The sequence below is a fragment of the Erigeron canadensis genome, chromosome 5 (assembly GCF_010389155.1).
Source record: "Erigeron canadensis isolate Cc75 chromosome 5, C_canadensis_v1, whole genome shotgun sequence".
NCBI classification, from domain to species: domain Eukaryota; kingdom Viridiplantae; phylum Streptophyta; class Magnoliopsida; order Asterales; family Asteraceae; genus Erigeron; species Erigeron canadensis.
Window position 1 is genome coordinate 31,530,838 of NC_057765.1, and position 139,950 is coordinate 31,670,787.

The following is a 139,950-nucleotide window of genomic DNA, read 5'->3' on the forward strand; positions in this document are numbered from 1 at the left end:
ATTTGATCATTGTTTCCCCCCTTTACAGCTCATAGATTTTTTTTTATATATTTTTTTCTTTAAATTTCAAGATTTTTTTAATCCACCCACAAAATCAGGTGTTTTGTCGTTGTACTAAACTTCAGACCCATTCGAAATTTCAAATCTTTTTTCAATTTTGGAAAATGGGTTTTGAAAAAGATTGAATTTTGATGTAAATTTGATTAGGGTTTTGAACCGCATTGTGGAAATCTTGATATTATAATGATGGTTTATTAGTGAGGTGATTGATTTTTGGGGAATTTTTGATTTTGAGAAAATGTCGGTAGTTAGGAGTTCTTTAGAGGAAATGTTAGATTCTTTGCAAAGAAATGAAGAGTGCAAGAATCCGGCAGATACGCCGCCTGCATTACCTGCACGGCCGGCGTCTAAGGCTCGTCTGCCTAAACGCCCTTTGTCGTCCATGTTTGGTGTGTCACCGGATATTGGGCAAAATGTTAAAAATAATAATGTCAGTTTTGGCCGGAAAAAAGTAGCATGTAGTGGCGAATCACCTTACACTATGCTAGATACACATGAGCATAGATTGGCGGAGAATGGTCTTGCCGGTCTTGCCACCAGGTCTTCGTGCTCATCGGATTCCGGGTGGGATAACAGCATCGAGTACTATATTAAAAAGGTGATTATTTCTGATATTTAGTTTATAGTTCATAGTTTAGGCTTATTTATTTTGTTTATTTGGTTATGTACATCTGAATTGTGAGTGTGATTTTGGATCATGGTCTTATCTTTAGAAATGATGAAAAGTTTCTGAAAAAGTTGATAGTCATGTTACCACTATAAAAGCAAAACTATATAAAGTTGTAGCTATTATAAAAGTAAACTGGTTAGAACTTAGGATTGATAATTACACACAGACAATAATGATTGCAGAAGACAATTAAATAACACCAATTTATTTTTTATATATATTTTCTTTAGAAAGGTAAATATCGACACCAAGGGCGTAGCTACATAGGGGCCGGGAGGGGCGCCCGACCCCCCGAAATTTTTTTTGCGATGTAGGGGGTATATTGTTTTCGTGTAGAAAAATTTCGATATACTCGGTTTCGACCCCCATCTTAATTGTGAATTTTTTTTTATATACTAAGCAATAAAATTGATCCATTACATTTTACATAAGCCAACAAAGTTACTTAGCCCACACTAAAACTCATTACTTAAATAAAAACTTAGCCCACTGAATTCAAGGTTCTTAAAGGTCGAAAGACTGAACTCTAATTTTTTCAGTGAATCGAACCAGGTACCAACCGTTTGTCTCCTTTTTAATGTTTACTTGTCTTGGACAAATGTTTAGTTTTGCCGTGATTGAAACTTTTTTTTATAATAATAGTATCTAATTTTTTACCCGACCCGAATCGAATCACTGACCCGAACATATTACTTGAAAAATAACGTTAGGAAAAAAAAAATTTAGATCCCGACCCCTCACTCAAAAATTTCTAGCTTCGCCACTGATCGACACCACACATAAAAATTTGCACATTTGTTCATTACTCGACTTGAAACCGCAACCTTTTGGTTAATGGGTCAACATGCATACCGTTGGGCTTTGGTTATACCAATATCTATCTATTTTTTCCAACTTAATAGGTTTATTACTCTATATCATAATTTACTGCATACACTATTGACCAATATGGTTTTATTAGTAGTAGGATTCTATGGAAAATAGGATCGGGTATAGATTATTATTTAGGCCTCAGGAGTGTTTGAATGTGCTTCGACATCCTAAGTTATTACAGTGATATTAAGTCGCAATACTTTGTTTATGGTTAATGAAAGGTTTTAATTATTATGATTTTTTGAGAAGTGACAGGGAGTAAATACAAGAATACTGACTATGTATTTATGTAAGATATATGTAAAACTGCAAGCTTCTAAAATTTGTTTTGTTTCAGCAACTCCGAGTCTGGTGTCGGCTCCAGAATGGGCAGTGGGAATCAGGAAAGATACAATCGTCTGTAGGAGGAAAAGCATCTGTTACACTTTTGGATGGAACAGTGAGTTTGTTGAACTGTGAAAAATACTGTTGTCGAACCTTTTTAAGCTAATGTATGTTGAATAAGGCCATAAATATAAGTAACTTTACTTACTAATTTTTGTAGGCCGTGACAGTGTCTACAGGAGAGCTCTTACCTGCAAATGCAGAAATTCTGGATGGCGTTGACAATCTTGTAGGACTTGGTTATCTGAATGAGCCGTCTGTTCTATGTAATCTCCAGTATAGATATCAGCGTGATGTGATTTATGTATGCATATATTCCATGATTTTTTGTGTGCCTAAATAATTGAAATCTTTTTACCATTACGTTACTTTTAATCTAGCTTTGCATTTCCAGACTATGGCAGGGCCTGTTTTGTTAGCAATTAACCCCTTCAAAGATGTCTCGAATTCTGGAAGTGATGCTATTATGGCTTATAGGGAAAAGATTTTGGACAGCCCTCATGTATATGCTGTGGCCAATGCTGTCTACAATGATATGATGAGAGGTGAATTTCATAAGTTACTGCTTAGATCTGATTATTCAAGGAATACAAGTTATTTTTACTTTACTATCGAGGCTATGTTTTTTGCAGCTAATTAGAAGAGTGTTTAGATGCCCGCTTTGAAAGTAGTTATGTGATTTGAATAATCAAAAACGCGTGTTGCTTTTGAATTTGCAATAGTAAGATTCGTTTCTTTGAGGGTTTAGCAAATGTTGATTATTAAAGAAATTAAAACATAATTTGTCCGAAAACGATTTCTAGTGAATAAGTAGGGAGATCTTGTAAGATAAGAGTAAAGCCTCTCAGTTTAGGTTAATAGGGATGTAAATGTTTTACCCTTAAATTCAGGTTGACTACAAGTCTTGGTTGAGTTTCAAACTGTAAATACAAACATTCCTAATCTGATTATTTGACCCGGTAAATAATCAGGAAATCATGAATAAAAATATAGAATGAGGTTTTCTTTTAAAACTCATACCCAACCAACCCCAATATATCGGTATGTTTCATCAATCAGGCAAATTTTGATGTCACTGTCATGATGATACTTGCAGATGGTGTAAATCAGACTATCATTATCAGGTTAGTTGATTTGAATTGACTTCGTTATAATGTTTGACACCTAAAATGTAATTGCTGTAAGTATATTGCTTTGGAACTGTTCTATTTGATTTAGTGGAGAAAGTGGAGCTGGAAAGAGTGTATCAGCAAATTTAGCAATAGAGTATTTGATAGAAGTTGGAGGCGAGGGTAGAGAGATAGCATGCAAAATTCGTGAAACTGGTTGCATACTTGAGGCTTTTGGGAATGCAAAAACATCGAGAAACAAAAATTCTAGCCGATTTGTGGGTACTGAATCCTGTTTGGTTAATGAGTATGATATTACTTATAGGTCTCTGACATGGATCGTAATGTGGTGCAGGGGAAATTAATTGACATTCAATATGATGCTAGGGGCACAATTCAGGGGGCATATATTCATACACGTAAACATATTTCCTTCTAAAAGTTCATTTATTATCCAGAAATTAGCTCAGTATTTCTACTAACTGATTTATAATATCTGTGGAATACATCAACGCATGTCTTCTTGAGAACAGTTCTTCTCGAAAAGGTACTTCATTTATGATTTGTCTTTTTGTTTTTGCTTTCAAGTCTCATTCAAGAATCAAGAATGACACTATTGAATTGATTTTGATGTTTTGAGCAGTCAAGAATATCCCAACTTTGCCGAAGTGAACGATCATACCATGTATTTTACCAAATGTGTGCTGGGGCCCCTTCTGATATGAGAGGTTTGCTTTTATAGATATTTTAATTTTAAAGTTACAATTGCATGCTTGATGGGAACTGTTTCTTTAAGATCATGGTTTTTTCCTTCACAGATAAATTGAATCTAAGAATGGCAAATGAGTACAAGCTCCTCAACAAAAGTGGGTGCTTGAAAATACATGACGTCGATGATGCTCAAAATTTTCAAAAGCTGATGGTAATTTTGAAAAAGTAGTATTTGAAACCTCAGTTTATGGATATTATTGTCTGTTGAATTAGAAAGTTCTTATTTGAGGATTAATGTTGGACCAGGATGCCATGAATGCCCTTAGAATTTCTCATGAAGATCAAGAGTGTATCTTCAAGTTACTTGCTGCTGTTTTATGGTTAGGGAATATATCATTTGAAGTAATTGACCATGAAAATCATGTTACAGTTGTGGCTGATGAAGGTGTGTTTGTTCTCTATGTTAATTATTTATATAACTTATCAATTTGTTTAGTCTTTCAGCACGACTCCAATTTTTGAAGTATGCAACCTTTGATTTGCATGGTAAAAGGATCTATGTGGATTTATTTATTTGGTTGTAATGGAATTAATTTTAATCTAAATAGTGATTCTTTCAAGTTTGTTTATTTTTAACATTCTTTAAACTGTGGTTCGTCTGTGTGTGTATGTTTTACACATAATATTGAACGTGATCAGATGTATTAGGTATTAAATTACAGAAATGCATAATGACATGCTAATTTGGTGCCTGTAAGTTAATTAACATGTTAATATTAAGCATTGCTTTTTTTGGGAATGAGGAAGATAAATGGGACTTCTGAAAGTGTGCTCTTCATATAATCTTTATGACCTTGTAAGCTACTTTATCTAAACATTTGGATCATTTATCAATTATAGTTTTTGTAACCTTATTTAATACATTATTCATTGAATTAAAATATAAACAAAAGGAATATTAGCATGTCAACCCAACCTGTCTCAATCCTTTTAGATCACCTAAATTTACTCTATTCAGCCTGTTACCAAACCCTGTGTCTGGTTTATGGATTTCTTGCGTCTTTAACAGCTAGTAGAACTGCTGCTAAGTTGATGGGTTGCAAGGTGGACGACCTCATGGTGGCTCTATCTACCAACAATAGTCAAAGCTTGATGTTGCAGCAGGTACATGAAGGCACAAACCACATAAGTTTACTCAAAAACATATTGTGAATAAGAAATCCATCTGTTTTGTTTAGGCAATCGATACAAGAGACTCAATGGCACAGTTTGTTTACACAAGCTTGTTCAACTGGCTTGTAGAAGCAATTAATACATCACTTGAGGGAAGCAAAGAACATAGCGGAAGGTCTATAAGCATTCTCGACACCTATGGCTTTGAGTCTTTACAGGTATACAGGTAGTTTAACCTTAAATACCCTCTCATTGTTATAAAACCTGCAGTCTGTCATCTAATTCATGGATTTCAGAAAAATAGCTTTGAACAACTGCTAATAAACTACGCCGATGAGAGGCTGCACCAGCACTTTGTTCGCCATCTCTTTAAACTTGAACAAGAGGCGAGAATTGCAGTCTATCTTATTTTTTTTCATTTCCCTTTCGAAAACCGTATTGAGTTCATACAGTTAACACAAATCTACTTATTACACTATTGTTAGGAGTACGATTCAGAGGGCATTGAGTGGAAAAAGGTAGACTTTATAGACAACCAAGGTTGTTTAGATATCTTTGAGGAGGTATTATAATTCCTTTTTGTTTTTTAGTTATATTGCTGTCTTACAACTGAAGCAATTTTCTTATTATTTTCTTTTATTGTTGATTTTTGCAGAAAACTGAGGGGATACTATCTATACTTGAAGAGGCTTCAAATGCTTCTGAAGCCACATTATTGACCTTTGCCAGCAAGATCAAACAGCACTTGAGTTCTGTTTTGTGTTTTAATGACGAAAAGGGAACTTTTACGGTTCCTCATTATGCCGGGGAGGTTAAATATGAGATGAATGGGATTTTGGAAAAGAACAGAGACACATTGCAATCTAATATCATCGCATTCCTCTTGTCATGCTGCAAGACTTTTCTAACCAATAAAGATGTGTCTGATCCAGATAAACAAAGCATTGGAAGTAGATTTAAGGTAAATGGTAGTTATTGCAACTTTCAAGGATGTAAGGATTGCAGTATATCTTTGCTGCAAGCTCTTTAAGCATTGGAAATTATATGGTTGCACTTGCAGGGTCAATTGTTTAAGCTCATTAGACTGTTGGAAAAGTCAAATCCACACTTCATTCGGTGCATAAGACCAAATGCTAAGCAACTTCATGGAATGTATGAAAAAGATATTGTCTTACAACAACTCAGGTGCAGTGGAGTTTTGGAGACCATAAAAATCTCAAAATCTCGATATCCTACACGTATGAAACATCAAGAATTTGCTAGCAGGTGCGTAAAAACTATTGACTTTTCTACCGCTTCATCCTGGTTCTAGAGAATTTTTTATTTGAACTTTATTGGAAAATTATTAGGTTTGGTTGCCTTCTTGTGGACAAGAGTCTTTTTCATGATCCATTAAGTACATCGATTGCTATTCTGCAACAATATCATGTCCTCCCAGAAATGTACCAACTTGGATATACAAAAATATATTTTCGTGCGGAACAAGTTAGCGAATTGGAGAAATTGAAAAAACAAGTTATGCAAGGAGCATGCAAGGTGGACAAAGGCAGATCTGGGAGCAGGGTTATTTGTGACTTTCATGAACTAATGTTGGGCATAGTCACATTGCAGTCATGTAAGAAAGTTGCTAGATTTCATGAGTGTTGAAATTGATTATCTATGTATCACATCGTCACAATAAAAATGATGCTATTGGTTTCTAGTCCACAAGATTTATGAATAAAAATGAATTTTCATGCAGTTGTTCGGGGTGAAAATTCAAGAAGGAAATGCAATGTTTCAACAAAAACAAGTTATCAGCCTACATCAAAATCACCTGATAATTTGATAGCGGTTGTACATATACAGTCGGGTACCTATTACTTGCAACCTTTTTAACCTCTTTTGTTTCAGGTTCAACAATTATATTATACTTATCCACGCACCTCTTTTTGCAGTTACCCGTGGGTGGTTAGCTCGAAGGTATTTCAGTCATCTGCTCAGGTGGAAGAAGTTAGATCTTGACAGTCCAAAAACCAGGCAAACTTCTTGCAGTGAAGTTCCAGAAGACAAGGTACAATTTCGTTTCCCCGTTATTAATATCACAAAAAGTACAATGAGATTTGTTTGATGAATCATCTTCTTTTCTGTTTAGGGTTTGGCACCAGAAAATCTCCAACATTTGCCGTCAAAGATTGAAGACCTGCATAAGCTAGTTTTAAGTACAAAATTGTCCATGAGCCAGAAAGAGCAAGAAAATACAGCATTGAGGGAGCAAGTCCGACAATTTGAAGCACAGTGGTCAGAACATGAAATCAAAATGAAGTCAGTGGAGGAAACATGGCAAAGACAGATGGCTTCTTTACAAGTGAGTTTATCCTTTTTGGTACTTCATCGTTCTCTACATTTTTACATGAAATGCAAGTTCTTGATTGTGGTTATTTCTTAGCAGAAGAGTCTGGCTGCAGCGAAGAAGAGTCTTGGTACAGAAGAATCAGGGGAGGACATATCAGCAACCCAAAATCCTGCTGGCAACAATGGTGGTGTTTATGACACGGTAGACCATTTATCCAAGGACTTTGAGCAAACGAGACAGAATTTTGACAATGATGCAAAAGCCCTTGCTGAGCCAAAGTCAGTAATGCCTTATTCCAAGCAAATAGAGGAATTTAGAAAAGTAAAAGAGAGATTTGAGATGTGGAAGAAAGAATACAAAAATCGATTACGGGAGACAAGGGCAAAACTGGTTAAGGGCTTAAATAGGGAAGGAGGAAAGCAATCATGGTGGGGGAGGTTAAGCAAGAGATACACTCCCACATGATTTTGCCAATGACCGAAATTGTAAAATCTGTTAAGCCGATCTTGTATGCTCAAGTGTAATTACAAGGATACAGAATGTGATGCGTTGACTTGTCTAAGCCAAGTAGCCAACGGATGAGTAAACATGCTGAATGCAAGGAAGCTGACTGGCCGGATTTCCTAGCAGCTTGAAATGCCAAATATGTTAATAGGTTTATGTTGTTTGTCTAGCAAAGCCTTTCTTTGAAATCATCACATATCAAAATGTGAAGTGTTTTAAACTGTTTGGCAATATGGATCCCAACTATTATTATAGATTATATATATATATATATATATATGTCAAACTATAGTGAATTGTGAAAAACAGATATGAAAAAAAATCTCTTCATGTTAGGCACACTGGTGATGTTAATATCACTTTTTTTTTCAATGGTTGGATATTAGTCAAATATCTAGTCTTGAGATGATGACTTCTTTTTCCAAAATAAGATGCTTCATTTTTATTTTTGATGAACATAAATTAAAATTTTAAATACCCAAAAAGAAAATCAAAAAATTCTAAGGAAATTTGTAAATTTAGGAAAGGAAATATGGAAGCAATGTTATTTGGTAAATATAGTTAGAAGAAGCACAAATGGAACATACTTTACGAGTGTCACGAGTTTTTCCGCAATCCACACTATTACATTTTTATTGTGGGCTGAATTCCCTTTTTTTTTTTATTTAAAGGAGTTCAAGTAAGAAAGTGAAAATTCAGTCTTCATAGTTTCCTATCCCACTGCCAAAAAGAAGACAACAAGTTCGTAATTAGCATTTAGCATTCGAGACACCATAATAATATCCAATTGGGAAGTATACGGAGCTTGAACCACACATTTCTGGGATGAAACCTAGGACTCTCGAAACCCCCAATAATCCACTCTTATAAATGTAGGTTGTGAGATTCAAACCGTGGTAGATTTATAGATCGAAAACCACTGATGAGCCACCAACTCATTAGTTTTTTTTTTTATCATTTTAATTTTATCAAATAATTGATAACTTGAAACATTTATATACACATATAAATGAATATATACGCGTCCATTAGATATATAAATGAATTTACATGTGAAAGAGATATAATGGAGAAAAAAAAAAGAAATAATCATTATTTTGATAGATAATTAAAAAATCATGAACAATAAATTTTAATTAACAAAAAAAAAAAAAAAAAATCATGTTTCATTTGCCAAAATGATATATTATGTTACATCCTGCCGCAAATCACGTGTTAAAAAATCACAACATTTACACAAGGTAGAGAAAGAAAAAAACAAAAAAAAAGAAGAAGAAAACAAAATGAAGACATACAGGGGGTTAATTAAAAATAAACAATAGTATAAGGGTTTCTACTAAACTTTGCTTTCACCTGAATTCAAAATGCTTAACGGCACATTCTTATCTGATCAGAAGTTGTAACCTAAAATGAGTCTAGGGTTTCATATGGCAATTAAAATTATTTCAAAATTATTATAACGAATAAAATAATAATTGTGTATACAAATTCAAACAAAAACAGATGGACTCATCATCATCCAAATCGAAGCAAATCCATGATAATTCTCGAATCATCGTCCCTGAACCGTTGGATCATTGGCATTTTCTGGTATTAACACAATCCTTCATTTTTCTAATTTCACATTATTATATGTGTGTGTGTATATATATATATATATATTTTATTTTTTATTTTTGCTGACGGTTACAAAAAATGCTACCGGATATATCTAAAAGCTGTATGCACATGAAAGCAGAAATTATATTTAAAATAATTATAATTATAGTTACTTTTAATTGAAAATTTTATTTTATTATATGTTTTAGGTCTTTGAGGATTATTGGATAGTTGTGAAATAATGTGGCTAGAATTTAAGTTTTCGGAATGCTGTTTACGAGTATTTGTTTAATTGGAAATGTGCAGGATGAAATCGAAGCACCTATGTGGTTTGATCTCAGCTTGTGTGATTCGAAAAATAACGATGAAATGTGAGTTTCTCTATATTTTTGTAGCTATATTTAGGTTTGCAATAGTCGAAATAAGTTTGTATAGCGCATTAGCGTTTCTCAAAGTTGGATAATTTACACGTTATTATGGTTATTTAGATGTTTGAGTGTATGGATTTCTATGGTATAGATTGTATGCTGAATTCCGATGTTATTATTTGTTTTGTTGTAGTGATGATGACGACTCGTGGTTTGAGATAAGTCATGAGTAAGCACTTAAAAACTTTTTTTTTTTTTGCTTCGCGGTTTGGTTTACTTTTTAAAATTAGGTAGTGAATGTTTGGATACTTGGATGATGTATCTATAGGTTTCATCAATGTTCCTCAAGCCATTTGATTTCTAAAATCTTTCATCCTAAAAGCTCGATAAGCATACAAGAACCTCCTTCACCAAAGATTCCTTCCTCGGTGTCAAAGTCTCGAGGTAAAAGCTACAAGTTAAAAGAGTGGGAGCAGAGGAAGTGCAAGGCTGCCTCTAACAAGCAACAGCCAGTCAAAACCTTAACTAGGAAGGCTTATGAAAGTAGAGGATCTAGTAACATGACGAAAACTGTTACCACGGTTAAAAAGTTGAAAGGAAATGAAGGCCCAAAAGCAAGTTCTAGCTGTGAAAGTGGTCTCACTAACAACTCTAAGTCGAAAGTTTCGATAACCAGTTTGTCGTCTGTAACAAGACAAGAGCAACACAATGAGAGCAGTTCAAGGAGCACAATTACATCGGATAACAGTGGCCAGAATGAAAAGAAGAGCTTGGAGTCATCTTGTCAAACATCAAGTCAAACTGGTGGGCTATTGGCATCATTGAGGGTCAATCTCAGAAAAAGTTGTGCCACGAGACCGGCAGCAAGGGTTGTAGCTAATGGTGGGAGGAGCTCAGTAGGCTGCAAATCTTCTTCAAGTAAATCAAGTGTGGGGTCCACTTTGGACCAAGGTTCGAATAGTAAGAGTTCCATTCCTGGAAATGTGCAGAAGAGTATTATGGGAGTCTCTCGGCCATTGAAGGACAAAGCAAAAGTTCAAAACCCTACAAAGCCCTCTGCGTTAAATGTTCAGAGTTCGTCTAATAGACAAGTAAACAAATCGCTTACTTCCAAAGTAACAGCCAATGGAAAGGTAAGCAAACTCTTTTTATCATGCTAAAGTGCTATTTGCTAGACCTAGAAGGCTAGAACAGGATGCAGTTGTGTGCGTAAATGCATAAGATGTACTTTAAAATTTTGCAGGTTCAACAGCATACATTGCATAGAAAAGCTTTGATTCCACTTAAGGTTAATGAACAGAATCAGACGATCAATAGAGTAACTAAGAAAGTAGGTATTGGCAGGCGTACTACTTCTCTACCTGGTATTAAAGAAACTGCATTGGCATCAACGATTACATGTGAGAAACCCAAATCTATTGATAAGACTGTTAAATCTGTTGCGAATATACATAGAGCATCTAAGCCAATTGCTGCACAGAAGAGGGACAGTAAAAAGCTAATTGACCAAAAGGTAAGCTATATTTTAAATTACTATATTTTAAGCTATATTCATGTTCATAGAATCATACTTACTCTGGCTAAGATTCAGTTATATCTTTTTGGTACCATGTATTGAGGTCGAAAAAATAGGTATGGTTTCTCTCGTCTTTTTAAATGCTGTATTTCCCACCTTTTTACACTATGTCTTGCTGCAGGAAAAAACCAACAACCGGAGCAGGGACAAGGATACTGTGAAGCCAGCTCAAAAGGTCTACTTTCGGTAGGAAAATTTGGCATAAGTGTATAGTGTAAACTTCTTTTCTGGTTACTGGAAGTGTTGCAAGATCCATCTCGATAATGGGTTCTTCACATTTTGTTGGTACCACTCTTCTGATAGATGAAAGTCTCTGGCTGCATAGATTTACTTTATGCTGAAATGAGTTTAAGACATGCATATTCTGAGTATAGTATCTGAGAAGGCTACAGTTTTCTAGTCACTTGCTAGCATCCCTAATGCAGTAATGCCATTTGTGGTTCACTAATCAAATATGTATGTCACCATTACATTGTTATAGGATAAATCTAGTCAACCTAAAATTTTGGGACAACCTTAAAGTGTTGATTCTAACCTCGTTTTGGTTAACCTTAATCCTCGACCAGTGGTAATTTCTAAACCCAAATAGAAGGGTTTTACAATTGCATTGATCTCAATAAATTCATGAATCACTTCATGCATTCAAATATGATAATTTATGTATAGCAAAACTGTCCGATAGCTGGAGTTGTGAAAGCTGAAAGCAAGAACCGAGACCAAAGATTTTTGTTTGTTGTTGTAAATTGTAACTTCTAAATTTTAATTATTCACAATGTTATGCATATGCCATATGTACAGTAAAATGCCTAAAATGGACAAATAAAAAATGTAGCAATGAACATAAAGTCATAAATGATATTTATATTTTTATTGTCAAAATGATGAAAAGCAATAGAAAGAAATGCGTTTCTAGCCATTAAGTTCAAATGTTAGATAATAATTTCAATAAATGAATCATAATTGAACTATTGTGCTCATGATTTATGGTTTATTTCAATAGTACTCTATTTGGTTCACGAATTTGAAAATTTTAAAAATTTGATTCAAGTTTCTGCTCCATTTCATGAGATGATGGATTGTCAATTAAATTTATCTTGATAAACAGGGCTGCACGATCAGATAGATTTTGCAAGCGAGGTTGATAGAACCGAATCACCAATTACATTAAATAAACTTTGATCCTAATGATGAAGAAATTTCAATAGGGGGTAGATTGTGGAAGGTATGAAAAAGAGCCAAATCCTGAAATCCTCAAATCCTTTAAGACGAGGGCCTTCAACAACTAGAAGCTTGAAAAGCCCCATAACAATTTTAGAGATGAGTACTTATTATAGAAACATATTGTCCAAATGCACAAACCATGACAACTTTAGAGACATGCTCACTGTACACAGTTCTCATCCTTTTCCGTTACAACTTACAAACTCACCAAAACAGGCTTGAAATGTTTTCTACAGATCATTAACTAATGGATCAAAATGGGACTACCTGAAAAGAATTGTACATTAAAATTCCCAACAAAATCACAACGAACATTGCGATGCTACCTCCTTAAAGCACCGTAGTTCCTTGTCACCTGCACAAAAAGCAGATGGGTTGGAGGCAAAACAAACAGACAGAACAGAAAATAATTTCTTTTAGAGGTAGCAGAACAGGTAGTTATGGCAGATTGGGTAAATGGTCAAGAGGAATTCATGTCAAGTTAGGCCAATCCATCAACACCTTTTTTTTCCATAAAGTTCTATAGATTATCAGTATATTAAATGAGATTAATAATACTGAAGTTTCATAATGCTAATTTATTTCTTAATAAAGTGATTTACAAATCTTTAAGCGGGGTGAAAAAGCTTTGGATAGCTTCCGACCCATTTGACCAGGTCGACCTATTTGACAAGTTACCATTTATGCTTATATTGTAAATTTTACCCCTTGAAGAATAAATAACCCAAATTAACCCATCTTTAGGAAAATAGCCAGCTCTAACTTCAGCTATATCATTATCATACAAGAAATATGAGATATATTTTAAGGGATACAAGGAAGGAAACCAAATTGGTTAAGAGTGCCAAAAATGTAGTAAGATTATAAAGTTCAGTGCGTTCTGCAAACCAAAATTAAATAAAAATGTTAAGACATCACTTATGACTTACCCGTGGTTGAGACTTGTTCATTCTTTTTGGCACATCATCATCATCATCGTCATCATTTCTCATCATCATCTGTTGGATTGAGGATGAACTATTGTCCGATTTCCTTCCCCTCTTAGCAGCAGTGGAGCCCCTACCTCTTCCCCTAGGAGCACTTCGTTTGCGACCCTTGCCTTGCATACTCTCATTATCATCCTTTTAAACAATCAAAAGAAGATAAGAGATTAAGATCTAACATTTACTCTAGAAAACACAATATATACATCACTAGAACTAAATGTGACAACACTGGTGGGTTGGGTAATCGAACAAAATGGTTTCAGACTGAAATAGGTCATTTTTATTACATAAACGATATTATTGGAATGCTAAATTATTAATCTAAAGCTTTGATCAAAACAATGTAAGACGTAGTCTGGGCTAAAAATATATTTTTAGTTAATTACTGCTGATTTCTTCTTTTTTTAATTTGATCCATTTCACCTGGTTAAGATGATAAAATACTACCCAAATCGACGCATCCGAAGTTATATGGTTAAGAGTGCCATCCCTAACTATAACAGGGTGTCAAACTGTTCACATGGCCATTTAGTACATTAGTATTTACACTAATTAATGCCGGATGCTAGATAGACTTAAATCCAATGTGTGTTATATCCACTGGATTAGAACCACATGTACATAATTACTAATACTAATGTGCACAATGTTAATCAGTGAATGGTTCAAAACCATATAGTCTGCAAAAGCATTTTAACACCACTATGAAATAGAACTTTTGAGAGTAAATAGAAATTGGGCGTTATATCATCCGTACCGAACTGTCATGAAGCTCATTTATTCCATATTGCACTGGTTCATCATCAGAATCAGAATTTAAGTTCTCTTCATCAGCAGCTATACTTTGAACTGAAGCTGATGCAGCAACCGATGCTGATCTACAGGAAACAAGTTAACCATAAAACTTCCATGTCAAATTTGGCTCCACAAAAAGCTATCAGGTAATGACAGTTCTTCCTATGCAACCATAAAATATACCAAGTAACAACAGATAACAAACCTATCTATATTAAAGAAATAAAGGAATTAAGTTGCATCAAACATAACACCCTAATAACATAGCAACCGTACCTATCTGAACGACGAAACATTGATGCATCAAGAGTTGACTGCTTCAAGGTTGAACCCCTACCTCGCCCCCTTCCCCTTCCTCTTGTAGAAGTCTTCGCAACTTGAGAGACATCACGAGCAGACTTAAACTGTTCCAATGAACCTTTTTTGCCTCGGCCAGTAGCCCTTGACCCAAGAAACTGTGTTGTATCCTCATCATCACTAAAGGATGCTGCACTTCCAATTCCTCCGGGAGCTTTATTCATCAGATTCTACATATATTGATAGCCCGGTAAAAGATTGTAAACGTCAACAAAACCAAAAGTAGAAGAAAACGAACTAAGCATATAATCAGTTTTTGCCGCCTCCACAAAGACTAGTGTACCATTCGATTTGTGATGGGATTACAGAAGAAAAGGAACGACACCACAACTCCCAAATTAATAAGAAAAATCTGTTATATTTTCAAACATATATGTATCTTTTTCATTACAAATATATTTGAGGTTTAGCGAGTTCTAATTTATTAAAATGGTAACATCTTTAAATAGAAACTGCAATAAATTCAAGTAAGATAATTCTAGTGCTGTGTGTCTAAATACTATACAATTTTTTTGGAATGAACACTCATTTTAGTCCTAGAGGCTAACCAAACATGTTAACAGAATGTATTGATACATTCCATTACCCCATACATTCCATTCCTTTGTCATTTCATTCTAGCCAACCAAAAAAGTTATTAGATGCTTACCTCCATGGACTGAGCACTAGAAGTAAATACTTGGTCCTCCTTAGACTTGGATCTCTCCTTCACACGAGTCTGCATATGTATGAGTTTTAGGAGATACAACAAAAACTAAAAAAAGTATATTAACTGTTTAGCTGCTTGCCTCTAAGCAGCTTTCAACTTTGACTATTATATCTTCTACTTCAACATTCATATTATCTGTATCCCGAGCAATGTTTTTCTGTTTCAGCAAAAATAAAAATTAGGTAAGTAGCAAAAATATATCATATATGCTTATCTTGATTAATTTGATCTATGAGAGATAACTTACCACAGTTTCTTCAAGGTTGTATTTCAAACAGGAATAGAACGCATTTCGGTCATCCTTGTTAACAAAATTGTGTAACGCTTCATCTAAATCATTCACAGGAAGGATTTCCATTTTCTGTAATAATTGTCATAGTTAGAGAAGACCATTAAAAAAGACTTATTATACATGTTAATGATCTCAGAGAAATTTCAGGCAAAATTTCCGTAGGCCTTAATTTTCACATGTTATATTGTTTAAGATCTAGAACTGCGATAAGCATAAAACTAACTAGCTAAGTATGCAAAACATGCAAAAAGGCAAAGGATTGACCACTTGCCAATTGACTCTCAGCAACTAATGCTTCAATGTTTTGTTGATTCAATTCTTCTGGTCGAAGTCGTTCCGCATCCGTAAATTTTGCTAATGCAATAAAAAGATTAACAATCACCATTAGGCATGAAATGTCATAAAACAAATTCTTAACCACATAAATCCGAACAAATTTTATAAGAAAACTAAGGTATATAAATCAGAATGTAGAAACCACAGATTGTAACCTTACTAACCTTCACCCTGAGCTTTCTTTGAAGCTTTTGCAAAGATAAGAATATCTTGAGGATTAGCAACCTTGAATATTTTATAAGAGGTATAATGTCATTTCCCTTGAACCATTATTAGGAGTCCATCCAAATACACTGCAATAAATGATAAAAGAAGGTACCTTTCCAACATACTTTTGGCCAAATCTTTGAGGATTTATTGTCATGAACCCAGAATAATCAACCTGGCAATATTTTCATAAACACCGAAAATTTATGCACAATTGCCTTATCATTGTTCTCATTATTTTACATGTAAAACGTTGTACCTTTACACGTATAAGAGGAAGCACAGTCTCTGAATTTCTAGAATCCCTTTGGTTACATTTTTCTATGAGACTGTTTACGACATTGTCCAGATGTTCAAGAATTGAATTTTGATCATTTGGATCAATGTCAGGTTCATCCTTTAATACTATCTACATCAACAGCATTCATCAACTGTCTATATGTGTATGCTGACTTTCGATAATTAATAACAAATAAAGCATGTTAACATACCTCTTTATATTCAAATGGTCTAACAGAGTGTAGTGGTATCTTGGTTGGCCGGTATTGATTACCCTGTATATAAGATTTTCAAACTATTGGAATCTCAAATTAAATCAAAAAACCTGATCTCTTTCATCAAGTTAGTTTTGAGGGAAGAACCTTAATTTCTACCAAAAGTACATGCTTCGGTTTTGATTCTCCATCGATAAGTGATGTTGCAACAGAAGAGCCTGGTTGAGTAATGTGGAAACCCATACCTGGAACTTCCTATCAATTATTAACATATAAGTCACACACTACGGAATACAGAAATGTACAAGCAATCAAATATTTAATTCCACCTGAGGATCAACAAGACATTCATGTTCATGCCCCCAAACTATAAAGTCCAGGAACCGAGGTAAAAAATGCTCATTTATGGCATTCTTAGGATTTGTCTTCACTCTGCATAGAGAAATACAAACTTATATTGTCAATTATTTCAACCATGTTTGATATACGTATCTATCAGAAGAGGTGGCACAACAGTCAGGGCGAGCAAGTCGGGTAATAAGCCGAAACATGCAACTATATGTGTTTTATATGGGATGGGCTCACCACCAACACTTTCGTCCATTTTCTAATTTTTGTAAATAGTGTAGGTATTAGATAGGATTCGAATCTTTAATGCTTAAATAGTGATACTTCTTTTAGATGATTTACAACGTAATACGTACTGTTATTCAGTTTTTGACCTGTTATGAAACAAGCACAAACCAAATTGACTATGTAACTTAGAATGCCACTTCTAACTACAGGGTTAGTGTTCCACTTCAGATATTATTTATAACCTGTTTTGATGAAGCACTAGGATGTTGAACCAGTCTGAAACTTCACAATTTTCTTGAGGTTCAGGACGCATCCATTGTACGGCATGTGGAGTCTATTGTACCCAAAGAAATATTAATTTAAATAATAAAATGTTTCAAAATGATACCATTTCAAAATCACTTACAGAAATAAATGTAAATTCAAGACAAGAACCTGAAACATTCTATTCAGGCGTTCATCTCTAATATTTCCAAGGCCGTATAGAGCAACAGAAGTTTCACCCTGTAAGTCATACCTCTAGTTATGGCATGGGGATACATTACACTTAATTTAAAGAAAAGAAACAATTGACCATGAACCTTTTTTATAAGAATTGGGTAGAGAGTGATCTGCCCGACCCCAGAACCTCCAAGAATCATTTTGCCAAAATAGTTTACAAGATTGCACGCTGAAAGAATATCGACTGCAGATAGGTTATCCTGTAATAAAACAGAAATCAATTTCAAAAGGCTGACTCCACTAACTGATACAATGCAGAAATCACAGCATAAATCATCGCTTGTAGATTTAAAATTCATGCTATCAAAGAAGTTGATACTTTTTCTTATATAAAAAAAGAGCTGCTCATACATGTAAGGAACAAAGAAAGGCTGGTTAAACATGAGATTCTCTTTTGTAGGTATAAATACTTTGAAGGTCCACATCAACTTGGATATTAACAAAACAATATAATTTTGGGACCCAACACCCATTAACCCATTAACTATGTAATAAACGGTCAGTATGCAAGACACTGCAGCGAGAGCAGAAATGATTAAACTAATGAGCACATTGGTTGTATGAGATATATAAAGAGAATAATATGTAAGATACTATAAAGATTACCACTCCAGCAGGGTCATCATGATTTCCATGAATACTGAACACTGGCAACCCGACATTGAAATGAGGATCTTCATAATTTACATGACCAAACCTGTTCAGATCGACAGCATTTCTCATTAATGTGAAACATCTACATTGGCATATGGATGTGTAACACCGTTTCTATACAATGTAAAATATGCAATAAATAACCTGTTTATAATACTAGTAGAAATAGATACTTACACATTTGCAAAGTTTATAGTCTGATCACTGACAACTTGAAACTGCACTGGTTTATCATTAAGACAATATCGACGCAAGATTTCAATCGCTTTCACTAATGTCGTCCTTGATGGCTTGTTTTCATGAAATAGATCACCACCAAGTAGTAAAAAGTCTACCTGATATCAATCATAAAACTCAGTTCTAAGTTCTAACCAAAATCAATCACAAATCTTTATACGTAATTTTTAAACCTCAAGGTGCTTGTACAAGAAAAAGCAGTAGGTAACCAACACAGATAAATACTCTGAACTTCTATAAGACATAATATTTAAGCAAAACTAGTCATTTCTTGTTTATTATGAGTATTTATTACCTTCTTCTGCTCAGCTATGGAACATATTTCTTCAAACGCTTGAAATGAATCATGCCTACGGACCTCGTCTTTTTCCATATACCCCAAATGACAATCCGTGGCAACAAGCACACGGACTGTATTACTATTATCATCCCTATATATTATATAAACAACGAAAACGTTACACATACATTACACACTTATAACCACACTTAAGCGTTGTTTGCGTTATGTGCTGAATGAACAGTCATAAAATTATTATACACCGACCGCCTGATAAACAGAATGACTTATTCGATACCACAACACGTCTTTTGACTTATTTCGTTATCCGTTAAGTCGATTAAGTCCAAAACAAACACCGCCTTTATAAACAGAATATAGCTAATATAAACTTAGCTTAATCCCTTTTAAAAGCTTATGTAAAAATAATTAGTAATAAATAGTGATTATAATTACAAGTATAGTTCAGATAAATACAATTTCATTCAACTAATTATTTGCAATTATAATAAATAAAAACTATTTAATAAATATATGTGGTGCGAGAATATATATATATAATTATATATATGAATGTATGTGTTACCTTGACATACCAGCCATGAGAGGAACAAGTGTTTTAGGACTTTAAACCCTAAAATAACACAATAAAAAAAAACTAAACTTATATTATGTATAGAATATATATGTATATGTAAAGTATAAATTAAAATAAATAAAGTTCGATTTAAAGGAAGTAATGAACCTAAAAAGAAGGGATCAGTAGCAATGAAGTGGCGGGAATTTGCGAAGAAAAACTCAGTGATAATGAAGAACTGAAGAAGAAAATAGGAGAAGAAGGAGACGACAAATGGGCTTTGGTCTTATACATAGAGGCCCGTTATTATTTTACTACTTAATGAAATTAGGCCCAGCTCAAATTGGGCCGGTTCATATCCAGTAACATAGCGAGTGCTGAGTAAGTGAGTAGTCGTTTCATTTTTTAATAACGAGCCTACTACCCGCATGTTGCGGCGAAATTTTGTTTTAGGAGTGACAATTTGTTATAAGGGTAGATACAGTAATTCAGTGTTGTAGTGTACGGAGGACCATTTTGAGAATCATATATATAGTGAAGGAGTTTTTTGGAAAAAAAAAATATGCTTAATTTTTTAAGACATATCATAAATAAAACTTCAAAATGCTTTATAAAAGAGTATAGATAGATAGGTGCCCGCGCAGCCGCATGTTGTAGCTGTAAAAATAGACAATGTTTGAGGTGTTGTGAAAATATTAATTTCAAATCAAATACTTGAATGGTAATTTTATTTGTATGATAGTTTTTGACGATAACAAAAATATATAGAGAGAGATATATTTGACGAATGAATAGAATTTTAATAAAGTCTGAAACTTTTGTAAGGGTATTTAGTCACATTGTATAAAATGAAAATAAGGATGTATTAAAATGAAGGGTAAATTGGACATATCAGGTTTTTAAAAGTTTAAGGAGAAAGGTCAATTTGTTTTATAAAGGATATAGATGAGCAGAAAAATTTTCTTACTGCTCATATATATAAGGGATTAAAAATGCAAAGCTTATCCGTGATCGTATATATCAAAAATTAATAAAATTAGTGTATACATAAATTACTAGATTTAGTTTAATGTGAAATACAAGAAGTTTATGACATTTTTAGAAAAAAATTAATTATTAAATAGAAAAAAACATATAAGTTCAAATGTAAAAATATAAGAAAAAACAATTTAGTATTTTAATTTATTTTTACACGGGAGGACCGGAGGATAGATATTAATATTATAGTTAAAATGTAAATTGGTAATTAAAAAATAAAAATTGTATTAGTATAAATACTAGATTTTAGACCCGTGTCCAACACTGGACACGAGGTTTACGATATTATCAATATTAGATCTTCATACTTTTAAGTCATAAAAGCTTACAATTTTGAAGAAAAATACGGTTTCAAGTATTATATTTGTAGTACAATAATCATATGTTTGTCACTGTAATGATTAGCCTAGACATATTGATGGAATTGTTTGTCGTAGTCATTCCACAAACCACATGTTATATATAATAATTTCTCCATTATAGAACATTTTGAAACCAGTTATACTCATAATGTGATATTATTATGAAAGATAATTAAGAATTAAAATATAAACATATTTGTGATCTTGTACTTGACATTCAAGTATATGTATTTAATCATGATGCGCGTCCATAACACGCATAGGTTTATTTTCAATTACTTGTTCTATGATAATATGATAACAATTAGGATTGTTTTTATATTATTTGATATTAATTAGAATTCTTGATTTGAGTGACAACTATAACATTAAACATTAATATGTAAAACTAATATATAAAAAGGAGAAAATTATGTACTTTTTTTTTATTAAGAGATAAAATGAATCTTGAATGTAGTTTATATTGATTTGGATTTAGGATTCAAGTAACCCTTTGTTGTAAATCGTGTTTGGCATATGTATCTAGAGTTCACATTGTATTTATCTCAAATATTAAACTAAATATTAATATTTATAATTATAAATATCTAATATAATATTTGTTAATAAGTCGTTAGGTTTTGAAATAATTTTTTGTATAAAATATTTCATATGTTAAAAGTTTTTTTAATTTAATTAAATGATTATAAATTTTAAAAAATTCTCTCAAGTTGATGGCTAAAAATAAATATAAATTAAGTATTCAGGATAAAAAATGTAAATTATTGATGAAAAATAAAAAAGTGTAAATTAATGAGATTTTTTCTACAAATTAATATAAATATTAATATAATAATATATTTGGATAACGATTATTAGGATTTTTAATTTGTAGTTCATCTAAATAATGACATAATCAAAAGTCAATTTGATGAAATTGAGCGATGTGATTGGTTAATAAGTCATTAGATCAACTGTCTTATAGTATATATTAAGATATGTAGACATGTTATAATTTAATTTATTTAAATAAATGGCTATAATTGGTCAATAGTATATGTCAATTGTCTTTTTATATTATTATTATTATTAGTATTATTAGATTAAAATATTGATCATTATAAGATAATTAAAATTTATGAGTTTTAAAATTATTTAGATAGACAAAAAAAGATACGTGACTTTTGTTTGAAAAAAAAAACAATGATAGAAAACTTTTTCTGAATGTGGTTCAACATGGAGCAATAGAAAACTTTTATTAAATTTCTGTCTTCGACTATATGAACATTGGAAACCATTTTTTCTTTACAAAATCACTCAAGATGTTGATTTGTTTGATTGGCATGAAGACCAATAATAGAATCGTAACTCTTGAAAACTAAATCTTATTAGAAAACTAAAGTTCGAGGATTAATATAAACGGATTTTACCAAAAAGTATTCTAGACGATTTTGTTAATTAGTTGTCCGTAAAAAAAAAATCAAAAAAGTTTTCATTTTAATAAAAGGGTATAGTTAAAAGTTTTAAATATGAGCTTTTAATTTAAAAATGTAATTAAAAACTGTAAAATGAGTTTTGAGGTAATATATTACCGATAAAAAGAAATCATATTCCTACACTTTTTTTTTTTTTTTTTTTTAAATCACATACACCTTTTTATAACTAAATAGACTCTAAAACTTATAATATTTTGAAAACATGTTAAAATACGTTAGTAATTATTAAACTTATGTCCGCACAAAATGATGGCGATGGCGGTGGAAGAGGCAACGGTGATGAATGTAAAAGTAATTTATATCAAAAGTGGTAACTGTAGTTATTTTAATAGTTGTAGAATCATTATTGTAAATTATTTCATTAGTTGTATTATAAGTATATCAAGTGGAGATGTTTAAATTAGTGAATAAAAGAGAGAAGTAGTTTTGGTTTTTCAAAACCTAAAAATTTAAGGAAAAAAAAAATCATTTGCATTATTAGATAGTAACTATAAGTATAGTTTTATACTATTACGAGACAAACAATTTATAAAGATATATTTTTTTTCAGACTAATTAAATATGATTAACCAAGTTGGCAGCAAAACTTACACTTTTATATACTTGTTCAACAATCTTACTAATGAAACTAATAAAAATTTGTATACAATTCCAATCCAAAATCGTTTAGATAGTAGAAAATCAAATTCGGTATTATTATTCGGTTTCTTCGTACCGAACCGAACGGTACCGATACCGTTTAAGCTAAATTTCCAATACTGATACTGATACCAAATACCGTCGGTACCGATATTTGGTACCGGTTTTCGGTTTCGGTGTTTTGGGATTTTTGCTCATCCCTAGATATTGTGAAACTGCAATATTAATCATTTTAAGGAAATATATTCAACATGTGTTATTATTATATATTTTATTTATTTCATTAGAAAGTTTGCTAAGGGACGGTTGAGCAATTCAAGCGAACCGTCCTACCTTACTACAACATAAGGACAGAAGGGAGAGAACAAGACATTTTAAGATAGAAATACTTTAAAATTAATCAATTAGAAGATTTTTTGTAACAAATGTGGTTCTTGACTCTTTGACTATGTGTATTTTTGACTAAGTGTTAGTTAATCAATATATGTTCTAGTGCAATTTAAGGTTCAATTGAGTGCAATGTGTTCATATGGGCCAATTTATTGTTCAAGTTGAGAATTATGTGCTAGTCGAGATTATTAATAGGTGCTAATCGATTTTTCACTTAGATGACATTCAAGCTAACTAGCAAAATGTAAATGGATCCTACCCATGGGTTACGCCCAACCCATGACCCACCCAAGTTAACCCAACCCTATCCCTTTTTCCCCACCCATTTCTCCATCTCTTTCTCTTTCTAATTTACTTACAATCACACACACTCAAGCTCTCAATCTCTCTTTAATTTAATTCACAAATTTAATGGTGTTCAAGTAGAAATCATAACAAAATCATCATCCTTATCATCATTTTAGCATCATGTAAAAAATTCAAGGTTTCAAGTGCAAGAAAAAGCTCCATTTAGGTCAAATTCGGGTTTGGTTGCTTGTGGAAGTTTTGGTAAGTGTTTTCTATCTCAAATTCATCATTTCTTACTTATAAACTTGTTTCTAGTTATAACAAAGTGTTTTCGGGTCACAAATCGAGTCAAAATGGATTAGGGTTTCATTAGGGTTTTGGGTTGATTTGTAAGGATTTAATGATGGATTTGATGTTTTGGGACAAGATTATGATATGGGTTATGTTCAATGATGTTAAAATATGGTGATTTATGCATAAAAATGTGTTTTGGAGCTTCCTTAGTCGATCTTGGAGTCAAAAATCTGCCAGTAGGAGCACGGCCGCTCAGACAGACACTCAGTGCTTGTGGCTGCAGTTTTCCCATAATACAGATGCTCACACGGCCGACCGTGCGAGCGGTCGCAATCTTTCTGTTCCTTCCCCAACTTTTCGTTCGGTTATCGGTCGACTTTTAATGATCCAAAACTTGTTTAATGGTCTTATATTGACATCCTAAGGTCAACAAAATTGATTAAACACATTTCTAAACACTTTGATTTTCATGTCAAATTTTGGTGCTAAGTCATTGAACCGTGTTTATCCAAAACCCTTTATTTGTCGTTTGAATGCCTCGAATCACTTCTAAAACACCTTGGGGGAAGTTGTGGTATTGTATAACTAGTGTTGACCATGACTTGTATTGTGACACGTATTGTTAGGTTGTGGGCATTTGACGATTGTTGGACAACTTTAATTAGAGATTCACTCCTTTTGCCAATCAATGTGAGTTTTCGTAGCTTCCCTTACTCTTTTAAGAGTCGGGCTGAAAAGTGTACTTCGTGCATGATGACATTTGTGATTTACATGTTGTGCGATGGTTTTGTTGATGTGCCGATATGTGATTCGTTGTATGGTTACTTGTGTATGTATTATGAGTTTGTTTAGGATAGTTGGGTATATATGGAGGATGATAATGCCTTTGAAATGTTGGAGATGTGGTGGGAAGGCTGCGGGTGACCCTATATATAAGCATCAAAGGCCTTTCAAAAGTAGTATCATACGATGTATATACACACAGAGTGGTTATGTGTGTAGACAATGATGGTCATGGATGATCAATATATGTGCAATGAATGCAAATGAGGGGCATGGTGACAATACAAACGGGCACTTTTAGTGCTTGATGACATTATACGGGTACGATACGTACTTGATGACAATTATGGATGACATGAGAACAATTGCGGGACATTGTGTGCAAGTGTGAGATCATTGGTCATGTTCGATACTTAATTGATGTCTAAATTCTTGCTCTTTATGTTTGTGTATGTGATGGATGGCTTTGGTACGTGTTCTTGTTCCTTCTTTCTTACGAACTCACCAACCTAGTGTTGACATTGTTTAGTATACTTTTCAGGTAACCAAGATAACCCAAGAGCTTGATTGCATTGCTAGAAGTTGGACTATGACCATGGATCCGTGATTCATTTCCCATTGATGGGACTCGCTTAGGATCATGAACCCTCTTTTGATATTATTTTTGTAAAACTCTTGATGGTTGTATGCTCCTTATGCTTTTGTGACTTTATAACTAAATTGTTGGGTTCACGGAATCCCTTTTAATTTCATATAGTTTCGTTCTAAGGTAATTCCATCTTGTGTCATGCTTTCGGTGCATTTCGAGCCTAGCTCGGGGTGTTACATTTTTATCCTAACATTTTATGGCAAGACTCTTTAGAATTATATTTTGCCATTTTGTGCATGCACTTTGCTACAACTTCAAAACTATATGTGTGACAAACATGTTTCATATAATTTTTGTAATAAAATACTGTAGTAATTAAGATATGATTTTTGGTATTTATGTTGGAGCAACAAAAAGAGGCACGGAAGTGAGCTAACTTATACCGGTTTGGACATTTTACTTTGAACCTACCTTTTGTCTTATTTTTTGGTTATATTGCAACTTTCGTAATCGTCATGATTGAGCCTACGATGCAAACTTAATATTACTAACCATGGTTTAGAAAAACAATATGTATAAACATGTAAATAAATGAGGATTTTTGACCACATTTGGTGTTAAAATGACAATCTTATTGATATATATTCTTATTTGAAATAATTCTTATAAATATGTTGATTTAAGTGCCGGAAGACAAGGTACTTCCTAGTTAGCTCAAGTAGTTGAGCACTTGCCTTATAAGTATGAGGTCTTGGGTTCAAGACTTGGGAAGTACATAGAAAAGTCCTTCTATGAAGTCTTGACTTGGGTATACCCAGGTTCAAGTCTGAGGGAGCAGGGTTTACCCATATTAATCGTCGTGCCTTCGGGCGGATTAGTAGGAGGTTTTCTCCGCATCGGGTATTTGAAATAGGCATTTATATTTTGAGGGAGCTCTCTAGCGGGGACCCATTTAAGACAACCTATGCTAAACCTCCCGCTGTCGAATCGCGACAAGAAGTTCTCAAACGAAATTCACCTTTAAAAAAAAAAGTGTTGGAAGACAAGATGTTGAATCTACAAGGACTGAAAGTGTCATATGATGATTCTTGAAGACTGAAGGGTAAGTTTGACAATAAGAGAAGTTGGAAGGCTAAAGGGCTCAAAATGCCAAACCTAGTCTCTATACATAATCGTTTTCTTCGATTTAGGGTTAATTACACATTTACACACATATATTTTGTATTCTCTGTATATCGTTTGGGGGTTTTCCCTTGTCTTGTTCATCCGATTATTGTTTTGTATTTGAATCCGTTTGTGTACTCTATCTTACAATCAGTAGATTATATCATCTTGATATAATCATTTGTATATTCATACTTTCTATTTTTACATAATAATAAGATCTAAATCAAATATTAATAATAACATTAATGAAAACTATAAAAGTGTTCATTTGGATTTTTTTAAAAAACAACGCAGATCTAACTTTTAAATGTATTACATAGATGCTAAAATCGCGCGCAGATAACCGTACAAGACCAACTTATTGGAAAGCCACAACGAAGTTAACTTTTGAATCGAAAACCACCGGCAAATGAGTGTAGTACTCATGTTTTATCTTCCACTGGGGGATGGAGAAGACATTTCTCAAAGGGGGCGTGGTTAACTACTTAACTTGCTTAACCTCTAAGGCTCTAATTCAATTTAGCATTAACCCCCACTACAAAGATTTTTGTTATTAGTTAGATAAATAAATTGATTTTTGGACTCCAAATGTCTTAAAAGCATTTAAGAATATGAGCCAAATTAATGAGACACATTAGTCATTCACTTGACAAAAAAGAGAGCAGTCGTTTGCGAATTGGATTGAGATGACCGGGAATCACTCATGTTTTTATTTCTATTTGTATCTTTTAAGATAACAAATAGTATAGCTAAAAACTATCTCTAATAATTTAATTAACTTTACGAAAGAAGTCGGTCTAATTTAAGTTCATAACACAAAAGAATTTGTAAGGATTTCCATATAGCGTGACTTTGTGAGTGATAATTTCAATGTTTTGACACATTTTTATGTTTTCAAACTTTACCCAAGTAACTCACCATATATTATTGGTTTCATTTTTGTCCATATACTCCAAGGGCTCCAAGTTATATTCTACATTACAATGTGTTACAAAGCACAATTCAGTATCTATAGAAAAAAAATGTCTCATGTATATCAGTATGTCGTCAGTTTTATTATATTTTTTCTTCCCCTTCTTTCTACTATTCTTGTTCAAAAAAAAAAAACAAACAATTAATATAGTACACCATGGGTTGGGCATAAAAAGAGAATCCAAGATAGGGACTTGCCTGTGATGTTTAGTAGCTAGGGACCCTTGTTGTTTTAAGGTTTGGACAAGAAAAGATAATATGGCCAAAGACGGTAAAGAGTTGGAAGAAGCTTTTCACCTTGAAAACCTCCAAGGAGATGAGGCCAATTTAAAACTACCCCCACCGTGGTCCATTTTTGTAAAACCCCAAATGTACATGTTATCTCTATTCTTGTGAATAGAATATAGTCCAACCTATGTTATGGATTGGCTTGTCTTTTTCATGTTTTTTTTTTAAATAACTTTTACATATATAAATACATTTTACTGTATTTGCATTATTGTCACTATTATCAATTAGTTTATTTAGAGTTTAGATGATAACTAATTGGTTTTGATCATCTTTAGTTGTTTTTGTTTCTTGGAAAGAAAACCATGATTTAATTCTTGAAATTGTTGGATGTATTAATATGCATAATTTAGCAGTTTAAGAGTAGAAGTAAAAATAGTATATACCTGAATTATTTGAAGCTTGCATGATGTTTGTTTTCAACTTACTTAGCTTACTCTAAAATGTCTTAATGTATCTACTAGTTTGCCCCATTCTTTTTTTACTTAATAAACTTAATAATTAAGAACTAGTCAAATTTCATGTTTTTTTGACTTAATAAACAAAAATAACCGTCAATTACCTATTTTTTTACTTAATACATTCAGACATTATTTATGCATTCAGTTACTTAATACATTCAGCACTTAATGACTAAAAAAAGAACGACCCAAATATATAGTTAATACTATATAGATTATATATTACTCCGTATTATTATCATATCATTAAAGGTAAGGTCAATGAATAGTGCCACCGCCATGTGACACTGTTCTATTGGTCCACCTATACCCACGTTTTTATTTGCATTTTGCTATATCAGATTTCGTTCGAGTTTTTTTTTTTTTGGTTTTCCTTGTTTCCTGCACAATTTTTTTTTCCTTTGGTGCTCTTTTCTATTGGTTCATCTTATACCCCGCATCACTATTTAGATTTTACCATATCGTATCCCGTTTGTAGTTTTTTCTTTATGTATTTTTATAGTTTTTTTGCTTTTGTGTTATTAAACGTGAGGCTAATGAACAGTGTCACCGCCACGTGACACTTTTCTATTGGTCCACCTACACCCCACATTTCTACTCAAAATTTGTCATATCGGCAACCATTCGAGTTTTTTTTCCTTTCTTGCACAATTTTTTTGCTTTTATTTGTGTTCTCTTTTATTGGTTCATCTTATACCCCACAACACTATTCAGATTTTGCCATATCGTATTCCGTTTAGAGTTTTTTCTTTCGAAATTTTTCATAATTTTTTTGCTTTTGTGTTCTCAACTAATATATTGAAAACTTTTACTCAACATTTTTTTTTCTTTCACAAACTTAAAGTGTTTATTAGATATTGCAAACTTTTTTTTGCCATATCGTATCCCGTTTGGGGTTTTTCTTTATGTATTTTTATGGTTTTTTTACTTTTGTGTTATTAATTGTGAGGCTAATGAACAGTGCCACCGCCACGTGACACTGTTCTATTGATCCACCTACACCCCACGTTTCTACTCAAATTTTGTCATATCGGCAACCGTTCGAGTTTTTTTTCCTTTCAGTTTTCTTGGTTTTTTGCACAATTTTTTTGCTTTTATTTGTGTTCTCTTTTATTGGTTCATCTTATACCCCACAACACTATTCAGATTTTGCCATATCGTATTCCGCTTGGAATTTTTTTCTTTCGATATTTTTCATAGTTTTTTTGCATTTGTGTTCTCAACTTATATATTGAAAACTTTTACTCAACATTTTGTTTTTTTTTTTTTTATTATTTCACAAACTTAAAGTGTTTATTAGATATTGCAAACTTTTTGATTCGGTTTTTTTAGTTTTTACGCACAAACATTATTTGTTTTCTTCAAGTTATTTCTTGGTTTTTCTTCAAGGTTAGTTTTCTTCAAGTTATTTCTTGGTTTTACACACTTTTATCTTTTGAATTATTAGGTTAGTTCAACGCAAGTAAACTAGCATAATAAAACTGTATCAACATGATAATTAGAACCCCGAAAAGCGGGGCCAAAACCTTACTAGTTAGAACTATTGCCCGCAAGGAATACCTCTAAGAAATATAAAACCATTTTCCCTTACTTACTATATTACCAGAATATATACCATTACATTACCAACTTAATTAACACTTCCACCAACACCCCCTATTTAAACCTCCACCCTAGTTTGAATGTAAAATAGGAGTACTGTAAATTGACTTTGCCAAAAATGGTTCGGTAGTTTACTCTAAAATGTCTTAAAAAAAGGGTAATAAAAGGAACCTAGCCCCGGTACCACAATTGGATATCTATCGAATCACCCCGTATGAAATCTATGATGTCGGTACAATACCTCCATCTTAATCCCCACATGATCTGGGCATCCCGAATGATCGAACATGTGTACTTAAACTTCACATATGGATCTAGGCTTCATTGGTAACAGGTACCTTAAAGGAATTATTTTTTTGTGCCAAGCGGAGATTGAACCTGAGACCTTAAGGTCATCAAGTGATTACCTTCCCACTAGGCTAACTCCTTGTTGGTACTCTAAAACGTCTTAATGCATCTACTAGTTAGCAATTGCTGAAGGCTTTCAATTTTGAGATCTCGTAGTTCGGTATATCAGTTAGTCAGTATCATTAAAATATTAATTAAAATTCGTCTATATATCCCTATATACGGGATTAAATTATAAAATACAAGAGACGTGTATCTAGAATTTCATGGGAGCAAACTGAATAGAAAATTGGTCAGCAAATTGAACTTACTAGGGATGAGCAAAAGACTCGGAAACTCGCGCTCGACCCGGAACCGGTCAGAACCGACCCGTGCGAAGCCCTAACGGGCCGGGTCACGGGTCACTTTTTAGTGTATTCCCGGGTCACGGGTTGGACGGGTCGGATCGGGCCAGATCGGGTGAAGCCAAAAACCAAAAAATTGTGAAAGAAACTCGTGACCCGCCCGAACTCGACCCGAACTTACACGGGCCAGGTCACGGTTCCATTTTCATGCTCTCGGGGGTTACGCGTCATCCCGGGTCGGGCCGGTTTCGACCCGTGCACATCCCTAGAACATACAAATGGAAGCAAAGTGAACATAAGTATATCTAGTCAAGCAAAACTCGTAGGTAGCTCGACAATTGGAGTTAGCCTTGTATATATACGTATAAATATACGGAGTAACGTACGGTCAATTTGATCTGTAGACATCAACACGGTAGAGACAAGACATACAAGAGTGTTTTGGACTTCTTGTTAGTGACAATCATTCTTAACTTTTTTTGCCACTTTGCGCGCAAGATTTTATGCATCTTGTTAAATTGTTAGGGTGCGTTTAAAGAAAGGCCCCAAATTAGTTTTGCTTAGAGCTATTAAAATGATTGAACCAACACTATTCCTATTTTGATATTTGTTAAAAGTTACTCAAATTACTCAAATGAATGTGAACTTATAACTAATATCATGACAATTTCAAACTTTTCATGATTACTTTCAAAAAATAAATAAAATTCGGATAAGAATCCTCTAAAGTTATTTCCAACTTTAATAGTTAAGTTGGAAGCATCTTGATTTTTGAATTAAAATTAAAGATCAAGATTCAAAAATCAATTTTAAATCTTGACCTTTAAATTTAATTCAATGATTGAGATCATCAACTTTACTAGTAAAATGGTTGACTTTTAACTTTAAAGGATCTCAATCCACAAAATCTAATAAGATTCTAACATGAAACTTTTGATGAAATGGTCAAAAACATCGCCACCGAGTCCAAATAAAATGGTATGTCTATAAATCCATGTTATTATATAAAAATTATTCATCCAATTACAAGACAATTAAAGTGCTGAAAATGTTTTTATACGAAATGACTATGATACTCTTAATAAATTAATTAATTTTCTCTCTTTTATTCACTAATTTAAACATTTTTATTTAAAATACTTAACCTTAATGAAATAAATAGATCCCCTAACTTTTAAAATAACGATACTACCCTTTTACATCAAATATTTTTACAATAATAATTACACCATCACCCGTCACGCGAACACCGTTACCAACCATTAGCGTGGGTAAAATGCTATTATAATAATAGGAAAACAGTTTTGTGACATAATAGGAATTTTTCTGGGTGAGAACAAATAGAAGTACATTTGTGTTGGTTATTTATGATGTGGTCACAGTGCTCTTTGGTTACCCACATGCCTGCTTACAAAACCACGGGGTCCCCACCTACTCTCGAGTCTTGTCCGAAGTCCGAACCATATGAAAGCTCTAGAATATCAAAAAAGAATTCATGTACACATGTAAATACATAAAGTAATCTGATAAATTCAATTCGTTTAGATGCTAATAGATCGAGTAATAATAACGTTACGTCATTGTGGTTTGATTTCGTTATCACCAAAGCCAACATGTTTAATTTATCATGTCAAAATGAAACCAAAACATATGATCATAATAATGGTAATGAAGCCAGGAATTATGTTTAAGCAAATAAGCCAAAACTAAACAACGAGTAATAGCTACACATTAAATTGTTACATACTATAAATCAAAATTTCATAATTTTTACACATAAATTTTAGTACTGTGAGGTTGTGGGGTGGGTCTTGGCTCTCTTCCTAATAGGCTCTGTCAATTTTTAGAGATATATGCATGTATTATTTCATGAAATAAAATATTTGTTAATAGTTATGAAAATGAGGGGTATGTCTTTTTGTTAACTAGTATGTATTTATTCCAGGTGAGCAGTAGAATCCACATGCACTGCAACAGAGGATGTGCAAACCGATTACTCTCAGCTCGATCGGTACTTCTGGCATAGGAAACAACAACTATCAAAGATATGCTTATATATGGAGATTAAAAAAACAGTTCTACAATGTATTGTTAATTGTATAATTAAGTTATGTTAGAATGAATTTACTTATTACGTGGAAAACTCTAGAGTACGTATTATATTACAGGCAAACAATTCGGAGCTAGCTAGCTAGTAAGGATTAGAGGTGTAAGTTCGATCCTTCATGCTAACAAAGATTTTTATTTATTTTTTCATTTTAAAGATTATATGACAATATTTTTTTATATTGGCCCCTCTTAATCAACCAACCGGTTCCCTAATTTTAAATCCTAGCTTCGGCATTGAACATATACATATATAGTACGTACATCTTAATTTGTAATTTGTATATTGCATAAACTATTTTTGTTTTTGGTGTTAACTAATTTATACATGGTGTTTGAATAAGAGATAAAACATATACCTAGATTGATGATTTACTTTCTTCACTTTTCGATTTTTTTCTCTTTGTGGCCGGAGATCTCTATTAGAAGCAGACTCAGATAAAACTGTATACAGCTTATCTCTCTCATACCTCACCCAGAGATTGAGTCTTGTTGTTGTTATATGAAATTGTTCCAAACTTTAGGACAATTCACCGGGTTAAATGGTAAACCGATTAATAGCCCGTGCTAGCTATCTATATATATGGAAGAGATATGGTAAAACAATACTTTATTTCTTCAAAAAGAATTATAGGATTGAACATCGAATAGGTACATGAGTACATCTATCATTTGTAAATTAAAATAATGCAACAAGAGTGTATAATGGTGTAAAAATTGATCCGCTTGTAATCATTATATTTTTAGTCATATAATGCATAATAATACATTAGAAAAGATAAATTAATTTGGCGAGATTGGTGAAGAATTGAGACGTGAACAAACGAAACAAGGACATCATATATATGGATTGATTGCATGTTAGAAATTAAGGCAAAAGTCCAAAACAAACGAAGCTACGAAGAACCAGCGGTTGTTCAAACTTATTTGAATACAAAGGAAAGTTCCTATGCTCTTGATAGATCGAGTCTGGCCAAACCTTAATTTTGTTGTTTGTTTCGTCTCCAACCAGGCCGATTTTCGTGGTCCAGTTTTTATCGATCTTTATCCATCAATCTTGTCGTACGGTCGTGTACTACATCTTTTTGTTGCATATTTCTAATTAAGTGTTATATTTAAGCATTTATTTTTATAATAATTATTAAGCTCGATCGTTTTCCGAATCAAGATGACGGTATACCTATCAATTTATGTAAACTAGCTTTGATATACCATTTTTAATATTACCTGAATGAATTATTGCTATCATCTTGATCCACGTTACAACAGTTTCTACCTGAATGTTAAAATCATGATTTTTCAAAACTGCGGTTTGGCTCAGTGATAACGCAGATAATAATCATTGTTTTGCCAAACACTTTTTTTTCCTTAATTGCGTTAAATTTGAAACTGCATGCATGAGCATCTTTATATTTCGTTTCAATAATTTCGAGAAATTATAAAATAATTAGCATTAATTAACACCTCACCCGGCCTAACCAAAAACAAACAAAATATATAAGCTGCGCATGAGATATTAATTAACTTGTTATAGATTGCTAGCTACAGCAATCGATCCTCTTATAAACATCTTTTTCGAAGTCGTATTCTATCAAATTAAAATTAATTAAACATATGATGACTGCATATAGATATTGCAGCTGTTTTATTTTTTCTAATCAGAAATGCATATATATAGTACTGTATATGATATACAATTGTATATATATGGAACAAAAAGCTAGTATAGCGGTACGTTAAAATAGAATTTTACAGTAGCAACAGTACGTTTACTATCAATTAATCTCGTTATATAAATGATCGATCAAATTGTTACGAGTATATATAATTAAATAAATACGAAGTAGAATAAAATGAAAGCAACGTTCTATTTAATTACAGTCCTACCTCCAAATTAAAACAAAAAAAATCTCTATACATATATTCCCTTTGCTCTCTCCTGACTCAACACTACCATCTCCTCTTATCTGTCACACACACACACTAACGGTGAAAACACACCCACATATATATATGTATACACTTATACATGTCTAGCAGCCATCACTTGCCTGCAGATTCTTACACTTCTACAAGTGATGAGGAAGAAGACGAAGAAGAAGAAGAGCTGGATATTATTGAAAATAATGAAGTGTCTTCTAAATATATCACCCCTAACACGTGCCCACCACGTGAGAGGGTGGTTTGTGACCCAAGATCTCAATGGGTTCAAGAATGGAACCGAGTGTTCCTTTTAGTTTGTGCTACGGGTCTATTCATTGACCCGCTTTTTTTCTACACGCTTTCTATAAGTGACTCTTGCATGTGTGTGTTCATCGACGGGTGGTTTGCGGTCACTATAACGGCTCTTCGGTGTGTTACGGATGGGTTACATGTGTGGAACATGTGGTTGCAGTTTAAGATGAGCAGGTGGTGGCGATCACCGAACCACCACCGTGGGTTAAGCCATGATGGTGTGGTGGCGCGTAATGTCGCGGCTCGGAATATAACTAAGGCCAAAAAAAGCTTCTTTTTTGATCTATATGTTATTCTTCCTATTCCTCAGGTTTGATATTTCATGTTAATTAATTAAAGTTTCATTATATATCATTTTATGTTTAATAATATGTCGTTTGAGAAATTACTTATATACAACACATTAGTGTAAAAATGGATTGAATTCACATTTTATAAATTTTGGTTTTGAATACATATAGTGAACAAAATATGTTATAACTTAGGGTTTAAGAATAGATTGTGTCTTTAATTTGTTTAGGCAAAGAATCCGGCCTCTGAATTTTGAAGCAAAAATTAAGCAGTAATCTCAAAGTTCAACAAGTATTAGTTGAACATCAAGGACATGGTTAATTTATCTAATAGTCATCATGATCGGTAATGTACGTTACTAAAGGGTAATCACTGGAATAGAGTTTAATTCGTGTAGGTTTTATGCGCGCTTGGTGATATCACAAACCTTTTCATTTCATAAATTAAAACTAATTAGCTTACTTAATTGAGATTGTAAACATTTCCTGACATTGAATAGTTTGAAAAGCCATTCTAGATTTAGCTAGATGCATAAAGATTATTTATGTTTCTTGGAAAAATTCAAACTCAAAATACACAATTTTATTTGATTAGTTAATAAACATAACCTTTGAGTCTTTTAGATATTTATAAACTCATGATTGATGATCATGAACATATATAATGGCATGATCATAATCACATAGTTATAGTTACAAAATACTACTCGTATTATACAAGTATTATCATGTACGTTATGTGAAGTTAACTCAAGATGAATCCATTAATTAATCACCTCAGTAAACAGATTTTTATTTAATTTATGTTGAGATTAATTTTTAGTGCTAGTGTCATTGATAACATTTACTTAATTAATAGAAGGATAGAACTGTTATTCAGTATATTAACTTATGTTAAACAAAGTTATAAATTGTGTTCTTTTATTTATATAATAATATATTTTAATTATTATTCGTCTCAACTTAAATATCTAAATTTGACTTGATTAGTCTTTATTTCTTAAATTTGACTGTAAGTATATTTGTTATATAACGTAATATATAATGAAAATTATATCAATGAAAAATAAATCAAAAGCTCAATGTATTGATATATTTTACATCAAGTATTGTATAATACACCAAAAAAAATTACGGTCAAAGCTGTGAAAGAAATAATATAAAAGTCAAAATGTGACATTTAAATTAGAAGACGCAAAATTATATAAATAAAATCAAAACAAACTCTAGATAAATTATACATGAGTTTAATATTATTAAACTTTTTATCAATTTGTCATATTTGTAGTTTATGTACATATATAACATAAATAATTAATTTAAAACTCCATAATACTGTGTATATAATACTCTTAATTGGACAAGTTTTTTTTTTGTTGTAAATTGTAATAGAATATATCTGAAACAATACGCACGGTGCGTAATAGAATATAATCCAAGTATTATACTAGTTATTTGCATGTTAAAAATACATCAAAATATAAGATGCTGCCGCTGCTAGATAATATACGTACGACGAGTGTTGATGTAACCTCCAGAAAGTTGGTGATTATAGTTTGGCTGTTGTGTCCAATTAATGGGGGAAAGAGAGGAAGAGGAAGAATAAATATAAGTGTTCTTGAAAAACTATCAATTAACTAACAACAAAGAAACTTAATTTGTAACTTGCAAGTTAAAGTAAAAGTCGATCTTGTCAATATATGGAGTACTCGAATTTACCAAATTTTGGGTGTATTTAAAAGCCGCATAGATATGTTTCCTCTAGCCATATTTTCTAAACGAATCAAGGCTAATTCAAATTGTTCTTATGAAAGATCCGTCATAATCTTAGTTATGTTCTTCATATTAACTCTAATAATCATGTTTTGAGTACACAATTAGTATATAAGACTGACTTATACTAATAATGTTTTTACATCATGTTTAGCTAGTGTTTTAATTTGGTAGAGTACATATATAGTAATATTTTTACATCATGTTTTGAAATCATTCACTTTAGTTGATTCAAATCCTAATAAGTAGTTGGCATGTCTAGCTTTTGACACATTTAGTATGATAAAATTATCAAACTAAACCTTGAATTAGAAAGTAGCATCAAATCAACCATGAATAAAAAGCATATATATATATATATATATATTATGAAATTCATTTCCATATTATCACAACAAGAAAAGTTATTATTCATATGCAACCTTACAAAATCTTGCAAACAAACAAAAACAAACAGACAAATTAATTACCAAGAATTCAAGTACCTTTCACATGTATATACAAAGACTATTCATTAAATTCAGCAAGAGATAATCAAGTACCGTTTTAGTAGTACGTACAGAAAACAAACCTGATTTACGTATCAAAACCTCACACACGTAATAGTATCTTATCCACGCGTCACGTACTCTTTATTACTAGTAGTATCTTCTGTATATATACGTACAGAGACTTTACATATTTTACTCTCGGGTCTCGTAGTAAGTGTCTTATCCACTCGTATACCCTCCTTATACATACATTAATTCTCATTATAAATACATATATACGTACATATAACATATATTCCTACTTTTCTCATTCAGTTCAACTTATCAAATTAATATTAAACTCTCTAGTGGTACATATCTTTAGCTTGTTGTCTATTTTAGAAAGCTAAAACATACACATTTTAAGTGCTTTCAAGAACCAAAAGCTAAAACTGCGTTTTGGGTTTAACTAAAAACAGAAAACGCAGTTTTTTTAAATCCGCAAAATTTGTGTTGTCTTTGCGGTTCTGCGTTTTGGTTTAACTAAAACACAAATTAAAACGCAGTTCTTTTAAAAACCGTAAAATTTGTGTTATCTTTGAGGTTTATAAGCTAGCTACACCAGCTTAAACTAAAAACACCTTTGTAGTGAACTATATATATATATATATATATACTCAAAATGGCTAGCAAATACTATGATTTTTCCGATGGTTACTCCGATGATGACGACACCTCCGACGAAGATTCCGGCAAAGAAACCGTGACGGGTGTTAAAGAAGCCTGGGAAAAGGTTTACTTGTTGGTATGTACAACCAGTATGGTAATCGACCCGCTCTTCTTCTACGCGGTTTCTATAAATGAGTCGTGGATGTGTGTGTTTCTTGACGGGTGGTTTGCGGTGACAATCACGGTGGTCCGGTGCATGACTGACATCTTGCACGTGTCTAACATGTGGTTGCAATTTAAATGGAATAGGTGGTCGTGGTGTGACGTCGGATTTAGACGTCGTGATGGATGGAGATCATGCAATGTGTCAGACCGGATTTGTGTGCATGCTTGGAAGAGGATTTTGTTTAATCTCTTAGTTATCCTTCCTATCCCTCAGGTTTAATCATCATTGTTACACATACTTAATTATGTACTTAATTAGTTGGCTGTTACCGTATATCAGACGGTACATGAGCTGAAGGGTTACTACCCATTTACCTTTTTTAGTTGCCTCTTATATATATTATCTTATAATTTGTTGGCTTGGTGTCAGTGATGAAGTCAGGATTTTAGATTTTTAGGCTAACAATTTACAATCTAAATGTATACTAAATGTATATATTTGTTTTGCTGTGAGTCAAGTAAGATATAAAGTTAATACGATAAATATAGAGTTAGAATATACACATTATTGTAGCCGCCCTTCACCTCCAAGCAGCTAGTTATGTGACTATAGATTCGATATACTCGTATTTGTAATTCTTCCCAATTACCTATCTCTAGTAGACTAGTAACAACTAATGTAGAGTGGTGTTATAATGATGAAATTTGAAGTTGTTAAGAAGGAGAAAAAAAAGAGACTAAAACTAGCTAGCTTGTAGCTAAAATTTTAAAAATTTAAGTAAATATTATGCTATTCATCTCATGGATTGTTAATTGCTCGCGAAATTACTATGTTCGAATTTATATGTTCAATATTCGTATGAAATTATATATGTTGGGGGTTTAATTTAATTGGACAGATAGTGACATGGGTGGTGATTCCGGCATTGTTAAAACAAGGAGCAACGACGGAGATAATGACGGTTTCGTTAATCATGTTTCTATTCCAATATTTACCCAAGATCTATCACTCCGTATGCCTCTTACGCCGTATGCAAAATCTCTCTGGCTACATTTTTGGTACCGTTTGGTGGGGAATCGCTCTCAATTTGATCGCTTACTTCGTTGCCTCTCATGTAAGCTAGCTTAATTCTCAGTGTTGATTTTGTATTAATTAACTACCAACATCTTAAAAAATTAAACAAATTTCTTGAATTTGTGTAAATATGAATAATAAAAGGAGTGGTAAATTAATAAAATGAAAGTTACCAATATATATATTGTAGGCTGTAGGAGCTTGTTGGTACTTGCTTGGAACACAAAGGGCTGCAAAATGTTTGAGAGAAAAATGCATAGCAGACGGACATTGTTTCAGAAGAATTTTGACATGTCAAGATCCATTAGATTATGGCACAAGCAACTTCATGAGCGATCCAACGAGGCTGTGGTGGAGCTCGAACAAAGAGGCTAGATCCGCTTGCCTTCAAAACGAGGATAACTTTAGCTACGGAGCTTACAAATGGACTCTTCAACTCATTACTAACGATAGCCGTTTGGAAAAGATACTCTTCCCCATTTTTTGGGGACTTATGACCCTTAGGTAATTAACACAATTGTTTTTGTCAAATAATTACCTCTTGTTAATTACAAGTAAATAAGTTTTTCCGAATTTTAAAAATGAATCTAATTTCTTTCTTGTATGATATAGTACATTTGGGAACTTGGAGAGCACAACCGATTGGCTAGAATGTGTTTTCATCATCATCGTTCTCACGACGGGTCTCCTACTAGTCACTATGTTGATTGGTAATATTAAGGTACGTAAACTTATAGTAAAAATACGACTATATATATAATAATCCACAATGCGAGTTAAAGTTATCAAAATTTGACATGGATATGATACATGTATATATAGGTGTTTTTACATGCAACAACATCAAAGAAACAAGCTATGCAATTAAAAATGAGAAACATAGAATGGTGGATGAGGAAAAGGCATCTCCCACCGGGGTTCAAACAAAGAGTAAGAAACTATGAACGGCAACGATGGGCCGCAATGCGTGGTGTTGATGAGTGCGAGATGATACGCAATCTCCCTGAAGGACTTCGGAGAGACATTAAGTATCACCTTTGCTTGGACTTGGTCCGACAGGTATAGTATATATGGACTACCAAATACAAAGATATGTTAATAGACGTACTTGGAAATGAAATGGAATTTATGAAGTTTAAATGACGCCTTGATATATACGAGTATATGTTTAATTCAGGTACCTTTATTTCAACATATGGACAACCTAGTCCTTGAAAACATATGTGACCGTGTGAAGTCCCTCATTTTTACAAAGGGAGAAACCGTAAGTTCATTCAAATAGTCAAATTTGACCTTTTTGAATCAACATTTTATGTTTTGTCTTGATTTGAAGTTAATTATTGGAATAGATTGCAAGAGAAGGAGACCCGGTACAAAGAATGTTGTTCATAGTAAGAGGCCATTTACAAAGCAGCCAAGTGTTGCGCGACGGTGTCAAAAGTTGTTGTATGTTAGGCCCAGGGAATTTCAGTGGCGATGAACTTTTGTCGTGGTGCCTAAGACGGCCCTTTATCGAGAGACTACCCCCTTCATCATCAACACTGGTAACACTAGAGACGACCGAGGCTTTTGGGCTAGAAGCTGATGATGTAAAGTACGTGACACAACATTTTCGGTATACCTTTGTGAATGAAAAGGTAAAAAGGAGCGCACGGTATTATTCTCCGGGATGGAGGACTTGGGCGGCGGTGGCGATTCAGTTAGCATGGAGGAGATATAGACATAGACTCACGTTGACTTCATTGTCATTCATTAGACCAAGAAGACCGTTATCAAGGTGCTCTTCGCTTGGGGAAGATAGACTAAGACTATACACGGCTTTGTTGACTTCTCCGAAGCCGAATCAAGATGATTTTGATTTTTGAGAATATATATTTTTATCTCTATTGATGAGCATGTTTGTGTAAAAATAAAACATGGGTGAACTACATTTAGATATATATGAAATTTGTTTATTTATTCATGATTTTCTAAGTTGTAATTGGTATATTCATATATATAAAAGGTTGAGAATCATGCTAAATTAAACACAAAAAATACTTGTTCAAAAATTGTGTGAAGCTACCACATATAATATTAGAGGCTTAGAGCACTCTCGATCATGGAAAAGTATCTAGCTTTCTATATGTCTATCTATAACTCTTATAAAACAATAGTTAACCGAACATTTTAAAGTCCTCTTACAATCTAAAACTAATTTAAAAAATTGTCACATAAGATTTTATCCTATGTGTCAACTCCATATTTTTCTTTAAATAAACTATATATTTAGAAAACCAATGAAGGTATATATGTTAAAATAAATAAATAAATAAATATATTGTAAGAATATAAGATCTTCTCATTAGATAAAATGATATCTTCTCTTTACTTTAAAAAATCACGTCTATACCTAATGATATTTCATTATCATTTTTATTCAACATTTATATGAGGTTCCTTTCGTTTTTTTAATGGTGATTATATGAAAGTTTGCTCAGGCCGTTGGTTAGTTGGAATTCTCATTAGTGGCAATATTTAAAGTTTATAAGCTTTTTTATCACCACTAAGTTATATTCGTCTTATATGAGTTAAGAGCTTTGTATAATATCATAACTTTCTGAAAGAGTTATGTTAATTCTTTCGTTCATATTACTAAAAAAAATGATGTACAATTTTTGGTTTAATTCTTTTATCTTTTTTTGAATTTTATGATAATAGTTAATATAATCTCTTTCTTCTTTTGTTCTGATCCATTCCATTAACTCATTCGTTTACATATTAAGCGTTTCATTAAATGTATATTATCGATTTTCATTGTTTGATGATTTTTTCATCTATGCTCATCTTAATGCATTTTAATTATAAATTATATATTATTATTATAATCTTTACACAAAAGAAAATATATTTAAACTTTAGATTTTTTTTCATTTGTTTTAGCTATTCATTTTGTATCTAATATAATATGCTCTTTGTCCATTCATCCAAGCATATTTTTTTTATGGATCCGACTATCAAAAATGACTTAAGTATTAGATTAAAATTGCATACTATTTCAGTATTTTGGTATTTAAATGTAGCTCATTGTAAATTTATTAATGTCAATATTAAAAGTTTTAAAAAATTAATATAACTACCGCACATCGTGCGGGTAAAAACCTAGTATCTTCTATATATATATTAAAAGAGTAGAAATTCTAGCCTTCTAAAGCCCTCCTCAATCTTAAACCTATGTTAAAACATTGCCACGTACGATTTCATCTTATGTGTCATCCTCATAATATTTTTACAATATTTAATCTTATGTAATAAATAAATAAAAATAAATTAGATAAATTATAGATGTGGCAAAGATATTTTAATTAACTCTCATCAAGTACAAAAAATATATTAATAAATCATTGCTGGCTTTATGAAGTTGCCTAAATCTTTATTCAAAAATTATATGATATACACTTTTTGAAATGCACCGATTATTGATTTCAACTTTACTGAGTTAATAACTAAAACTCTATATTTTAGAAATATAAAACTTTATATTGATTTCAACTTTAATGTCAATATTTAATAGAAAAAATAAATTCAACAACCGCACATCTTGAACTAAAACTCAATATTTTAGAGATTAAAAACCCGATATTAACTTTAACTTTAATGCCAATATTTAACAAAAAAAATGAATTCAACAACGATGTGCGGGTAAAAAATCTTATATATATAGAGAGGGGGGGGGGTAAATTAAGTACTAAAAAAAAAAAAAAACTCAGGAACTAACCACATCCCTTGGATCAAAAAGTTTGGACGACTGAGATTATATCAAAAATTTCCCCCGTGTCTAATTGAAAGGGTATCTTGGTAATTTCCCCACCCCCATCAAACACACCTCTCTCGTCTCCTCACCCCTTGTTTCCTCCGCCCCTCTCTCTCAAACCTTCTCCCTTTCTTCACCCATAGTAATCTCTGCCGGTTATTTCTCCAATTTTGATCGTGTTTTATCCATGATTTTTGATTAATTTCCGTTTTCTATCTTCGTATCATCAAATACTACTAGAGATTCCGGTGAAAAGTATCTTATTTTTAAAATCCGATTGAAATTAGGGTTTGAAATATTTTTTCCCGATCAAGTTAGGGTTACGATGAGGAATAAGTCTGTAAAACGATCTAAATTTCTTGGTATGCATTTCGGTTTTTTTCATTACATTTATATTTACGTTTTATTTAATTGATGATTGTATATGATTTTTGTGTAGTTGATGGTTTTATTCCTACTTATTTAGACATTTTTATGCTGTTATTCTTCTGGTTATTGTTGTTGATTCGTTATTAGTTGATGTATTTTTTTCATTGTTGATTATTTCTTATTTTTTAGTTAGTTACACATGTGTAGGTAGTTACTTTTAGAAATGTTTAACTGTGAGCAGTTGATGATGTTTTAATAATGATTCTGATATTTGTTGTTGATCTAATTGGCTAAGGATAAAGTCTTGCTACACATGTGTAAATTTCTCATTTTGATTGCTTATATTGCTTAGGTTTATTTGTTTTAGTCTAGTTGTGGCTTTTTGATTATTTGCTTATATGTATTTATTTTTTTATTATAGTTCCCCAAGATAGAACTGATGATAAAGATGTATCGGAACCCAAATCTCTGAAATCAAAATCTTCTAAAAAGGTTGCTGACGTCTCTGAGTCTTCTTCTGATTTTGTGTCATCAAAGCGTGCGAAGAAGGTTTCCACCGTCAAGCCTGTTGAAGCTGATAAATCCAACAGTGTCAGCCGTTCTAAGTCCGTTAAAACAGTCAACAAACGGATTATTGAAACTGATACAGAAGATGTTTCTCACAAGTCGAAGAAACGTCGTACTGAAGATGTTTCAAAGGTTGTTGAGAAGTCGGTTAAGAGTAAAAAGTCCAAGAGAAGTCCAAAAAAGGGAGACACTGAAGATGTTTCAAAGGTTGTTGAGAAGTCGGTTAAGAGTAAAAAGTCCATGAGAAGTTCAAAAAAGGGAGACATTGTTAAACAAATGACTCAGAAGTTGAAACTTGACATTCTTCCTAGTGTTAGGATTAGGTCATCTCCTAACTTGCTTTTTGAAGTTTTGTCTAATATCAAAGAACAACAGAAAAGGGTTATTAGAGAGATGGGTTTCGGTAGTTTTTTGGATATGAAACTCGACACTCTTCCTGGTTCGTTAGGCTTTTTTGTTGTTGATAAGTTAGATGTAGAAGGTTTGAAGATCACTTTTGATTCTGTTTCCATCAATATCAATCGTGAAGTTGTTCGTGATATTCTCGGGATCCCAATGGGTGATATAAATCTTTTTTCGTTGCCATTAAAGAATGTTGGTAATGATGAAAAATCTTTCTCTGATCGATGGAAATCTGATTTTGGTTTGGCATACGTTCGTCCTAAGCATGTTGCGCATGTTCTCAAACATTCTGATGAGGCTGGTTTATCGTTCAAGCTTAATTTCTTAATGCTTTTTGTCGGCACGATGGTCACTTTGGATGCGAGTGGTGCTTACACTGCTGGCTGTCAAAAGGCAATTCTTGACCGCATAACAGAAGATACCGACATCAAGTCGATTGATTGATGTGATTTTCTGATTCGTCATATGGAAGGATGTAAGAAGAGATGGCCACTGCCTAAGGATACACATTGGTCTGGGCCGATGACATTTTTGCAAGTAATATTATTTTTTTATTACGTTTTTGCCTTTTATTTATGTGTTTGTGTGTTTAACGTCGTTTACACGATGATGCAGTTGCTTTATGTTGATTCCACCATTTGTGAAAGTTTCCCGGTTCCTCGCTCACGACCAGCCATCAAGTGCTGGAATCGTATTTACTTGGCACAGCGAGTTGAGGCGGAGCTTAAAGCTAATGGAAATTTCAGTAAGCTTCCTTTGCAGCCTCCATTATCAGAGGATGAAGTTGATCAAGGTGTTAATCTTCTTGCTACTACTTGTGCATCGGTTGACTCTTCTGTAGAGGTAAACCTTTTATCACCTTCACATGTGTAATTTATGACCTACACAGGTGTAACACTGTCATACAAATGTTAAAGTGTTACCTTCCCATGTGTAGCAACTCCACACGTGTAGGATCATTTTTTTTATTACATTCTTAATACTTTATGTTTCTGTTACATTTCAGGAAATCTATTCAAAGGTTCAGGCAATTGTTCTTCGGCTTGATTCTACATTGAATAAGGGGGTCTCATTGTTTCCTGATGATGTGAAGCTTTCAAGTTTGAAGGATAAGTTTGAAGAATTTTTAAGACACTCAAAAACTGAAATCCCAACTACTGATGATCAAAGATTCAATGAGTATGTCCGAGATCCATGTGATTATGTTGATGGTGGTAATGTTGAATGTAATGAAGAGGGTTGTAATGATCAGAAGTCTGATGGTTTTTGTGAGAATATGAAGAATACTGATGATGATGTTTTTGATAACCAAAAAGATGTTCCTGATGGTACCAATTTCGGGAAGTCAACAGATAATGATGATAAACAACATTTTGCCAATTCTGCGTGTGAAGATGATGGTTTAAATGGAGACGAGTGGTTGAATGATCCCGCTCTTAATACGGTTCTTGATAACATTGATAAAAGTGTGCCTAAAACCAAACTAGGCCGTTGTGCTACAGATTATGCTCCAAGTTTTTCTCTTCATTTGTCTCAGGATTTCATTACTCCTTCCCCGAAACCTAGTAATCGCATTGTCACTCGTTTTTCCCCGGCATCTGTTTCTGTTAATTTGGCTTTGTCGAAAAAGGATGATGTTGATCCAAAAAATGCGAAGCTAGAGGATGTTAAGAAGCGGATGGAGAAACCTTCAAAGGGTTATGATGATGCAAAGAATGCGAAGTTAGAGGATGCTAAGAAACGGATGTTAAAACCTTCAAAATACTTTCGTTCTCCGTATAAGGGTATGGTTACTGATGTCACTACGTCCCTTGAGCAATTTGAGTTTGAACTTTCTGGCAGTTTCTTTGTTCTTCAAGGTAAAGCCATGTAAGTTTATTCTTTTGCACGTGTGTAGTTTTATAGTTTCATTTTATAGTTCTATGTTTTTATATGTATTCACATGTTTTCAATTTATTATGTTTTTGTTGTTTATTCTTGTTAGGGAGTTTGTATTTGAAACAAAAACCGACCATTATTTAACCCGTGCCCATTTGGAAAGTTTGGCACCTCGAGTTTCTGTGCATGCTTCTGTTATTGATGTTTGGAGTCTCATACTTTTTGAAGAACAAAAGGTCAATGGAGGAATACCCACTAGATTGTTTTTGTATTCCACAACAATTGTAAGATGTTTGTTAAAGTTAATTTATGTTTGTTTTTTTTACTTTTTCTTTTTACACCTTTTAAGGTACTAAACTAGTTTTTTAAACCAGACATCTAATATGTGGGACGGAACGTTGACTCTTGAAAAAGCATTCAAGATTTTTGAATCGAATATGCAGTTGGTATTGCGTCATAATACTGAGTTCCTGAATATGAAGAATTTTCAAACTGTAAGTACTTCTGTGGTTTCTGGTTTTTAGCAATACCTCCTTTGATTTTCAGATTTGTACGATAACTGCTCAACATACGTTATATTGAATATGCAGGTTTTTTTCCCGATTCTTGCATTTGAGCACTACTACCTCATTGTCTTTAATCTTGCAAGGGCTGCCTTCACCATAATTGATAATAGTGCTTCGTGTGATGAATATGATGTGAAATACAAACAAGTCTGTGATGTTGTCGTAAGTATCGATTTTTGTGCATCTTTAGGCTTACAATGCCAAGTTTGATTTCTTACATAGTACTTGTCGCTTTTTGTTTCAGCGTGACCTATTTGTTTGTCATTTGAGAAAATATGGTCATCCCAAAGCAGACAGTATCAAGAAGGTCAAGCATAATATAATGAAGATGAAGTGGAGGACCAAAAACAACATTTCAGACTGTGGGGTGTTTTTGATATGTCATATGGACACATATGTTGGCCAAGCACGTGAAGACTGGGACGTTGGATTTAAGAAGGAGCGTGCAAGTGGTGACGTTACTCAGAAAATTCAGCTTTCTAACCTAAGGGCGAAATACTGCACCAAGATTTTGTGCCATTCAGAGAACATTCTCAAACATAAATTTGATGAATATTTAAAGGTGTTCAAGGAGTCGTATCATGTTCGTACGGGCAAGGAGGCGATTCGTAATATTGTTGCCTCTAATATGCATTTTGATCCTTTGTAGCTGGTGAACTTGGTTGTTTAACACTTTTTGGTACTGTTGAACTTTGATTTTAATCTTGTTATTTTGATATTTTAGCTTGGGACGTAGGAGTGGTCGCCATCTTTTTGTCGTTTATTGTGCTACTTGTTAATGAAGCTATCTTTGAACATGTGTTTAATGCTGAAACTTATGATTTGCAATCTATATCTTTGATGAATTCAGATTTAATTTCCTTCGCAGAACTGTCTTTTTTACTTCCATTATACATCTTACCCATGGGCAGGTTGTACTTACCCATGGGCAGGTTGTACTTACCCATGGGCAGGTTTTACTTACCCATGGGTAGGATATACAACTCACCAGTTACAGGTCTTTCTACACATTTGTAGGTTATACTTACCCATGGGTAATTTATAAATATACCAGTTCTTAAGTATGTGTACGACATTATTTTTGAACATTCCCCTACCGCATCCCGCTCTAGGGTTTAGGGTTTGAAGGTCGAGGGTTAGCCGTTCAAACCCTAAACCCTAGAGTGGGAACCCTCATCCGTTTTAGGTTTTTTAGGATTTACCATTTAGGGTTTAGCATTTTAGGGTTTTAGAATGCGTCATTCCCCTATCGGCTAACCCTCAGGCTTCAAACCCTAAACCCTAGAGTGGGAACCCTCATCCGTTTTAGGTTTTTTAGGATTTAGCATTTAGGGTTTAGGTTTTTAGAATGCGTCATTCCCCTACCACGGCTAACCCTCGACCTTCAAACCCTAAACCCTAGAGTGGGAACCCTCATCCGTTTTAGGTTTTTTAGGATTTAGCATTTAGGGTTTAGCATTTTAGGGTTTTAGAATGTGTCATTCCCCTACCACATCCCGCTCTAGGGTTTAGGGTTTGAAGGTCGAGGGTTAGCCGATAAACCCTAAACCCTAGAGTGGGAACCCTTATTCGTTTTAGGTTTTTTAGGATTTAGCATTTAGGGTTTAGGGTTTAGGGTGTCGCTTTTAGGGTTTTAAGTAACTTACCCATGTGTAATTTGTACTTACCCATGTGTAGGTTATAAACATGTCAGTTCTGGTTAACAATTTTGAACTTCATAAGTAACTTACCCATGGACAGGTTGTACTTACCCATGGGTAGGTTATATAACTCACCAGTTTCAGGTCTTTCCTACACATGTGTAGATCGGACTTACCCATGTGTAAGTTTATAAACTCACCCATGTGTAATTTGTACTTACCCATGTGTAAGTTATACTTACCCATGTGTAAGTTATAAACATGCCAGTTCTGGTTAACAATTTTGAACTTCATAAGTAACTTACCCATGGGCAAGTTGTACTTACCCATGGGTAGGTTATATAACTCACCAGTTTCAGGTATTTCCTATACATGTGTAGATCGGACTTACCCATGTGTAAAATATACAACTTGCGCATTGAAAACCTAAATTTACATTGAATTTCATTTAAGTAACAAAAGTAAATCAAGTAGCTAGAGTAAATCATCCAATTGCGTTGCTCACACAAGTTCTTACCCATGTGTAGGACATTATTTTTGAACATTCGGAAAAAAGAAAAAGAAAAAATTATCAATGAATTACATCTTTTTTATATATTTATCTATCTTTTAATTCAAACATCCAATTGATTACTTCTTTTCAAGTTTTTCAAGAGCTTGAGCCACCGCCTCTGCTTTAGCTTTTTCTGCTTTCTTCTTTTCACAATTCCTTGCGTCGTTGTCACTTGTCAATGTCCCACACTTTCTGCACTTTCTTTTTGGCTTTAGATATTTTTCAGTCACCTTTTCTTTTAGAGACTTTAATCTGCTGTCGTTTCCGCATCCCTTGTATGGTAAAACAGGTGGATTTTGAACATCATTGTTACTTGGCTTGGTAACTCCTAAGAATCTCTCTATTGCCTCATCATGATCCTTTGATGTTGAGTTTGAATGTGCAACCTCTATCTCATCTTTTAGCGCCCTGACTTTTTCAACAAAATGAGACAGCTTTTCCTCATCCTTCTGCAATATATCTACACAAACATCTACCATAAAATGCAACTCATTTCCCATCCTCTCACATTCTTCACTTGACCCACCTTCTCCAATATATCTCCGTGTTCTCATTCCTAGAGGTATCAAATCCTTTTTCCACCTTCTTAGGATGTATTTTTCTGGAATTTATTGAGCATGCAAGCTCTTGAACACACAAAATATGTGTCGGCATAAAAATCCATATCTCGTGAAAGTCATGCAGCTACAATCAGTGGTTCCATTTTGCTTGTTATGTGTCACCTTAATATCACATAAGAGAATAGGACCCGTTGTTACATCTAAAAAATTCTAATAAACTGTCCTACCCATTCGTAGCATATATTATCAGATGTACCTACCCATGTGTAAGTAAATGTGCTAAGTGAGTTTTTCAGTAGCATACCTGGAAAGTATATACTTTTTCCACAGTTTTGGTTGTGCTTCCCGTCCCTGTTTCATTTTCGATTTCATTTTCCATTCCATCTTCAGCTTCTTCTGGATCCACAGTTTTGATGTCTTCAACCACTTCAACATTCTTGTCTTTCTTTTTGCCTACCACCACCTTTTGTATGTTTTTCTTAACTTCCCTAATCTCTTTAACCACAATCACATCACATCCTTGCATCCCTGAGGTTACGGAATGCTGAGAACACCGCCAACTTCCCAAATATATTTCTTTTTGCACTAACAAGAAAATGGTACGCATGTAAACATTGCAAGCGTGTTCTTCAATAAGAAAAGGGGTTTGAAGCGGTGGTCTCTTATTATGCGTCTGGTGGTCGAGAACCTCTAGCCTGCTCCCCTGCCTCTCCATGGTAGACTCATATGACATCATAAATTGAATCAACATTGCTCCACCACTTGTGAAATTGCTGAAGAATGAGTTTTCGCTTTCCGATCTTGAGGTGGTTCTCATCAAACCCGACATCGGTAAGTCTGTGAAGTAAGGTGGTATCCATGTAGACCTGATATCATACATATGCGTGAACCATGGATGTTCTTCCAACTTGAATTCCTTCATTATCTCTGCCCATCTTTTCTCAAACGTCTTTGTACTCAATGATATGTTCCAAACTATGTTATTGAACTTCTTCTTGAAATCAGTATTATCAAACATGCGTTTTCCTACCTGCATAAGAAAATGGTTAGCCTACCTACACATGTGAAAGTTGTGCTTTTTTTAAGAGGTCCAGGCTGTATAATATCGTCCTACACATGTGAAGAATGTCACATTTTTCCATTTTGTACCTTCAGAGGCAGCTTCTGAGTGATGTGCCACATGCATAGTCGGTGCCTTGATTCTGTTAAGATGAGTGCAACAGCCTTCTTCATTGCTGCATCTTGATCTGTGACGACCATCTTTGGTTGGCTTCCAAATGTATCCAAAAACACTTTCAACAACCACACATAAGAATCTGCTGTTTCATCCCTAAGCATACCAGCTCCGATAGACACAGTCTTCTTATGGTTGTCTATCCCAGTGAATGGGACAAACATCATGTTGTACCTGAAATCGCACATTATGGCTGTTATTTTACCCCCTGTGTAGGATACGAATAAACGACACTTTCACACGTGTAAATACAATAATATGATTCCGAATAAAAAAATCATACATTATGGTTGTTATTTTACCCCTGTATAGGACTGTAGGATACGAATAAACGACACTTTTACACGTGTAAATACAATAATATGACTCCGAATAAAAAGATCATACACTTGCCTGTTTGTCCTGTAAGTAGCATCGAATGAAATGATATCTCCAAATTCTTTGAAATTTACTTTTGCTGTCTCATCGGCCCAAAACATACACTCCAACTCACTGTTATCTTTTACCTTGTATTCGAAGGTAAAATTTGGGACATGCTCTCGTCTGTTTTCCATTCTATTTACCAACATCTGTGCGTCACTTGAGCTTATAAAACAATTGATTTTGTTCTTGTAGTTCTTGAAGTCGTTCACTGTGCCGTGTGTGTTCTTGTAAGAACCTAGCATATTGTTGTAGGTATGATGAGCTCTTGTCGCTCCTATATTCGAAGTTGAAACCTTATTAATAAACGTCATTTCAGAGATTCCCAATTTCCTTTGTCTTCTCGACAAGTGTCTATGCTCCACCGAATTCAACTGATGATTGTGTTTTTCCTCAAACTCGTCTAATATGTACGATTGTCGGCCTTCGATCAGCTTGAATATGACATGTGCTTCACATCCTGTCACTTGCAGTGACGAAATACGTACTCTTTTGCCACTATTTTCGTGATTAAGTGTATCTATGCTTACACCTTGTGGTTTCCCTTCTTTATTACACAATATTTACTTCAATCTAACCACTCCACTGTTTGTTTTTTTCTGTGTGGATAGCCTAGTGTCAAAACCCGCTTGGTACGCATATCTCTCATACATTTCAATGCAATCATCTATTGTATCAAAAACTTGACCCTTAACTGGTCTTACATCTTCCTCTACTTCCAGTATCCAACATATTTCACCTTCATCTGTTTCTATCATCCTACTGTTATACCAGCTACTACATGGCTTGTTAACCGAACCTGCATGACACACAACATTTAGATATGCACATGTTCTACGTATGTGTAGGACAGACCTTTCTAGTGATATTTTCAGCTTTAGGACTAAAACGATCATATGTAGCTACACATGTGTAAACGACTAATCATATCTAAAACATGCTAACACAAAAGGTGTCCTACTCATGTGTAGGATGCACTTTTTATATCGATATTTTGGAGCTTCAAAACTAATACAATTGTATCTACCTACACCTGTGTAAAACAGGTAATCATGTGAAGTTCAACTCATATAACAAAGTCAAAACACATCTTACACCTGTGTAGAATCAACATACATTGATTAACATTTTAACTTCATATCTGTTAACTAAAACACATCCTACACATGAGTAGACGACTAATACAACTTGGATTTGCATACATACATCTGCTACACGTGTGTAGGATCAACATACATTCAATTTCTAAGCTGAAACTTTGAAAATACGCATACATACATCTGCTACACACGTGTAGGATCAACATACATTCAATTTTAAGCTGAAAATTTGAAAACTTACTCGATTCAGCTTCAAAGAGGTTACTGAACACACTATCTTCTTCATGAATCGTTGAATTGACTTCGTAATCATTCATAGTTGAATCCTCTTCCATATTCACCTGTGTAATTAAAAAATTTCATATTAAAAAAGTAATAAATAAAAAAAACTACTGCAATTGATGATAATCGAATTGATGATTACTTAACTGTTATAGTTTGATCGGAAATTGGATCTGAATTTCACAAAAACCGGAATATGAATTTTTGATTGAATTTATGATTATTTTTTTTTTTTAGAAATTGAGATCTGAAATCGAATCTAATCGGAATTAATGGAGGCTTGATCGCGATTTCATTTAGGATTGATCGGATTATATGAAGATCTGATCGGAATTTTGTAGATTTTGATCGGAATTTTGTTGAGAGCAGAAGGTGGGAAGGTGTGTGTTTTTACACACACTTAAGAACGCGAATGAGGAGAATTAACACGCTATATACTCATAATTACATGTTAAATGACTAGAATACCCTTCTTAATTAAAATTTGATCTTGATAAATGGATGGCTAGGATTGGTTCTTGGGTTCTTTTTTTTTAAGGGTTCTTGAAATAACCTACCCCTATATATATATATATATATATATAGGGGGAAGAGAATATGAGGCTGTTAGGCACCCAAGTTGGGTGAAAAACCTCTCACATATTTTTTTTTAAAAGGTAAAAATCATGGAGGACCATGTATTTATTTAAAATATTAAAATATTAATATGTGAGGGATTTTTCACCCAAGTTGGATGCATAACAACCTTGTACTCATTTTTCCCATATATATATATATATTACTCGTATTAATTTTTAATTAACAAGTATAGAACGTACGTGATATTAGAAATTTTGGTGGGGTCAAAAGTTGACCAGGACTAGAGATGGGCCCGACTATTGTCAAATTTGTAAAACAAAGATTATATCTTTGACGAGTTTCTCAGGAGATGCGGCCTTGTTATGGCCGAAAGCAAACAAAGTATAGAGTCCTCCATATAGCCCAATTGCTACATTGGATTTTACAAGATGGAATTGTGTAAGGCCCATTTTTGGTAGAGGCCCCGGGCGAAGCTTTTAAGGGCCAATTCTGTTTTTTCGTCCAATTGTGTAGTTTTATTCCTAATTTACTTAAAAAAATTATTCTTTTATACTATTTGGTCTTGTGATTTTCGGTCTTTGATTATTTTTCTTAGTTTTATTTTGAAATATTGTTATTTTCATCCACCTTACTAGCTCTTCGATCACCTCAAGCTTCATCACGGTTGCTATTGCTATAACATTTTATAGAATTTACTATTGCTGATAAAAGTTTTTAAAGAAAAATAGAGCTGACATGCATCATCCTCATCTCAAAATGAGAATATATAGCAAAAAATTTAAATAAAATTTTCACCTAAACAGAGAATTACACATCATCATAACACGTCAACATTCTTTTATGCCACCACCGATCTGCTAATTAACTCTTCTTTTGACTTCTTTTAAACCATCCTTCTTTTGACTTATATTTGTTTTCTGAATGTATGTGACATCGTTTTCCATTTTGGGAAGCGGTAACATATATATTGAAACCAACCTAAGTTACGTATACATCAAAACTTCATTTTCGTAATATTTATTGTATTTACATATATCCACGCGTACATGATCAACATGCGTATATATAAACATACACCTATAAACATACATTATTTATAGTATATTTCTTTTTTGTCTACTTATTACAAACAAGATCAACATATATATGGGCAGCATAATACATGATCATATATCCGAAGATAGTTACTCGGACAACGACACATCCGATTACGAATCCGAAAAAGATTCGGCTAAGGACAAGAAGAATAAGACCAAATATATTGCTAAAGAATATAGAGGTGTTCAACAAGCATGGGATCGGGTATATGTGCTAGTATGTTTCACGGGTTTGTTCATTGACCCATTGTTTTTCTACACACTTTCAATAAGTGAATCATATATGTGTTTGTTCATTGACGGGTGGTTTATGATCACTCTCACCGTGGTCCGGTGCATGACTGATGTATTACATGTGGTGAACATGTGGTTAAAGTTCAAGTGGAAAAGATGGTCACGTTTGAGACGTGACAAGTTGACTTCATGCAACGTGGCGGACCATGATGTAATGTATACTTGGAAGAGGGTTCTTTTTAATGTCTTCGTTATTCTTCCCATTCCTCAGGTATATATTATGATTGAATTATCCTAAAATTCAATTATCAATTACATGTTGTAATTTTTTAATCAACAGTTTACTCAAAATTTAAGTATTGAAAAAAGAAAAAAAAAAGTATATTGGATCGAAAACCTCTAATCCCGACCATGTACCTTTTAATACCCGCTAATCCCACAGTCAGGATAATATTCAGGTGAATCTCAATTACTTAATAATCCTCTGATTATCTCAATTTCGCTTTTGGCAAGACTCAAACCCAAAGTTGCTCTGGGAAGTGAAGGTTAATTAGTGGTCACTTAGCTATTACCCAGTGGTTCAAAATCTAAGTTTTGTAAACTGTCATAATTTAATACGTAATACGTAGAGTTTTATCATATGCAATTTAAGTTTCAATTCATTTGTCAAAACTAGACTTCAAAATATATATATATAGCCTCAAAGTTAATTTAGTTTTTAAAATATCATATATAGTTGATTAAAAGTGAAATGTTGTTTTAAATTAAATGAACGATGTGAATGCATGTCTAAAATATCACCATGCATAATAAACGATTTTAAATATTTTATCATTGTTATTTGATTTTATCGTATTTATTACAGGGACCACAATCTACTACAGTATAATTTTGTTTAGAATGACTTACACATATGCAATTCAACTATTTAAGTATTTTCTACATTGGGTCATTCAGAGATTTGTCAACACTAGGCATGAAATGTCTTCAAGCATTTCTTCTAATTATCTGAACTTTTAAGCGTTTAATAAATAATAACAACATTATGTATATGTTTTCTGAATTAACACATTTATAGTTATATTTAATAGGAAATGTTAAACGCGGCACTTAAGGTTGCATTTAACAAAACATTTGTATAGTATATTTCATATCAAAAGCCCATATACTAATTTTTATGATAAGTGTACAACTATTTAATGCAACTTAACTGTAGTTTTTAATGCAGCGTTAGCAAAACCCATATTTAATTAATAGAATTTTTATCTCAACATTAATTTTATATACTCAGACTTGTGTATATATGACGGGATTTTTTTGGCAGATAGTGTTATGGGTGGTGATCCCGGCAATGCTGAAAAGGGATTTGACGGCGGAGATAATGACCATTTCCTTAATTATGTTAATGTTCCAATACCTTCCAAAGATTTATCACTCACTATGTTGTTTACGACACATGCAAAATCGCTCTGGATACATTTTTGGTACCGTTTGGTGGGCAGTCGTTCTTAACTCCATCGCATATTTTGCTGCCTCTCACGTAAGTCTGTCTTCTTAAAATAAGAACACGGTGAGAACACTTAAAAACTATATTTTGATGTATTAAAAATCTATAAAGTTAACATAGTGTATAACTAATTATCATTATTTAAGTGTTTAACAATACATTGATATGTCAAAATCGAGAAAATCATGTTTTTTGTTTTGTGCATCCATCTTGGATGCATATTCATCAAAATAATGCATCCAACAAAAAACGTGATTTTTTTCGATTTTGACGAATCAATGTGTTGTTAAACACTTAAATAGTGATAATTAGTTATGCAAAATAGTTTTATGGACTTTTAACGCATCAAATTAAAATGATGTTTTTAAATGTTCTCACCGTTCTTATTTTAAGAGTGTTCTCGTCGGATTGTTACCCTTATGCCTAATTATTATATTTATAAACTTGGAGGAACTATGTGGCTCATGCGGGTCATTTGGTTCTCAGGATATATGGATAATTGGTGGAATAAATTTAAAGTTTCTTATGCTAACCTAACATGATTAGAAAGAAAATTCAAAATTCATTTTACCAAATTCATATATATTTGAAAACCAAACGAACTATTTGAGCCGGGCAAACTCGGGTCAAAATAAGTTTTGAACGTACATACGATTCCATGTAAGTTTGCGGAGAAGGGGGTCGTCACTTGTGAGTTTGTGAATTTTTATGATGAATTAATATTATCTAATATTGTAGGCTATGGGAGCTTGTTGGTACTTGCTTGGTTTACAAAGGGTTGTGAAATGCTTGAATGAAAAATGCAAGGACGACACAAACGCTCATTGTCTAAAACGATTTTTGACATGTCGAGGTCCTATATATTATGGTACGAACAACCTCATACGTGGTCACTCGAGGCACTTATGGGGTTTGAACAAAGAAGCAAGATCTACTTGCCTTGAGAACGAGGATAATTACGGAGGTTATAAATGGACTCTTCAGCTCGTTACTAACGATAGCCGTTTGGAAAAGATACTCCTTCCCATCTTTTGGGGAATTATGAATCTCACGTACCGATCTTTCTATTCAACTATTGCACCTTGATCCAAATTATTGATTATCAAGTTATTTAGTTCTCAGGGTGTTTGGGATTGCGTTTGTAAAATAGATATGAGTTTAAAAACTGCGTTTTGAAAAAGTATGTCCTAATCTGTTTTTCTTAAACTGTGTTTTATATGTGAAAACGCAGATAAACAATTATTAACACAATCCTTTAGTTCTAAGTAAATTATATTGTGATTATATGATACAGTACATTTGGAAACTTGGAGCACACAACGGGTTGGCTAGAAGCTCTTTTCATCAGCATTGTTCTTGCAACAGGGCTTCTTCTAGTCACTATGTTGATTGGAAATATTAAGGTACGGACACTTATACATTAATTAAGCTGATTTGACCTCAAAAGTGAAGAAAATACATATATATAGGCATTATAAATTGGGCATAGATGTGTATATATAGATATTTTTGCATGCCACAACATCAAAGAAGCAAGTTATGCAACTGAGAATGGGTAATATTGAGCGGTGGATGAAGAGAAGGCACCTCCCACAAGAGCTCCGAAAAAGAGTTCGAAACTACGAGCGGCAACGATGGGCAGCGACACGTGGTGTGGATGAGTATGATATGACAAACAGTCTCCCCGAAGGCCTTAGGAGAGACATTAAGTATCACCTTTGCTTGGACTTGGTACGACAGGTACGTACGTACATATTTGATCATGAACTGGAACTATCGTACGTTTATATCAAAATTAACTAGTGTTAATTTAATCTATAACAACTAAGGTGATTTGTTTACTTGTTTACAAATTAAAAAAAAAACACATATATACATTCTAAAAGAAAGTCTCATTTTCTTTTAAATTAAAATCACATTAGATAGAATTAAGTTGGAGGAATCGGATGAATTGGAGGAATCTTAAACTTTTATAACGTTACATTCTAAAAGAAAATCTTATTTTCAAGTTCCTCCAAGTTGAGTCAAATTGGAGGAATTTCAACCTTCTATATATAACGTTATTTTTAAGTTCCAATTACTTGAGTTAAATTGGAAAAAAATTTCTGTAACGTTACAAAGGCTTATTCCATTCTAAGGGCACGTTTGGTTCACAGAATGTTTTGGGAAAGAATGTAATCTTTTAAAGGAATTGGAATTTGAAGGAATGGAATTTGACAGAATGTTTTTGATTTTTTGAAAATTCAAGTGATGGAAGGAATGAAATTCCTTCCTCCATCCCCAAGGAATGGAGATTTTTACATTCCAATGGAATGAGATTCCCTCTTCTTTGTGCAACCAAACGCACTAAGGAATGAAATTCAATTTCAATTCCATCAAATTCTATGAACCAAACGCGACCTAATTGTATCGAGATGATGAATCGTAACTTTTCAACACAGGTACCTTTGTTTCAACATATGGACAACTTAGTCCTTCAAAATATTTGTGAGCGCGTGAAGTCCCTTGTTTTTACCAAGGGAGAAACGGTAAGTCCCTCGTTTTACCTTTAGTATTACTAGAAGTATATTGTTTGCATCTCTTTAACATATTTGTGTATATGTGCTAAAGAAAATACATGTAGGTAAATTCATTCCGAAAAACATATACATGTTGCGGTGAAAGAATGATTAAGGTCATTATATATAGACTAGTGTGTGTTCCCTTCTCTCCACACATTTTTTTTTATAGCCGGGCGTGAATCTCTTGATTTGTTGCTCGGAATTCAGTTAACCAAACGGAAGAGGGTTCCCTCAAGTTACAATACTAACTTGAGTCAAGTTAGAAGAATCATGGCCCTTGGATTAAAATCAAGGGTCAGGATTTAATGATCATCATTGAATCTTGACCTTTGATTTTAATTTAAGGGTCATGATTCTTCTAACTTGATCTATCAAGTTGTTTCAACTTGAGGGAATCTCTTTCCTAACCAAAAACCGTATGAAGATTAATTCTTTGCTAACTAATGAGAAACTTACTCATTTAGTTACTTTACTACTCAAAATAGCTTAATAATTCTTGAAGTTCAATGTGTACGTCATTCTTGTTGTTAGTTTGCATTCACTAACTTAATTACCTTTTCAAAGATACTTAATTATTAATGTGTTTTTAACTTCCTTGAGCTGAATAGATTGCAAGAGAAGGAGACCCGGTTCAAAGAATGTTGTTCATAGTAAGAGGCCATTTACAAAGCAGCCAAGTACTACGAGACGGTGTTAAGAGTTATTGCACATTAGGCCCCGGGAACTATAGTGGCGATGAACTTTTATCATGGTGTGTTAGGCGACCTTTCATTAGGAGACTCCCCCCATCATCATCAACACTAGTAACCTTAGAAACGATCGAGGCGTTTGGGCTAGAAGCGGATGATGTGAGGTATGTGACACATCATTTTAGGTATACATTTGTAAATGAAAAGGTGAAAAGGAGTGCGAGATATTATTCTCCAGGGTGGAGAACTTGGGCAACAGTGACGATTCAATTAGCATGGAGGAGGTATCGGCATAGGTTTTCTTTGACTTCTCCTTCATTTGCTAGACCTAAAAAACCAATGTCAAGAAGGTGTTCTTCGTTTGGGGAGGATAGGTTACGGCTCTATACGGCTTTGTTGACTACTCCTAAGCCGAATGAAGATGACTATGATTATGACCTAGACTTCGCTGAATTCTTCCAAGTATGATGCGGCATTAGCAAAATATGATAAGTGTTGGTTTTTTATAAGGTTCTTTATTTTTATCTTTACTCCCTTACTAGTTAATCAACCCGGGTTCAACTCGGACATGTTAATTAAAATTTTAAAATATATTAAAAAATATATATATGATGTTTGTAATTAAAACATTATAACTTGATATAAATCTAATAATTCAACTAACACAATAACTATATATAGTTTCACTAACACAATAATAATTTATAAAATAAAAATAACTATTGTATTAAGTAAATTAAAAAAAGACAAATATTATACAAGATAGATTTTTTTTTTCTTTATATAAATGATTGACTTGATATAAATCTAATAATTCAACTAACACAATAAGTATATAGTTAATAAATCACTAACACAATAATAATTTTTAAAATAAAAATGACTACTACATTAAGTAAATAAAAAAAAGACAAATATTATCTAAGAGAGATTTTTTTTTTTTTTATATAAATGATTAATACTTTTATTAAAGATTATGACATCATAATTAAATAAAAAATTTTTAAGGTGAACTATAGATTTGCCACATCAAAAACTTCCTAAAACTACTTATAAAAAAAATCTTGTTTTATTATATATAGAGATTAAATAAAATTTGTTAAAATTAAATGATGACATCATCAAAAGTCAATTTGATTAAATCGAGATAAATAAAATTTGTTAAAATTAAATGATGACATCATCAAAAGTCAATTTGATTAAATCGAGAGCTCTGATTGGTTAATAAGCTATTAGGTTAGTTGTCTTTTAGTATATATAAAGATAAAGATAAAGAAAATGACCTCTTTTTATTTTACCTTTGAATTACCAAAATTACCCTTGAGCTTTTATGTTTTGCCCTTAATAAATTATAACTTACACTCTAAACCTTTATTTTAATAATTAACACTTTAAGCTCTTATCTTCTAAAAATTTATATTATCATAATTACATCAACCTACCCCACTTGACACCGCCACCATCACCAATAATACCGCATTCCATACCACCATTATCTCATTCCCCGGATATTATACTCGTTTGTTTTTATATGTAATGTAATGAGTTTAATCAATGAGATAATGTTTAGGGAGAATTAATGTGATACATAATTAGAATTTGGGGGTAATAATTGCATTGATTTTCTCTATCAAATTTAAATTTTTGATAATACTCATTTTTGATTCTCAAAGTCAATGTAAGTCAACCTATTAAAATATAGATGGCAAATGCATTATATGTAACCAGATAGATTCTCACACGATGTGATGATGGCAATATACAACAAGCGAGGTGTCATGATGATGTAAACCTCGAACCAAACGTTTATGTAAGAAAAATATAGCATATGATGTCCACACAAAATATAAAAAACGATGTTCCACATAATTAAATAAATCATTACTTTCTTCGTCCCACTAAATTTATTCATTTTTATAAATTCAAAATCAAATTTTATGAACTTTGACCATAAATATTTTTATTTGTGTTATGTAATACTTGATGAATGTTATATAATTTATTGTGTTGTACATGTGTGTTTCATTGGTATAACTTTTATCAACTATTATATAACACAAATAAAAATTTTTATGGTTAAAGTTAGTAAAGTTTGACTTTAAAATTTTAAAAATAGACAAGTTTAATTGGACAGATAGAGTATTATTTTTCATAATTATAAGTTGAAGAGCACTTTTAATAACCCCACAAGCCCAAATCTCATATCATGAACCAATCTTTTTAATATATCCCTATACAATCACCACATTTAACCAATAACAAATTTGGTTTGAAAAAAATAATTTTTACGAATTAACTTACAATATTTATTTGTAAAACTCTTTAAATATATAACTACACTGCCACCTTATCCATCAATGACATATACTAGTTGTCGCCGTCATCACCATCACCAATCATCATCACATTGCTGTTAGCACTATCGTTGCTATAGGAAGCAGACATTTGTCTAAAAGATGTATGTACTTTTTATCATACAATTTAAAGATATACTTTTCATATGAAAGGTTTATTTTTTATTTTATTTTTAGTAAATCAATACAACAAAAACAACATGACCCAATCCCTGCACGGGCTATGGGGGAGGTAAGCTGTAGACAGTCTTACCTTTACACAAAGGTAGAGAGACTGCTTCCATAGGGACCTCCGGCCACAATAAATACATAATACAAATGGATATATATATATATATATATTAATGTTTTCATAGTAAATCAATAATAAAATAAATACATAATACAAATGGATATATATATATTAATGTTTTAAACTCTTTTTATAGTTACTTACATAGATCGTCCTTATGTCAAAAATTACAGGTTTTATTTTTAACTTTTATAAATAAAATGTTGTTTTAATCATTAGTTCTGGATCTCCATCAACATTTTTAGTCTAAAAGTCAAAAGTTTTGATAAAAAGTCAACATTGTTTTGACCAAAACTGTTGATAAGGGTTCAATCAAAGATGAAAACTGTAATTTATGAAAGGTAAGAATAAAACTAGTAATTTTCTATAAATCACCAAGACGATCTTTGTAGTTAACTCTTATTAATCGTATTTTACATTGCTTGGGTAGCAGGATATGAGTCGACTAGATATACTATTATAGAAACATTGTTTCCTTCATTTGATCACATTTCCTAACATATATAGGTATGCATAGCGATAGTACTAAATAAAGAGCTAAAATCTAATACTATTTGGACCAAAACAGTTCATCTCCAAGACTTTGTTCATCATCGATTCCTCTTTTGATTTTATAGCGGTAGATGTTTTCCAAGAAGATGATGATATTACACTTGTAAACAAGAAATGGCTAAAGCTACTTGTTTTCAAATAAGAAGAGCTTAGCTTGGTTTCCGCTCGTTGGTGAAGCTCCCTAAAAGGTCCATTCCACCGTGCCACGCCTTGATCTTTCGACGTCTCAACCATCCCAATGCTAGTGGCCACCAACCAAGCTTTCCTTGAAGCTTCGCCACTACTCATCTTCGAGCGCGCAAATTATTGTTGTGGCTAGCTTTGGAGTTGAAAGATGGAGATATATGTTTGTGGAAGCATGTATAAAAATATATATTGGAGGTACAAATATACAATAGGTGAGGTGAGTACTTGTGTTCTACGAAATGACAAAGTTAAGAAAAGAATGCGGGTTAACCTAAGAAAATTAAAAGTTAAAATATTAATGCTGGGTTATTTTAGTATTGTTAGAAATGGTAGTAGTTGAGAAAGGCAGCTTTCACGCCTTGTCGGTTGCTATAATTTGTGACGATTAGCCTTGAAATTATAGTTGATATCATTTCAACTATTCCACGTTGTGTTGTATTACTTGTCTAATAGCCATCTCAAAATGTATAAAAATTGAACTTATTTTTTAATTAAGACGTGATTGTGGGTACAGTATTTGGTTTTTTAAAAATTCTAAAGAGTATCTAAATTTTTCACTACCTCTAAGAAATTCGACTTCATCATGAAAAGATGATTTCATTCCTTGGAGTTCAATTCCTTCGGGTTGCGGCAACCAAAGCACACGTACTTGATCAAATTTGATTTCAATACCATTGTTCTTAATATGCTCTTATTTGATCTGGATTTCATTAGTCTCATCAATGTTGATAATTCTTTGCTAACAGAGCAGGATATATGACACCTAAAAAATTTTAAGAGTGAACAAAATTTTAAAATTCCATGAATTTTTTTTTTAAAAAAAGGCAAAATTTACAAATTCATAGAATTTTTTTTTAAATTTCATGACAAAAATTTAATTTTCATAGGTCATTGACCCTTCTTACCCCCTTTTACTAGGTACATCTTTTTAAAGAAAATGAGCTAAAAGGAATTCACATTATAACTTATAAATAAATACATCATCACACAAACCACAAGTTTAAACAAACAAAATTTACATAATTTTTTATAAAAGTGAGAAATTTATATAAGAGGGTGGCGATGGAGGGGATCCGGATGACATACCCCATGTTTAGTACGGAGCCATGACTCCGTAATAGCTACATAAACGGTGAAACTTTGACATGCAAAACCCCCTAACCTCCTCTGTATCTCCTGTAGAGGACCACAACCTTCGTCGCAAGTTGCAAAACCCAACCTCCCATGGATATGCATAAATCATTCCCATACTATTCTAGATCTCAGTATTTTAGGAAGTGATATCCCTCCTATAAAGTCTCGGTACACGATTAAAAAGATGTGCATGAATCCTTTTTAAACTTATCCAAGACCCTTATAAGAAACATAGATTTATCCTAATTCTATAGATTCTTTCTCAAGGTAATCTACCGATATTTTAAAACAGGATTGTAAGATTCTTGAAATGACTTGTGATAAAACTTTGATCGACATGTTCTCTTGACTATTTTATATATATTTTTTAACTATTATTAATTAAACTAATTTCCCTATATAAAGAGGGATTTACTCTTGACCATGTATCTTCACTCTGAAAATCATAGCTCAACACTCATTAATTTGTAGGCGTAAAGCGGCCTGACCCTTTACCGTAAGGGATTCACTTGTAATCACCTCTACTACCGTAATGGAATATCGTTGATCATATCCTCCACACTCATAACCTAGTGCGACAATATTATTAACAAAATGATGTCATTCATGGGGCTCATCTTAGTCCTATTCGAAAGAATCCTCTCTTACCTTTATCGACCAAAGAAATCAAAATAGACATGACTAATCAAAACACTAATCCTTGTAGTTGTCCACCAAGACTGTATCCATACACCTTAGCCCTCACGACGTCTCAGCCACAAATTAATTACCACCACCATCTCCCAGTCGCAATTGATTACCGTCACAACTCAGTTACTAGAAACTACTGGCACACGACACCCCAAGGCGCTAAGAACTTGTAAATCTGACACCCCAAATATCACAAATACACCTTCCGCTGAACTACAACGGAGTTTCAAGATCAAGGATCATATAAGTAATTTCGTAAAGATAGGGATATGGATGAAATCTGCAAAGATGCCAACCCAAAGGTCCAAAAGTGTAATTCACTCAAACAAATATCATTTACATTTTCATTAAGATAAACTAATAGCGCATTTTCATAACCCTATAACACACGTCATACGATCCCGACAGCTTCGCCATCACAACAACCATCGTAACCTGCCATGTAACACCGGCAGCAACGACAACGACGAATATGAAATGCTTGAGCTGATGAAAAATTAAAGTTGATATAATTTCAATTAGGGATTCCACGTTGTGTTGTATTACTAGTTCAATAACCATCTCAACAGAATTCTGAAATAATGTATATAAATTGAACTTGTTTTTAATTAATATGTGATTGTGGGTATTTTGTTTTTGAAATATTCTAAAGAGTATCTAAATTCTCCAACTACCTCTAAGGAACTCAACTTCATCATGAAAAGATGATTTCATTCTTTGGAGTTCAATTCCTTCGGGTTGCGGCATAACCAAATCACACATACTTGATCAAGTTTGATTTCCATACCATCGTTCTTTAAAATTTGGAAGTAAACACGCTCTTATTTGATCTAGATTCCATTGGTCGATCTCATCAATGTTGATACTTCTTTGCTAACAAAGCGGGACGACACCTAAAAAAATAAAATAAGACGGAACAAAGTTTAAAAAAAAATCCATGAAGAATTTTTTTGAAAAAAAAGCCAAAATTTACAAAGTTATAGGATTTTTTTTTAATTTCATGACAAAATTTAACTTTCATATGTCATTGACCCTTCTTGCCCAATTTAGCTAGGTACATCTTTTTTTTTAAGAAAATGAGCTCAAAAAAAATTCACATCACAACTTATAAATATATACATCTTCACACAAACCACAAGTTTAAACAAACAAAATTTACATAAATTTAGATAAAAGTAAGAAATTTATATAAGAGAGTGGCGGGTGAAGGGGATAACATACCCAATGTTTAGTACGGAGCCTTGACTTCGTGATAGCTACATAAAACGGTGAAACTTTGTCATGCAAAGCTCCTAACCTCCTCTGTATCTCCTTCGGAGGACCACAACCTTCGTCGCAAGTTACAAAGCTCAACCTCCCAAGGATATGCATAAATCATTCTCACACTAATCTAGATCTCGATATATAAATCCCCGGTCCACGGTTAAAAAGATATGCATGAATTCTTTCTAAACTCGAAGACCCTTATAAGAAACATAGATTTATCCAAACTCTATATCTTCTTTCCCAAGGTAATCTACCAATATATTAAAACAGATGTAAGGTACGTTGTTAAAACGACTTGTAATAAAATCTTTGGTTAGCACGTTCTCTTAACAAATCATATATTTATTTAACTCTTATTAACTAAACTATTTTCCCTATATAAAGAGCGATTTACCCTCGACTACGTATCTTCACTTTGAAAATCATAGCTCAACACTCATAGTTTGTAGGCGTAAAGCGGCTTGACCCTACTACCGTAAGGGAATCACTTGTAATCACCTTTGTACTACCATAAGGGAATATCATTTTTCATTTCTCCCCCGGGGTCATAACCTGGTCCGATAATATGATTAAACAAAATGACGTCATTCGTGGGACCTTATCTTAGTCCTACTTGAAAGAATCCTCTACTACCTTTTTCGACCAAAGAAATCGAAACAGAGATGACTAATCAAAAAATTAATCCAGACTGTATCCATACACTTTAGCCCTCACGACGTCTCAACCACAAATAACCACCACCATCTCCCAACCGCAGTTGATAACGTTGCAACTCAGTTACGAAAAACTACCGGCACCCCAAGGCGCTACAACCCAAACACAAATATACCCTCAGCTGAACCACAACGGAGTTCCCGGATCAGGGATGATATACGTAATTTTCTAAAGATAGAGATGAAATCTGCCGCTGCCAAGCCATAAGGACCAAAGGTGTAATTCACTCAAACAAATATCATTTACATTTTCATTAAGATAAACTAATTGCGCATTTTCATAACCCTATAACACAGGCCGTACGATCCCGACAGCTTCGCCACCACCACAACCATCGTAATCTGCCATGTTACAACGGCGGCGACGAATATGAAATGCTTGAGCTAATGAAAAATGCCGGCCTGTATTTATTTGTTGTATCTATATCGTGTCTCATCATCTAATTTATCATTATATGGCATTCCCAAGGTATCCTAATCTCCCACACCCATCTATAATGTTCTGTGTTTTCTTTCTTTTTTTTATTATTTACATTCTGATGTTTATTTGCAATTTGCCCAATGATTTTTTGTTGTTCTGATACATGTTGTTTGTTTTTAGGGGCTTTCTTTAAGCCAAAAACATGAAACCTCAAATTCCCAGATAATGTTTCTGTGTATTCTTATTGAATTTAATGTTTTTTTCATTTTTACTATAAAAAGTTTGGTGCTTTAAAGGTCAATCTTTCTAGCTTTTTAGTTATGTGTATAATATTAAATAAGATATATAGAAAGATTCATACTTTGTGTAGCAAATAGAGCCAACGGAGAGCTAACGGGCTGGTTTCGTTTATTTCATAGGTTATTTTATTAAGGCACCTATTAAACTCGAATCCTGAAGGGATAAGAAAGGTTATCAGTTGTTAGCAAAGATCAACCGTAGTCTTATACTAGCTGATATATGTAGCTCCGAACATTAGGATTCAGGAGTTGAATCTTCAACGTTAATAACCATGTTCAAAAAATAGAAAAAATGATGAACGATGTTAGTGCCTCTGGAATTTTTTGAACTAAACTCTAGATTTTAGCTATTTACAATTTCATGTAGTTGGCATGATATAGAGTTGGTATCCTAATTGTCTGCAGGTTGTTAGTGGTTGCCAATGTTCGAAAGGCAGCAGATGTCCTTCTTCCAGGTCATAAGAGATGTATATCTGATGTATGCAATTATGGGTCTCATTTGGGACTTGGCTATTCTTACACCAACTATAGATTGTATTCACATTTTAAGGTTCGTTGTGGTAGCCTCGGTCGTTGCACATTTAATGAAGCAAAAGGGAACTTATGGAGTTATAGACAAATTCAAAGATATTATTTCATATCAGCAGGTGCAAAATTCACACACCATGCTCAAACTGCATGGAGAAGGGTTTCCCGAACCTGTAACTATAATTGGCCATCCCAACCAATTAGCAGGCTTGCATGTGCAGTGAGCTTCGCTTTGAGTAGATCCCAGTTGATTGCTCCTGGTATATTAGCTTTTTTATTAGGCGAGCTGGTGTGGACACAAAGGGCTGAAGCCGAAGCATTCTCTTATACGAACGATCTTTACGCACATGCACAAGATGGGCATGTTTACTTGACTTCATTTGTGTTCTCCCTTGTAGAAGTTTTGATATTGTGTCTTAGAGCAGTTTATTTAGCGTTTCTTTTTACACCTTGTATAGCTATGGCTCCTTTTGCGGATTCATTTGGCATTGAGTTTCGTAAGACATGGCTACAATGTGTCCATTATACCTTAGAAAAGGCCGGACCTGCATTCATTAAATGGGGACAGTGGGCAGCTTCGAGGCCAGATCTTTTCCCAAATGATCTCTGCACAGAGCTTGCAGAACTTCAGACAAATGCACCAGCTCATAGCTATTCATACACAAAGAAAACTATCGAAAGCGCATTTGGTCGTTTATTGCCCGAGATATTCGAAAATTTTGAGGAGGAACCTGTCGCATCCGGTAGTATAGCCCAGGTTTATCGAGCTACTTTAAAGTATCGCCATCCTGGCCAACGAATTAAGCCTATTCTTGTTGCTGTAAAGGTTAGACATCCGGGAGTTAGTGAAGCAATCAGAAGGGATTTTATATTACTGAATTTATTTGCTAAAGTGTCTAAGTTTATCCCCACCCTGAAATGGTTGAGACTTGACGAAAGTATACAACAATTTGCTGTCTTCATGATGTCTCAAGTTGATCTTGCAAGAGAGGCAGCTCATTTGAGTCGTTTTATTTATAATTTCCGAAGATGGAAGGATGTGTCGTTCCCGAGGCCTTTATATCCGCTTGTGCATCCTGCTATTTTAGTGGAAACTTTTGAACATGGTGAAAATATTTTACACTATGTGGATGAGTTAGAAGGTCACGTGGGCATCAAATCCGGCCTTGCTCATATCGGGACCCATGCACTTCTAAAGATGCTTTTGGTATGTATCCATATGTTCGTGTTCTACCTTTCTTTTTTGTGTTATGTGTATGTATGATTATGGAGTGTAAGAATGCTCTTAGATACTTCTATTTTCATAATTTAGACGGATATTTTTATATCCAAATTGAGCAAATTGCATAACAAAGTAACATCCTTTAGGCAGATTTCCATTCTGGGTAACGAACTTTGTCTTTAACCATAAATAGGTACTTACTAAGTTTTGGTACAAGCTGACTCACTTATGAATGTTTTTGATTTAGGGTACTCTGACCTGGTTATCTGGTCATATGTTGACTTGTCAGCAAAGGCCGTGGTACCAGGTGGGAGGCAGGGGGTAGGCACCTTCCCCTTGAGTCTTGTACTCTTAGTGTAATTTGTACACTTGTTACCTAATTAGCCTAAAATCATGCATTATCCCAAGTTTTTAGGATAGAAGTGTTCTTTATAGTTTTTCCCATTTTTAGTCTTCCATAGATAGATAATTAGGTGGTTACTAATTTAAGAAACAATTCCTAGTAGCCTGTTGGTTGAGCCATTTCACTTTCAAGGGAACATTTTCCCCCTTCATTTCCAGCTTTCTACTTTAAATTTTATCCCTTTCTAGACTTTTCTTTTTATTTTCTTCCTAGACTTTCATTATTCCTTTCTAGTTTGCTTCCCCATGGATCTCACTATTTTCCATTCTTTTCATTTTCTTTATCCTGTTTTACAACAAATAAATCTAGGTTTTTTTTGTTAATATAAGTATTCGTTAAACATTATGTTTTAAATGTGACTTCTTTTGATTTTTCCTTTTACCTAGTTAAGTTGGGTTTATAGTTTCGCTTGGGAAAAAAGTCGACCGGCAGGAGAACCTGAGTACCTAATCCTCAATGCCAGTAAGGTTGACCATGTTGACATTTTCCCTGGTGTGGCTCTAGATTAGAATACGGCATGTTGAAATCGGCCAATTTACAAGATTGTGCTAAATAAAAGCTTTTGAAGGTTCATTGCTCTTAAACAAAGTTAGTTACTTAACATAGAAATCAAAAAGTGATTGTGATATCTTTTAAAGTAATTTGCTCGTTTAAAATTGGAAACAAAAAAGAAAAACATAATCCATCACACCCAAGTGCACAGTAGGTTGCTCTACCATTTTCTTGTATATTGGTTTTCAGGCTGCTCCTAAACTTTCAATCTTTATTTCCAGGTTGACAATTTTATTCATGCAGACATGCATCCTGGAAACATTCTTGTAAGGATGACTCAGGGCGCAGCTTCAGAAACCGGATTGTTTAAATCTAAGCCTCACGTAGTTTTTCTTGATGTGGGCATGACTGCTGAACTTTGCAAAAAGGATAGAGTCAATCTGATTGAGTTCTTTAAGGCCGTTGCTCTTAGAGATGGGCGTGCTGCTGCAGAGCACACCCTTAAATTCTCTAAACGTCAAAGCTGCCCTAACCCGGTTGCATTTATAAAGGTCAGACTCCTCCTTAAGCAAATACCTTGATAAATAATAGATATTTCCTAGAAGTGTGCATCTTGTCCTTTTAGTTGTTCCCCTAAAAGAATCTGTGATGTGACAGGATGTGGAGGAATCATTTGTGTCATGGAGTTCTGCAGGTGACACTTCAAATCCTGCAGATTGTATGCAACAGCTGCTTGAGCAAGTTAGGCGTCATAGAGTTAATATTGATGGCAATGTGTGCACTGTTATTGTAACCACGTTGGTTTTGGAGGTAATTGCTGTATATTTGAGCATATGTTTCCTTTTTATTTTTTTCTTTTAAGTTGGCTAAAAAAACTTACGAAAAGAAAAAACTTTTTGAATCAAGCTTGCAATTTGGCTAATGGCTATTTGTTTCGGCTTAATGGCAAAATCTCGGTGAAAATTGATCCTTTTTTTGTGTTTGGTTTTTGTTGGTGACTTGGTGCTTGAAAATGGTCACACTGATGCCAACATTTGTCAAAAAGCCTGTTACCAGTTTTGATGCTTTAACATACATTATTCAGTTTCCAGGATTTCTAAAGTTACTGAATTTGCTGCAGAGTTGGCAGCGGAAGCTGGACCCTGAGTATGATGTGATGCATACATTGCAAAATCTTTTGTTTAAAACAGATTTGGTGGAGGATCTCGTCTATACAATCGAAGGAGTCATGGCTCCATGAAAAAGGTGACCCCTTTAACCAAAAAGTGTTCATGTCATTTCTTGTGTACCATATATGTATTTTTCAACAATAAGGATAAAAACAACAAAGTACTTAAAGTCTCACTGTATCATTAGAAACAATAAACATAACACCCCGAGACCAAAAGGGCTGATTTTTTCATATTGATGACTTTCTGTATACCTTGTAATGCATTTTTTTCTTCTCCGATTTAATAAAAATTCATGATCCTGATATCTTAAAAATGTGCACTAGTAACAAGCAGAAATGCATTTTGAATATATACTTGTTCAAGTAGATTATGCAAAAACAAAACGTAGAAAAACTAAGGCTTACAAGTTTGAATTAGTAGATTGAAATTGTATCAGAAAAGAAGCAAAAACATGATTGAGTGCAGTGTTGACGAAACTCTTAGTTGCACGAGATTCATCAACGCTGCACTCAATGACGTTTTAAGTTCTCTGAGTCTTCTGATTTGATCCTTGCGTCGTTGTAAGCTTATGGGATAATGCTTATTTATACAAGTTGGTCAGAGAGTTGTTGATCAATGTAGTACTCGTCGTGCGTTTGTACTTCATTCCCTCCCTCATCAATTGCTTTACATGTGTTTTTCAAATTGTACTCCCAGCCTGGTACCTATTGTACTGTCTTTGCTGATCTGTTGTACTACAAAGTGGTATTGTGATTAATTTTGTTTATTCAGTCTGTGCTTTTATAAGATTCATTGGTGTATCAAATATATGTTTCTTCAATTTACAATTATTGTACTTGTTCTAATCATTTTTTTATATTATAAGATCCATTTACCGTTTGATATAGCTCTTGCCTTTTCGTTGAGAAACAAATGTTTTCACAACCGAAAACCGAAATAAAAAGTGACTTGCTCTAACATTAGTAGTTGACGAGACCACCAGAAAAGAGGGAATTCTCTAAAAATCTAGATTGATGGGGTCATTTTTTACTCCGGGTATATTTTGGTACCAACCATTGTCAATGTTATGAAGAATAACTCAATCTTATAGGATAACTCTAGACAACTATCTTGACACAGTGGTGCATGTTGGAGTAAGGTTTGAAGCCAAAACCTTTTTATTTCAAAAAGTCAAGCCTGTGTCTTTTGCGGGTGTGAATACTGAATACCAATAGAAAAGAGAGAAAATCTAACAATGATATCATTTATTAAGCCATATTATAGTGAATATGGTTATTTTTAAGGATAGAAATAACTTTATTGGTAAAGTTGGACTGTTTGATTAAAATAAAAAATTAAAATTTAAATATTAAATTTTAATCTTGACCATTTATTTTAATTTAATGGTTAAAGTTGACATTTAAATCTTGACCATTAATTTTAATTCAATGGTATAAAGTTGAATTAACTTTAAAAGATCCTAATCATTTTTTTTTATGCAAGGATTATGATGGTTAAGATCATATCTAAACACCATTAGCATCATTCATCAACTATGCTATTAAAAATGACTTTCTAAACAAAAATAAGTGAACATTTGCGATCTAAGAACCCTATATAGGTTAGTGCAAGAAATGAGCATTCACATTATTCCCATTTCAAGGACCTCTTAGGGTGATGGCATCACCATCACCTACCAATCATTCACCACTCACTTTCAACCAATCACATTACGTCACGTCAAATCCAACACTCACTCACCACTCACCTAAATTTTATTGGCATTACCACCACTCACACCACACTATCCCTTACAAGAAAAGACAAAAAAAGAAAGAAAAAGACAAAATAAGGAAAGAAGAAATAGAAGAGAACGAGTAGTTGTAGGGAGTGGAAGTTTCACCCGATTTCCACCATCCGTGAGTAGTTTACCGTTGACGGCGGTGTTCCACTAGTGGTCGGGTGATGCCAACACCCTTATTCCCAAACTGAATCTCTATATGATCAATTCTATGATATATGTAGAGTTTAATAAAACCAATTTCTGACAATAGCACAATATTATTAGAGGTAGGTGGCCATTTGACAAATTTATAAGCATGTTGGACACATGAAATCAAACGTTAAGTTGTGTGTACATATACTGATTCTCGATTAAACGAAACAAGAATCCCAAAATGATCAAGTAGAATCTAAGACCACCATGGAGCATCACCAGTTCTGAAATCTGTCTCCGTCCATGGAACAAAAAGAACCTTTCCGTCATCAATATCCGCATGAGCCAATGCCAACGACTATCAACAAATAAAAAAAAGGGTTAAATTTACACCAATGCTTGTATTTTACAAGTGAGGTATGTACAGTGTCAAAAAAAGGGTCAAGGAAAATTTACCAGAGGAGCAGGACCCCTAACGACTTTGCCTTGGTTGTTGTATTGAGAACCATGGCATGGGCACATGAACTTGTTCTCTGCCTTGTTCCATGGCACCACACAACCCAAATGGGTGCAGACGGCGTTAATTCCATAGGTTGCAAGGGTCTTGTCATTCTCGACCACTAGGTATGTTGGGTCTCCCTACAATTTTCACAACGTCGATAACACCATTATTTATTGCTAATCTTTTGAGGAGAAATTGTGACCCTTTATGCATTTTCTTTGCATTTTGTAAAACATGGTTATCACGCAACAAATGCTAAGTATGGTACAAGTTGGAACATCAGTTATTGATCAATAACTATGAAGAGAAATGATTTACCTTTAGACCTTGTGTAAGGGTTCGGTCACCAGGTCCATGGGTCTTAATCCATTCCGATGCAATAATATCGTTACCAAGGGCATCCTTAGCCGGAGTACCACCACCTCCACCTCCTGAACTGTTTCACACAAACACAAAACTAATCAAATATGTAATCCTACAACAGCATTTGTGCAAAACTGCATTACATATATATGCTCCATATTATATAAGACGAAAACAGTCACAATAACTACTGGTTTTGGAGATATATTAGACATTATCTAGTTAATGGCCACTAGTTTTCCTCAAGTTAGTAAACAAACGATTATGTCCGGATTTGAACCTTGACCTCCAAAAAGAAAAAACCTCCCACCTCTCATAGTCACATTAGACCACTAGACCAAGAGCTCATTGACCGGTTATTTAAATATTATAATATGAACATCAAAGATAGAGTAAACACTATTGGCTTAAGAGATATCTAGGGTTCCTTATTAAAATCATAAGCTAATGATCAATGGTAACAAAACACAATGTAAGCTATATACAGTGTTTGTATTTGCTTATACCGTAATGGAAATTTGAACATTAAAAATGCTAATATAAATGGTATCAATACACACAAGCCATAGCCTGAAATCTATAGTATGTGTTATCTACTTATCTAACTTTAGATGTTACCATTGTATGTATCAATTTTCAAATAACACTATTACATTTATTAAATGATAATTTTGCTAACGCGACAACTTACCACGTGACAACTTTTAAACTACACATACCGAAACTTAGAATATATATGACTAGCACACGATAATCACTCACTTTGGAACGAAATAACTATATCATGGTTATAGTGGGAAACGAAAGACTAAAAAAGTCAAACTAAGAAACTTAATACGGGGCGAATGGAGTACTGATATATAATACATATAAAATACATATGATATAGATGATGGATGGTTTAGTTACTCACCCTGGTGGAACAAGGAAATAAGTGTAAGGATACAACATGCCAGCAGTTGGGAGACCAATAGCACCAAGCAACAACAAATTCATGAGCTTCCTTTTCTCCATATCCGGAACCCGGTCAGCCGGGATACTCGCTGCTTGACATGTCACCTTCATTCCTCTATCTTTTCCACCCACCATTTGGCTCTTGTTCACTGGTTTTGCCAGTAGTCCTTGACCCGGGGTAAACAGTCCATTGTTACCAGACCTCAACTGTTAATTTAGTCACACACACAAAAAGTACATATTTTATCATAACAATATAGAATATGTAAACACTTTTACTTATTATATACATATAAGTATATATATATACCTGAGAAGAAGAAGTAGCAGGGGAGAGAGTAAACGCAGCCATCAAGGAAAAATAGTAAGGTAAAGCAGATGATCAATGGAAATGATTTTTATTTTAAGATACAAAAAAGGAGTGATAATAATATGGATAAAAGAATGGTTGGATGGAGGACAAGCCATGTTACACAACCACATATTTGAGATTACATCACCTCATTTATTTTTTTGGTTTATTTTTTCTTTCTTTTTATGGTTAGTATCCAACGATCATACGTGGGCATAACTTGTTAGCACAAAATATTACGAGTAAGCTTAAATGCTTGCATGAAAAAAAATCGGGTGATAGTTTTATAATCCGCAAATTTTGGGTTGTTTATCATTTTAATTTCTTAGATTTTTAGGGGGTCAAATAATAGCTTATAAAGGAAGGATGACCACTTAAGACAACAAAAACGGCCAAGAGAGTTCCTCCATATTTTGTCGATGAACTTTTATTTCAAGTTTGGTTCTCTTCTAATAAATTGCCAAATTGGTTGTTACTTATAGTTCTTCAGTAACTATTTATCAAGCTCAAAGAGTTTGAGCTTAATTACTTGTCTAACAATTCAAACTCAATCTCGGATCATCTCATTAATGAATAATGATCACAATCTTTTAGAAGCTAAGAACTCAAATGCGCACTAAGCTAGTATGACTCCTAGAGCACGATGCTCTCTCAACTATAAATAAGAATTATACATTTCACAACCACCGCTATTTAAAGGTCATCTTCTCAAGAAAAAGAATGGAAATTCAACACTGTTAAAATGCTTACTTCTAAGTTTCTTTTTGTCATATTCCCATCATTCTCATTAGGATTCTTTTAAAAAAAGGCTGCCACATTTAACATCCAAGAATGATAAATCTCATTCACGATTCACGAAAGAGAAGAAAAAAAAAAAGTGAGAACAGAATTCTGCAACATCTTTGGAATTATAAGCTGGTATTGGCACCAATATATGATCCCACATAGTGGGGAAAGAGCAAAAAGTTAGCGTCAGTAAATCCAATATCTACTCTTAACCCCCACCACCTCCCTTTCCCTCTTTCAAATACAAACCAGAACTCCCAGGGAGTAAATAGAAAGATCCAGGACAGAAAGAGCCAAATCAAATGGTGTTGCGGAATATAACTGAAACCCCGCTTGGATTTTTCAACTTTGAATCCTCTCATAGAAGTAGAGGTAAGCCATGTCTTTCGGTGGGTCTTTAGAAACACCCACTTTATCATCATTGAAAATAACCCACCTTCCTTCTTTGTATACATGAGCTACATAGTGCCCACATTGTGTGGACGTGCCAATGTGGCTCACCAGTCCAATCAGTCGATATTCTGCAAAACCACATTACAATAATAAGAGAGCTAATTACAGCATAGGGTCTTATACTCTTTATCTAATCTTCACATAATGCCAGGTTCATATAAGAAAGTCTTCTTCTGAGATGTCGCTTTATAGATATTTTTTATGTTAAAAGTATGAAAGGTGAAAGTTTAAAAAACTAACTTCCATTCCCATCAGGTAATGTGGCATCAACAGTAGCACTGCTGGATGCATCCATATCTGTGGGCCCAGATGCAGCAGGGGGGTTAAAGATCCAGTCCGTTGCTTTCTCGATGTCGCCACCCTGTAGTAACCAAACAATCACACAGCTGAACTCAAACAATAATTACAAAATATTTACGGAAAAAAAAAAACTTACAGAAGCCTTCAATGCCTTTCGAGCTATTTCTTCTTCAAAACCAAAGGACATCAGCGTAGAAACTTTAGATGGATCAACCTCGTTTTTAGTCTCTTTATGAATGGGAGCATCAATGTCTAAGAAGTTTACAAAAAACAAAACAGGTGTTATGCAATTATTCTAAACATATGTACAAAAAGTGAAATAGTAATAAGCAAGACCTGGATCGTCCATGTGAGAAAGTAACCAGTTCATTGCCTCTTCCACCCCAGCATTTGAGGTGTTGATTGCAGCCTTTTGACAATGGAGATGGTTAAATCCCATCGAAGCTAGTTGGGATACAATATCTTCATTAGGTAGAAGCTTTGCCGACTCTTCCTGGGCTCCAGGAGCTACATAATACATTACTCAAAATATGAAGTTGTTGCAATTCAAGGAGTGATAAATTGTTAACTGGATTAAGACCGAAGCAAGACATACCATCTTCAGGCAACAACTCTTCACCTGGCTGAAGACCTTTGCTTCGCATGTGACTAATGTCAATGATATCATCAACATCTATATAGACATCTACAATCCAACCAAAGATAATAATATGAACTAGAAATAAAATTACACATTACAGAAAAGGATGTTTGTAGATTAAAAAACATAGTATGTACCAAGCTTCTTTGGCACCCAACCAGCTTCCATAACAAATTTTCTCATATGCAGTACCAAATAATCAGGGAATGATGTCAGGCCTGCAGTCCTGTGGAGACGCAAAACCAGAAACAAAAATAAACAAATAATTTAATAAAATCAAAAAGATTAAGAAATATCAGCCTGGAAAGAACAGAAGTCTAGACTAGATGTGGCAAAATGTATGGTGACGGCTGGTTGCCAAACGAAACAGAATGTGTCACAGTTTAAAACTGAACAGGTAAGGTTGGGTTGACCCAAAAACACAAATCTTGTTATGTTTGTTCAGTAAAAATTTGTAATCTTTAAGAAACATTGAAGTGTTTTATTGCTACCACAATTATCTCTCCTTCCCATGATAAGTGTCTTGTCGCAGACTCTTCTATACTCCCTCCTAGGAATCAGTTTTGTGAAAAAGCACATCAAGGGTATAATGTGAAGTTGCTAAGCTGTTTTTGGAAGTGGACATTTTTTTCGGGACAAACTAAAATAGAAGACGTAGACACTTATTTTGGGACAGGGAGTACTAATCTAAACTTTGAATAATATGATTGAAAAGATTTTATGCATTAAAAACACCCTTTTAGCTAAACTTTACGTTATCTGTTTAGCTCGTTAGAAATAAATCATATCCCAAATCAACCCATTCACAAGTAAACAGGTCAAGATTTCCATCTCTAGTCCAAAGTATACACGACAAAATAAGTAATACAAATGTAGCAGAAAGCAGATAGATTACTTGATTGCAGTTGTTCTAGCATTTAAAGCAGTGCTATAGAAACCTTGCACCTCCTCCGGATGAGAAAAGCTATTTAGACAATCACTTAGCGGCACCCTCGGACGTACAATTTCATCAGAAGACCTGTTACCATTAGATTTAAAGTTCCTCTCATAAATAGTGTCTTATATTTAAACAGCATATAAAGAGCCACAGCAAACCAAAGGTATACTTGACTTACAGTTCCTTCCCCTCTGCCTCTTTTTGTGCCTTCAATTTGTGGAACTCTTCTAGCTCCTCTAGAATATGAACAAATGATCAGAGCTAATGAGCTAGATATGCTTTTAGACAGAAAGCTAACAGATTCAAAGTTAAAAGGAATAAACTCACTTCTGTTAGTAGCCTTCTCAAGTGGAATATTCAACGAAAGAATATAGTCATTTCTTTTATTGTAAGCAACCTTTCCTGAAGGACACTGAAGGCGCTCTTCAATTCCAAACTTGAAACTCCTAGCTGGATCTGATTCAGGATTACTGGCATTAACTCGCTCAACTTGGTCAATCAAATGTAAAAAGAATTCCAGAGCATCCTACAGATAGTTTAGTTTCAGTAATCTACATAGATCATATGCTAACAATTAAGATGAACAAAAGCGAAACACAATAGAATGTAGAATAGTTGGGTACCTGCTGACGCATGGTCGAAAACTCGGGATGGCTGGCTGCAATTACCGCCTTAAACATCCTGGGACGAATTCCTTCTTGTTTCTATAAATATAACAAAAAGAGTAATCGGTTAGTTCCATCACCTCCGAAATTAATTCATAATGAGCTTAAATATCATCAATTAACGAAAGAGCACATGAAACGGCAAGCACAAATTCAATGACAAACTCACAGCTCTTAAAGACGGGTCTACGGCATTTGCCACATCGTCATTCTGCAGAATGAACAGATGATGGTTAAGTCAGAAACTCACAATACAAGACCTGGAATGAAAAAATAAAAATCCAAGCAATAAGCCTCAGCGTACCTTCACTGCCGGAACAGAATATTTACCAGAAAGAAGACCATTAGCAAGTTTTGTTCTACCAATAACAAAAGATAAAGAAAATAGTTTAGAAGTGATGGCAAATTCTGATCGACTGATAATGTGTCAACACAGTCCATATATCTAAACTCTTTTCCATTTACTATAGTTAGTTGACACTCTTGGAGAACAGTAGCTTACAATTGCATATTAAGGTCTACAGTTGGATCAGCTGGAGCAATACTAAAAGCCGTTTTCAAACTTTGGTTCTTGTAGTACCTGAAAAAGGTAATATATAAGATCATATCTACCCATCAAACACGTAGAAATTAAATGATTAAGAAGCATGTCAACCAAAAAAAAATGTATACAAACCGCGAAGAAAACGAATGAGTTGAGAAGATAACTTGCATGGTTGCAGCCAGATAACAACTGCATGAAACAGAATAAATCCACAAGACTTTAGCACAAATGACAAAGGTTTTTAAATATTTCATCAGAATGAACAAAATCTACCTGTTGCCAAGATTAATTAGTCCAGTATATCCGGGTCCAAAAAGTGGTTCAACTTCCTGTCCACTCTCTTGAATCCGATTCCAGTCAAAGTTAGTATTTTGGTCAAGCTCCTTTTCGGCTGTTGTCATTTCTGTCTGAAAAAATTTAAAGTGATAGATCAACGATAGTTCATCCAACTAATATTTATGCCTTCTCCATTGAACTATGTTAGCATTTTCCAGAAGGCATAATTCATTTACTTCGAGAGTTAATTTAACTTATCAAGGCAAATGTAATGACAATTTCATACCAGTAAAATACTGAAATGTCATGTGTTTTGACTGTAACGCTATGTTATTAATAGTGGTTAGAGGTCGTCAGACAAAAGAGCTTATTATCGGCGCTTTTTTACCAATGTCGGTGCTATGGTGGTCCACGAAGCAGTAAAATAACAATGCTACTGTGTTTGTTTATTCTATTTTTTTAATTTTTTTATTTTTGCAAGTTTTTTTTTAACAGCAAACTATTCCACTCCTACTCCTAATGCCTAAATTACAGGAAGCCTGGAATGGAACCCATAGCTCTTGACCAATATCTAATTCTGGACCGATATAACTACATAGCTATAGCGCTTTCTACATATGCAAGCTTGTAGATAACAATCAATGCCTAGTAACTCTTTAAATATATATATATATACACACACACATAGGTTTTAGGTTAAATAAAACAACTATTAAAGTAAAACAAATAAAACAATAGGTTTTTCTTCATTGATAATCATCGTGCATCATGTAAATCATCGTACATCAAATGCTTCGTGAATCTTCGTGCATCAATTTAACCATGATCTAAGGGTCAAGATCTTGTCTTATTTGTTTCACTTTAATACTTGTTTTACAATACCCAACCCCTATATATATATATACATATAGCGGATTTTGTATAAGGTTATTATACCCATCCTCCAACAAGTTCATATGTCATAAACAAAATAGTTCATAAGATACATATTGCACAATCTGAAAGGAAAGGAACCCTATTTTATTATACAGTTCTAAGAGGCTATGATTAAACAATCAAACTCATTTTCCTTCAACAAGATCATGTTTTCTAAAACAATTAGTGCTTCTTATGATGCAATTTGCACAAACTAGAAAAGCAAAAAATAATATTATTTATATATGATTAGTTTCGGATGCTTACCTTTTGCAAGGAGGAAAAATCAATACCAAAAAATGCCAGATGATCCGCCAGATAAGGATCAGTCACACTGTCATCCTCCGGATAAGAAAAAACATCTGAGCTGCCAAAATATGGAACTCATAAGTATATTTGAATGTGTCAAGTTAAAAGTCATAGGGAAAATTACTTGAACAAGTTGGCATTACCTGCTCCTTCCAGATCAGAAGTTATTGTCCCAAGCTTTACAGCAAGAGGATAACGAGTCTCATTATAATGTTCGATGGCATGGTTATTACCACCAGTCCCATCCCAAAGTTTCCGCCCACAGAGGATCATTCCATCAGTTAAATTCAACCACAGATTGTCAGTCTTGTCACACTTGGCACATTTCCATCCAGATGGAGGAATTTTTACACCATTATCTATCTGTTTCAAGGTCAATGCATGTTCACTAACTTGCTTCGTATCAGCTGTCCAAGATGCAACTTGCTCCTTCCGTTCAGCACCCTCTGCAATTATAACTGCATCAACTGCCAATCGTACCTGTGCATAAACAACACTTAACCTTTTGGGAACTAAAACATTAATAGAACTCAACTATCTTTTAGGTAAACAAAATGAGAATAGTGCCTTCTCAGGTAAAGCCACTGATGGAAAAGGAAGAGTCGCATAATCTGGCAGAATTACTATGCTGAAAGTTTCATCATATTCAGGTTCTTGATTATCAAATCCCCCATCAATACCTACAAAAACAAGCGATATAAATATAAGCAATCATGCAATCAAGATCATTCAAATAACTTATTACGGAGTAAAAAAAGGAAAGAAAGAAGAATAACAGGTAATACCAATAGCCAAGAGAGTAGGTTTCTTTAGAGGTCTATCTTCGGGAATTGGCTTCTTTGTATGTTTAATATGCAAGTAAACTGGGTCACCAGTCTTCTCAAAATTCCAACCAACATAATCCTTCCCAAAGGCAAGAAACGTGTTCATGTCCACAAACAATCCACCTTCGGATTTCTGAGAAAATAGACACAAGTTATTATCAAGATATCCAAAAATCAGGTATAACAACACCAGGCAACAAATGTTTACATGACTTATTGATAATATTTACAAAAAATAACTCCCTGTCCTAATAAAATACCGATAGTTTGTTAAACCTAATCACAAGTTCACAGCCAATGACATGTACCAAGTAAGAAAACCATACTCCACTCTGGAAACCGCAAAAAGTAGTTTGGAAATTTCTTATTCCTAAAGTACCAATTTCTGAGAACATGAAGTCAGTTCCATGACAAGTTACACCAAATCCCTTAGCTGTGCAATGTGCATTCAAATGGCATTAACTTTGGCATCAAATATCATTATACTTTTGCATTCAAACTGATTTTTTTTTTTTAATGTTGACCTCCAATCTAGCTAATTTTTTTCTCCTTTTATTCATAAGCCCTATTTCACACACCTATTTAAAACCATATATAGATACAATAAATTAAACCTAGCATCCAAACACATATAGAATACATACATATACATTTATTATATATTATATATACATACATTAATATATAACTTATCATTCTGAGCCCTAGAAAAAGGTAGATTAGTCAAAATACACAAACCCTAGCATTTCATAAACCTCTTATAAAAAATAAACTAATAACAGAATTAATATTATATATATATATGTAGATACACACATATGTATACCGGAGTTTCGAAGCTGATACAGCATTCCTGCTTATAAATGCGATTTGTAGGTTCCGGAATCCGAACCCTGGACAGATTCGAACGCAGCAGTTCCATTTCCATATTATTATTATATTTTAATTAATTACTTTCAATTACAGTTTTTTATGTATATATAAACTGTATGTATATATGTATGTGTGTGTATTCGTTTTGGTGCCCTAAATTATTCCGATACTTAACGGCGAAAAAGAGTCACCTCTGTGTGTATAAAGTGTGTATGTTTTTGTGTTTATCTTGGAAAGCAAGTCCTCCTTTCTTGTTCAATTCTACACGCCTTCATTAAAAAGTGTAAAGTTACATGAACGGTCCTTATAGTTTGGGCTAATTATATGTTGGTTTGTTCTTTATGTTTGAAACATACACATATGGTCCCTTTAACTTTGTATTTTACAAGTGTGTAGCCGATTAAGGGCACAAGGAAAGCCTATAGCCACCGGTCCCATCACCATTCACCAAGATCATGTTAGTCAAACCAACACCACAACTTATGATTACGGGTGTTATCGAACCGAGTCAAACTTGAGCTCAACATGGTTCGAGCTCGGCTCGAAAAATATTTGGTAGGCTCGAGCTCGGATCGATAGCTCGTCGAATTTTCAGTGTGTAGGATCGAACTCGGCTCGAAAAAGTCTCGAGCTTGGCTTTATATATAAACATGGCTCGAGCTCGACTCGAAACTCGGCTCGAAAAGCTCAAAAACATATACAAATAACCCTCATAGAACTTGAACTTTACTATTTAAAAGTTATATATATAAATGTATACATAATATATTGTAAACTCGAAAAGCTCGATAAGTATTCGAGCTGAACTATGTAAAGCTCGAACTTTACTCGATAATTATTTCGCGCTTGAATATAGGGCTCTAGCTCGACTCGATCAAGTCGAGCTCCAGCTCGGATTGCTCAAAAAAGCTCGACTCAATGGAAGCCCTACTTATGATGTAGTAGCTTATTTGGTCTTACACAATTCTTAATGTTCACCATTTATGAAAGTAGTTTTAGAGTTTTTCTTCTAAATATTAACATAAACTTTTTTTATCACCCAAACCGTTATAAATTTATATAAGAAAAGTTTGGTATCATTGATTATGTTATTTGTTGTGTTATCTTATTGTTATACGAGGAAAGGTTATTTAAGAACTCACAAATAAAAAAGAATGTGAGAAAAGTTATGGACCACATATTTCCCCTACCTTTATCCCTCTTCGATTAAATAAAAAAATTCACTCAAATCATTTAAAATGATTTATCTCACAAACCGTAAATCGTTAGATGAAAATAAAAAGTATGGGAAGTCTTAAAATTTCGTCCTCTTTCATTAGAGATGAAATTTGATATACTTTTGACGACTTTTTAGATTTCGTTTTTTTCCCTCTTGTACTTATGTACCTACACATGTGTAGTATATTTGTTTTCACATGTAAATTAGTAAATAACCATCTGTACACAAAAATGAAGGTTAAGGTCGGAGTCCGTCAATCCATGGCGGAGCCATAGTAGCTAAGGGCGGGGGCCGTTAGGTAGATCACCTATCACCGATCACCCCTTGTGACCTATCACACTAAGACATATCACCCTCAATGACCTATCACCCCCACTAGCTACCCTTTATGAATATCTGTAAGGTCGAAGCCCGTTTCGAAACAAATTTTCCTTGAACCTACACGTCTAGGTTATGGATAAGTATGAAAAAGAAAACGAAAATTAAAAAATCGTCAAAAGTATATCGAATTGCATCTTTAATGAAAGTGGACGAAATTTTAAGACTACCCATACCCTTTTTTTTCATGTAACGATTTACGGTTTGTGAGATAAAACATTTTGAATGATTTAGATGAATTTTTCTTATTTTATAGAAGAGAAAGAAAATGGGACAAAATGAGTGGTCCATCTTTTTTATTTGTGAGTTCTCAAAATAACTCATCCCATTGTTATTTGTAATAAACTATGTTTTATTGTAAAGGAAGAGAATAAGAAAAGATGGAGAGAAGGGATTGATCACTTTATTAACAATAAACAAGGGATATATACACACAACGATTTGGAGTGGGCTCCAAGTAAGAGAAGTATAATAGGAAACCAAATCTATATAAACATCCATATAATCATTTACAATACTCCCCCTTGGATGTTTATTATACAATACGCTCTTAGAGTTGTTGGCTCATTAAAAACATTGCTAGGAAAACCCGGTGGGACAAAACCATAGTCAAGGGAAAAAGAGTGCAACGCGTATTGTGTCTCCCCCTAATGACGATATCACTTTAGAGTTGATGCAATCCAATATTCTGAACTAACTTCTTGAATGATAAAGCTCGAAGTGTCTTAATGAACAAATCTGGATATCTCTATTATTCTTTGATGTATCATTCTTTAGGTTGAATAATAAAAGCTGCATCACCTTTATACAAAATTGTTGGAGCGTTGTTTCTTGAAGAAATAATGAAAATCCAAAAACATGTATGACATTACCTTTTGAGTGTCCACTTGAAAGATTATGCCTCGTTAAAACCTTATTAGATAAAACCCAATGGGACAAAGATCTAATGAAGGGAAAAGAGTACATAATTCGTTAGATACGTTCAGAGATATTGCCTCATTAAAAACCTTGCCTGGAAAACCCAACGGGATAAAACCATGGCTAAGGGAAAAAGAGTGCAATGCGTATCTTCTCCCCCTCATGATCACATCACTTAAACTCATTAGTTAACACAAATCAATATCACTGACCAAAATCTCAGGTTATCGTAATAAGTGTCTCGATAATCAATTTGATTTTCTCATGAACCAACTTGCTATATGTTGATTTCTCCACATATGGCTCAACTATCCAATTTAAGATTTCAATATGCATCAAACGTTTCATTTAAGTACATACCCGTACTTCATAAGTAATGATATATAACAACTTTAATTTAAATGATCCATAATGAGCAATCAATAACTATCAAAACCTAGCGACACTTTTGAACCAACATTGTGATCATTGCCTTTGAAAACCGAGGGGTTCTTTCAACATCATGTGACCTCGTAGCCATGAGCGCCACTTGTCCACAAAAAGTATAGCTTACATTTTTAGCTATTATGATGCTCAATGATATTAGTCTCAACACAGTCAATTCGTAAATCAAGACAATCTTTATCTTTTATCTCACATTCATTTTCTAATAATTCAATTTGTATTGGACACTCTCTCGGAGTTCCACTGAAACTCATATCATATTTAAATCTAAATTTCTTTATGGAGTTTCATAAGCAAACATAGTAATTTCTATGGCACATTTCAGTAAATACGCACTAAGGCGGTTCTATCACATTCGAATTTCACATAGGCTTTTAAGCTTTTCAAATCACAAAACATGTTTTTATGCAATTTATATGTAAATCTTAATACCAAATGAGCTATGTTCGCATTCTTTAGACGCAACTCAATTATCTTCTTTTGCCAGACTTTCAATAGATCAATGGTTGCTTCCACCATATGACATTTCTTGTCCAGAATAAATACAAGATCCGTTCAACTATCTTTGTGCCAAATTTTCAATTTTCTCATTTAATATCCGAACACAGATCATCATCATATAACTTACGTACTTTCAAGTGCTTGGACTTCATGTCCTAAAATACTAGCATCTTTTCATCTTTGGCCAATCATTCATATCTTATCACATATGCATGCATGCTTTCAAGATCCTCACCATTATACATATTCTTAGCGCTATCATATTCAATCAGTCTCGATGTCGTTTTTATCTATTATCGATTCCACAAGTCTTTAGACATTTCACAATTTATTGAGATCTCATTATTTCTAGGTACCCGGGGTTTCTCAAAACCTTTCATGTCTGGTTTCTCATCATCAATCTCTTATGGGTCTTTGTACCTCGAATTTGACCATCTTAATTTTATGATCCTTTTCTTTTGAGGCTTTTTATTTGGAATCAATTTTTCTACCACTTTCAAGTGTGCGTAGACTCATTACCAATAGGAGCATTAACAGCTTTTTGGTCAGTTTACATTGCTGGAAATTACTAAATCATGTGAATGAATTATCCCACAAATTTTAAGTTTATATTCATTGATGTGAGAATATTTGATAATTCATTTTTACTCATTGCAACAGCTGCTTTTCGTTTTTCCCTAATGTTGGGAACATCTCCCCCTAATGTTAGGAAAACTAAATCATATTTTTATGAGAAACATAAGCCATAAACAAATATCTCAATGATGGCTTTATTTACTACGAACTCATCTTTCATGGTTAACTCATACCCAAAATAGCCATACTAGTGTCTTTTATCATACATTTTCGAACTGAATCAGAACATGAGCCTATACACTTCCAAGACACGACTATTTTCCCAACATTATTTCCAACATTCTTTAAAGTTTCATCTTTATGCATTGTGGTGGAGCAACTTAATAATATATTGCACATTCAAAACTCTTATGAGACAAATGTGATTTCTGACCATAAACTAATTCAATGGGGAGGAAACACAATAATCTATTGGCATGATGCGAATTCAAATTATTGCATGTTAAATAACATGCCCCAACTATAAGTCATTCATTTGCTCTCAGATTATCGTTTGCTTACAATAAACTGTAATACTTAATAAGCATTTCAACAAAAGCAAAAATCCAGTGATCATCATAAAATTAATCATTATCTCCAATAAAATAGCCAAATATATAACATGCTCGCAATCTTATAAGATGAGCAATCAATCACGCAAACTTCATGTTGCGATTTTTATGACCCATTTAGACGATGAATCGGTTTTAAAATACTAAATGGTCTTTTGGACGATGTATAGTATACTTACATCTCCTTTGCATATGTTCCATCATATAAAAGGACTCAATCCTTATCACAGTTGGCATATACTTTTCTTATAGAGCAAATGACCTCGATTCAAATAATCGCTTTAAGAATCTCTTGACTCTTTTATACATTTCGCATCAATAATTGACTCGGGATGGTCCATCCGGTCATGCCAATCAATTATATAATCTTGACTCATAAACCTCTAGTTTATGACCACGTGTGCTTCAATTGCACTTGACATTTTAAATCATATTAGAGAATATAGTACATCGGAACTGTGAATCTTTAATTCTCCTTCAAATTGATATAAACTCTTTTGAGTTTTCACACAATTCGATATAATATTGATATTAGCCTCTAGCTATATCAAACAAGAAAAATGTTTTATCACAATAAAATAACAAAATTTGCTAAGCACATATATGCCATTAATCATTCAAAGAAAGCGTCGTTTAAGCATATGTAACCATGTAACTTACACAAACATTCTAAGTCAATTAAGATGACCATAATGTATCCTTTTTGATGACACATCTATCTTTTGCACATTATCACTACCCACTTATCTTCTCATAGCTAGTGAGAGCTTGTCTTATCATCTTAACCATGTCATGAATCAAATAATCATAGTCCATGAAATATTATATGTGGACATATATATGTGTCTTGGTATAAACCATAATACCAAAAATTTAGTGTCTCAAAACACTTTTAAAATGTAGTGTCATAAAATAATATGATATCTCATCGCAAAAGAAATAAATCACATGAATAAGTTACGTATTATATAACATGCTTCACAATCTTTTGTTACGTGCATTTTTTTTATTGACATGTCATATAAAAAACACCACAAAACTCACCTCGACTACGTGAAACTAGAATCTTTCGCATAAGTATATTTCACTAAAAGCTCGTTATTAGCTACAGCCAAGGATCAATTTAAAACCTTTAAAGTTGTATAAATACCACATGTTCTATCCAGGAACATTATATCACAACCCAAATGATGCTCATTCGCTAATTTAAATTTAGAATTAACAAGCTTTTTTTAAAAAAATATATGATTTTCATCGTTTCCTTAAAATATATACAATCCAAAAACAAAAACAAACTTTAACTTCATTTGTTTAACGATGATAAAATTCTAAACTTTCTCATACTATCATGACCACTTTCAAAATATTTCACCATAAGATAGATAGATTATGCGGCCAACATTATAATCTCATGATTCAATCACATTAATTTTCTCAAGAATCTTCAAATAATTCAAGTATAATATGACATTAGCCTATAGCCTTATAAAGTGAGCATATAATTCTTAATTGCACCTATTTATCATTGATCAATTGATGCGATATACTTTGGCACATGACACCCAAGTGACATGGAGAAATCTGTATAATTGATCTTAATTGGTAAAATCAACACATCATTCATCATCAAATTATATCAAATACACACGTACTTTCTCTTTGAAAACGTAATCAAGTTTACAAATTACAAGCATATAAAACCTCTTCCTTTTAAAGCATATCATTCAATATATCAAGTCGAGCATATATTATATTACTAAAACATATCGGATATCTTTTCAAAAAATCAACTAGCGTGACTGACTTTGAGTAATCAACTTGCCATATTGCAATATCCATTTTCTCTATAATTCGTACCTTAATATTTGCACATAATACATTAATGAAGCAAGTATGATCAAATAAATCAAAAGCGACATCCCCTTTTGAAGCACATAATTTTATAAGTTGTAATATTTTACGAATAAACTTCTTTGGATTATAGCTAATAAACAAGTTGTATGCATTTTCATAAGCTCTATATCTTTTGCAATTAATTAGTTAATGCTTCATATAACATGTCATATTGTTGGCAAAGGAGTTAACCGGAACGCTTTAATGCTTTGGAATATGCCTATAAAAAAAAGACTGGTTTCATGCTCACTTCGATCTTTTCCACACACATTGTTAGGAATAATATATACTATACGTTTCTGAAGGTAATAATAAACAATTAAACGTATACACTTTGTAATTTCTATTAAAAAATTATAATTAATTTAATGGTGCATACGTGATTTTGATGCAATTAATTGCTCCTACAAATAATCAAGTCAAATTCACATAAGCTCAATCAAAATCCTGATACTTTCTAATGACCTAATTTTATGTAGTTATTATTCACTGATTGGTCAATACGTATGTTAGCAAACTATTTTCTTGTATATATTGATTTGACTCTAAAAATAAAAACCATATTTGCCATTTGTCATCAAACATGTACCACGTAACTAACGATTAATACCATATGTTAAAACCGATCCATATTTACCCGTATCACTTTTTCGAAAGTTAGCAAAAGAGTAACACATGATTTTACATGTTTTCTATTATGATTTTAGATCATGTTTAGTACATGTATGAATATACATCTAGAATTTAGAATCAGATTCATGCACATAGTTCAATAAAAATTAGAAAAAAAATTCATTGTGGTACGTATAAAACATACTAAAAACAGGTTTTTATTTAACCAATTATCATCCATGTTTTCTATTATAATGTTTTAATGGCCAAGGCAGCAAAGATAAGTTATAGATCAAGTTAAGATCCTTTTTAATAATTTGAATTAGCTTAATCAAATTAATGCATAATATAATCACGATTTAAAATCACACCTCTTCTGATTGAGTTGAGTTTTTTTCATCAACGAATTGCCGACACATTGTTTTCTTGCCATCAATTAATTGTACTTCAAATGATAATTATCCAAATCAAACCACTTGTTGAGCTAAATATGATCGTAATCAAGTTTAGCTACCGTTAGCGGTCAATTCAGATAAATCATTCAAATATACATATGTATAACACAAATAATAGAATCATGAACAAAACATATATTTTCTTTTTAAGAATGAGAGTCACCCAAATTCAATTACTTGTCGAGATAAACAAGGTTGTAACCAAGTTCAAGTACCGTTTGTAGCAAATTCGGACCATCATAATTCAAAAGAAAAACTTTATTTCATTTGATGACTATAACAAATATTAATAATGATATGATATAGAATATAATTAATTAACATAAACAATATCAAATAACTTATGCTAATTAATTAACCAAATCTGTTTGAAAAAAAAAATAATGGGAAAGTTAAAAGTGATGATGATTTTTGGAATTAAAAGAAGAATACCTCAATATTGTTTCTTCCAAAGATGGCATCAAGGAAAATCAGATCCATGTGATCTTTTAATTGTTTTCCACCTTACGAACTAAAAACAAAAAGTGTATTACGGCCATAGATTTTATTTTATTTTTAATTAGGGTTAGAGTGTGCTGATAACGTATTGTAAAGAAAGAGAATAAGAAAAGATGGAGAGAAGGGATTGATCACTTTACTAACAATAAACAAGGGATATATATATACAACGATTTGGAGTGGGCTCCAAGTAAAAGAAGTATAATAGGAAACCAAATCTCTATAAACATCCATATAATCATTTACAATATGTTTAAATTTATTTAAAGTTCAGTATTGTGTTAGCCGATTCATTTTTCAAACGAAAATTCGGGTTTGAGTGGTTCTTTCAAATTCATTTATGACATAATCATGAGTTCATTACTTATTATTTATATAGATTATTACCAAATTGTTATCTTATTATAATCCAGTTTAACAACAAATGAAGCTAGCTAAACTGGCAGATATATTCCTGTTTTTTTCACAGGTCTTGGGTTCGACTTTTAAGAGTGACAAGTCTGTGGGTTTTTTCCTTTAATCACCTGTAACGATTTATAATTTAAAAAAAAAAACAGTTAAACAAACACAAACGTTAAAAAAAAAAAAAAAAAACCGTTAAACAAACACAACCTAAATGTACACTTCTAGGAATTTGGGAGATGTCTCACATAGTCATAGGTGAATTACGTAGCCTACATTGTTGGACTTATGTAGACGTCTCCACCTGGCAGAATAGATGGGCCTACGGCCCAAAAAATAATAGAAGGATATTTAAATAATTATAAGTTTAAAACCACACAACATTAAACCCTGTTTCCCCCAATACTTATTTTAAGTCATTCGTATCAAATATATTGGGAGTTTTCTATCTCAATTTTAATTTAGAACTCGAATCCACTTATTGAACTACTAGAAGGGTGCCCACGCGTTGCAGCGACGACGGTCTATAGCGCCAGATGCTGTAAGGGTTTGTAGCGTTCAAGTTACTTAATTTCATGAGATGCAACAATGTAGCATATAACCGTATCTATCATTTTAAAAATAAGTCGCGGATTAGTTGGAAGAAATAATTAAGTGCAAAAACTAACGATGAAAAATAACCGCTTACGATTATATGAAACATACGACTGTTATATATAACTAAATGATTCTATTTATATTAAACTCAAATTGCATTAATAGTAGATAGGACTCCTAACACTATGAATCTTGTTCCACTATGTCAATGATACAAATTGGAAGCTGCCATTGCCACTCTTACCAATATGAAATGATTCTATTCATACTAATTCAAATCTTCTTTATTATAGATTCTGTCAAGCTCATTCTTATATTGAGACTTTGCTTCCTTGACTCAAGAGTTTCAACGCTTGTATTGTCTTTGTTGAGAAATCTGAACAAAAGCAAATAAATAGATGGTTAAGTTATCTTACATTTTAGTTCAAGAATGAATATAAGGTTGAACTAAATCCAATTATTGAGACAAATATAACATATATATTGTGAATGGATGGAAATGGGTCAAAAATGAAGATAAATTTCAAACTTCAATGCACAAAATTTGACCTCAAACTATTAGTGTTGTATTATGTAGTAAGACCTTCGTTTTTTCACCTTCACTTTCCATTGTATAAGTTTTTCCTGTACGGTATTGTCCATATGAGACTATGGCCCAATGATAGCCCTCAAATGATCACATTAATACAAAATCGCTAGGGTTAATTGTGACATTAAATTAAGACCAGATTCACTATAGCCGTAGTTCCAAGCACCCAAAGTATAAGTGTATAGCCTGTTATATCTTGAGTGCATTACCTAACAAAACCGGCCCATCCATTTTGATATCTCTAAAAGTGATAGGCTAATAGCATAATTAATCATATGGATTATTGGATTGTTTAATTTAAATTATAAGTGAACATATGCCAAGCACCCAAATACAACCTGTTACAACTCCTAGTACATTACCCAAAAAGCCGACCCATCCATTTTGATACGATAAGACCTTAAGAGGCTTATTATTAAAAAGAAAACTATTCATAATGAAATGTTTATCGGAACTTATTAAAAAAAGCATTTAAATGACCAATTGTAACTATTTATAATTCACATTAACAATGACAGTGGATGACTAACAACTTAACAGGCTTAACTTCGTGAATATTGTTTGGGGAAAGTTCATAAAATTAGCTTGATGTTCCAAGCTCAAATCTGTTCTTCAACTCAATAAAGTTTAAGTCAATAGAACTTAAGCCACTCAATAGACTATTTAACTTTGATTGTAAATCTTTTTTTAGTTCATTCCCAGGGAAATATAAAAACTAACATATATAAAGCACCTTATTTACCCCTCATTCTTGCACATACATTGAGTAGCTCTGATTAGTAAAATACACCAAAAAATGTGATATACCTGGTCTACGCGAGTTAAAAGTTTCATATGTTTTATGGCATAAAAAACTGGAAACATGAACCTACAGCAAAAATGGTGTACTTATAGCACACACAATAAAGAGATCAATAAGTGTGATCATACTGCACCATCCATTACATAGATATCGCTATTATTTAAAACTTGATTGGAAAAGTGAGAGAATTAAGCAACAAAAATAGTAACTTATGTCTAGTTACCTCCAACGTTTTACCATTAAGATAAATGTCTCTATTCTGAAAACACTACCCATCAACTCCAAGCTTGACTTAAAATATCACATCCATAAGTATTTTGATCTTTGTTGATCCCAAGCTTTGATTGTGCTCGGATGTTTGCATCTAATAAATTACCTATAAATGAGTTCCACAAGACGATAAGATAGACATTAGGTTAACCCCGAAATTTTCCATTGGGGATATCGACAAAGATTATCACTCCCACACAAGGCTTGATAAACAAAAACTTCAATTTCCATGAATTAATCAAAACAGTCATTCTGTTAAATACATATGCTTCAAATCAACCAAAATATATTATTATTATTATCAACATACATATATAGAACACAATAATTAATTAATATTGGCTCATAAACAACAAATCATTATTTATTTCTATAGAGAAAACAACAAATTATTGTTTAAGTAAAAAATGAATTTTCTATTAAAACAATAATTGTTAAAAAAAATAAAACTTAAATAAGATGGAAAAGAAAAGAAAAATATCAGATTGGATCGGGTGTGAATGAACCCAAATATTCGAAATCCAAATCACACAATATCGATGGTTTTCTATGGAAGAGCATTGATGGATGACGCCATGACGGTGGCGGTGGATTACATGGACGACAACGACGGTCAGAGGTGACTTTCTCATTTTTCTCATCCGTGGTTGTGTGTGCTGGGGGTGGAGATGGTGGTCGGGGAAGTGAAGAGAGGGAGAAATTTATGGTGGTTGCGGTGGATTGAGAGTGAATTGTGTGATTGAGTGAGTTGGGAATGAGATTATGATTGTTTAAGTTAAAGGGTATTTTTGAAAGAAAAAAAGGCTGAATTAAGAAAAGTCCAATACCCTTTATAAGGGTTTATAGATTAGCTAGACTTTCCTTTGATGATGAATCTTTTGACTCAGGTATACGCAGTCTATTTGGAATATCTTCATAGTTGTTTCGGAATTCTCAAAACATTACCTAGTGAGATTTAAATCAATCAGTTTTGTTGTATTTAACATACTAGCTAATAACTCGGGTTCATCCGAGCTTATTGATAAAAGTTTTGTAATATTAAGTTACGTCGATATCTAAGAACTATGAGATAATTCTATCATACTCATAATCTCGAAATATTACAAATTATATTTTGAATATACGAGTATGATACCTGAGCAGTGGGAGACAATGGTGGGGAAGGCGGTCTAGTGGTGTCGGTGATAGTACTATTGGTGTTGGTGGCGGTGTCAAGTGGTGTAGGTTGATTTAATCGTGATAGTGGAAACTTTTTAAAATATAAAGTCTTAAAGTGTTAATTATTAAAATAAAGATTTAGAGCGTAAATTAATTTATTAAGGACAAATTTGATAATTTATAAAAACTCTATCCATAATAGGTGTTTATTAATGGTAATTTAGTAATTCCCTATGTAACTATCGTGTAACTATTTCAAAAAAATGGAGGGTGTAATAATTTTTATAAAGGAGTATAGATATAATTAGCTTATTAACCCGCGTAATATGTGAATACTTTAAAATTTTATCATGATTAAATTATTTAAATGATGAAAATTTAAAAGACCATATATAAATTGTTTAAATTTTCAAAAGAAAATTAGAAATATTTTTTTTATAGAAAAGGATATCATAAATAACAAAAATAAAAATGAAATAAATTTAAAGAAAGAAAGTTTAGTATCATGAGTAAATTAAATAAAAAAACTGGAAAAAAAAATTAGATAAATACATTTTAATTTACATTAATTTGGCGTATGTTAAAAAAAGACATAAATCATAAATCAATTAAAAAATAATTTAAACTTTAAATGTGATAATGTCATAAATAAAAAAGGTAAAGAAGATTATATTGATATAAATAAGTAATAGTGACAAATAAGCATTATTTAAAAAATAATGATGTCATAAGAATCTTATTTTATTTATATAAGAGATTTTACTATACCCCTGATATTTTTGGTTTAGCTAGAATTTGAAAAGCATGTATATATGTATTAACTTGGTCCAACAAATTTGATTTGCTTATGGTTAAGGGTGTTCATCAAACCATCAAACCGTGAAAACCGGACCAAATCAGATTATTTGGATTGGTTTGGTCCGATTGAGTTATTAAAGTCTAGTCCGACGGTTTAAGATTTGAAAAACCGAATTCCCTGGTCCGGTTACGGTTTGAACAAACAGTTAACCGTTATAAACCGGACCAGACCAAAAATATATATGTATATATATACCCTAATTTATCTATATAAAGTTACTTTTACTTTCGAAATTTCTTATTTTCACTTTAACCTTTTATCTTTTAAGCTTCATTTCTTCATTATGTTTCCACTCAAAGATCAAAATATTAATCCTTAAGTCTCCCATCACCTTTAATATTTCATATTTTGTAAGTATAAAATACAAGGTATCTGTAACTTTCTCAATGTTTTTATTAATATTAAGATTACAGAGTTCTTGACTTCTATATGTGTGATAAAAAAAAAAAGTTATTAATACAAAAAAGTGCATAATTTATCTGGAGATAAAAAAAAGATCTTGAAACCGTCGAACCGGGCAAAGCGGACCGGTTTACATGGTTTGGTTTGGTCTGGTTAAACAACATACTTGGTCTGGTTTGGTTTAATATATGTGGAAACCAAAAATACCGGTTTAGTTTGAGATTTAATCAAAACCGGACCAAACCGGACCACGAACACCCCTACTTATGGTGTATCTCTAGCTTCAATCATTTAGTTACAGTTCGTTTTTTCTAAGTAACATATATATGATTCACAAACCTTCGTGATAACCACCTTTTTCATGAATTTGAAACAATTTATCTCCATAGTATATGTATACAAACTTATAATAGTAACTGATTTATGTAGGCAAATAGCTATAAAAGTGGCCATTCTTGCGCAAGGTCATGTAAAAATCCAAAATAATGTCACCCATTAGTTTCTAAAAAATCCCTTGAATTAGTATATCCATTTTTCCTAGCCAAATACTTGCAATTATTTCCTTGCATTATTTTTGAGGAAAGATAATGGATGAAGGTTCAACGAAAAGAAAAAGGAAGAAGAGAGGGAGAAGTTTGATTTTTAAAGCATGTTTTCGTACACCTAGTAATCCATCAACCGGGAAGATTTTGGCTTCCGATGACAACTTGGTCTATTGCGACGTTAGCAACAATTGTAGCGTCGAACCAGAAATCAAGAAGTCGTCTTCTTCTCGTGGTCGGATATCTCGTATATTCAAGGCCGTTTTGTTTGATACCGCAGTAGTATGTTATATCATATGTTATGTTAATAAAAAATATATTTGGAAAACGTTATATATTGTCCTTTTTTTTAATTTAATCAAATTTCATATAAATTTTGTGCAACTTAATCTTAAACTTTCTGAATTTGGTGTTTATTTTGTTTGATTGACAGAAAAAGAGGATAGGTAGCAAAAAACATTCAAAAGATTTAGCGGATTCTACTACCTCATCACCTGGATTAGAAGAGAAACCAGTAAATATTGACAATATATTCGATGAGAATAATTCGACGGTTGTTAAAAATTTGGAGGAAAAGAATTCTTTAAACGATAGTTCGAACGTATCTCCTTTGGCATCTGAGACCATTGAGCCCAATCAACTTTTCATAAAAGAAAAAACTATCGAGCTTTCTGAAAAAGAAAAAACTGTCATACCTAAACAACCCTTAGAAAAAGAAAAAACTGTCGAGCCTGAAGTACTTTCGACATATGATACCTCAATCAACACGAGCTCACCGACCATGTTGACTCACCAAAAAGTTATAACACCGCGGACAAAGTCAATTGATAAGAAGCCGCCGCTTCTATCCAGCCCAAGAACAACGGTAAAATCCGCCACATCAAACAACCCAACATTCGGTGTATACTTGTGTATCCTCATTGGTATTTTCATATCGGTGGTCTTGTGGATGAGTTATGGCTTCTTTAGAACCGAGCCTTTGAATGTTGACTCAGAGTATACAAATGTAGTTGTTATTGGAGACGAGTTGTAATTATTTTTCATGTTTAATGTTGTTATTTGGATAGTAGATGAATTGAAAAGTGGGACTTTTGATGATATATGTAACGATAGTAAGTCATAGTTGTAATGTGTTTGAGGTTTGTAATTAGCACTTCTTTGGAATTATTGTAATATTGGTAAACTAGTGAAATTTGGCCCCCCGCGTTAATTTAGTATATTTGCGTTGGGCCTTAAATCGCTTAATAAAAAATTATTCGGTCATAGATATATTTGTATAAAAGCGTGCAAAAAACCAAAAACTAACTCGTATTAGAAAATCCGAATGGAATGTAATGTGACAAAATCTTCAACATATTTTAGAATTCAAGCGGAATGCGATTTCACCAAATCCGAATATCGGTTGGGGTGGTCACAAATAGGTTGAACGACCCAAAAGAAAAAAAATGCATGAAAAAAAAAAACCAAAAATAACATGTGGTAGAAGACCCGAACAAAATGCAATATGGAAAAACTCAAATGGTGGTACGGGTTATGACGTTGATTAACCGTAACTCGCCCAAGTTCTTTAAAAAATGTGTAAGAAACTAAAAAGTAACTCGTAATAAAAAGCTCGAATTGGGTGCGATGTGGCAAAATCCTCAATATATTCATGTAGCAAAATGTGAATAGTGGCATGGGGTGTAGTCACAAAAGGGTTTGATGAATCGTGTGACAAAATCATGAAGTAACTCGTAATAAAAAACCCGAATGGGATGCGATATAACAAAATCCAAATATTATACGGGTTGTAAAATAAACGAATAGTAAATCACCAGTGTGGCGAGTTACTATTCACATGCTTTTCCTTTAATGAAGTATATATAATATAATATAATTTAATTAGAATTATATATCATCGAAGGTTGACACATTGTTTATAAGGTTATAATTAGCATTTGTGGTATTTAAGAACAAGGTCATTAGTAAGATCCTTTTGTATGTCAATCTAATTATATGATGTGAAACACCAAAAGAACAAGTTCTTTCTTGAACATAAATAATCGATTGAGAGCTGTGTTAATATTCGTTTATTTAGGCTTTAGCCCCTCCAGATGGGCTACTTTAGGTCCACCGTCCACTTATAGAGTTATAAGGTTTCCCCTCTAGGCCAGCAAATTTCGGCCCACCATAATTACAGTATTCACTATTCTGGTCCTTTTGGTTTCATCGTACAAAACCGGTAATATTCACCAAGAGTCAACAGATTTTCCACCGACCCAATATTCTTTCCAATATGTAACATCTTTAAATTTTTTTGTCTATTTTTCGCTCTTTTCTTCTAAAGGGTGAAAATATATCAATTTCGGTAATATCTTCCAAGACCCTTTATGCGATTCGCCAATTTAAATTGTTGAGGGAGATCACCATCATCCACGTTTTGTATCTCGAGACAAATTAACACAAACATAAGCATACTACTCAATTAGTTTCACTAGCTCGTTTGAAAGCTTTTATTAATTTACTCGAACTTCATGAGTCACACAAGCATAAAAAACTTAGTTAAACAGTATTATATATGAGTTTTTTTTAACTCTAAGATAAGTTTACAAGAAACTAAAGTTTAGTATGTATATAAGTATTCATCATTATTCTTTACGGTTATTATAGAATTCATTCATGATTGGGTTAGTTTTGTATCGCATTCATCATAATTAATTCACTGTAACAAAACTTTTAATCGGAATATTTTGTTTATACGGTATATGATGATGATATATATATAGTCAGCATCACTCAAATGTACGATATCAACATTGGTAATCCATCCATTTTGTAGGTTCTAACAATTGTTGAATATAATATTAATCTTTTTCTTTTTACAAAAAACAGATAACGGCAATTCTGAAAAACATGTTGTTCTAGCAAAAGTAAAAGCCGTACACATGTTTTTTACTTGGTAAAATAAATTCCCATGGTCTTATTGACCTTATAGATAAAAACAAATTTAATACTTTGGTATTCTCCTAAAAACATAATATAACAAAATTAATACTTGTGTATTAAGTTTTATGAATAAAATTTAATTATAGATTCAAATACAAATGAATATCAAATGTAAATTACATTACACTAGAATTATATCAAATGTCGTGCATTTTGGCGGTTTAGTTGGGAGTTTCTCTTCCTACTAGGTATTGAAAGTGAGAGGCTCTCTAGCGTGGACCCGGTTAAGACAACGTAAATTAGATCTCGTATAAGAAAAAATAGTAATTAATTTTGCTCGACTAGTCCGTGATTTTGTGCCTTCTAAGTTTGAAACAAAAGATTAATAAATGAAGCTAGCTAACTAACAGATGCATCTTTGGTTTTTTCATAGGTCTTAGGTTTGACTTTTAAGAGTGACAAGTCTGTGTGTTTTTTCACTGAATCACCTGTAATGGCTTATGATCTAAATCTCGTAGTTTAGAGTACGTGCAAGTCTTCACCATTATACGGTGAGGTGTTTCTGATGTCGAATACCGACTAACTGTTAAAAAAAATTATAAAATTAAAAAATGCTACCCATTAATTAATTATTTTGATATATATAATGATGAATATAAATATGAGATCTCACTTCACCTGTTTTTGGTACGTACTGCATAATCTCTGATATAGCAGCCACTGCTGGGGCTCATGTCCAGATCTCTGTTAATTTTCTTTGCCAGCCTCTTTTACCTGAACAAGCACTTATGAAAAGTGGTCTTCTCTTTAACAGAAATTAAGCCTCTCTCACACACACACACATTATATATATATACATACATATATGTACATTCATCTATATATGTTATTAATATGTGCTTTATAGGTTTGCAGTAAAAAGCTTCATCTTGTCCACCCCATATCTTCACTCCGATATTTATTTTTCCATTTAAGGGTTGTTTTTCCATGTCACTTATAACATACATTCATTGTTTATGTAAAGTCTACATTTTCCATATATGGTAACTAGTTTGAAAATTAATAGAGTAACAGTATAGCCCATCATAACTAGTCTTAATATTAATACTAATTAAGCTAATACTATTGTATTAATTTGGGGGTAATTAAGGACATGTAACTCGGTAATTAAAAAAAACACAGCCTTGAAGTACAAATATAAGAGACACAAAACTATAATATATAGATGTGGGATTGGACACAGTTGTATCTATATATCTTTGGTTTAACTTACATATATCATGTAGCTAGAATTCAACATGTACACAATTGAGACCATAATTCTTAAAATGAAATTAAGCCTAATGATATATATAGTTATCGTCCTTAAAATACACAAAATTACTAACACCACAAAACCTCTCAATCGACAGAAACGAAAAATAAACATTTTAAACGACTTGGTGATCTAAAAAACGTGCATATCAGATCGATTTCATATCGTCGAATTGGTGGTTCATCTTACTTGTATGATGATAGCTAGTATGATACATGAGACATATGTATGTATGTAACATTTTCATGTTCCATGCTTTTTGTATGAAATAACTATATATAGTCTCATCAAATATCATGGAAGATCGACTGACCATAAGTACATGAGTACACTTGAAGACCCACATAATTTAGATGCCTTTATTTTTATATAAAAATCTATAAACAAACTTAACACAAACACAAAAATTGTAACAATACATAAAATTAACCTTGATCATATATTCTTCATATATCATTCAAAATGAAGCTAATTAAATTAAGTTAGACTATATCTTAACATAGGTAAACTATAGATATAGAAAACTAAAAAAATATACTAGATCGAGAATCAAAAGAAGTAAAATGAAAGCTAGTGCAGCAAATGCTTTCATCACATCCAATACATACAAATGTGAAAGAAAACAGTAATTAGTACTATACTGCTGGCTGGTCTTGAATATATATCATATATATCACTAATACTTAATTATATTAATATTGATATAGTAGTACTACTAAAGCTTGAGAGATAGATCAACAGAACAACAAACACTTCCTTCTTCATTAGTACTGGTAACAGCTGTGACACAAGATGATCCTTCACCTCCATGTGACCCTATCATTCCTCCTCCTCCTCTTTCCGTACCACTCACACACCTTGACGACGTCGTTTCACCAGCACCTTTCCCCGGAAAAAACTCATATTCGGCCATCCCATACCGGACCCTCCGGTAACCCGGCATCACTTCCCTCACCTATACATTAGATAGGGAAAAAAAAAGTACGTAAATAAAAAAACTATGTATTTCAACAACTTAACTTAATTTTAAAATAAGTAAGTAATTGAATTAATTTATATTTATATTTATATAATACTTATATAAATAATAAAAGTAGGCGGTATTTATAGAATTATAGTACTACCTGTGGTGAAAAACAAAGATGATTTTGACCAGTGTAGTCAACCTTTTGATCAATAACGTTGTTCAATCCATAACGAAACTGATTCAGCGTGTTAAGCTGGTTGTTATTGTTGTTACTTGCAATCATGTTGTTGATACGTTTTTTCTGTATACAAATCAAATCAAAGAACCCAAATATAATAAGTATTTTATTTATTTTATTGATGAATAGAACTACCCAATATATATATATATATAAATTATTAATTGTAAAGAAATAAAACTGATTATATATGCTACTAACATTATCTATTTGTGTTTTACAAAGCATAAATAATAAAAACCCTTTAGACACTACATACATGAATTTTAAAAATGGGTAAAATAATCATGAATGTAGGTATTGTAAGTGTATATATAAGATTTTTCAACAATATAAATATAAATACATATTTATATATAAACTAAATAAAAAATATATGTAGTAGCTAGGTACGTACCTTATAACAAGTGCCACAAGCATCAGAACCACCACAGTATTTGACATAATTTTGATGAGCCGACGAAAACATGTCGCTACGGTTATCGAACCGGTAGCCCGGATTCGAATTGATCGGGTAATGGACCTGCACATTATTGTGATCCATGAAGACATGATTATTGGGTCCATAAGTAGTACCAGAAAACATTATTTGTGGGACAGCAGCAGCAGGAGGAGAATTATTAGTAAGAGGAATAAGCTGTTGTTGATGATAATGATGTTGATTTTGAGTAGTAGAAAACGGAACGACACCGTTTTGTAAAGGATATTGATGATAATGAAGTGAGGTGGCGGATTTAGTTTTTTCCACTTGTTCAGTCCTAATGCGAATTTGTTCAAGCTGTGCAACACCCAGACCTCTTCCTGGTTTTTTGGTTTTCTTGTTTTGATGATGAGTAGTAGTAGTACTACTCAACAACTGATGATCAATTCCACCATGTTTTGACTTTTTGGTTGTGGTTGATTTTGTTTGTTTTGTAACATGATGATCCATCACCATTATTTGTGTGTTTTTTTCTTTTAGTTTTTGTGGCAGAAAGTTGTTAGAAAGAATTCCTGAGAGAGAGAGAAATAATGAGTGTGTGTTTTGAAAGGTGTGTAGCTACAGTAAATAAAAAGAGAAGAGGATGTAAGACAATATATAGGAAACCAGGATTTGTTTTTACCAACCAAAAGTTACCAAGTCCTCGGTATTTTACTGTTTTTTTTGTCTTTACTAGTTTAGATAAATATTTTAAAATATAACAAACTTTGAATGAATGTATAAGTTGTGTTTATTGTATTTAATCATTTTTAAATTACGTGTATTGTATGTAAGAATCCATACGTTGCCACTTGTTAGTTTTAATTGGTCGGATACATTTTCTTACATACAATATACATTATTATAGATGATTACATACAATAGACACAACTTTAGTTATTTTACACTATGCACATTCGTTCAAAGTTTGTTACATTTCAAGATATTAATCCCTTACTAGTTAGGCAAATTGAAGTTTATTTATGAACTAGCTAATTAACCCGGGTTCAACCCGGACTTATTAATAAAAGTTTTGTAATATTAAGTTAATACGTTGATGTTTAAGAATTACATTTAAAAATCTGTTATGATAAAACTATTTAGATAATGAAAACTTAAAAGACCATGCATATAATATTAGAGTTTTTAAAAGAAAAGAAAAACAGATTTTTTTATAGAAAAAGACATCATAAATAACGAAAATAAAAATGAAATAATTTGAAGAAAGAAAATGCTTATAAGATCATAAGAAAATTAAACAAAAAAACTAAACTTAAAAAAGAATTTAGAGATGACAAATAAACTATTTTTATAAAATGATGTTGTTAAGACAATTGTCTCTTATTTAATATAACCAACTAATTGATAATATTAAGACGGAAATAGATGGTGATTATATTTTTAAAAATTGACATATAGTCGTTTATATAAAAATTTAAATTAGATAACTACATTTTAATTTACATAAAACGTAAGCTAAAAAGAAAATTAATCATAAATCAATTAGAAAAAAATTTAATTTTAAATAAGATGATGTCATAAATCAAAACAATAAATATGAAATAATTAATATAAAAAAGTCTAATAATGACAAGTAAGCATTACTTAAAAAATAATGATGTCATAAGAATTTTGTTTTATTATATAAAATATAAAAGATATTTTATGGATTCTTTAGAAAAGTTAGTATATGCATTTATTTATTGGGATTAGTATCTCAAAATGTAAGCAACTTTGCACGAACTGTTATAGTGTATCAAACTTCAATCATGTGCATTGTGTGTAATAAACTTTTAAATTTTGTGCATTATATGTATATATCAATAGAAAACTTACAAGTGATACATACAATGCATAAGATTCAAAAATTTATTACATACAATATACGAGATTGAAGTTCGATACACACTATGACAATTCACGCGCGTAAAGTTGTTTACATTCTAAAATACTAATCCCTTTGGGTTTTCTTAATTATATATCCTTGAGTATTGTAATAGTATAAATATCTTTCTAGATGTATGTTGATTAAACTTTGAAATTATATTTAGCATTTTTCACTTGTTAAATTAAGGGATTAGTATTTTAGAATGTAAACAACTTTACACAAATAGTTATAGTATGTATCGAACTTCAATTACGTGTATTGTATGTAATAAACTTTCAAATCTTGTTCATTATATGTATCCGAGTATATGTGGCAACCATATACGTTGTCACTTGTCAAGTTTTGATTGGTTGAATACATACAATGCACAAAATTTGAAAGTTCATTAAATACAATACACAATATTGAAGTTCAATACACATTATAACCATTCGTGTAAAGTTATTTACATTATGAAGTACTAATCTTTTAAATTAAATGATAGAAATACAAGCATAACTCACGTTTATTCATTTATGTTCATAAAGGCTTGATATTTATATACGTACGCAAAATAATATGCTAGTGAATATTCATTTGTTTATTTTCAATTCATATAGATTTGCTCGTTTATTTTCAATAAGTACGTACTCATAATTTGTTTGTCTATTTCTACTACTTTATAAAAATTATCACACTCTCTCTTTTAACACTTTTCAACACTCTTTTTCATAAAAATGTCCCTATGCGAAATGATCTAACTACCCTTAATGAATTAATTAATTCTTCATCTTTTATTCATTAATTTAAACATCTTCACTTAAAATATGTATAATACTCTCAACGAAATAATTTACAATATAGACCCATCAACTCCTAAAATAACTACACTATCCATTTTAAATAAAATATTTTTACAATAATAACCACACCGTCACTACCTATCACGCCACCACCACTACCAACCACCGCAGCCAACACCACACCGCCGCTGCCGCTGCACTGCGCAGATAAAATGCTAGTAGTTATATACTCGTATTAATACCAATTGAATGTAAATGCCCTTTTCAATTACAAATCTAAAACATTTTGTTCATTACGAAAAATTAAGATTATTTAAGGGTGTTACGCATTGTGTTTTCAAAAAGCATTCGTAAACCTGTTTTTCAAACTCCGCATTTTCATGTATATTTTATAATAATAGTAATAGTCAAATTATCTCTTTAAAACTGATCACTTAGATTAAATGGAGTGGACAATATTATGCCTTTTTTAGCCCAGAGCCGCCCCCAACACCATCCCCTTTGGGCGAACCACCGGCGAACCACATAGGTCGCCCTTTGTGTCATTGACTGTTCCATGGACCGAGAAAAGTACACGGATCTAAATTTTTATTTTTAATTTATTTTTCTCTTCATCCTCTATATATACAAAATACTTCCCTACCCCACATGTCATATGGAGCAAGTCGTCTCACTCTCCAAAATTCACTCATTTCCATCTTTTTTTAAGGGTCAACTCTTCCTACCTCACATATCAATCCTCCCACTCCTCTTAGGCCACTCCTTATAACCCTCCTCTTTTTCCCATATTATTTATCTATTCATCAGTTTTTCTCTCTCATAAAACACACCAAAAACACTCTTCTCCTTATAACTCCCTATTATCCCCCTATTCTTTCATTATTTTAATATTTCATTTTACTTTTTCATAAAGTTAAACAAACAACAAGTTTTTTCAATAAAAACATTACATTTATTAGGAAATTAAACATTACACTAAAAACCACAAATTAAAAAAACATTAAAAAAGACATTATGATAAATAAAAAACTACACATTAACGTTGACGGTGGTTTTTCAGTAGGTTCCAAATATGTTCAATTAGAGCATTGCAGAATTCATGGTGAGCCCTTATATCGCGCAACTCCCCGTACTTACAAAGCTGTGATGAACACCTTTCTATCCACGTGTAGGGTGGGAGGATAGTAGTATTTATCAACTCTATTTCAAAGGGACTGACTGCGCACCCGTTATCTTCAACGATCATGTTGTGTAGAATTACACAAGTGAACATGACACGTTTTATCTTGTTTGTGTTGTATTGTCAGGTATGTTGTTCAATGATTTGTCAGCGACCTTGAAGTACCCCGAATGCTTGCTCGACATCCTTTCTTACAGCTTCTTGGTATTTTTTGAACTTAGCGGTTTCCGGTTCTATCGGGTACTTGAAAGACTTCACAAGAGTGGCCCATTCAGGATAAATACCGTCTTCTAGATAGTATCTCTTTCCAAAGCGATGGCCATTAACCAAAAACTCTACTCTAGGAGCCCTGTTCTAAAGCAAATCGTCGAATAAATCTAATTCGTTGAGGACGTTGATGTCGTTGTTCGAACTAGCAGGAGCTAAAGCATGTCAATCTACAAATCATATGAAGCAACCGCTTCAAGCATGATTGTTGGATGTCCCTTGTCGCCTCACGTGTATTGCCCTTGCCATGCCACTTGATAGTTTCTCCAACCCCAATGCATGCAATCTATGTTATCGAGCATACCCGGAAAACCATGATCCTCAGCATGTTTACTAGTTAGCCGTTGGATATCCGCTATCGTTGGATTTCTCAACTACTCGTGGCGATACAGTTGTATCACACACTTATAGAACTGGTCTAAATACTGGTAGCCAGTATCTTGCATCATTTGCAAGTACTTATCTAAAGCATCAACCTTAGAGCTATACGCTAACTGGCGTATGGCAGAAGTGCACTTCTGGAAAATATTAAAACCGGGACGACCAAAAGCATTTGTCGTGCCTTTGTGGAAAAACTCAAAGTGCTTCGATAGCGGTTGAACGTTGTTAAAGAAGTTTATATCTCGCACTATGTGGAAAAACATTTCCTTTCGCATACGAAACATGTCGGTGGGTAAGTTGGTTAAGGCGAATCGTATAAAAGCTTTTCGGCACCGAGGTGATCCCGGTGGATCACCCTTCTTGTAAACTTGGGTCTTAAACTTGACGCTTCTTGACTCTGATTTTCTTCTTCATCAATGATAACGTCATGACAGGCGCCTATGGCCCGAGGATTGAAAACTGAATTCACTTGCGTAACGACCCGATAGATTGATTCGGAATCATCGCTAGAGGTTGATGAACTCGACATATTATGGTGGTATGTGATTGAAATGCTTTGAAAATGATTGATTTGCGAAATCTAGTTTTAAAATTTATAAACAAGAAATACCGATTAACTGATTACTATACACTTTCGGGTAGTCTACCCGTTCGTTTGCAATATAGTTTAAAGGTAAGTCCACAAGGACTGTATAAGAAATAAGCGACTTTTAAGTAGTTCAAAAAGCTTTTAGGTTTTATGACCCTCGTTAGTTTGATTTAAAAATTAAATTAAGACTAAAATGAAAACTAAATAGACTTGAAAAGAGTTATCGAAAACAATACTATTAAAAGATTATCTACTTCGACTCCATGATACACCAAATTCAGGTTGCACTTTGATTGAAAGACTAATTAAAATATGACGACTTATAATCGAGAGCCAAACAAAGACTCACTTCGTACCCGTCAAGTTTGTTACTTAGTTATTTAATCCCCTTAATCAACTAGATCCGTTACTTAAGACCCGTACCCTGACACGCCTCTTATAACATCATTAATTAACTAATTGGTCTGATTATTAAGATAACAATTATGCCTATTGATTGTATCCAACCATTAACCCGTGAATTCTTATTACCGATTAATTCCCTTCTACCGTACATATCATAGAAGCAATCACTTATACCTAAGCAATCAAAATATCTCTTACCCAACCTTAGTTACCATTGAGATTAAGAAAGATCTTTCCGAAATCAGAAGATAAATGATAAAAAATTAATAAGCTAAGATCACGACACAACGTTAAATCAAATCGTCTTGAATAACATAAATCATGCAACCATCATTCAGTAATATCACTTCATCTCAGTAGATGATGAAGTATTTAGCTACTCATAGTCAAAAACAGAACACAAAGAGTAATTGAAAAGAAAAACATAGTGTACCAATGTGTTTGATCTAACTAGAAAGTAAAGAAAACGTAATTGAAAGTCTTGGATCTCACGAACAACTCCGTAGCCTTTGAGGACATGAAAGCTGCTGCAAAACCCTAGAAAATAACCCTAATTTCGTAAATAAGTGATAAAATCTCGAATGGTAGGGTTTTGGTCTTCTATATAGTATTTTGGAAAGTCTTGAATCTGCCGACTTAATATATGCGCCGCATGCCAATTCCATGCGCCGCATAGAATGAAGTTCTTGTAAAATTTACGCCCGTTATGCACTGCATGAAAATCCTGTGCACCGCATATATCTTCAGAAATCACCAAACTTGTATTTTCCATCTTGTCTTCTCATGAACTCATCCACGAACCACCTTTATCCATCTACAAATCGTCTAAAAGTCATTTCTAACCATTTTGCACTCCTTGGCCCTAAAATCACACGAAGACTATGAAAGTATCGAATCTTCATGCATTTAACTTATAATTGACTCTAAAAAAGGCTTATTAACGATGTGGAAATATGTATAATTATGGACACATCAATGATAGTAATAGGTATGTTTAGATTGTTGTGATTTGAAATGGTAATGTAAATGGGGTGTAAATACGAGTAGGAAATTAAAAAAAAAAAAAAAAACCTCCCAACTAGCCGTTGGTTTTAAACAAAAATCTGATTTTTTTCCAACAATTGAAACTCAAAAGCGGGCCCCACATCTCCTTCAAACACACATCTAAAGTTGGAAGGAACCCCAGACACCGCCTAAGATGCAGTCCATGCTAGTAGCGTCTTCCCTCCAACACGTCGGACGGTGTCAAACGTGAGGGGAAATGCCTATAAGGACCGACCTTAGTCTAAAAGACTAATGGTATGGTCTTGAATGTTTTTGAAAAAGGAAAGGAAAGGATTATGAAGGGTTTTAAAAAATTTTTGTGTTCTTAAGTTTTATTTTAAAGAAGAATAGAAAAGAAAGGAAAAGATATGGAAGGAAAATTCAATAGATTTTCTTAAGGATATTTTCCTCCCAATTTTGGGATGATTTGAAAGGAAAGAAAATCTACTCCTTCTCTTCTTCTCTCTTCATAAAAAATCTCAAGAACACACGCTTGGAGGTTAGAACCATATGTTACTTTTATAATAATATTATTCTTTGTATTTACGACTTTATGTTACACTCAGCTCGTCTGGCTCCTTACGATTTCTAATACGACCCACATCAATAAACTAGTCCAACCCAATCTTTAATTAAAAACTAATTTATTTCTCTTCCACCTATACAGCAACCATAATGAACTCAAATTTTCATTTACATGCACAACCCAATATTAACTATTTTTCTACTATATTAAAATATTTAAATTTAATTTTACTATATTAAAATAATTATTCCATTTTCAATAAATAATAATTTTTATAACAATCTTATAAATATAAAAATATCAAAAAAATATAAATATAATAAAATATTAAAAAATATATTTATTTGAAATAGTTCCATCTTTTAATAAAATTTATGTCAATTCATAAAAGAAAAAAAAAATACCATAATTTTATATTTTTTAAATATAAGGAATAATATATAAGATATTAAAGAAAAACTAATAAGACTTATAATTAACCAACCCCGCTTAAGTGGGTTGGCCAAAAGTTTCTTCTAAATCCACTATGTGGGCCCCAGAAGTGAGTTTTTTTCTAAGGTTTCGGGTTCGAGTCTTGAGTTGCTCATCTCAAGGTATTTTCCACGAGGAGGAAGTTGGATGTGCATCAAATCGTTGGTTAAAATTGTCTCCAATACGTCTGAATTAAAACAACTTTATAAAAAAAAGTTTAAAAAAATAAGACTTATAATTAATTATATACAATAAAATATTGAGAAAAATCCACCATTGAAAAGATGTCATGTGGCAAGTATAAGTAACAATCACTGAAACAATCTGCTCGTTTTGGAGGCAAGATAGAGGGATGCTTTTGTTATTTTATAATTTAATATTTCACGATCCAAAATATGGTTCACTATGTAGTGTAATAATATCTAGAGTCCTTAATAAAATAAACTGACCTCTCTATTTTAAGAAATTCAACACTTTTGTTAATATCGTCAAACTACCCCTAAACAACGTACACTAACAAATTATATTCACATCTCATCTCTCATATAGTTATAGTAAAAAAACTTTTTGATACAGTAATATTGTTTGGCATGAATTTAACACCAATAGGCGGCGCGTGAAACAACAACCTACCAAACATGGTTATTTTGGGAAAGTAAGAGTGGTCCCCAACCTATATCTGTAGGCAAGGTTTAAGCTATCTTCAATGCTAAGGACGCCATTAGGCGTCTTTGAGCTGCCACATCATATCCTTATAAATCCTTAGACATCCTTATAAATCCTTAAAATTCTATAATTTTATTTCTAACCATACAAACATCCTTACATATCTTTTAACTCCACTAAAAACAAAAAAAATATAAGTAAGGGCACCTAAAGGCATGCATCAAAAAATCTTTAGGTTTGGACAAGCTTCAACCGCAAAGGATATCTAAGGGCACCTAAGGGCGCCCAAAAACATCCTCATTGGAGATAGTCTTAGCATTGGGCGAAATAAAAAGGTGTTTGAGATTTTTTTAAAAAAATTTTGGGGGTTATTTCAAAAAGAAAAATAAAACTTAAATAGATGTAATGTTTTTTAAAAAAAAATTGTATAACTACTTAATTTAATTAAAAAAAAATAATAAACAAATAAGTAGTTGTTTATTTCATTAAATACGAATAACAGAACACAAAACATCTGTAATTATAAAATGATTATTTGGTGCTGCTTTTCAATGTGGCCAGATTACGATAATACGTACACTAACAAACAATATTTGCATACCTCTTTGTTCGACATCGACTTTTACCATCAAATCACACCTCCTTGATTACTATTTAACAACAATTTTCCTTATACAAATTAATATTTGAGGTAGAATAATTGTTACATACGACAAAGGAATGCAAATTGTAATTACACGTAATTTATATATAAATAATACACGACTTATTAATAATTAAACAAAGTTATAAATAATGTCTGGTACTCTGGTTGATAGGAGTTCAACCTAGATAAATAGAAAAAGCAAAATTCGTTTCAATAGTCTTTTATAAATAATTTGTTTATAAACTCAATCAACCTTGATTAATGAGGTTCGGTTCTTATTTTTAGATCATATGCTATAATTAAGACGCATGATTATAAACAGTACAAAACTATGTCTGTGAAACTTTATATTAAATTAAATAAAATTTATATTTGTTTAAATATAAATCATTTTGACATGCATATTATTTATGCTAAAATAATTGATCAAATGTTTCCTTGTTTTGAAGCCTCGTGATGTTACAACCCTAATAAAAGGATTTCGTCTTTGAGAATCACTTCAACATCAAATAGGTTATGATAATCCCGAATCAACTTTGACCATAAATATGTTTTCATCTCACTAGCACAAACTCAACTAACTTCCTATAAAGCTTTTTCCTACTTCTGGCCAAGAATCTCAGTAGGGGGACTGGCGGGTGCTTAGCACCCGTCAACCGTCCATGCTTTCTATTGCAAGACTAGCTCATACTGACTAGTGTAAAAGTCTTCTCGAACCGAGCCACCTCAACCTATACCTATTTGATTTCTAGATATGGCAGTGCAAGTAAAACCTTTACATATGGTCCATAAAACTCATAAAAGTAAACCATTATTATAAAATTCAATTTAAGTATCATTTTATTAAATGGTTATGTCTTTTACATTATATTGTGTACAACGATCGGAAAAAAAAATATGGTTGAGTCACCCTCAACGTAAAATCCTGGTTACGCCTCTGGCTCATATATTGAGTACAAATTACGAGTATATATTCAACGTAGTGATAGGTGGTGGTGGTGACGTGGTGTATGTGACGTAATTTAGAGAGGGGAAAATAAAAAATATATCTTGTCATACATTCAATATTGGTTGGGAATATGAATTTAAATATGTGTCGTGCATATTTAGTTTTAGTAGAAAAACAAATCATACTATTTTTTTAAAAAATTTGTTACTTAATCTTATAATGATATAAAAGTCTTAATCTAATTATAATGATATAAAAGTCTTGTAATTTCGTGTAATAATGCTGTAGTAGTGTAGTATATAGGATGATACATTTTTTTGGTTTACAATTGATAAAAATATGAAATATGTTTATAAAACGAAATCGTTTTTCATTCACATGGCCAAGAAAACTACTTGGATTTCTTTAATTGGGGTGCTTTACTATCATATCTTTTGAAGATACAAAATTTCTCAATTGATTCGAACAAGTTCCAATAGAGGCGAAAATCTACACCAACACCACCTTAACTTCAAGTTTCTGTTTTGAGAAACTATTGGAATAGAATTTGAAATTGTCGAACTTTCTAGTTATTGCTAGTTACTCAAATACTAAAAACGGAATTGAAGTTTTGTTATCATCTAAGTTAAAAACAAACTTATATATAATTTTGTCGGGCTTTTGAGATATAGTCCGATATACAAGTCAAGAGAACAATTTGTGGGGCTTATTATATTGAGCACAACTTTTTTATCACCCTATAGCAAGTATTTTACCCGATATTAAGCATTTTATACCCCCAAACCAACCCCTATATATCTCATCCTCTTTTGCAAAGTACATAGTTATTGTGCATAATTAAGTTTGAAGTTTTGGATTTAAATTTTGATGTATATAAAATGCTTTCAAGAATAGTTATAGGGAAACTTTTGAAATGAGTTTTTTGAGTTTGATATATAAAAGAAACATGTTCGTTGAATCTAAATTTACTGTTAACAAATGTGCCTAATTTTTTATTCATCTTTATTCACTATCTACTGTTAACAAATGTGCTTAATTTTTTATTCATCTTTATTCACTATCCAAAAGATATCTGCTATATACATCTTTTACGCTTATATATTTATATTATCTTATTTTTGATAATCAAAGTAATACTTAGTAACCACTGGCTTAAACCCAGTGGCCAAGGGTATCTTCTAAATCCACTATGTGGGTCCCGGGGTGAGTTTACCTAAGGTCTCAGGTTCGAGTCTTGGATTCTCATCTCAAAGGAATTTTCCATGTGAAGGGGGTTGGGGGTCCAGAAAATCCCTAGATAAAATTGTCTCCAACACGTCTAAATCGCAACTCAATTTGAAAAAAAAAAGTAATACTTAATAACTAAGCTTAAATCTAAATACTATCACAAATAGTTGAAAACTATGAATTTATGAAATCAAAGATAAAACAACCATGTCTTTTAATTTCACAAAGAGACGACTAAGGAATATTAATAATGATGGGTTTTGTATTGATTTTGACTTTTTTTTTTTCTTTTTTACTATCCGATATATCACTAATACCAATATGTGATGTTCGAAGGTTTTTCCAAAAAAAAAAAAAAAAAAAAGTTTTGGTTTAAATTAAATTTATAAAAAAATTTCAAATACATAATTAGATTATCCTTAGCTTATTCTTCCTACAAACATCCTAATTAGAGCTTTCAACTTATCCTTCCCATAAACATCTTTTACCCACAACAATAACTTATTCATTCTTCTCACAAATACCCAATTAGATATATTTATACAATTAATATAGATACACACAAACATCCCCTCTCCTCATTCTTCTATTCTTCCCAACAAACACCTAAGGTTGGATATCCTCCACCTTATCACCCTCAACAATACCTTTTTACGAACATTCTCCATGTCACCACAAATCTTCCGTAGACATCCTTGTTATGGATATATAATCTTAGTATATACGTTACGATTGGTATGAAAGCGGTTGTTGGTCTTTTTCGCCGACTATTGGGTTGGGATTGTCGTAGATACAAACATGCAGAATCGTGTTTGATATTTGTTAGCAGTATATCTAAAAATGATAAGATACACACATATATAGAAATAATATAAATACTTATATATGAATATATGATAAGATTGGAAGGTAATATGGCAAACTTAGGTGAAAACACCGCGAAGTGAAAACCGGTGGTTCGACCTTTTTTGGGTGAGGGTTTTTCTCGTATTATGGGTAATTGTAATTGGCACGAGTTTTTTCGTCCCTTTTTGCATTCTTCGCAGTTTAAGCTCCAATAAGTATCCAAGAACGTGTGTTTTTTGTTAGTTTTTAGATAATGTAATTGTATTTGTACTCATTCTACTATTTATTGGCCTTCTAACACTTTGCTAGTTGGCACTTTTGTTTAATATATACGGTCACATTTTGCTGTTAAAAATAAATATGACAAACTGAAGTTAGTAAAAAATTTAAAATACTCATATAATTTGTTTTATTACTTATAACAACGGTTAACAGGAATGTTGATGTGACTAATTTATATCCATTAACCACATCGTGATTGGCCATTTTAATACATGTTTTTAGTCGCTTTTGTATGCATTTGGCGTGTTTATGGTGTTTGTTAGTGTTTACAGGCTCTAAACAGGTTACGCGTCCATTTGGTACATTTTCAGGTGATTATTGGCCAAAAAGTACGTTATGTTGATGAGAGTTGATTTGAATGGTCAAGACGGCAGAGCTTAGCAAGTAATCGAGACCGAAACAAGTTGGTTCTATACAAGCTCTTGACTGCGCCGCAGTGGGGATGCACAAGCCCACTGCGCCGCAGTCCTGATCCACGAAAATTAATGGACAAACCCCCACTGCGCCGCAGTGGGGATGGCAACAGAAGGACTGCGCCGCAGTCAAGTAAAGAAGAAAAGTGGTCGTGGATTCATACTGCGCCATAGTGGTGGTCACACAAGCCACTGCGCCGCAGTCATCCGAAGTCAAGTCGACCAATACCTCACTGAGCCGCAGTGAGGAGAAGTCAAGACCCACTGCGCCGCAGTGGGTGCACGGGGAAAAGAAACCTAGGTCGGTTTTGCATCAGATTTTCAGATAGTATTTAAGCAAAAACCTAAGTCGAAAATTAGGTTATCCAAACTCTTTCTAGGAGCTGCTCTATCAGGATTCTTCCTTCTCCAATCAAGTGTTTCACTTAGGCGGACTCATCGAAGATATTACGGGCACCTATCTAAATCGTATCTACTTTTTGTCTAGCAATTTATTTTATTCAAACAATTGGTACATCATGTTTCTCTTCTATTTTATTCATTATTGTGAATTGATCATGAGTGGCTAACTGTTTAATCATCCACCTTGATGAAACTAGACGGATAATGTGATTGCAATATTTTTAATTCAAAATGGTTTATTTAATTATCGTTGTTCTGTGATCTTGATGATTTTAATTCTTTTCATTAATTAATTTCGATATTGGTTGCATATGATTATTCGTTGATGGTACCAGTTGAATATGTATGTGATTTTAAAACGGTTACCTGTCTATAAGTAATTATCACTAGTTCATGGTATGATAGTGAATATCATTTTAAGAAAAGATTAATTTTGTCAACGTGATTGATATCTGTTGGTGGTACCACGTTATTGTCACATAGGGTCAATTGATAATTTGATAGTCAAAAAAACTGATTGTTAGAAGAATTGTCTTGGTCTTGGTGGTACCGGCTTGGGTAATTCGACTAGTAGTTAGGTGATTCGATAATTTGTTCACGGTTGGTGGTACCACGTGAGTAGCTTAATCTTGTCACGACTATCTTTTAAACTCTAGAGAATTTGTTCTTCATCAAATGCAATCACATTTGAAGTCAAGGTGGATGACTTTTAATTATATTGTCTGAACTTTCTTTTAAATTTATGCAATTATTTTGCAAACCAATTTATTTAATTGTCAAAAGGAATTTTAAAGCAACACCCGTTTTTCAAACCATTTTACAAGCAACTAATCATTTCACAGTCCCTGAAAACGAACTCAGACTTACCTCTTAACTAAATTACAAACGATCGGGTCCACTGCCCGTGAGTGCATAGTAGTGAGTTTTTGAGTAGTTTTAATTTATAAATTTAAAGCTCGATTTTTGCACATCAAATATTTATATTGTTTATAAATGAATGATTACATTGAGAAGCAAGAGGCTGACTTTATATTAGTACATATGAGATACCTATAGAAACGATTTTGAGATATTGGCTGACAATAGCTTTTCTTGGACCAAAAGTTGTTGTAGACTTAATGGTGGCAATCTTTTTAACAAAGGAAATGATTTATTGACTGATCCCAAAAATCCTTTCTATTCTAACATTCTAACAATAATAGTGTAGATATAGATGAATCAAACTACTATACTTGAGTATTATACTATTACCTATATTGTATCAACATTAAAAGCTTACTATAATATTACTCGTACTAGCTAGTTTGATGTGTTTATTTTGTTTGGAAAATGATTAATCAATCTAATTGGTGTGCCTAAAGATATGCCTAAAACCTTAAGAATTTGACATGTGGAGTTCACTAATTCTCTTTCCTAATTTTGCCTCCTGATTTTTCCACATGTCATCATCTTACAATTAGGCACATCTTTAAGCACACCAATTAGATTGATTTTTCATTATCCTATTTTGTATTCAACGATATCATCCTTACATGTATGAACTTGAGCTTTAGTACAAGCTCGAACTTAATCCATAAAGATTTGTCCTCTATTTACAAACAACAATAACTCAAAGTTATAAAATCGTTTACAAACTTTGTTAACATAATTAAGATGCAAAAATAATTTTGGGTTTTGTAAAACTAGAACACACACAAAAACAGCACAAAAGTTGTGGTCCAACATCAAGTCAGGTATCAAAATAACAATCCGGACCGCGTGACCCACCAATGACCAATGTTACTTATCTCGCAGACCTCACCTTAACCTATAACCCCTACATTATTATATTGTGAGATACATCCCCACCAATCATATTTCGCCACGTCATCACATGGGCCCCATTTCTAAATCTTTTATAGTAAAAAACTTATCCTTCAGTTAATCTGATCCGTAGATTTACAAAAAAAAATATAGAATCTTTTCAATATGGCTAGGGAAGGTTGAGGGTCCACACTAGGCTACCATGTGGTGCTATTGCAGAAGATAGAGATGCCCATATATTAAAGAAAAAGTACAATGAGAAAGGTGCCTGGTGTGACACGTGGCAGTTTGTGTTTGGAAGATGGTTGTGGACCCATGAGAATGGATGGAATAAGGTAGACAACAGTGGATTTAGTTGGTTACTGTGTGAAGATTGCACTCTGTTTGGAATGATTGGGATCTGTGTAGAACTTCACTCTTCTCAATTTGCCTTTGTAGAGTATTTGGACTTTGGTCATCTATTGAGGGGTGTATTTTTATATAGGAGTAACATTTTTTTTCAGATGCACTACTAATCTCATTAGTATTAAAACTATATGATTTTAGACTAATTTTATGCTTAATACTTTGAAGATTTTCTTATTTCTCATTCACATATATAAGGTTAATAATAGAGTGTTCATTATTAAAATTATTATGGCTAATAAATAAAACAAGATAGTTATAAAATAATTTATCCAAGTCATATTATAGTTCATCATGCCCAAGAATAACCCCCATGGAAAAATTAAGGAAAAAACCCTTAATATTTGGTTTACCCATGTAGCCCATTCTAATATTAGTTGGGCACTTGGGCCCTATGCAAATCGGTATGGAATTGATAAAAGCATGTACTCCGTACATCTTTAGTGCAACTTTTTTCCGTAACATTAATGTATCACAGATTTACCTTTCGTTATTTCAATCTATAAGAAAGATATAGCTTTATAAGGCAGGCGGCTATTTGCAGCACATATGTCCCAACCTTTCTTGCAACAAAGTAAATGTTATTAATTGAAAGGGTGTGTTTGAGTTAGAATCCACATCCTAGCTACCCGAATGACGTAGGTGCCGATAAGTAGGATGAACAAACTCTGACCATTCGAACTTCAAAAGAAACAAAGAAAAATATACAACTTGAAGTAAATGCAACTATATATGAATTTTTCGACTGGTACAAACCAAGCGAATTGAAGATTAATTTCAATGTTGACAATTCAATTAGTGGATAATTTCAAATAATTACCAGTGATTTTATTTCAAAACCACCGTACTATAACATCTACTAATTAATATCCGTAACAAGCCCCCCTTTTTTCAGCATGGTCCGTTGGAAATGTGGCAATGTGGCATGATTCTTAGTGGCGAGTGGGGCCATATATACGATGTAGAAGACAACCCTGTTTTTTCTTCTTTTCAAATTGGGTCCTAGTTTTTATTTTTTTTAGTATGTTTGTGTAATTGTTGTAGTGATTTAGTGAGTTCGATCGGTATGGATTTACCATATTGTTATAATTTTTTAACTATAATATATATATATATAGTTTTACCATATTGTTAGGGATGCACTTCTAAGTTTCAATTTCAAGAAACAACATATTTACATGTATTAGACCGTTTCTTCCTGTCATTTGAGAGTTAAACAAATTGAGACCTACACTTAGTGTGCTAACGACCCACAACAGATATTGTTGGGATGAAAATCCCATAAAAAATGTACTTTAAATTGTGTTCATTGTATGAACTTCGGTAAGCACCAATATTGTTGATCTTCTGATTATCTAATAGTTAGATAGATGTTCAATTAAAAGAAACACTTAAAGTCATGTCATGTCTCGCTCAAGTGAAATCAACTAACAAATCAGTGAATCTGCACAAGACAACAAAGTTTGATCAACGATAAATCACTCGTTGACCCAATATACATATATACTCATTGACAACATCAGAAGTATGTGTCACTTATCTATACACAGAAAATGTTGAACTTTAGGTTGGGGCCAAAAGATATTTGCAAAATAATCTTTTAAAAACGACAAAATTATACTAATTAAAAACCAGCAAGATGCTAGATCAAAAATATAGATTTAATCAAACAAACTAGTTAAAAAAAAAAACTCGTGACAATTACTATAAGGGTGGACGGAGGGCCTTACCACCCCTCCCCTCCCCGGTTTTGCTTCTCCTCCCCGCTCGCTGCCTAATGCTAGGAATGCCTCCCCACCTCTTCCCTCCCCTCCCCACCATTTTCTAATTTATTTAAGAATTTAATAAAGAAGAAAAGACAAATAAACAGGGAAGAAAAAGACAAAAAAGAATAGGCACCACAACCGGCACCGTGGTACCCAATTCGCTCCCCACCCTATAGGTACCGGGGGGTGGGAGCGGTGTGCCAACCGGTACCTATCCGGTACCGGCCCCCTCCCCTCCCCACTCCGTCCACCCTAATAACCAAGACCCTAGAAAAAACTTGTGCATAACAACATATTAGTGAAAAGACTCCCATTTACACATACATTAAAGATTCCTACACATCAGTCCACTGTCACATACATACATGTTAGTATGTTACATATAAATAAATATAGAATAGTACGTATAAGATGGTATTTAAATGAAATGAGGCAAGTAGTGTGAGGTAGTAGTAACTTTTAAATGGTAACTGTAATTTCCAACTTTATGCATCCTTGTGTTTATGTTTCTCTACTTACAGCATACATGTATACAAGGAAAGAGAGAAGGTAAAGATATAATCGCTAAAGGTATAGATACAGAACCCAAATAAGATAAAGACAGGAATAGGAGGTACCCCTGATCCCTATAAGGCCAAAAAGTAGTACATTTTGTCTTTAAAACTGAAGAGTAGTTTGTATGTATCTATATACTAGTAGCAGCAGCCAGCCAGTATTTGTACATTAATGTATATGTATGCATGCATGCAACCACAGGGTGTTTAGGACAGATCTGGACCGTCCAGATTTTGTATATATGTATGTATGTATAGTGGAATCTGGGTGTTGTTACTGAAGTTGTATGATGAAAAGGTACAAATACAAAGGGCTTTTTTCATGATTAACTTTTTTTTTTTATATATGATTTAAAGAGAGATGCTGTTAAGATCAGATAGACAGAAGTTAGTTGTGTTTAGTACAGCAACTAAATTAATATAAAAGAAAGTGGAGGTGTTTTTACCCCATAAAAATTTAGCCACACAACTATCAAGTGTACTACTGATTTATCATACTCTTTCGATTAGATTTGGTCCCATTATTCATGGTGGTTTTATAAAGTTCAAGTTATATATATGTAAATATGGAATTCTTACGGGTTTAATAGTCATGGTAAAATATGATTCAAGTTTAGCTACCAATGATTCTTTAATATATATAACTTGAATACATGAACTTCTTGTTTGTCTCCTGCATTGTTGAAGCTTTATTTGTTGGTAAGATATGTCAATTTCGCCTCTTTTTTATATGAATGGATTAATCCAGGTTGTATGGACCTCTCCCAATGAGCGAGCGATGGGTGTGTGGCGTGACACTACTGTTGTCGCAACAACGTGTCATAGGTGTGCACGGTAACAATGATAAATTAGTAGAAAGATTTTTAGGAACAATGAGTATAAAGGGTGTTGAAAGATGACAAATGTGCCAAACGGGCTAAACGGGCTATGCAGATTATCAGTCGCCTAGCTAGCATTTTTTAGATGTTTACACTTTAAATTGTTCTAAAAGAAAGTACAAAAGGTGCTCAATACATTCTAACTACTTTACGACGTAAAAAGAGTAGATAAGTGTTGGTGGGCCGTTCAAAAAATAAGTGTTGGTGGGTTTACCCAACCCGACCGACCCATTTTGATGCTTAAACCCATTTTTGCTTTGACGTATTACTCAACCTATCCATTTTGAATGCTGCCTAATCCTATATTGGTGATAGTGTGATACAATACATACAGAACAATATGTCTACTATTTTCACTTAGGGTAGTTCAAAAAGTGACATCCATTCTAGATTAAATTTCTACAAAAAAGAGTACTGGATCGTCCCATTATTTATGTAAGTTCTAGCTATGATTAATGTAAAATAAGGTGGCAATTTAGGATCAACTACAACATATATACGATACCTAGCTAATTAAAGCTTTCATAGAAACACAAAAATAGAAACGCAACACCTGGAACGAAAATGAGCTACTCATACTCATATGAGAAACTCCAGAACTATGAAATTTTAGAAAAGCAAAAATGCATAGAGTAAGCGTAAGGCTTCTTTTGCGTATCAAGATCTTTGAGCAAGAGATTTGGGAATCTTGACAAACGTAATCTGAATGTAGCAAGAGATTTGGGAATCTTGACAAACGTAATCTGAATGTTGCATTTATATAACTGCATAGATATATTTCCCTACTTCACAAACTTGATGAGTGAAAAGATAAAATAGTGACCAATAACTAACAAATAAAATTCGAAACAAAATCAACCAAGAAAGCTCAAGCAAGGTTCTCCAATTTTAGAGTTAAAAGATCTAATACAAGATTGAGATGCTAGATACAACTTTATTGTTCTTTACAAACACAAAATTTTTAAAGCTAGAAATGGTAAGATTTCCAATTCCACAATTCACAAACACAAAAACTAGATGTTCCAAGCACTCTTTTTCATCAAATGTAGACAATATTCCACTTGCAAAAATGTCATATTGTTGTATAGGCATAATACTCCATTTGACTTCTTATGTATATTGAGAAACATATTGACTAGACTTACAAAAAAAAAAGCCTTATCTATAAGTAGGTAGCAGAAGTGGTTGCTTTTTTGTGGGGGCTGGGAAAAGAATACAAACCTATAAAAGTTGGAAACATTTCCTTAAAATAGAGTACTAGATAGATTGTTCAAATGGGTCAAATGAACCAAATTATCCAAAATGGGCTTTTAGTTAGAGTTTTCAGCAGGCTAACAATTTGGGCCCAAATATCAATAGGCATTTCACAGAAACTTCTTTGGAATATCATTCGACAACGTAGCACATTTGACATATCTAGATGGGGAACATTTAAGTCCAAAATGTTTCACAAATATCCCTACTAAGTACTAACTATGGTGAATGTTTATCCACCTTAGGCAGAATACTACTAACATCTATTTCCCTATGTCCTGTGGTAAGTTGTAACTAGTTGAAATCTACTTCAATTTCTCCAAAGTTAATCAAAATCGAAACGGTCATATTAACAGCACGAAAGAATGATAGTGGAATTCATCTGAAACGATATATCAAAGGATGAGTAGCTCAAAAAGTATATAGATGGAACATAAGGCACACATTGGTATGTAAGTTAATAAAAGACCTCGAATTACATCCCTTTAGAAAATATGAGGGTTGAAGTCCTTTCATACTGAACAAAGGTATAGAGGATGATGTTTGGTTTTCGCCATTTTATTTTTTTGTAGAAAAACTCAAGTTACCTCATTTTAGCAGGCTCATCTTTAGTATTTACATCATAGGTTGTGTCATGACTAATTGTTTACTATCTTGGTCTCTGAAGAGATGAAATATATTGCAGATGAAACAAATCAATAGTACTGAAGCCACAAAAACGTGATCAATGCTTATTGTAAGAACTTGTCATGAATCGGTGGCCATGATGTGTAACGGTTTTGCCCATTAATGTATGTCAAAGTATCTGTTGAGGCATTTTGAAAGTGCCTTAGAGACACAACGCATCGATGCAGTTAACATTCCATAAAATGTGGAGAATAACAGCCTGGAAGTGGAAAACAATAAACAAACAGAAAAAAGAAAGAAAGAAAAAAAAAAAAAAAACTCTTGGGCTATAAATCAACTTGTGCGGTGGACATTGGACAATGGCTGATATCAACATCTATGGTTCAGACAACAATTAATCTTCGTTAACAGTAGTTATAACCGGTAGTTCTCGAGCCACCTATCGATTATGCATTTTGAAACCATCCAGCTCTTCAGCTATTTCACCAAACTCGGAAACCTTACAGCAGGGCCTTCTGAAGAAGTCGGGTGGCTTAAATTGAGTTGTAAGATCGATTGAGACACTAGTAAGCATCATGAAAATACTCTACAAACTCGTGAACCAGAAGGCTTTGGAACGCCTCTCATTCTCCCCTCATTCGACGACAATATAATAATGTATCTATATTTATAGTTTGATACCTTTTACAAAAAACTCTAATAATCATTTTATCTAAATAAAACAACCCTACACATATATCCTATTGAACTTTGATTGGAGTTGTAAGGTAACAATGGATCAAGACAAGTGCAATTAAGCAAATCATGGAGACATTTTCCAAAAATACTACTGTACATTTTGAAATCTAAAACATTTTAACAAAAATATTCCTGTTATTGAAATCCTTTTTTGGCGAAACAAACATCAATTACAAAAAAATCAAAACAATAAGCTACATTTGAACTCGATTTCGTGTAACAATTTAATCAAAAGATCATACAAATCATTTAACTGTACATCGTTTTGGATAATGAATTGACTCTTAAAACAGAAACTCTTTCTGATCGATCTAATGAATAAAATCGCGCCTATAAGTATGATCTGTAGTTGTAAATATCCGTCCTCTTTTTCCTACTTGATCTCTCTTCTGATGAAAACTCTGTTTCTCTATCTGTATCTATATCTTCTGTATCCATTTCATCCTGCAATCATCATCATCATATATAATTTATTTATTTATTTATTTTTAAAAAATAAGAAAGAAATAGAAAAGCAGCCTAACAGAATTCTGTTACAAAAACTTAACCAACCTCAGAATCAATAAACTCATGATCAAAACGACACCGTTTCATCTGAGATCTACTACATTCATCACTACTAGAACAGCTATTGACACGTGGCGAGACAACAGAAGACCACGGCACCACTTGATTCTCAGCATCAGATTCGTCAGAAGAAGATACTTCTTCATCATCCTCAGTTACATCATCGGTTTCATCATATTCAGTATTATTATTATCATCATTTTCTTCTTCAACGACGTCGTTTTGGATATGATGAGATGAATCAGATTGTTGTTGTTGTTGGCAGTTGGCACAAGTAGTCTTAGTTTGACCGAGATTAAGACCAGAAGCCGTCCAAGGAGTAAGAGATTGACAGTGGGTACATAAAAGAGTTCGGGAGTGTTTGGCTACAAGGAAATTGGCGGAATGGACTGTTTGGTCGCAGGTGTAACATAAACTTGCGTTATCTGATTGGCAATAAATCTGGGCTGATAGGCTACATAATTCGCACTTTTTCTTCATTCCTGTTTTTCAGGGAATGGTTTGGTTTTCTGGTTTTCCGGGGGAGTAATGGGGGGTTTTGTGTGTGTGTCAATTCTACAAGTATGACTATTTTTGTTCATTTATTTATTTTGTTGCTATTTATAGACGTTTTAAATTTTAAAATAGGAAATTAAAGGACTGGAATAACATTTTACAATTTTATTTGTAAGTAAAGCAATGGGGAAAAGTGAAATATATTTCTACGAACAACTTTTAACCATCTACAACAAATTCTGCATGGTACAGTTGTACACTGCGTAATAAATTTTGTATCTTTGTTGTAAATGGCTAAAATTTGTTGTATAAATATCACTCTCCGGAGGAAAATGATGTTGTTTGTATTTTACAATTGTTATTCTTTCCAAAATAAATAAACACTACACACCAATTAAGGATAGACGCCGTACTCGTATCGTTTCAAAAGTTATCAAAATACCGTATCGGTTAAGTATGGAACTCATACGATCGGGTATTTATAGTATTTTTCTCATTTTGTTCCGACTATATATCATTCTACTTCCTATCACTTTGAGTATTTTGTAATATTTTTATGTTTGATCATATGAAAGGAGTTATGATATTTGATGTAATGAATTTTATCTAGGTTTTAATTGGTCTTGTTAAGGTTTCGAATGATTCCACAAATCATCATAGAATGTGTTAACACACGAACATAATGTTGAACAATTGATTGTATGCATCTATTCATTCCTAATTCTTCTTTCTCGATCCGATTTCTTTGTTGCTACATACCAATTTCTTATGTCTTTCTTGATGATAAAAAGGTGTAAATGGAACATGAGAACTAGCAAATGCTTTTGATGTTTTGTGCACATTAAGCCAAAATTTAATTTTAATTGTAACATTTTTGTATAAGATTATCATAACTATATGAATGATTCAACTCTAGACGTGATGTGTGAGGGTCCAGAACTTAAAAATGATAGCCATAATTATAACCATACATCTAATTTTCAATAATTGCTAGAGATAAAATAAATTGTTAAATTAAATAATAGATAAAAGAAATCGATATGATTGGCTCCCGGGAAACAGGTCGAGAAACAATCGGTAAATCTGTGGGCAGTTTTTAGTGACCGGCCAACCACAAATTTTGATTTCAAAGTTGTTGGGCTGACATGGCCAACTCTTGACCGCTAAAACTTATAAGCCCATGTGATACCCACTCGTTTCAAATATCAAACTACTCCAGTATTATTATTACTTTAATAACATTGGAATAGAATATTAGTATTAATAATAATTAATTATTATCATGGCCACTTGCACCGTGAATGTTTACGGGGCAAAACATAGTTGACATTATTTTCGTAGTATTCTAATCTACAGGATTGAAGTTAATATGGGCCAATGAGATTTAAATATTCTTTGAATTACTTTATGAAACTCGAATATACTGATTGGTGATGGACTGATGGTGATGCTAATATTAGAATGGGAGATAAGACTATCTCCAATGTTAAGGACATTTTTAAACGTCTTTGAACTGTCATAACATATCCTTACAAATCCTTACGGGTAAGGATGTGGTGCCGCTTTGTCGATTTTTGATAAATTTTCAGCTAATCACAAATGGCCACATGGCAATGTCAAAAACAAACCAATAATTGCCAAAATGAAAGGTGTAAGCAGATAAAAGGTGCCGAATTGCTGATCGGTTCTTTCTTCTTTTTGAAATAATATATAAAAATTTTATATATATACACATCTATACATATAGGAAAAGACAAACTCCCACTGCACTTTTTCTGCCAAAACTAACCACATGGACTTGCTCAACATTCACTTTTATTGACCAAAACTAGCCGATGTAGCATGCCAAAAGTTGTCGATTAAACTTACCGATACTTGCCGATTCACGTGCTATAGTATTGCCGATGCTAACCGATGGTTTTTGCCAAGAGTTTTTGCCGACTACACTCTTGCCCCTTATACATCTTTACAAATTCTTCAAATCTTATAATTTTATCTCTAACCATACAAACATCCTTACATATCATTTTACCTCCACTAAAAACAAAAATATATTAGATAAGGACAAGTAAGGGCATGCCTTTAGGTTCGAGCATCTTTTAAAAAATCTTTAATTTTAGACAAGCTTCAACGGCAAAGGATATTCAAAGGCACCTAAGGACACCTCCATTGGAGATAGCCCAAGTTATGGTATGAGTTATTTTATGATTTATTTGCATGGTACTCGCGCAATGCGGCGGTATTTGTGACGGTAACGGTGTGGTGGTGGGGGACAATTGTTGGTGATACAAACGACATCGAGTGGTGTAGATAATTGATGTAAAAGGTTAATGAAGATATATTAAAAGATAAATGACTAATAGTGTAATATAATCATTAAAGATATTTTACACATTTTTTCTCATGTAACTTTTAACATTGGACTATTATTTTTATAATATAGTATATATGATATAAGTTAGTATACATATTATTTGAACAAATATATAGCTTTTTTTAATCTATTAATATAAGTTATCTTCATTTAATTAACTAATATATGTTATAAATAAAAACACTTTTTTATATTTAAATAAAAAAAAATACCTAAATACATTGTTCAGAGTTCATACAGGTATAGATAAACAAGTTGTTTTTAGTTGAGAATAATTAATGAATTTTATTTTATCATAGCATGAAATAGACAATTTATTCTATTTTTGGAAAATATATCAATTTAAAGGATAAGGTAAAGATGAGATTGAGATGAGATTGAGAGAGAGCAGACAATGTATGGTGGGAATGATTGGTATGAAAAGAATTCATCAAAAACGACGCAGTATTCAAATAGTGTAGATTTGGATGGCTATGGTTCCATTTGACAACTAGTGGAGCCCACGTGCCATTTTTTATGGGCAACCATTGTCGGCGATTCATCATAATTGACACGTGACTGACACCCACGTGACTATATGACACGTGGCGCTCTATGTGTCGATTTTAGGATTTGTTATTTGGTTACGTGGAAATGCCACGTAGATATTCATGCTGATCTCGCAAGTTTTTGATGGCACTATGCGGATGATTTTCATGTGGTGCTCTGCATTTGGTCAAATCGTATTGTTTAAGCGAAGATGAGTAGGGCCAAATGGCCAATGTGGGTGCATGTATATACATCTCGCTTTCTATCAAGTCGCTTTATAACATCAAAGCGATGTTATGAAAAACTAGTGTTTTTTTAATGAGAAAATGTCACAAATGATCTTTGTGGTTCTTTGTATTATTAAGTTGCTCCCAAACTTTTTTTTTTCGTTGTAAATAATCCCTGTGTTTTTTGTTATCATTGTCAGAAGCCCCTGGTACTAACTTCCGTTAGATCTGACCGTTTAAACCCTTCATGTGCTAAACATGTGAGGGCATAATCGTCCATATGACCTCTCAAAACACCCATCATTTCTTTAGGGAAATGATATCTGTACCACCACTTTTGATTGGTGTACCACAATGTACAACTTTTATAGCTTACTGTACAAACTGGTAATACATAGCTTTGGTAAATTTATCAAAAACAGTGGTACAAATATCACTTCCCATTTCTTTACCTTCTTTTTTTTTCAGATCAAAACTATTTTCATCATCATCTCTAACCAACTTATATATTTAATTCTAGATCTTCATATCAAATAATAATAAAAAAGACTAATTTCTTAAAACTCAAAATTTAGATATAACATCCAAATCTAATCCATACACAGTGTAAAAACTCATTGATCAAAACCTCATTTGTTTTCCTCGTGAAAAATCCCATGTAGCCTTTTTCAATGTTTTAAATACCGATAAATACCGGCCGGTATTACCGGTACCGGAGACCACGCCGGTATTTTAAGTCCGGTATTTTTTCGGTATTTTCACTATTCAATACCGACCGGTATTTTCGGTATTCCTGGTATTTTCCGGTAATACCATACCGGTATTTCCGGTATTTTCAAAAAATAAATTTTGATTTTTTAAAAAAAATATTTTTATGATACTTTAATGTTATTTTTTGTTACTTATGAACTTTAAAACCTATATTTTGTTATGAAATACATATTTGGTCTTATTTTTGAGTAAATTATAATTGCATTTTGACTATTTTTGTTAAACTGTAATAAGTTTTGTAAGATTTTTACGCAAGAAAATATAATAATTTAAAAATAGTCGTATCGGCCGGTATTTCCGGTATTACCGATAATACCGATAATACCGAAAAATTTTTCCACGCCGGTATAACTAAAATACCGGTTTTTAAAACATTGGCTTTTTTTATTATATTATAATAGAAAAACCAAGCAAAGCCTCTTCACAATCAGAAAAGGAAACCAAATTCCGGCACCCATGGCCGGCGATACCACAACCAACGCCACCACGTACGACCTACAGATTCATCAAGCCAGATGAGAGCGAAAGGGAAAACCTATTTCCAAACGAACATGGATCTCTATAACAACTGCGTTAGATCGTTGACTGATGATGATGTAACACCGCCACCATCTCCGATATAGCGGTTTGTTTTTATTTTTGAAATAAGTATTGAATATTTGTTTGGTATCTGTAAATGAGTTATTTAGAGATTCAATTTCCTTCTTTTCTTTATATTTCTCGATCAATGATGGTGTGATTCGAATAGTCAAGCAAGTTCAAAATGAAATATAACAATCAAAGGAAAGTTTGGCTAGGAGTTATACGTTATCTCCTCGAGCCAAAAATAAAAAATTATGGTGACAAACTAACTGGTGTTAGGTGGGTTATGTTGATGGCAATTGGATCTTCATTTTCTCAAACACTAAATTTCTACTTTCTGATGATTATTTTGTGTTTGAATGATAGGAATATGTGAATTATTTTGTGTATAGATATAGATACATGAGTGGTTATTATCACTGGGTATAAAGAAGAGTTAAAAATAATGATGATTGATATTTGTAATGGAAGGAATATGAAGAGATGAAGTGTGTTATTTATGTAAATGGACGATTATACCCTCATTAACAGACTTAAACTAACGGAAGTTAGTATCAAGGGCTTCTGGCAACAATAACAAAAAACACAGGGACTGTTTGCAACGAAAAAAAGAAGTTAGGGAACAACTTAATAATATGAAGAATCAGAGGGACAATTTGTGATATTTTCTCTTTTTTAATTGTATCGAGTCTCCATTTCAACCGGTTCGATAAGTTAAACCAGCCATTTGAACCATGTTAACTACAGTAATTGATCTCCCAATTAATATTCAGTATGAAAAATGTTAAACGCACTCCTTAAGCTGTATTTAACGTGCATAAAATAATTGTACCTTAAAATGTTACACTTCAACAAAGATACCTTTATAATTACGTCAAACATTTTTTTTTTAAAAATAAAATTCTATTGAAATGTAGAAAAAATGATCTTTTATGGACAAAATCACACTCATTGCAATACTAAATTCTACAAACAATTGAAAAAAAAAATTAAAAAAAATTCATGATGTTTAGTTTAAATATACAAATATCAATTAAATAATACTAAAATTTTAAATTAGAGTTGCTCATTTTCAATTTCAAAAGGACCAGCCGAGTGGAGAAGGCTTTGGATAATTAGAAGCTTCCTAGTTCGTTAATGGCCCCGTATCTGTTTTATTACTTTGTAATTGTTATTAGTTGTTGTTTGTCTTAATGTAGTGTCTAGTTGTCGAGTTTCCGAATGTAGCCTACTAGGGGTAATAGGCTTAGATTAGCACACGTGTTGCAAGTTGTAAAAGTCATCTTAGCAATCAGCTAAGTCACCTAAATTTTCAGTTTTTTGCAATTAACCAGGGTAAAAACACATTTTACCCCCAAAATAAAAACGGGGTTAATCTTTAATTAAATCAACTAAAAAACACGTCTTAGTTGCTAACCAACTATATGCCAGCTAAATCGGCCGCTTTAAACCAATTTTCATTAGACTGCTTCAAAGCATAGGTGACAATCCTAATTTAACTAGTTATTGCTAATGTTAAAAAAAAAAAAAAAAACAAACTAGTTATTGCTACATGAGGTGTTTTATTGTACATAAATAACCTACATTACCCACTATAGTCATTATATTACCACCATTACCAGTCGCCACCTATTGTCAATACCATCATCACTGTTGTATCGCATAGAGATTCGTCTAGTACAAAAAATATAGATGGGAAATTGATGCAACAACGATCACGAGCAAGTGTGGGAAGTGGAGATATGAGGTTCGTGACACTACTTAGAGTATACATTAAACTTCACATGTGTATTTACATTTATTTGTAAGATAAATATATTTATATTAGAAAAAAATTTATAAATTTAAAAGATGCATATACCGTATAGGCGTATACGTATCTAAAATATTATATACAAAAATTATATTTAAAATATCATAGCATGGTTATTTTAATTAAATTGTACGAATGCAAATATGCATTGATTAGGTAGCAAACGAAGTCTGTCATCAAGGCATTGCTTCTCGACACATTACATTTACCATATGCAACGATATACGTTATCTGGGCGTTGCCTCGGGAGACATTATATTTATTGTGTTTGGTACTATGTAAAAATTATTACATGCTTTTAGAAATGTTATATAGCTCAAAACCTGAATTGATATTGATTTTTTAATGAGTAAGCAATTATAAATTAGATAAAATCGATAGTATAATTTTATAACAGACTAATATATTATATAGATTCTAAAGATAATAAGTATGAAAGTAGAATATTTAAAATAAAAATACAAATTAATAATACAAACATAATTAAAGCTAATTTCCTAAATTATTGAAAATAGAAAGTGAAACAAAAATAATTCATAATAATAAAACATCAACCGAGATAATATTGGAACTAATAGGTATTGCAAACAAATTTTTCAGAAATAGTTAGGTGTATATATTCAAAACATACACCCTACTATTATGTGTATATATAGTATGTAATAGTTCACTTGTAATAATATGAGATAATCTTAAAAATGTTACAAACTTAAAAAATAATAATATGCAATTAAAATAAGTGATATTTTGTAAGCAAATTGGAAGCAATTTAAAAAATCAAAACATAATTTGTAATTAAGAATATAAGATGAGTCCAAAAAATATGAAGTGACCCATTAAGAAAATGAAAACGAACCCAAAAAAATAAAATGACTCGTTACTATTCTTTTCACGCATTTCTATACCTTTGTTTTTAATATATATATATTAATTAGTAACATGTAAAACTTGACATCGATCTTTCTAACACTTCTTATATTAAGATTCCCGCTTATATATATTTTTAAGATTCAACGAACCTCCTAACTAAAGACAACATATGATCATTAAATAATTTGACAAAGTCAAAATTTATTTAAACAAATATAGCACATAAGTTACTATGTAAGCGATGAAATTACGCACAACAGAGATATATTATTAGTGTTACAAAATTAACATGTGAGAATAATATAAATCGAAAAGTTTTAGTACATATTTAGTGTGCATGTGTTAGTATTGAATAAAATAAAAGTAAAAAGTTTCTGATGGATACGCTGTAAACGCCAAAAGAAGGTTTACTGCAATCGTAAAAAAACATATGAAATTAAACCGATCTACGAGTATTAAATTGGACCATGGTTGCCTAAAGTTTTAAATTTAGGAATCATCTTTGCCAGTGAACTTGAAAAAGTTCAAATTGCAAATCTTTACAAACCATATAGACCATTCATGTAAAAGTCTAAAAACCTAAGGGACCATAAATTAAAAAGGGATAAAAAAAACAAGGGATTATGGCACTGGAGTGTAACCAACTATGACTCAATGGTTATGTAATGTAGTGACCTTTCAAATTGGCTATCTGATGTAAGTACCTTTCATTTTTGTTCTTTTAATGTATCGGTTGACCTGTTGTACCGGTAGCCGGTAACAATGTTAGTTCTACTTTGGGATTATGGCACTAAAGTGCAACCAACTATGACTGAATGGTTATGTTATGTAGTGATCTTTAAAACTGGCTATCTGATGTAAAAACCTCTCATTTTTGTACTTTTCATGTACCGGTTGACATGTTGTACGGTCATGGTTATGGTTGTGGGTTATGAACTCCGACGAAATGGATGGTCAATGGTGGATGGTCTTAGACTCTGACAAGGTTGTAGTGGGTGGTCTCGGTCTCATTTTTTCTTCATTCAAGAGGTGCGGTCATTTCTTCACCGTCTCCAAGTCCGGACACATGCCACCGCTGATTGCCACCAATAAAATAAACAAATGTCAGCCGCCACCCAGAAAACCACCGTCGTCATTCTCTGTCAAAATCCCCCCTTTTACCCCATTGTGAACCAAAGTTGTTGGATCTTGATTGTGGTGGGGATGGGATGGCCGGATCTTTATGGTTAACGATGATGGGGTGATCATAACACAATCCAATTTGGGGATGAGGGTTTGAGTATGATTATTATTGAATCGTGTTCTGAAATCAATAAATGTATATATGCGTCTATCTATATCTAGTGTTGATTTGTGTTCGGGATTGAAGTTAAACATTTAGTTACAATTTCACATTTGCTCTCTGAAAAAATTGTTGTTACTGAAGCTAGTGCCGGAAATTAGCCGGAGAAGATGACTAAAGTATAAAGTCATCAGAGTAACCTGGTAAGATACATCGAGTGAACAAAACAGAGAGGTTCTTACATCAATTTTAACACTTTCGTAGGTTACTACATTACATGACCATTCACTCATAGTTGGTTATACTCCGGTGCCTTAATCTGTATTCTTTCTTATATCCAACGTGGCATTACCGGTTACAAATAGGATGTTACCCGGTAGGATACATTAAAAGAACAAAAATGGAAGTTACTTACATCAGATAGCCAATTTGAAAGGTCACTATATTACATAACCATTGAATCATAGTTGGTTACATTCCGGTGCCATAATCCCAAAAAACAAAAGCCACAAAAAACAAAATCTTACACACTTTCCTAAACTCATTTTATATCTATATCTATACAACATGATAAAAAGAATAGTCCACATATTGAAAGTTACATATGAGAAAATGTCTAAACTACCCTCTATAAAAAACTCCCCCTTTTCATTTGTAACTATTCACACATATGCAAGCCTATCTCAATATATCTCTCTCTGATTGTTTCATTTGCACCCTGATGTGCAGATTTATTAACTAATTTCCTAACAAGTTTTAAATTTATAATTTTAATGTTAACTTCTCTACCACACTCACTCACGGGCAGTGGACACGTTCGTTCATAGTATATAGTAAATTGGTAAAACCAGGATCGTTCGCAGGGACCATGTCTAAAAACTAAGCTAGGTGTAATTCTAGGATTTGGGGGTTTGTCACGATTTAAATAAAACTAAAAAAATAAAAACATAAATTGATTGATTTAGCAAAATAATAATAATTAAAACATTGCATCTATTTGGAACAATTCACATGTCATGATCATTTAGAAAACATTTTAGATACGTTGAACAACTCTTCTCACGTATGGATTCTCGTTAGATTCACCAAACTATTTAATATTGCTGTCGTTAGACTCACACTACCCTATGGACAGATTCTTGTTAGATTCACTGCTATGCATTAAGACCCGAGTTTTGTAACTATGACTTAATCTTTATGTAAGTCTAGATTCTTTTAGGTTTCTTGAAAAGTCACTTGACACTAATTACCCTAGTCATCCGGATCCGGTTTCCATTCGCCAGATCAACTAAATTAATTTAATAAAACACATGTTCAGTTGAGTCAAATTATTAATTAACCATCCCCTGCTCAGTTACAAGTCAAGAGACCACATTAGTTATAGACCGATTAACGTTTCACAAACCAAATTAAATAACCCTAAGGCCTCAATGTCAGTTCGACCTAACCAAGTTAATAAATCCGGTTTGTATATGAAAACTAATAACATTTGTCTGACTTAATAACCATGGATATGCGATAAGCATAGAAACAGTTCAACAATCTAATATAAAAACTATCACGACATAATCACATTATCCAAACAGACGCAAAACTACTTAGCTACTCATGACAAGATAATTAAACTTAACAATTATTAAAATAAATAAATCCATCATAACAATTGTCAAATAAAACAAGTCTTGCAATAAAGTACGCTAACAATAATAAAAAGAGAAAAGAAAGATCAAACTAATAATAGGGCGAAGTCGCGCGGTCCATATCCTTCTTGGCCACTCCTTAAATTCAACACCACGAATCCTCCTATTATTTGTTTTAACCGAATACTTCTTCGAATTAAAATTGAGATATGAATATTGAATTGTAGATTGTTTGAATAATTGATGTTTGATCTTCCGGATGATATGGAGGTGTTACGAGGGTTTAGACCTGATGGAAATACCCTAGAACGGCCCCCAAAGTCGCCTGGAGGAAGTGAGCTACGAATCTTAGGGTTTAGGGGGTATTTATAGGTTTTCAGATGAAAACCCTAGTTGGCCTACCTAGACCAGCGGCGCTGGTGGGCTTTCCAGCGGCGCTGGTTCTGGGCTGTAGTAGGCCAGCGGTGCTGGTCTTTAGGGAGCGGCGCTGGCTTGTGGCCAGCGGCGTTAGTGGCTGTTGTTCGTGCTTTTGCGTCTTCATTTGGCTCCCGAATTACTTCTTGTGTCTTGTAACTTCATAGACTTCCTTCTTGAGTCACTTGATGTCATTTACCTTCTCTCGCATCTTCCGTGAACCTGCATAATCATATGATTCATTAAGTACCAATAATTCTGGAATAATAACTCATTTAGACATAGAAATGAAGCCTTTCATTAGGGGTTTTTATCACACAATGGACGCTCATCATATTCCCCCACACTTAAGTCTTTGCTTATCCTCAAGCAAAGAGTCTAAGAAAAATAAAACAATTGATGAGTGGACATCTTAAGTGTTAAAGTAATCTACTATATTAAATTCATTTGAAAGAGTAGTCATACAAAATGATTTGAGAAAGCTTTTGACAAAATCAGTAAGCTATAGCTAATGGCTAGATAATCAGTCAATCAAAACTAAAAGCTAAATTTTTTTGTGTGTTAATACCTCTAAAACAGCTCTATACTTCCACATGTTTTACAACTCAATCTTACTACTTTTGTTGACTAGTTAAGCACTTAAATAAGTTTTATATAGCAATTAGAGCTACTAGCTACTAGTAAGGCATTTATATTTCATTCGTTTGTGTAATTGTGAGTCATTACTTAGATATACTCCTACACTACAGTCATGCTTACTAGCTAAATACAAAAGCAGTTATACAATATTATCATCTTTAATGGTTGAGACAGCGGTGACAGGTCGGTGATTCCTCACGCGGAGAGCGACATAACTCAACTAAAAGTTCACATCAAGACAGCGGTGACAGGTCAGTGGTTCCCCACGCGTAGAGCGACATAACTTGATGTATTTATAGATTTTACTCGTTATTAATTCTTTGAACTTTTATTAATCTACTGATTGCCTTTTTTTAGATATACTACATTATTCATGCAATAGACATTATCAGAGATCCCAGATGACTCCCCGTCCACTCCCTAAATGCACGGAATGCTTCCCCGTCCTTCTCCACCCTTTTCTATTTTATTTATTTTCTATTTTTTTAACCAACTAAATAAAAACTTTAATTTAAAACAAATATTACTAAAATATGGGTGAGTAAGGTTCGGTTTGGGTCAGTTTTTGACTAGACCTGAAAACCGAACCATTAGAATTCGGTTTTTGAAAACTAAAATCATTGGGTTTCAGTTTTTTTCGGTTTTGGTTTTCTCGGTTTAGATCTATTTCGGTTCGGTTTTACTCGGTTTTTAACTACTTGTGGTTTAGGTGAAATTGAACTTGAAAAGTTTATATGTTTATACCCTATAATTAGACCATAATTTATTTCAACAAGTTTTTAAAACAATATTAGTAACAATAACACCACAACAATGACAACAAATCCTTAAAATTAAGTTGTACAGACTTCAAACAAATTATATATATATATATATATATATATATATATTACGAGTACTATTTATATGTTTTACGCGTTGTTTTATTATATAAAATTATTAAAACAAACTAATCTGGTTGTATATTTTCACTTAAAACATATAAATGATATTATTATATACACCTAAAAATGCAAATATATTAACATATTTACCAAAAATTAATAATAAAATGATATAAATATAAAATAAAGTAAACAATATATATTTTTGGTTCAGTTCAGTTTTTCATTAGAAACCAAAACCAAACCATTGGTTTTGGTTATAACTTTCGGTTTTTAGAGAACCAAAACCAATGGTTTTTAGCTTTTTCGGTTCGGATTTTTCGGTTTATATGGTTTTTTCGGTTTTCGGTTAACCATAAACTACTTAATAATAATACTAAAATCATTACATTACATTATACTACTAAAATCATTAAAACACATTACATTTCATAATATTACTAAAGTTATTCAAAATATTACATAAACTTAACACTCGAAATAGTCTAAGTCCACAGTATTGTCGTCGTCGTTACGATGAATGTATCGATAGGTTTCAGGAGACCAGGTAGCGTCCTCGGGTTGACGAGACACGCACTCCTCCTCCGGGTCAGCATGATAATCTACATGCTGACCACCACTGACATTGCCATGCGAGAATAACGCGTGGTCAAGCGTGGCTGTGAAAGTGGAAGAGGCAGCGGTAAGTTGAAAAATAATTTGGTTCAGCCAGTCAATCTTCTGCCGAATATATACTACATACTCAATTTCGGTAGTGTTCTGAGCCCGATCGGGAGCTTCTATTTGGTTGATTTTGTCTTGGTAAGCTGCAGTCTCGTCGGATACACTCTGAATGATGGTGTTCACTTGAGATCGATGTCTGTCGTGGTTGACCATGTGGGCTTGCATCGTCATCTTAACATCTCTTATGTTCATGTTTGCCATGTGTATGTGTTGTGTGATAGATGTAAAAAGAAGAAAAACAAAATGAAGAATAAAGAAATGAAGGCAAGAAATGATGCAGAGGGAAAGAAAGAAAAAGGAAAGATCGGGTGAAATGGACCGTTACATGTGGGCCCCACTTATTTTTATTTTTTACTTCAATGGTCAACTAAATCGAGAGCCACCCGGAGACAGCCCTCTCCAGTCCGGTCACCACCCGACCGGTACCGGTACCACGAGGCGGTGTTCCCCTCGGTACCGGACCAGTACCGGTATGGTGCTGGTACCATTCCGTCTACCCTAATACAGAAAATCCCCTTTTTCTTTAATCAAACTTTAAGCCTTTAGTATGACTAAGACATCCTTATATAAAACAAAAAAATTTCACACATATCTCATTTTTCACCTGTGCCCTATATGAAAATATACGCTTTTCATTTACTACAATACCCTTTTACATCAACTAACTTTACATCAATAACTAAACCGTTAACGCCACCTTCACTCGTCGCTGTCTTGCCGCCACATTTCGCGGGTACATCTTTCGTCTATTAGAAAATAAACAAGTATGTTTAGAAACTTCTATGCTCACTTTCCTATAAATGGAATGGGCTAATCCAGTTCAAAGAATAAATAGAAAAAATGGGCTTATCTTCATTTTATACCTTTCTCCGCCAATTCAGTATTTCAGTGCCAATAAAAGAACCATAAAGCCCATCACTAACTTTAGAATGAAAAATCGACAATTTCTATTCTTTTTAAATTAAATTAAGTTATACACATAGATCATAACATGACCTAACAAATTGTTTTTCGTTTTTAGAAATTTAAAAAGAACCGTGTATATGTTTTGTGATTTCTGCACGATATATCTTTTTTGTGAGTTAATTACTTTAGTCATTTCAATGCGGTTATTACTTCGCAAAATCGCAATTCCAACTTTAAAGAAATTCTATCCAATATTTTATATGACTTGTATAAACTTCGACAACATATAAAATCAAAATAAATATAATATGTATGATTAATATTTTAATGTAATAGGGACATGCATTCTATATGGGTTAAGATGTACGAAATGTACGCCCTTTTAAACCAATGTGTGCATTGGACCAAAATAGTGAGGGTCATCATGGGCGCACCCCTTGCGGGGTCTTAGGGGAAAGCCTCTAGCGGGATCAAGGGCCCAACACCCCTTGTGGTGGTCTTGGGGCAACACGCTGAAAACAAAAACGAATTCATTAGTTGTTGATATAATGTTTTCCAACTAAAACATAAACCGACCAGTTCGAAACTGTTAAAAAACTACAAGCTGTACATCCCAAAAAGCTTAATTGAACCGCCCGTACGTTCAAACTGTTTTTTTTTTCTTTTAACATTGTTATATACTTATAAATGTAGGCTTGCAGCCATGTGGTATTGTTTTCGTTTGGTCATCGTCTTTTTAATTAGTCATATTCTCCGTAATCAATGGTCAGATAGTCATAGTCAAAGGGATAAAGTTACATTCAAAAGTCGGACCGTAATTTTTAATTAATTAGATGTTGTGACATAATATTTCCTTAATAGATTGATATTAAAGATTAAATTTTGAATCCATGTCTTAGAATCAAAGATTTATTATGAAATCGTTGTCGATTATGCAATTTTTTTATTTTATTTTTATAATGTGTTAGAAGTTAGCATTCGAGAAATCATATTGACATTTAATTAGTCGAACCATGGATGTTTAAGATGAAATCAAGGAACCATCCCTCAATAATACACTATTACAAATGTTGGAAGTGAGAATTGAATCTTGACGGATTCTCCAAATTTTAAGACTTTAATATTCATTGTTATTATTTTTTAACTTTTATATTTCATTTCATTGAACAAACTAATGCTAGCAAGAAGTTAGCATCTGCTAACTAATTAAAACGATAACTTTATACTAATCATTTCAAGAAATATTTATGTATTGTTTTTTTTTTTAACGTTCGTATTACGGGACGGTTAGCCGTTACATCCATACGGGCAGACAGTCACTAGCGATCAATTCACGAAGTCAAGGATCACAGGGGAGGGAACCCACCAGTTTAACCGCTACAGAAGACACGATTGAAGGTAAAACCTCGCCTGTTCAGACTCGAACCCTGGTCTCCCAGGATCCAAACATAATTGCAGAATTTCGGAATGCCGCTGGGGTATATTGTAGAGTGATTTCTTATGCACAAGTATGAGATCGATTGGATGTATTAAAATATCCTCACCGAAGAGATTCGAATGCTTTCAAAATTCAGATTGTTTCTTGATTTGGATTAGCTCGACATAGATGTTAGTAGATGTTAAGAAAACATTATTCTATCACCTTTTTTTTTCCCTAGCTTCCTTTTGTCTTATTAATTTTTTTTAATGCTTGACTTGTTTTATGAATTTTCATCAAATCCTCCACATTATATGTCAATTGTGTGGTTTTTTTTCCTCGTGAATCACTTTTAACAACCCATAGTTTATATTTCGTAGTTTAGAAAGACGTGCAAAGTTTGATTGTACGCATGATATTTCATATTT

At 32.9% G+C, this 139,950-nt stretch overlaps 13 protein-coding genes across 14 annotated transcripts; 6 read left to right on the top strand and 7 right to left on the bottom strand.

The window, feature by feature from the left end:
• The first annotated feature begins 274 nt into the window (after window positions 1-274).
• On the top strand, window positions 275-8,158 carry LOC122599821 (myosin-2-like). Of its 2 annotated transcripts, none has more exons than XM_043772406.1 (22): window positions 275-658; window positions 1,941-2,042; window positions 2,148-2,291; window positions 2,382-2,532; window positions 3,084-3,111; window positions 3,206-3,374; window positions 3,452-3,515; window positions 3,630-3,643; window positions 3,740-3,824; window positions 3,915-4,018; window positions 4,114-4,252; window positions 4,877-4,971; window positions 5,046-5,198; window positions 5,277-5,366; window positions 5,466-5,543; window positions 5,636-5,941; window positions 6,041-6,246; window positions 6,330-6,595; window positions 6,722-6,832; window positions 6,918-7,033; window positions 7,115-7,327; window positions 7,409-8,158. In XM_043772406.1, exons 1-22 carry the CDS (start codon window positions 299-301, stop codon window positions 7,778-7,780), a joined length of 3,366 nt encoding a protein of 1,121 aa, XP_043628341.1. In that variant the 5' UTR covers window positions 275-298; the 3' UTR covers window positions 7,781-8,158. The 2 variants fall into 2 exon arrangements, with proteins under 2 accessions (XP_043628341.1, XP_043628342.1); XM_043772407.1 differs by having other exon boundaries at window positions 278-658; window positions 7,412-8,158.
• A 1,164-nt stretch (window positions 8,159-9,322) lies between these two features.
• Window positions 9,323-11,970, top strand: LOC122601576. The gene is made up of 6 exons (XM_043774326.1): window positions 9,323-9,409; window positions 9,725-9,789; window positions 9,938-10,015; window positions 10,115-10,919; window positions 11,030-11,299; window positions 11,484-11,970. The coding sequence occupies exons 1-6, from the start codon at window positions 9,323-9,325 to the stop codon at window positions 11,550-11,552; spliced, it is 1,374 nt and encodes a 457-aa protein (XP_043630261.1). The 3' UTR covers window positions 11,553-11,970.
• A 742-nt stretch (window positions 11,971-12,712) lies between these two features.
• On the bottom strand, window positions 12,713-19,828 carry LOC122599848 (double-strand break repair protein MRE11). The gene is made up of 22 exons (XM_043772437.1): window positions 19,753-19,828; window positions 19,594-19,641; window positions 19,023-19,158; window positions 18,668-18,825; window positions 18,443-18,533; window positions 17,917-18,036; window positions 17,771-17,839; window positions 17,578-17,669; window positions 17,089-17,191; window positions 16,907-17,014; window positions 16,757-16,819; window positions 16,525-16,674; window positions 16,378-16,440; window positions 16,223-16,283; window positions 15,994-16,076; window positions 15,678-15,791; window positions 15,510-15,587; window positions 15,371-15,439; window positions 14,641-14,891; window positions 14,327-14,447; window positions 13,513-13,704; window positions 12,713-12,938 (listed from the first exon to the last, which is right to left on the bottom strand). The coding sequence occupies exons 2-22, from the start codon at window positions 19,608-19,610 to the stop codon at window positions 12,906-12,908; spliced, it is 2,172 nt and encodes a 723-aa protein (XP_043628372.1). The 5' UTR covers window positions 19,611-19,641; window positions 19,753-19,828; the 3' UTR covers window positions 12,713-12,905.
• A 14,843-nt stretch (window positions 19,829-34,671) lies between these two features.
• Window positions 34,672-41,370, top strand: LOC122599149 (cyclic nucleotide-gated ion channel 4). The gene is made up of 7 exons (XM_043771606.1): window positions 34,672-35,275; window positions 39,232-39,447; window positions 39,598-39,911; window positions 40,020-40,128; window positions 40,230-40,466; window positions 40,585-40,671; window positions 40,757-41,370. Exons 1-7 carry the CDS (start codon window positions 34,760-34,762, stop codon window positions 41,270-41,272), a joined length of 1,995 nt encoding a protein of 664 aa, XP_043627541.1. The 5' UTR covers window positions 34,672-34,759; the 3' UTR covers window positions 41,273-41,370.
• Window positions 41,371-49,252: 7,882 nt separating this feature from the next.
• On the bottom strand, window positions 49,253-52,824 carry LOC122601577 (protein FAR1-RELATED SEQUENCE 5-like). The gene is made up of 6 exons (XM_043774327.1): window positions 52,731-52,824; window positions 52,015-52,188; window positions 51,363-51,933; window positions 50,885-51,143; window positions 50,040-50,765; window positions 49,253-49,624 (listed from the first exon to the last, which is right to left on the bottom strand). Exons 1-6 carry the CDS (start codon window positions 52,822-52,824, stop codon window positions 49,253-49,255), a joined length of 2,196 nt encoding a protein of 731 aa, XP_043630262.1.
• Window positions 52,825-54,496: 1,672 nt separating this feature from the next.
• Window positions 54,497-59,906, top strand: LOC122601578 (cyclic nucleotide-gated ion channel 4-like). Its single transcript, XM_043774328.1, has 7 exons — window positions 54,497-54,952; window positions 56,006-56,221; window positions 56,927-57,240; window positions 57,483-57,591; window positions 57,692-57,928; window positions 58,630-58,716; window positions 59,358-59,906. The coding sequence occupies exons 1-7, from the start codon at window positions 54,497-54,499 to the stop codon at window positions 59,904-59,906; spliced, it is 1,968 nt and encodes a 655-aa protein (XP_043630263.1).
• A 2,715-nt stretch (window positions 59,907-62,621) lies between these two features.
• On the bottom strand, window positions 62,622-62,924 carry LOC122599100. The gene has a single exon (XM_043771561.1). The coding sequence runs from the start codon at window positions 62,922-62,924 to the stop codon at window positions 62,622-62,624; it is 303 nt and encodes a 100-aa protein (XP_043627496.1).
• Window positions 62,925-66,906: 3,982 nt separating this feature from the next.
• LOC122599028 (ABC1 family protein YPL109C, mitochondrial-like) lies at window positions 66,907-71,466 on the top strand. The gene is made up of 5 exons (XM_043771472.1): window positions 66,907-67,094; window positions 67,751-69,080; window positions 70,272-70,541; window positions 70,648-70,800; window positions 71,111-71,466. Exons 1-5 carry the CDS (start codon window positions 67,081-67,083, stop codon window positions 71,228-71,230), a joined length of 1,887 nt encoding a protein of 628 aa, XP_043627407.1. The 5' UTR covers window positions 66,907-67,080; the 3' UTR covers window positions 71,231-71,466.
• A 1,716-nt stretch (window positions 71,467-73,182) lies between these two features.
• Window positions 73,183-75,316, bottom strand: LOC122599029 (cytochrome b6-f complex iron-sulfur subunit, chloroplastic). Its single transcript, XM_043771473.1, has 5 exons — window positions 75,207-75,316; window positions 74,856-75,103; window positions 73,898-74,015; window positions 73,534-73,716; window positions 73,183-73,435 (listed from the first exon to the last, which is right to left on the bottom strand). The coding sequence occupies exons 1-5, from the start codon at window positions 75,246-75,248 to the stop codon at window positions 73,334-73,336; spliced, it is 693 nt and encodes a 230-aa protein (XP_043627408.1). The 5' UTR covers window positions 75,249-75,316; the 3' UTR covers window positions 73,183-73,333.
• An 821-nt stretch (window positions 75,317-76,137) lies between these two features.
• On the bottom strand, window positions 76,138-82,999 carry LOC122599027 (ubiquitin carboxyl-terminal hydrolase 14). The gene is made up of 20 exons (XM_043771471.1): window positions 82,724-82,999; window positions 81,859-82,030; window positions 81,641-81,753; window positions 81,217-81,553; window positions 81,032-81,126; window positions 79,847-79,980; window positions 79,706-79,762; window positions 79,532-79,609; window positions 79,334-79,388; window positions 79,199-79,240; window positions 78,988-79,068; window positions 78,692-78,890; window positions 78,543-78,600; window positions 78,323-78,445; window positions 77,565-77,653; window positions 77,383-77,472; window positions 77,124-77,294; window positions 76,924-77,039; window positions 76,728-76,848; window positions 76,138-76,555 (listed from the first exon to the last, which is right to left on the bottom strand). Exons 1-20 carry the CDS (start codon window positions 82,823-82,825, stop codon window positions 76,377-76,379), a joined length of 2,412 nt encoding a protein of 803 aa, XP_043627406.1. The 5' UTR covers window positions 82,826-82,999; the 3' UTR covers window positions 76,138-76,376.
• Window positions 83,000-96,519: 13,520 nt separating this feature from the next.
• On the top strand, window positions 96,520-98,603 carry LOC122601579. Its single transcript, XM_043774329.1, has 3 exons — window positions 96,520-96,778; window positions 96,930-97,097; window positions 98,574-98,603. Exons 1-3 carry the CDS (start codon window positions 96,542-96,544, stop codon window positions 98,601-98,603), a joined length of 435 nt encoding a protein of 144 aa, XP_043630264.1. The 5' UTR covers window positions 96,520-96,541.
• A 2,782-nt stretch (window positions 98,604-101,385) lies between these two features.
• LOC122601580 lies at window positions 101,386-102,878 on the bottom strand. The gene is made up of 3 exons (XM_043774330.1): window positions 102,339-102,878; window positions 101,861-102,004; window positions 101,386-101,691 (listed from the first exon to the last, which is right to left on the bottom strand). The coding sequence occupies exons 1-3, from the start codon at window positions 102,876-102,878 to the stop codon at window positions 101,452-101,454; spliced, it is 924 nt and encodes a 307-aa protein (XP_043630265.1). The 3' UTR covers window positions 101,386-101,451.
• A 20,627-nt stretch (window positions 102,879-123,505) lies between these two features.
• On the bottom strand, window positions 123,506-124,530 carry LOC122599984 (zinc finger protein CONSTANS-LIKE 2-like). The gene is made up of 2 exons (XM_043772615.1): window positions 123,943-124,530; window positions 123,506-123,834 (listed from the first exon to the last, which is right to left on the bottom strand). The coding sequence occupies exons 1-2, from the start codon at window positions 124,435-124,437 to the stop codon at window positions 123,721-123,723; spliced, it is 609 nt and encodes a 202-aa protein (XP_043628550.1). The 5' UTR covers window positions 124,438-124,530; the 3' UTR covers window positions 123,506-123,720.
• Between the last annotated feature and the right edge of the window lie 15,420 nt (window positions 124,531-139,950).

Bases quoted from the DNA above. Each gene is read 5' to 3' on its own strand.
- LOC122599100 (XM_043771561.1), bottom strand. From the start codon at position 62,924: ATGAGTAGTGGCGAAGCTTCAAGGAAAGCTTGGTTGGTGGCCACTAGC.
- LOC122601577 (XM_043774327.1), bottom strand. From the start codon at position 52,824: ATGGAAGAGGATTCAACTATGAATGATTACGAAGTCAATTCAACGATT. The intron at 51,934-52,014 runs GTTTTGACACTA...GTAATAAAGAAG, and splicing joins GAGATATGCGTACCAAGCGG to GGAAACCACAAGGTGTAAGC. The intron at 50,766-50,884 runs GTACAAAATGGA...TTTCTTATGCAG, and splicing joins CTCAGAAGCTGCCTCTGAAG to GTAGGAAAACGCATGTTTGA.
- LOC122599027 (XM_043771471.1), bottom strand. From the start codon at position 82,825: ATGGAAATGGAACTGCTGCGTTCGAATCTGTCCAGGGTTCGGATTCCG. The intron at 78,891-78,987 runs GTACCCAACTAT...AACTATCTGTAG, and splicing joins TTTCGACCATGCGTCAGCAG to GATGCTCTGGAATTCTTTTT. The intron at 77,473-77,564 runs GTACATACTATG...GTTGGATTGTAG, and splicing joins TTGGGTGCCAAAGAAGCTTG to ATGTCTATATAGATGTTGAT.
- LOC122599848 (XM_043772437.1), bottom strand. The intron at 14,892-15,370 runs GTAAGCATCTAA...CAATATATGTAG, and splicing joins CTAGTGCTCAGTCCATGGAG to AATCTGATGAATAAAGCTCC. The intron at 14,448-14,640 runs GTACGGTTGCTA...TGTTTCCTGTAG, and splicing joins ATGTTTCGTCGTTCAGATAG to ATCAGCATCGGTTGCTGCAT.
- LOC122601579 (XM_043774329.1), top strand. From the start codon at position 96,542: ATGGATGAAGGTTCAACGAAAAGAAAAAGGAAGAAGAGAGGGAGAAGT. The intron at 96,779-96,929 runs GTATGTTATATC...TTTGATTGACAG, and splicing joins TTTTGTTTGATACCGCAGTA to AAAAAGAGGATAGGTAGCAA. The intron at 97,098-98,573 runs GTATCTCCTTTG...TCGTTTATTTAG, and splicing joins CTTTAAACGATAGTTCGAAC to GCTTTAGCCCCTCCAGATGG.
- LOC122601576 (XM_043774326.1), top strand. From the start codon at position 9,323: ATGGACTCATCATCATCCAAATCGAAGCAAATCCATGATAATTCTCGA. The intron at 10,920-11,029 runs GTAAGCAAACTC...AAAATTTTGCAG, and splicing joins AAGTAACAGCCAATGGAAAG to GTTCAACAGCATACATTGCA. The intron at 11,300-11,483 runs GTAAGCTATATT...GTCTTGCTGCAG, and splicing joins AAAAGCTAATTGACCAAAAG to GAAAAAACCAACAACCGGAG.
- LOC122599821 (XM_043772406.1), top strand. From the start codon at position 299: ATGTCGGTAGTTAGGAGTTCTTTAGAGGAAATGTTAGATTCTTTGCAA. The intron at 3,112-3,205 runs GTTAGTTGATTT...TATTTGATTTAG, and splicing joins AATCAGACTATCATTATCAG to TGGAGAAAGTGGAGCTGGAA. The intron at 5,199-5,276 runs GTATACAGGTAG...CATGGATTTCAG, and splicing joins ATGGCTTTGAGTCTTTACAG to AAAAATAGCTTTGAACAACT.
- LOC122599984 (XM_043772615.1), bottom strand. From the start codon at position 124,437: ATGAAGAAAAAGTGCGAATTATGTAGCCTATCAGCCCAGATTTATTGC. The intron at 123,835-123,942 runs GTTGGTTAAGTT...TGATGATTGCAG, and splicing joins ATGAGTTTATTGATTCTGAG to GATGAAATGGATACAGAAGA.
- LOC122599029 (XM_043771473.1), bottom strand. From the start codon at position 75,248: ATGGCTGCGTTTACTCTCTCCCCTGCTACTTCTTCTTCTCAG. The intron at 75,104-75,206 runs GTATATATATAT...CTAAATTAACAG, and splicing joins CTGCTACTTCTTCTTCTCAG to TTGAGGTCTGGTAACAATGG. The intron at 74,016-74,855 runs GTGAGTAACTAA...TGTGTGAAACAG, and splicing joins TATTTCCTTGTTCCACCAGG to TTCAGGAGGTGGAGGTGGTG.
- LOC122599149 (XM_043771606.1), top strand. From the start codon at position 34,760: ATGTCTAGCAGCCATCACTTGCCTGCAGATTCTTACACTTCTACAAGT. The intron at 40,129-40,229 runs GTACGTAAACTT...ATGTATATATAG, and splicing joins TGTTGATTGGTAATATTAAG to GTGTTTTTACATGCAACAAC. The intron at 40,467-40,584 runs GTATAGTATATA...TGTTTAATTCAG, and splicing joins GCTTGGACTTGGTCCGACAG to GTACCTTTATTTCAACATAT.
- LOC122599028 (XM_043771472.1), top strand. The intron at 69,081-70,271 runs GTATGTATCCAT...CTTTATTTCCAG, and splicing joins CACTTCTAAAGATGCTTTTG to GTTGACAATTTTATTCATGC. The intron at 70,801-71,110 runs GTAATTGCTGTA...AATTTGCTGCAG, and splicing joins TAACCACGTTGGTTTTGGAG to AGTTGGCAGCGGAAGCTGGA.
- LOC122601580 (XM_043774330.1), bottom strand. From the start codon at position 102,878: ATGGTGATGGATCATCATGTTACAAAACAAACAAAATCAACCACAACC. The intron at 102,005-102,338 runs GTACGTACCTAG...ATTTGTATACAG, and splicing joins CTTGTGGCACTTGTTATAAG to AAAAAACGTATCAACAACAT. The intron at 101,692-101,860 runs GTAGTACTATAA...TCTAATGTATAG, and splicing joins ATCTTTGTTTTTCACCACAG to GTGAGGGAAGTGATGCCGGG.
- LOC122601578 (XM_043774328.1), top strand. From the start codon at position 54,497: ATGGGCAGCATAATACATGATCATATATCCGAAGATAGTTACTCGGAC. The intron at 54,953-56,005 runs GTATATATTATG...TTTTTTTGGCAG, and splicing joins TTATTCTTCCCATTCCTCAG to ATAGTGTTATGGGTGGTGAT. The intron at 58,717-59,357 runs GTAAGTCCCTCG...TGAGCTGAATAG, and splicing joins TTTTTACCAAGGGAGAAACG to ATTGCAAGAGAAGGAGACCC.